At 43.2% G+C, this 135375-nt stretch overlaps 6 protein-coding genes, 1 long non-coding RNA gene and 1 pseudogene across 29 annotated transcripts; 5 read left to right on the top strand and 3 right to left on the bottom strand.

Moving 5' to 3' along the window:
- The first annotated feature begins 2021 nt into the window (after positions 1-2021).
- LOC103708737 (nuclear pore complex protein NUP1) lies at positions 2022-11270 on the top strand. 5 transcript variants are annotated; one of them, XM_088722905.2, is made up of 7 exons: positions 2022-2534; positions 4045-4088; positions 5402-5565; positions 6406-6604; positions 6757-7059; positions 9947-10426; positions 10574-11270. In XM_088722905.2, the coding sequence occupies exons 1-7, from the start codon at positions 2282-2284 to the stop codon at positions 11063-11065; spliced, it is 1935 nt and encodes a 644-aa protein (XP_088579031.2). In that variant the 5' UTR covers positions 2022-2281; the 3' UTR covers positions 11066-11270. The 5 variants fall into 5 exon arrangements, with proteins under 5 accessions (XP_088579031.2, XP_008792014.4, XP_088579032.2 ...); XM_008793792.6 differs by having other exon boundaries at positions 2032-2534; positions 4042-4088; XM_039128757.3 differs by having other exon boundaries at positions 2050-2534; positions 4042-4088; positions 10510-10648.
- Positions 11271-16719: 5449 nt separating this feature from the next.
- Positions 16720-29188, top strand: LOC103708738 (glucan endo-1,3-beta-glucosidase 14-like). 2 transcript variants are annotated; one of them, XM_008793797.6, is made up of 3 exons: positions 16720-17289; positions 18220-19259; positions 28860-29188. In XM_008793797.6, the coding sequence occupies exons 1-3, from the start codon at positions 17028-17030 to the stop codon at positions 28941-28943; spliced, it is 1386 nt and encodes a 461-aa protein (XP_008792019.1). In that variant the 5' UTR covers positions 16720-17027; the 3' UTR covers positions 28944-29188. The 2 variants fall into 2 exon arrangements, with proteins under 2 accessions (XP_008792019.1, XP_008792018.2); XM_008793796.6 differs by having other exon boundaries at positions 16822-17289; positions 18220-19230.
- Positions 29189-33198: 4010 nt separating this feature from the next.
- On the top strand, positions 33199-55549 carry APX6 (ascorbate peroxidase 6). Of its 13 annotated transcripts, none has more exons than XM_089931103.1 (14): positions 33447-33578; positions 33915-34128; positions 34254-34342; positions 34487-34580; positions 43217-43344; positions 43578-43648; positions 43860-43902; positions 43990-44086; positions 44406-44489; positions 46763-46884; positions 47475-47541; positions 47668-47762; positions 54460-54527; positions 55083-55549. In XM_089931103.1, exons 2-14 carry the CDS (start codon positions 33986-33988, stop codon positions 55203-55205), a joined length of 1224 nt encoding a protein of 407 aa, XP_089787229.1. In that variant the 5' UTR covers positions 33447-33578; positions 33915-33985; the 3' UTR covers positions 55206-55549. The 13 variants fall into 13 exon arrangements, with proteins under 13 accessions (XP_089787226.1, XP_089787225.1, XP_089787232.1 ...); XM_089931104.1 differs by having other exon boundaries at positions 33453-33582; XM_089931099.1 differs by lacking the exon at positions 33915-34128 and having other exon boundaries at positions 33214-33582.
- A 271-nt stretch (positions 55550-55820) lies between these two features.
- On the top strand, positions 55821-90786 carry LOC103708740 (CBL-interacting protein kinase 24-like; annotated as a pseudogene). The gene is made up of 14 exons (XR_015987706.2): positions 55821-56430; positions 63660-63722; positions 63906-63977; positions 65003-65110; positions 65192-65266; positions 65355-65408; positions 66913-67038; positions 69907-69996; positions 71009-71131; positions 71331-71450; positions 74441-74557; positions 89348-89404; positions 89501-89575; positions 90306-90786. The product of XR_015987706.2 is annotated as a CBL-interacting protein kinase 24-like (transcript).
- A 949-nt stretch (positions 90787-91735) lies between these two features.
- Positions 91736-95807, bottom strand: LOC103708741 (EIN3-binding F-box protein 1-like). Its single transcript, XM_039128755.3, has 2 exons — positions 95510-95807; positions 91736-94458 (listed from the first exon to the last, which is right to left on the bottom strand). The coding sequence occupies exons 1-2, from the start codon at positions 95532-95534 to the stop codon at positions 92498-92500; spliced, it is 1986 nt and encodes a 661-aa protein (XP_038984683.2). The 5' UTR covers positions 95535-95807; the 3' UTR covers positions 91736-92497.
- Positions 95808-99801: 3994 nt separating this feature from the next.
- On the bottom strand, positions 99802-124338 carry LOC103708743 (uncharacterized). Of its 5 annotated transcripts, none has more exons than XM_008793804.4 (6): positions 124184-124336; positions 123895-124038; positions 121770-122028; positions 120525-120615; positions 119303-119369; positions 118835-119186 (listed from the first exon to the last, which is right to left on the bottom strand). In XM_008793804.4, the coding sequence occupies exons 2-6, from the start codon at positions 123955-123957 to the stop codon at positions 119133-119135; spliced, it is 534 nt and encodes a 177-aa protein (XP_008792026.2). In that variant the 5' UTR covers positions 123958-124038; positions 124184-124336; the 3' UTR covers positions 118835-119132. The 5 variants fall into 5 exon arrangements, with proteins under 5 accessions (XP_088579028.1, XP_088579027.1, XP_008792026.2 ...); XM_008793805.4 differs by having other exon boundaries at positions 121770-122023; XM_089931112.1 differs by having other exon boundaries at positions 118969-119218; positions 124184-124337.
- Positions 115832-118687, bottom strand: LOC103708742 (HSP20-like chaperones superfamily protein). Its single transcript, XM_008793803.6, has 2 exons — positions 117171-118687; positions 115832-116400 (listed from the first exon to the last, which is right to left on the bottom strand). The coding sequence occupies exons 1-2, from the start codon at positions 117457-117459 to the stop codon at positions 116009-116011; spliced, it is 681 nt and encodes a 226-aa protein (XP_008792025.2). The 5' UTR covers positions 117460-118687; the 3' UTR covers positions 115832-116008.
- A 4574-nt stretch (positions 124339-128912) lies between the features above and the next one.
- Positions 128913-133351, top strand: LOC120111532 (uncharacterized). Its single transcript, XR_005512742.3, has 2 exons — positions 128913-129320; positions 129435-133351. It is a non-coding gene; the product is annotated as an uncharacterized LOC120111532 (long non-coding RNA).
- Positions 133352-135375: the final 2024 nt, after the last annotated feature.

The following is a 135375-nucleotide window of genomic DNA, read 5'->3' as shown; positions in this document are numbered from 1 at the left end:
TAAATCCTAAAACCAAAAACCTAAAACGAAAAACCTAAAAACCAAAAATCAAAAACCAAACCCTAAAAACCCAAACCCTAAACCCCAAACCCAAAACCCCAAATCTGAAATCCGAAATCCAAAATCCAAAACTCCAAACTCGAAAACCGAAACCCCAAACCCGAAAATCGAAATCCGAAACTCCAAACCCGAAATCCCAAATTCGAAATCCCAAACCCCAAACCCCAAACCTTAATCCCTAAGCCCTAAATCCTAAACCCTAAACTCTAAAATCCTAAAAACTAAAACCCTAAAACCCCGAACCTAAAACCTCGAACCGAAAACCTCGAATCAAAAACCCGAACCAAAAATCCCGAACCCCGAACCCTGAAACCTCGAAACCCTGAAACCCCAAAACTCTAAAATCCCAAAACCCTGAACCCTAAATCCTAACCCTAAACTCTAAAACCTAAATCCTAAAACCTAAACCCTAAAACCTAAACCCAAAACCTAAAACCAAAACCCTAAAACCCAAAACCCTAAAACCCTACAACCCTAAAACCCTAAAACCAAAATCCTAAACCCTAAACCCTAAACTCTAAACCCTAAAACATGAAATAGATCTGCATGATCTCCTCCCTCTCCATGTCGCTCTATCTCTAGAGGAGAGGAAAGAAGAAACATAAGAATTCGGAGATAAAATCCACCAGTACTCATATCGGAGTCTGGTTGAATCATATCCATCCATCCATCAATTATTTCTTCCATTTGTACTATTGATCGTGTAGATCTAAATTGAAAAAAGGTGGTAAGACTGGCATCCCCTTAGCACTATCACAAAAAATGGATGGATTATGGATTCTTGGGACATTATGTTGAGCATATCTTCTTCTTCTTCTTCTTTTTACCTTTAACGGGTTAGTCATTAATTGAGCGTATCTTAGATATTGATCTGCAAAGCCATCTGTATCCTCTTGTCGCAGCCCAATATACACAATATAAGGAGAAAAAAACAAGTGTATTGGTAGGATGACTACACTAAATCACTCAGAGATCGAACGCAATCACAAGCATCTTCATTCAAGCCAGAGATAGCATATTTTGTGGAACAAAAACTGTAGCTTGAGGGAGCAGTTACAAAACTTGGCACTCGATCACCGGCAAAGTTTCCTCCCCTATTGATCTCATCTGGCAGATGTCCAGGAGTGAGGGGTGGTTATCAAAAAAGGGCGTTGGGTTGGAAGGTCGGGTAATAATAGGAGAGTCGCCTTCGAGCCAGAAGCAGGTGCTCTCAGCATTTGAGCAGCAAAAATGCCTACAAGCCACATTTTAACCCGACATCGCAATTATGTCTAAGATTTCATTTGGAAAAGCTATTGGCAGTAAAGCTTTTAGAAATAGAGTTTTCTAAAGTAGAGCTTTTATAAAAAGTTATTTGCTATTTGGTAACTATATTTCTAAAGTGTTATAGTATTTTAACATATGTTTGATAAACAAACTAACAAAGTACTTATGGTATAACAAAATAACCATAAATGACATTGCATAATATTATACAATAAAGCATAATAAAGTATAATATGTATTAATACATAAATATATGATATAGTATAATATTACTGTAATATAATATTATATTATATTTATAGTCTAATACAACAATAAATTATAAAATATTAAAATTATTAGCATAAATTATTTTTATAATATAATAAATTTTTTAGCTATGTGATAAAATTGGTTAAATAATTATTAAAAGGATATTTTGTGTAATTGTTATATTTTATTACGGGTATTTTGGTTTAAAATAATAGCTTTTTGATTGGGCTTAAACGAAAAAAATTTAAAATAGAGCTTCTTCTATAAAAAAGAAATTTATTTTTAGCTTTTTTAAAAAATTATTTTTAGCACAAAAAAAAAATCTGAAATAGTTTTTAAAATTTTTATCAAACACTTTTATTTTATTTCAAAATATTTTTTAAAAAATAAAAAGTACATTTTGGTTTCCTAAAAATTTTCTCAAACGGAGCGCAATAATTTTTGCGACCAATTGTATCGCGTTGGACCGGTGGCATCCGAATTGTAACCCTGGACCTTGAATACCCAGTCCCCACGAAAAAGGATACGCAGAACCAGCGAACCGAGCCAGGGGGCAAATCACGCCGAGGGGGAAGGGCGTTCGCTCACGCTCCGCTCGCTCTAGCATGTCTTTCTGAAGAAGAGAGTGGAGAACGCGGCCGAGAGAGAGAAAAAGAGCGAGGGGGGGGGAATAAAAGAGAGAGAGAAAGAGGTGAAGAAAAGAATGGGGGGAAGAGAAGAAGCAAAGGAGGAGCGGAGCGGCGGCGGCGGCGCTGGTGGGAAGCTGGCAAGGAGATCCTTCCTGCGGAGGGTGCAACCCACGCCGTACGACCGCCCGCCGAGGATTGCTTCTGCTGCTTCCGGGGAGGAGGGGCGAGATGGATGGCTCTCCAGGCTTCTTATTCGCCCCGCTTCCAGACTGCTCCCTTCCCTCTTTTCCTCCTCTCCCTGGCCCCAAGACTCTCCGGCCTCCCCCGGTATATGTGGATTTTTTTTCGCTCCCTTTACCCTTATTTCTCTATTTCTTTCATTGTGCGTTTGCGTCTGGCGTCCTCTTCTACACTGTCATAGCCTCCCCTTCTCTACCAAGAAAGCTAGGTTTTTGGGTCTCGTTTCATCCCGATTGTTTGATTAGCCTTTATGAATGATTAGCTCTTCCTGAAGCAATTTTCACGGGTATCGGCTCTTTCTGGGAATCATGTCATGCTTGATGCTACAGGTATTCCTAGATCCCGATTAGGAGGAGGATGCGGCAAACCCTATCTTGGAAAAATAAGGTTTTGAAGTAATCGCTTCTTCTTTCCTGTTTCGGGCTTTTTAAGGTTCATCTGTCGAGCTTCTTTTACAAATTTTCATAACTTAATTTATGAAAAAAATTTGTGTTTATGGGAGCCGAGCAGTATGCATTTGTCATGCAGAAACGGTACGATTTTCAAGAAAACACATCTAATATAGTAATTTGATGATTTCAGTCGTTAGCATGCATCATCTTGATGAGAATATCCCAAGAATTTATTGGTCTTCCGACTTGCTGCCTTCAATTTTTTTTTTTTTTTTTTTGAAGGAATATGTTCATTTGATGCCCATCTCTCTGTGTGCGTGGGTTGTGTTGTTTCTTTATGTTGACGAGAATATCCCAAGAATTTATTGGTCTTTCTTCTTGCTGCCTTCAAATTTTTCTTTTTTTTGGTTTTTTTTTTGACGGAATATGTTCATTTGATGCCCATCTCTCTTTGTGCGTGAGTGTGTGTTGATTCTTTATGTTGATGAGAATATCCCAAGAATTTATCGATCTTCCTTCTTGCTGCCTTCAACTTCTTCTTTTTTTCTTTCCTTTTTTGAGGGAATAGGGCAACGGGGCGCTGCTCATATTAACTGAATGTCTAATAATGAAGTGGTGATGCATGTATTCCACTAAACTGTAATCAAATCTAATTATTTCATAACTTAACAGCAATAGTAATTGAAAGACCCAAACAATATGAAGGCACATAATCAACACTTAATGATAATTTTGGTGCTTGTCACTATCATTGTCTCAGAAGATCAAGTCATGACTGCTATTTACGTTTTTTAAAAATAATTCAGCTTAGAGACGTCCACTTAGGATATGCAATTGTTCCATAGACAGCTGTGTCGATTCTACAGTACATGATTAGATTTATAAAGCTTAAATCAATTATATCTAGTATACAGAAAATTGTTCTGACTGTTCTGTTTTCTTGCCTCTATTTATTTATTTATTTATCTATTTACTCATTTCTGGATATATAGAATTCATTTCATCAATTTCTTATAGTACTATTACCTCCTTTGTTTTATTATCTTATTTATCAGTTTAATACAAGTTTCTGTGTGGATTATTAAGTTTTAATTGTATGTTTTATTACCTCATTTATCAGTTACGAACTTTTTCTTTCATTTTGATTCCCTGGTTTAAATTTCTCACCTAACTGGTACACTGGAATTTCACATGGTCGGCAGAAGATGAGCAAGAAGGCTTTGATGGAGTGTCTACAATCATTTCTGATGTATGATTTTTTCTGCTTCTCTAGTTTGTTCTTCATACATCCTCATTGTTATTTACTGTAAGAATGCTTATTTATCATGTTAATTTTGGCTAGTTGACACTTTGAATTGGTAGTAATAGACAGTATCAGTCATCATTGATGAAAAGCTTTTGTATTTTTTTATTCCATCCTTTTCTGTCATTCCATAACACAATCTTGTGTATCTGTTGTGTGCATCATGCACAGTTCAAGCCAACCCTTTCACCATTCTTGCATTTCTTTCTCTTGTTTTGGTCATATGAGCCTGCTAGTTTGTGCATCTTTTTCTGGTTTATTTCAATCTAGTACTTTTAACTATTGTGATTTGAAGGACATATGGGGCTTTGCTTTTATGTGTTTTTCTTTGCTACATATGCATCATTTGCTTAATTATGCATCATGGGGACATATGCATCATATGCTTAATTATGCATCATGAGTAAAGGACAAGCTTTGTATAGTTATGATAAAGTAGGTATTTTATGAAACTTTCTTCACTATTTGTGCCTACAGAGGGGTAAACTTTTAAAGTTTACCAGTGTTATTATTTGCCTACATGAATAAATATTGATCCTCTATTGGTGAAAGTTCATTAAACTTATTTGTGGTCCTCTTTTTGTGTCTTAGATTTAGATCTATAATAATAATATTCTCATCTCTCTAACACATCTTATATGATAGTGAATGATCCATAATTTGCTTCTTCTCTTTTGCTTCTCATATTTACTTTGAGTTTAGTTAATCCATAAAAAAATTTAACGAGGACTTTATAGTCATGTCTCAACTTCATGCATCATACTCTAGTTCTATCAAAATTTATTTTATTATAGTCATTAAATCTGTTTTCATGTGCAGGGATAGAGCATCATAACATTACTGAAAAAACCATTGTATTGCTAATTATAGGTTCTTTGTAGGATTGCCTCATAAATTTTGTGTTTATGCTATTTTCATTTTCTTAAGATCGGATAAGTTGTATCTGACTGATAATATCACGCTAAACATTTAACAACTTATAATCTTGGAAATTTTTTCATTGTTTTTTTATTAATTATATTCATGCGCCAAATTTAGTTTATTTTTTTCTAAAACATACTTATGGTTGTATCTATTCATTTTTTTCCCTGACTTTGTTTTACTTCATCCGGTTGCTGAACAGCCACTAATACCCAAACTGTGTCCTGGACAAATTTTTGTAAATGCTTCTCACAGTTCGTTTGTATTTTTCTTTCTAAACAATAAGCTAAGTCTTGCAGTATGATTTTGTTTTTCTAACTTTAGCCATAAAGCTGCAGAATCAATTTGAAGAATCAAAAGTCCCAGATGCTTCTGTTGAATCAGAGTATCCTTTTCCTGGCCCTGAAGCTGGCAAAGTTTTAGAAAACAGAGTACCAAATGCCCGTGATCTGAATGGGCTTGCTGAAATTGAGCAGCGGTTGAAACAGAAAATGTTCTCTAGGCAAGTTAATATTGTTCAATACTATTTTCACTCTTCTCCTTTTGTACCAAGAATATTTTTTTTCATGCCATGAAAGTTATGATGTTAGTTTAAGGTCATGGGTACTGTTTCTGAAGTTGCAAATTCAAGTAACAACTGATGATAAAACTTTGTTGTTTTATATATGCTAATCTGACATCTAGTGAACTCACAAACATGCTCTACCACTGGTCTAATGAAGTGACCATCATGGAGATATTGGATATTGCCTCACAAGCTATACATGCCAATGCAGTTCTCTCTTTACTAAAGAGAGAGACCATCAGAGGAAGCACAATCTCATCAATTGCATGAGTTCAACCTAATCCCCACCCTAGTTGCCTGCAGAAGTTCCAGACTTAGAAAGTCAAGAATTTGAGAAGTCTGAAGTTGCAGGATTTCATTTTTAACCTGTATCTTAACCTTCTATATGAATCATTGAAGATTTTGTAGTAAGTTTAACATATTAAGTTTCTTTCCTGAATCTCGAATTATGTAAATGTGGAAGTCATCTGCAATCTCTCTCACACACACTATCACTCACTCGCGCACACACATTGTTGAAAAACAGAAAAAGGGCATGCCCATCTTCGACAGTGTCTCGCACCTTTGAAATCTTATTAATACTTAGACTGCTTGGTATGTTGCTAAATATATTACTTCACATGATTTTGATGCTTATAAAAATTTAGATCACTGTGCTTTCCTCTGGAGGCCACTCAAGCTTTTAGGTCATTAGCGATTCCTTTGGTTCATATTGTGTTTATTTGACATTTGTGGTTATATGATGACCTTATATTGAAGCTTCTTTTGGCTGTGCAGAGATGAAACGAACCGGTTAATAGAGTTGCTAAAATCCAGGACAACTGAATTTCCAAATGATGATGGGCATTCTGGAGGTTTCATTGCTAAAGCTACAGAAGGTGCATCGGGCCCACAAGATCTAATCACATCTGGAGAACATGCATTGCAGTCAGATTATCAGATGACTCCAAAGATTTTTTATTCTCACCACTCCAAAGTAAGAAGACAGTGTCTTTCAGCATATTCTGCCCAGAAACTCTTCTCTTGGAACCTACTATGACATCCTTTAGATGGCTTTCTTTTTTCTCTTTCATGGTGAATGATGATGCCCGATGTTTGCTCATGTTTGTGGTTTCATTGCTTAAATAGGCACATGATGTTGGTTCCTCACCGGTTGAAATTGCAAGAGCTTACATGGAATCTTTAACATCTGCTTCTGACCATGATTCTCGAAGTGGAAAATCAAAGATTGAGAAAAATTCAGTTGACAATGACATATCTTCACCCAAACTGCCCCCATCAGCTGCGAAGACACCCATATGTTGGCCAGGTGCAGTTGTACCCAGCCATTACTACTATCTTACTCCTCAAACTCAAAGAGGCAGGACCGGGCTTCACAGTTTCCCCAGGATGCCTTATTCTGGTTCTGTGTTTTCGAGATCTACTTCCAAGGTTTCTTTATTTCCTGGTTACGTCTACCTGGCAGAAGTTCAGATTTTTTAAAAAAATAAAAAAATGTTTTCATAGATACCTGCATACAGTAAGCTGATAAAATACTATTAAAGTTCTCATGATAATGCACATCACAATCAGCATAGGAAAACAAAGCCAGCCATGCTGTAGCTAACAATAGATGTAATCCTTCCCCAATTAGCAACCCTAAGAAAAAACGGATCTTCAAGATAAATATTTCAAAAGGGGGAAAGAGTTAGTTGGGATCTGGGAATTTGGGAGAAGGATTAGGGAATGAATCACACATTCATAATGGGCTGTCAATGATGATTGCTGAAGTAGGCAAGAGCCAACAAAGACCATTCCTTATATTAGTTGAAAGCCCATCTTCTCTAAGGTTGCTTCAGTGTTTCAGATTTGAGAAGTGGTTTTACTATCTCTAGCTCTTGTTCACCTTCTGGGGTTGAAGAAGTAATTGGGTGAAAGTGCTCAGACCCTACAATAAAGGGTCTTCATAGTGAAAGTGGAGGAAGTGTTGTGATTTGGAGGTTTGAGATCAAAAGATAAAGGGATGTGGTGATATGTGACAACCGAGAAATGCTCTCAGTTTTCTATCTTTTTTTTTCTCTCACTTTCTTGATTTCTTTTAAAGCCTTCCAGGCAAGTCCTAAGCATCCAGTCCTCTTGAGCATCCCAGATGTTAAGTGCATGGGGCCTTACAGTCCATGACCACAGCAGTGAATATTTGTCCAGTCATGATTTATTCGTGAATCTTGAGAATCTGAAAGTTGTTCATGAGCTGTTCGTAAACCGACAAACTACTTGCAGCACTCCTGGGGGAACTCCTGTCTCTCTCTCTCTATCTGTTTGTCTCTCTCTCTCTCTCTATCTCTATCTGTTTGTCTCTCTCTCTCTCTGTTTCTCTCTCTCTCTCTCTCTCTCTCTATCTGTTTGTCTCTCTCTCTCTCTCTCTCTGTTTGTCTCTCTCTCTCTCTCTCATTTTTGTACCTTATCCCACTGGGCACTTACTATCTGATTAGCATCCTTAAATAGTTGGAACTAGGCATGTTTGTTCTGGTAACATCTATTGTTTTTTATAAGGTTCAAATTTATTCTGGAATACTTAATGCACAACTTTTGCAATGCAAAAGATCAAAAATATGAATTTTTTATTAAATGGGAATATCAGTAAATAGACTAAGTTAGGGAAGTCAAATGTAGATGTACTATCACCCAAGTTAGAAGAATAGTCCTCTTCAATAATGTATGTGCTGCTGTTTACTTTGAGGCTTATCTTTTTTTTATCCCTTTGATGAAAAATCGAGATTTAAGTTATCAGAGTTCTCAAGAATTACATATGAAAATATGTTCTTTAAAATATGACCAAGGCTCCTAGAACACTAAGTGAGCCCTTCTACATCCTGCTTTTAATTTTTCTAAGACAGCTATTCTTTTCTGGCCATGCCTTCCAACAAAAGGCACGAGGTTAGCCTTTTTTTTTTTTGTAATCAAGAAGCAGATTCTGCGTCTTATATACAGTTGAAACCTGTCCATTTCTTTTCTTATCATCTCAAAATTCATGTTACTGTTTTGACTGGTCAATCAAAAGAAGGTTGAACCTTCAAAGGTCAGTCAGAAGCCTAGGTATCCCATTCCATGGACATTTTCTTTCCCTGTTTAAGAAAGCAAAAGAAGGCTTGATAGGTTAGTGGTCCATAATTTGCATTTTTTTTCCATCTTCAATTGCATGCTTGGGACCTGCACTAGAAAGAGTGTCCAAGAAACTGAAGATTTCTCAAAAACCCCTTGTTGTCAGATGGAAGGCACAGATGGCTCTTCTTAGTCAGCATTCAGTCGTAAATGAAGGCCCTATTGTTAACATCAAGTCTCGATGCTAGTTGGGAGAAAAGTGCAAGTGGAGTCTAAAAACAATGTCTATTAATCTTAAGAAAAACTTTTTGCCCTTGGGACATGAAAGCATTGTGCCCTTTATATTCTTTTAAATAGATCTGCTTTTACGAAAAATATCCCAATTTCTCTAATTATTTTTCTTCGATTGAATAATTTTTCCTACTAATATTGTTCCAGAAATTATTGTGGTTTTCAGCCACCTCTACATCTCCATGAGCTTATGGTCTAACCTACTTTCTTTTGATTTTGCAAACTTGAAGACAACTAACCTTTTCATCATTTATTTTATCCTCATGAATTTTTCTCCTAATTTATTGAATTGGTTCACTATGTTAGTCAGAATAGCAGACTTGAGTTATGTGATGAGGTAATTGTGGAGATTAGGAAAGGATTCCTCTGCATAAAGTGCTGCTACCACTGGGACAGGAGGTTTTCCTTGGCAATAACAAATTTTCTGTGTCTTTTTCATAGCATGCATGATCCTGCATATCAGCGCGTAACCTAGTGCAAGTCTTTCTGTGTTGTTGGAGTGGTAGTGATTCAAATTCTAGGGAGTTTGTTTCTCAACGAACTCTTGTCGCATCGATACCTTGACATCCATGGCCCATGGGGCTCTAGTTGCTGGTTAATCAGACCAAAAGGATGAAGAAAATGAACTTCTATCTGAAAGGGTGGCCCATATATAAGGATGCTTTTTTCTTTAATACTAAATTCCTCATTGGCTGCTTTGTGAGGCTGAGAATCTCACAAATATTGAGGGAGGGTGAGCGCTGCCATGTTGACTAAGATTTTTTATAATTGTTCTTTGCCACTAATTCCAGAATTCTTTAAGTGTAGCTAATAAGAAGTTCTTTTTTGTGTAGAGAGAATAGATTTCTGCATCCTACAATTCACTGAGCTTTTAGAATATTTATTGCATTTCATGTTATATATGGCATTTACTAACCCATTGTGCTGCCTTCTGGTTTCCTGAAAGGCAAAAAGAGTTTTAAATGATGGGTTCACATCAGTTGGCCCTCTCCATCAAATCCATCAGAAGAATGTGCCAACTGCTTGCAAAGGACCAGGTCCATCTGGTTTTGCTACTTCTTTCTCACTGCCATCAGGGCCTTCTGAAAAAGGTGCATCAAAGGGTACCGTGTTGGAATTTCACTGTGCCAAAGCAAATGATGAAAGTTGCAGGTATATGGCCGGTTCTTCAACTGTTCATCCACAATCCAGTGCAGCAGCTCGCAAAATATTAAGGCGCCTTGAAAGAACTGTTCCTCCCCCCCAAGAGAAATCACTGCACTTGAAGAAGCTGGATATAGCAGGGATGAAGGTTCCTTCAATGCCTTATACTCCTGTGATGGGCGGCCAGGGTGACAGGTTCAATGCAAGTGTCTCTGATGATCAAAAACTAGGCAGCTTATTTGGAAGGAATACTGGTGAACAAGATTATGTAGATGCACAAAAGGTATGAATATTTTCCTGAGAAAAGATCCTGCTTCTTTTCCTCAAAAAAAGATCCTGCTTCGAGGCACTTGTTTTTCTGTCTAGATCATATGGGGATATGAAAACCAGCACATATTTTGACAGTTTATTGTTGCCTTTCATGCTGAAGGTTTTGCCTGGGCTATATATGAGCAAAATTCATGAGGACAAGTTGTTGTCATGCCCATCGCAGAGCAGTGAACAAGGCAACACCACTGCTGGCTCTGAGGTGTTTCAGATACCCGGTCCTGTGCGTCATTCCTCTGGTTTCAAGCCAACCTTGTCCTCTCTCTTTACTACCAATCCGACCAGTAAAAGTTCTGATAATGGCTGCAGCTTTGCATTTCCTGTTTCTGTAACTTCAAATTCCTCTTCAGAACCACCACCAACACCCACCATCACTAAATCTCAAACAGTGAGCAGAATGTCCAGCAACAGCGAAGGAAGCATTCCATCATTTAGTTTTGGTTCATCTACTGTTGATGGTGGCCTTGTTTTCTCATTTGGTTCCATTGCCAGCTCCACTTTAACTGAGACTGCAAGCCCAGAGTTCAAGTTTGGATCTAATGAGAACAGCAGGTTATCTTTCAAGTCACTTAGCAGGGATGCCATTTGCTATTGATAGTACTGGAAAAATATATAATTTTCTTCTGTCCTTTCTAAGCTGGATTTGGTTTTCCCCTACCCATGCTGTTATTCCAGTAGTTCATTTAGGGTTTTGATGGGTGTTGCATTCTAGTTGTCAATATTCAGTTTTGTGGAATGTGTACAACTACAGTAATGATGACGATTCTTTTTCGAGGGAAGTATTCGTAGCAATTCTCTTTTGGATTTTGAGTTCATGGCTTGATTGGATCAGCGAGACCATTAATTACAATATCAATGCAATCAACGTGTGATGCAGCCAGAGCAATGCGCAGTGCACGTGAAGGATTGGTGTAGCTTTATTTAAATTAATTAACAGAATTGGTTTCTGTTGGATTTTCTGGGCGTTATTTATACTGTTGCATACAAGCCTGCGTAGGAATGAGAACCGAGAAATGCCTTGTAAATTTGTGAGCTTGAAATCGGCAAATGTTATTGGAATTTAGGAGTGAACACCAACAATGCTGGCATTGATGGACCATCTGTAAATTTCTGGTGATGCTTCGACACAGTCACACAGCTGGATAAAAATTTAAGTATTTGATTAATATTCGTATTTATATCTATATTCATTGAAAAAAATAGATATGAATATAGATAGACAACTAGTCGATTCATATCCAAATATTCGATTTTATTCATAATTTTATTTAATTTTATATGGTACTTATGAACTTTAAAAAAAATTAATAATCATATTAATATGCTATTAATTTGATTTATAACCTATTTAGTAATATCTTTGATTTTGTAATTATAAAGTTTAATTATTTAATTTATATTTTTATTTTTATTTTTAGTATTCGATTTGTATCCATATCTGTTTAAAATAAATATGGATATGAATTTTTACATCTGACTAATATCCCTATCTACATTTATAATCGTCAAACAAAGCAAATATAGATTATATGGATATAGGTACGCTAATATCCAATCTTTTCTTCTTCCTTCTTTTTTTCTTTTCTTTTTTTTTTTTTTTCCTTAGCTAAGCCGAAGAGAAGGGGTGGCGGGTGGTTGTGATCATGTGGTCCGGCGAAGTAGCGGCGGCGACCAGCAGAGGGCGAGGGACGGCGGCAGCCGGCCGTGGTCTGATTCTAGCCCTATGCCATGTCATCAAATTCAGTTGGTACGTAACCTGTGCAAGGAACAAGGGCAATGCATGGATGCATGTTAGCATGGCCTGTGAGAAAAAAAAAAAAGCTTGCGTGTATGGACTCGTCTCTTTCCTGTATTATTTCTCTCTGATAATGTGGCAAGTCTTTGAATCCGCAGGAACCCAGAGTGCGGAAGTGACAATGTCAGGAGTTGCAGGTAATGCTCCTGAAGCTCCTCAAGGTAAATTTGATCGGTGCCTTGAGGTGATGCTGAAGTTGCCGAAAAGCTTCTGGATTATGATAAAAGTTTAGATGCCTGAAGCGACAGCTTGTACAGTTGTACCTATGGGTGAGGTGGAAAACAGAATTGGGAGACTGGAAAAATGGTATAAAAAAAGGAGGCTGGTGATAAACCAGACGCTGAAAGAATGCGTTCTGGTAGCGAATGTGCGAATCGGATTAAAGGTGCTTCTCACCCTACAGCAAATCGATGAGTGGTATGTTACGTGCAAATATGTGGCGATTGTGAAACTCTTGGAGGCAGCCATTGGGTAGGAGAGCAGGCAGGGAGCAAAGCGTGAGGCGATCCAGAACGCAGTGGTATGGTTAAACAAGAGCAAGTGGGATCTGGTTTTGCTTGCTAGCCGCTACCTATGGTGATCACAGCCATGTGCGGAGCGTGATGTGGGGCCCTTGCGTGATGCCATGTACCTTGCATGCAACACTGAATGCGCATCATCCGCGCGGACTCCGCCATCACCGTCCATGTGTGGGTTGTGTTTGCACCGATGACGAGGTAAACCCATTCTCTCAGTTGTAAGATGATACCGTCATCTGCTTATAAATGAGGCTCACTCTAATACCGCCCCGCACCCCACTTTCGATTAACTAAAGATGCTAGGTTTGATTCTTAGTGGCGTATCTCGCCTGAAAAATCTGAATCTAGGTGCGCGCAAATGGGTTTCCCTCCCTCCCCATCTCCTCTCCCTAAAAAAATAAAAATAAAAATAAAAATAAAAATAAAACTCTCTTCTTCTTTTTTGATGCACTATATTTGTTACATACCTTTATAATTGATCTCAACCAGATCCACAGACTTTGGGTAACTAGTTGGTCTTGTGACTGGCCACACTTACTGCAACTTTACAAGATACGCGTTCGTTTGCAACATCTGATGTAACTTGAAACTGCTATATCCATGGTTCAGGAGTAATTCGCTTTCAGTCCCATCTCCTACCCGTAGTCAGCATTCTATTGGCATCCAATATAAAACCTGTAAAAAAATCCAACTTGTTGCGGGGACGGCATTCTGCCGGAGCCTCACACAACAGCCTAGCCCACATTAAGCTAGCAGAGAAAGAGGACCGTGTTCCTCTCGAGGTATTGTCCGCTTTGGGGGTCGAGCGTACCGGAGCCCTTCTCACGGTTTTGTCCCACAAAAGGGCCCTCGAGAGGAAAGGATTTCCACCCCCTATTTAAGGCACGGAATCTTTTCACTACTAGCCGATGTGGGACTAAATTATAGCGCCATCTGATGCGGGATTTGCACCCCGTCACCAGTAAAGTCCCTACCGATCCGAGCAGCGGAAGAGAAAGTGTCCCTCAGAAGGTATTGTCCGCTTTGGGTCCGATTCGAAGTCGAGCGTACCCGGAGCCCTCCTCACGGCGCCTCACGGTTTTGCCCCACAAAAGGCGCCTCCTGAGGGAAGGATTATTGAGCCCCCCATTATATGGCACAGACCTTTCCGCTACACGGTCGATGTAGGACTAAATTCGGGGAACCCCCCGTAACACAGCCCCCCTAGCGGGGAAGTCCTGTGCCCGGGTCGGCTCCTTACTGGATAGGCGGAGGTTCAGGCCCTCCTTATAGCGCCATCTGATGCGGGATTTGCACCCCGTCACCAGCATAGTCCCCACCGATCCGAGCAGCAGGAGAGAAAGTGTCCCTCAGAAGGTATTGTCCGCTTTGGGTCCGATTCGGGGGTCGAGCGTACCGGGAGCTCTCCTCACGGCGCCTCACGGTTTTGCCCCACAAAAGGCGCCTCCTGAGGGAAGGGTTATTGAGCCCCCCATTATATGGCACAGACCTTCCCGCTACACGGTCGATGTGGGACTAAATTCGGGGAACCCGGGGGAAAGGGGGGGCTGTGTTACGAGGGGTTCCCCGAATTTAGTCCCACATCAACCGTATAGCGGGAAGGTCAGTGCCATATAATGGGGGGCTCAATAACCCTTCCCTCAGGAGGCGCCTTTTGTGGGACAAAACCGTGAGGCACCGTGAGGAGGGCTCCGGGTACGCTCGACCCCCGAATCGGACCCAAAGCGGACAATACCTTCTGAGGGACACTTTCTCTCCCGCTGCTCGGATCGGTGGGGACTATGCTGGTGACGGGGTGCAAATCCCGCATCAGATGGCGCTAGAGGAAAGGCCTGAACCTCCGCCTATCCAGTAAGGAGCCGATCCGGGCACAGGACCTCTCCGCTGGGGGGGCTGTGTTATGGGGGGTTCCCCGAATTTAGTCCCACATCGACCGTGTAGCGGGAAGGTCTATACCATATAATGGGGGGCTCAATAACCCTTCCCTCAGGAGGCGCCTTTTGTGGGGCAAAACCGTGAGGCGCCGTGAGGAGGGCTCCGGGTACGCTCGACCCCCGAATCTGACCCAAAGCGGACAATACCTTCTGAGGGACACTTTCTCTTCCACTGCTCGAATCGGTGGGGACTATGCTGGTGACGGGGTGCAAATCCCGCATCACAACTGTTTTTGCTGTCTGATGTTAAATTGTCGACTGTAGAGTTGCAACTAGACCAGATCCAACCTACTAGACCTGATATTTGGCAGCTTTGGGATTGGGATCTTGGCTCGCCAGGTCAGATTGGCCCAAAATTTTCAGGTTCTAGAATTTGGACCACGTTGGAGTTAAAAGAATAGCCCGACCTGTCTTGACCTGAAAATTTGAATAATATAAAATATCAATATTCATGAATATCCTTAATTTCTTCCCTATAATTTTCCACTCCGTTTCCCTCAAAATCTCGACCACCCTTCCCTCCTTCCTCCTCCTCCTCCTCCTGGCTGATTTTAGCTTCTTAATGTAGATTCGATTTGGCTGGGAGTTTAGTTTATGGGAGTCCAAGTGATGGTGTTTGGTGGGAGTCTAAACAAAAAGGTGAGGAAAGCTATGCCAGGTAGATTTTGTTTGGTTATCAAAAATTTTGAAATAAGCTAAAAATTGGAAAATAACATTCATATTCTTATGAAATGAAAAAAAATAATCTATATGATAATATTTCATAAATATATTAATATCTTCCCTCAAAAAATAATAACAATATTGTTGAATAACATTGTACATTATATATCATAAATTATAACAACACAGTGTTATGACATTTTATGATTTATATTAATACCTTAATATTATATCAATATTAAGGAATAGTATTGTATATTATACTTATAGTATTATGGCACATTATATTATTTAATGAACACCATAAAGACAAAATATATCTATAGTGATATTTTTATATTATAATATTAATATGTTAAATACTATGTTAATATTAAATAATAATATTTTATTATATTTGATTCATTCAAAAAGAAGGAAGGAAGAAAAGTAAACTTTATAATCTTCGCTTTTACTTCCTTTATTCCCTTTCTTCGAAATCATAGCATATGCCATGTATTTATAGAATGAGGTCTTTCTTATTTCATTTGAATTTTTTAATTAGAAGAAAATGATTTTTTTATGCTAGTGAAGTTTAGTCCAAATTAAAAAAAATGACAAAATGACAAAAATTATCAAAATAGTAACAATTTTTTTAAAAATTTAAATCTAGATAAAAGTTTGATACCAACTTCTACTTCAACTTTGTTTAAAGTTCTATTTTCTTATATTAAAAATTATGACTTTCCAAAATTATAGCCACATTGATCCATGACAAGTCATATGATTCTCTTGGATCGTTACTATATTAATAGATATCTACATAATATATTATTAGAATTTTACATATGATCTTATATTAAAATAGCATATATAATGACATGATATTACAAGGTTAATATTAAAAAAAATTAACGTGAAACATTAAACATGAATATATTATTTTAGCAATATTATATAATACTAATATACATGAGAATAGTATAGAAATATTATAGTTTAATATTATATCATGTCAAGAATAATGGAATATTAATTTCATTGCCATATAATAAATAATAGTTATTTATCAATAACAAATAATATATCATTATATAGTTAAGTTGTTATATTATAATATTATCAATAATTATTATAGCATGCCGAGTTATATTTCGATATCATATATTAGTCCGGGAGGCCCTCGCACTCCAACGCGGGACGGTAGAGAAGGCGGTACACGGTTCGTTTTCTTATAGTCTTCGTCAAAGAATCCTTCTTTTTTCGGTTGCTCTCCCGCAGCCACAGCCGGCCGAGGCCGTCGCTTTTTTCCGCAGAGCCACGTAAAGGATTAAAAAAGAAGAAAAACAGAGAGTCTGGCATAGCACGACAACAAACCGAGAGGCCTCGAAAGAGAGAGGGCGAGAGAGAGGGAGGGGTGCGGAGGATGCTAAGAGGGGGAGGCAGGCAGCCACAAGTAACTGAGTGGAGCTTGGCCCCTGCGGGAGGACGAGGGAAGGGGGAGGGAGAAGGAATCTATTCGGTTCTTGTCTCTCTTCATTTCTCTCTCTCTGCGGGTGGTGAGTGGGTTCTTTACTTTCCTTCCACCGGGGGTTGCCGTGGTTGTGGTGGTGCGTTGGGAGGGGAAGAGGAGGTAGCCGTGGTTGGTTAAAGAATCTGGTCTATGGCATGCCTCGGGAACAAGCAACGCCCTTTCTCCTCCCGCTTTCCTTACCCCACATGGCATCTTCCTCCACTGCGCTCGCTCTTCTCATCACAATCCTCATCATCGTCATCCCCTGCCCCCTCCTCCTGTTCTTTTTCTTCTCCCGCCGCCAGCTTCGCCGCCCTCTCCCTCTTCCGCACAACGAGAAGAAGAAGGAAACGAAGATGATGTCTGGGCTGCTCCTCTTCGTTTGCCGCTGCCTCCTCCTCGTCCTTGCTTCTCACGGTATAACTCTCTCCTTGTCTCTGCGCCTTTTTGCCGCCAGCCATGCCTATCATCTTTTGCGGTATAACTCGTTCCTTATCTCCTTGTACTTACCCCTGCCTTTTTCTTTCCACCATCTTTCGCCCTTTTCTTTCTTTCTTTCTTTCTATTGAAATTTCAAAACTTTCTCCCTCCCTTCTTCTTGACATCGTCCCGAAAGTGCATTCCTGCTCTACACGGACCCCTGCAGGTGCACGTATCCCATAGGTTCAAGATTTTGAGAGGTTTCTTGATCTTGATGTCCTGATTCTGATCACCTGAGAACCTCTCTCCGTCTTTCATCCTCTTCCTTCTTCTCTTCTAGTACCCACCACCTTTCATGACAGGTTCCTCTCGCATCTCAGACGGCACTCTTCCATGTCGTTCTTTGAATCCCCATTTGCATATCATGACTGATTGTTCTTATTAAGTTTAAATTCAACGCGTGATGCTTTCAACGACTGAATTTTGGGATCTCTTTCATTTAATCTGCTGAAGGATTTTTTTTTTCTTCTTTCCAAATTGATTGAAGGCCTGTATATTTTATTTATTTATTTATTAGACCTCATCTCTCTGCTCACCACCTTGGCTAAAAGGCTGCCTGGGACGGTCACCGCCAATTTATAGATAGAGAATGTCTCATGAGAGGTTTTGTGTATGTATCAATAGTTGGGTGAAATGGTTAAAAAACAAAAAAAGGATTGATCTGTATTTTGTTGTGTTCTTTGACGCAATCACTTAATTGTACCTCTTCATGGTCCGATGGAAAATTTGTTAAATTTGAGATATCAGATAAGTGATCAAAATCCCTGCAGGTTATCTTTTTTCAGCCTAACATGCGGATTAGAATCTCTGGTCATGATGTTATATGAACTGTCTGCCGGTTACTGAGCTGTTTCTGTTTTTGTGCAGGCCCTGTGACGGTCCAGGCATTTACTGGAACTTATGGCATAAACTATGGTAGGATCGCTGACAACATTCCTCCACCTGAGAATGTTGTCATACTTTTGAAAGCAGCAAAGATAAAGAATGTTCGAATCTATGATGCTGATCACAGTGTCCTCAACGCGTTCAAAGGGTCTGGGCTTGAACTGGTCGTGTCAATTCCTAATGAATATGTTACAGACATGAGCGTGAATGAAGACCGGGCAATGGAGTGGCTCAAGGAAAATGTGCAACCCTTTCTGCCTGATACGCATATCCGAGGGATTGCTGTGGGGAATGAAGTGTTGGGAGGGACGGATCAAGCACTGGCAGAAGCATTATTAGGTGCTATCACAAATGTGTACAGTGCTCTTGAAAGGCTTCAATTGACAGATCTTATTGAGGTCTCAACACCTCATTCAGAGGGCGTGTTTGCTAATTCTTATCCACCATCATCATGCACTTTTAAGGAAAGCGTCATTGTATACATGAAGCCGCTCTTGGACTTCTTTTCACGGACTGGTGCTCCCTTCTATGTCAATGCCTATCCATTTTTGGCTTACAAAAGTGATCCTGAGCATATTGATATTAACTATGCCCTCTTTAAGTCAAACTCTGGAATTTATGATGCAAAGACCAGTCTGCACTATAACAACATGTTGGATGCTCAGATAGATGCAGCTTATGCTGCTCTGGAAGCTGCTGGCTATGAGAAGATGGAGGTCCTGGTTGCAGAGACAGGTTGGGCTTCAGCTGGGGATGAAAATGAAGCAGGAGCTACAGTTCAGAATGCAAGGACTTACAATTTCAATCTGCGTAAGCGGCTTTTCAAGAAGAAAGGGACTCCACTCAGGCCAAAGATTGCGGTTAAGGCATATTGCTTTGCCTTGTTTAATGAGAATTTGAAGCCTGGACCAGCATCTGAGAGACATTTTGGACTGTTCAAGGCTGATGGGAGCATTGCGTACAATATTGGTTTTCGGGGACTGAAGCCTTCAGGTGCATCTCGATCTCTTTTATCTTTGAAGGTATGCAACATATCTAAAACTTGTAAGCTCTCAAGTGACCTTTGCTGTTATTTGGAAACTAGGAGACCTAACTTCTCTTTTGGTATACAAAATGCTTGTAGTTGTAACCTAAACAGGAACTGCTTGAACGTTATCCTATCATAGTGTAATGATGAATGATGATAACATTAGGCATGCTTTAAGTTTTTGAGTTAATATTCTATATACAAAATGCTTCTAGTTGTAACCAAAATTGAAACTGCTTGAACATTATATTATTGTAGTGTAGTGGTGAGTAATAATGACCCTTGGGCATGTTACTTACATCCATCCATAAATACATGCAACCATACATAGCTACATACATACATAAGATCTTTCTCTTTAATTATGCCTTAAATAGCCAACTATTATCTTGTGCATTATGCTTGAAGGCAAGGTTCACCATTTGAATATTGGACCCCATACCGATACAACGCCGATAAAGTATTGGCATACGAAGGTCGGCTTAGCATGCTAAGGCTCAGTATGCCTTCCGTACCAAGTCTCAGTTCAATATCGGTACAGTATGATATCCTCGATATGGAACTGTACGCACCGGTACAGCGAACAATGCATGAAAATGTTCATTGTAATGCACTAGGTATGTTGAATTTGCTTGATTGAGTGTTCTTGTAAGCCTTAAGCTACTTTGTTGCAGTATGCTAGTAAAGAGTTGCTTTTAGGCATCGGAAAAATCTAAAGTATCGTGTTGTGTGAAAATTGCTTGCTCACTATAGTGATGTACTGTCCTATATGGTAAATGCTTTGTGTATCACTCCAAAGACAAAAGCATGTCAACATAAATAGATGCGAAGAACTTTCAATGAATACTTAAGCACTCAACAAATCTTCTTTTTCCTAATAAAGAGGCATACTTCAGAACACTACACTTTTGACTCATCCAAACAGGTCTTGCATTCTAAGTCAGCTAGATCATCATTTAATAGCATGCGAAAGTAATCATTGCCTGCAAATTAGAAACAACAATAAGCATATTATGACTAAAAGAGTTTTAGATAAAAGTATATTTGAAAGAATTGTGGGTTAAACATGAAGCATGCATGCAAACTAGGCCCATAACCCAAGGAGGTTTGCACTTCATGTACAAGGCTTGTGGCACAAGCAAGCTCATATGTAGAGCATGTGGGCACACCAAGGACAAGAGTGTCAGGCATGCCCAACTCATTCTGCATTCAAAGATTGGTAAACTGTTCAACTCCAGCTGCAACTGCCAAAGCAAGAGGTTAGGGGTACATTCAAAATTCTGCTTGGTAAATTGTTGTGTCTTGGTCGCATTTCAAGTACATCATGGTTGCCCTTGGGATTCTCTCTGTCTTTGTAGGATCTTATATGCGAACTGCACTTTAAGCTATTTGTTTTGTCATGTCACCATGAATAATGGAAGCAGCCTAGATGTCAGCAATCTCAAGCGTAACATACATTCAATCTCAAGCTTAACTTACATGGATTAGCAAATATACATTATGAGAGGTTAAAAAAATCTTGGCCTTACCTTTGGCAAACAAAGAAATGATATAGTCCTGAGGATAGCATTACAGGATATTTGGTTTGAGAAATGCAAACCAAAGGAAAAACACGGAGAAGAAAGAAAAGAAAGAAGAGAGAAATGTGGGTAACCAAAAAATTTTCTTTAAATTAAAAAATATCTTTCTTTTGATTATAGTTTTCTGATCATCACTTACTCTTATATACAAGTATCCTTGGCTGACACCGAAACATATATTGAACTATTGAAGCAATTATTTTATTACTGATTTTTCAATGAGCAATTTGTTTATCCTATATCTTTACCCAAATCATTTGCAACTGGTTGATCTTTATTTGGTGGATCTTCAGTCATTAATTTCACAACTTGCGTGATTGAAAGTAGCATCATCAGCTGGCAAATCTTCGAAAATTGTGTTTTCAGTTGTTCGACTTATCACAATTGGATTGTGCTCTCCATATCTGTAGAATATGGATCTTCAAATGCCATTTGGTCGTATTTTGTCATCATCTGACTGAATAGCAGCCTCAACAGTGGGTTTAACAGCTGCTATATATTTTACCATTTTTAAAAGCTCTAAACTAGTTAATCTTGTTTTACTTTTTCCTTCTCCTTTTCCAGTAGTTTTCTCCCAAGCATCCCTTAGGTTTTCACCTTCTATGTTCTGTATGACCACAGTTTTGGTAAGATGATTACCCTAACAATGATTGTCTAATATCAAACAAATGTTGCCTTGAGGTTAGGGTTGCATGATGCTTCTTGAGGGAAAGAGAAGGAAGAAGATATGAGTAGGAGAAGAAAAAGGAACAAGAGGTGATCATGGAATTGACATCAAGACTCTTCAAAAATCAGCATTTGAAATTTGAATCTCAATGTTTGGATCTGCCCTCAGTCTCATATAAGAGATATCTAAATGACCCCAATCATAATCCTTACAAATTAAGAATTTCTTAATGCCATATATCATCAAGTTGAATTTTCGACCCAAATCTAAAAAGAAATCCGACTCAATCAAAACATTGACCAATCCTTTCTAATTGTATTACTGATGAACTAAACACTGGTCAAATATTGAGGAGATCTTAACAAATCAAAATTTTCTAAAAAACTCAGATTTTCAGCTTGTGATTAGCCCAAAGATGCATAAATAGGTGCCTCCAACATGTACCATGTTCTACCAACCATTCCATGTGTCGTTCTTCCATGTTGAAGCAGAAAATTTTAAAAGATACCTAAAAGAATTTAATATCAAAAAGGAAAATGGATTCAATAGGTGGCATGCTGACTTGTAGTGGGTACTGACAAGGGTTTAAAATGCTAACCATAATGCCCTGTACCACAAGTTTTACCGCCCCATATTGCATGCCATACCTCCCCATAATGATTCATATGGGGAGCACCATCTGTTTTGATGAACTGTGATTAGATACGAGGGTGTGCTGTCAGTACATGATAGATATTGCGAAATTGCAAATCTTGGGTGCCAACATTGGTATGACATGCGTAGTTTTTACACTTTTTGAGATAATTTTGAAATACATAGGCATGACTAAATTTAATTTAATATTTTGATTACAAACACCAAAAGCATACTTTTGATATTCATGGTCCAAAATATCTCCAACTTCAAAAGGTTGTTCAAACTATTTAGTTGTCTCTATGAATCCTTGTTTTGCAATAATTCATGTTTAGAGCCATATCTGATGTTTGCCTAATTGCATATGAGATAGGCATTAGGAACATGTTATTGTAGTGGTGGATGGATCAGGAGTTCTTGGAATATGTGGTAAATTAAGTGCCCCCAATCAGTGTATCTTAGTTTATCAAGCCGGAATGACAAGCATTTTAGGCAATAGACATGCCATTACCTAGAGTGAAACAGCATCAACTTTTTCCCAAGAGTTACATGAGTTTTGGTTCCATAAATTCCTAGGTTGTTAGTTTTCTTATTATTATTATTATTATTATCATTCATAATTTATAGTTATAAACTTAGGGTAACATACCGTATGCATCCTAAATGGGGTTCTTTGTTTACACCTTAGAGTTGATTCTAATGCTATAAAAAATACTACTTAAGATATGCCATCTTGGTACCAGGCTGTGTACCGGTGCCATCCTATTACTGTATCGGTATGGCCAGTGCGGAGGCCAATTCGCTATACTGAATATCGGCATCCCTTTATACCACGTACCGGTACCGAACAAGTATGGTACGGTATGCCCCATATCGTCTGGTTCGGCACGGTATGGCATACCTACTATTGCTTTTTACCTCTAGTGAAATCTTGAGATCATGATCATAAATGTGGATATTGATTTTTTTAACTTTTCTCCTCGATCTCATGGATTTCCAATGTCTTGAGTGTTTTCACTGCCTTAATGATCCTCTAACTAGCATAGATTAGAAGTTATTTACCCAATGCTTTTTTTGGCTACAACTAAATTTACTAACAATATAAATTGACTGGTATTGTCTTTAAACTATTAAGTTATTGCTCTGATATTCTATTTAGAATAGTCATCATACACTATGAACAAAACCCGAACTTTTCTTTTCTCTTTTTCTTAATGAATATTGATGAACCTTGAGAGGAGACAAAGAACTAGAAGAATGTCAGAAATGAAGAACTAATCATGATATGCTATTAATTATTTGAATATGCAAATTAGTATGCCATTTCTATTCTTCTTGATATTAAGCTTCCTTCATCAACTATCATCCATCTTTCAATTGAAGATGCTGATCTGCTCCGAATCCAACTTGTTTCTAGTGTCTATGCAAACAAAGCCCTCCTTATGAATGGAGTTTCTGCCGTATCCTTGCAGGCATAAAGTTTTTGTTGTAGCAAATTTGTCATTAGGAAACATTTTTCATAAGTTTGACTCAGCCTTAGGATATAAGAGTGCTATATTTTGATGATACACCCGAGGGGGGGCATGTGAAAAGAGTTTTTCTTGGAAGTTTTATCCTTGTTTCCAAATCCAAATACTTTTTAATCTACATTCAAAAGCATTATATTGCCATATTATGCCACAATTTGGTGCATAAAAAGAGAGTTTCGGAGCTTTTTTGGGATCATCTTCATGCCGTCAATTGGTTAGCCCTGTCAACTACTTCAACCTCCATGTTGCTATACTCCTCATCTCATAATTAGGATCCCTTAAGATCTCCGAATTCAATTACCTTAGGAGACGTACAATAGATGTGCTCAGCAACCAGAAGTATTATTGACCCTAGTTTCAACCCCTATACTATGGTTCCAAACAATTCTTATTAGTCATAGGAGTAATGATTCAACTTCTTATGAGACTTCAATATAATAGAAAGCCTCATAATCTGATTAAAACAAACTCCTTAAGAAGAAATGATGTCACCAATATTGCAATAATTTTCACTGCCATAGAATGCTGTACTACCCGATTTAGGACGTACTGAGCCGTATTAGGGGTGGACTGGTACGGTTCCGCCCCTCAGTTCGAAGAACTTGTAAGGAAGGGGAAGAAGTAGAGAGTGGAAAAGAGAGAGAGGGAGGGAGGGAGAGGGAGGATGGGGAGGATGGGAGGGAGAGAGAGAGGGAGAACTATGCGAAAGCCCTCTTTCGGCCTCGTCTGGTCCTCTAGCCCTCTGCCTCCCTCTTCCTCCCTCCCTTGCCAGCTCTCTCTTTGTCGGTACATGCCAGAACAGAATGGCATGATGCCATATCATACCGTATCACTAGCCAATCAGAATGGGTGCCAGTACCGGTTCGCCACTAAATAAAACTCAAGGCCAGAAATGTAGAATTGCTACATAGAATTGTTGAACTTTTCACTGAAGTATGCCAGCGGATGTCTTTGTGTAAAACAACTTGATGCGAGCATCAAATTAATAGTAGCCTGATACCTTGAAAAACTTGTCAAATCTACTGGCTAAAAATTAGGTGCTTTAATTGTCTTATGAACGAATATCTTCAATACATCGCTTTTATCCTTTGTTTAAACAAATGGTTGTTCTTGCCAAACTTGATGAGTTCTATTAGGGAGTTGAAATCAAATTCGTTATAGAAAATAGCTACTCTGTGAAATATATACACCTCATCTATTGTCAGAACAACCACTCAATAGTGGCTTGAACTTTCTATGTGTCCACTTAGATGCCTCTAGATGACAAAAAAAAAAACCAGAAAAGAAATGTTTAGGCATATAATGGGAACTTTCTACAAATTGATATAAAAGCTTCTCCTGATGTAGAACTGTCATCATTTGTTAAATATTGTACTTAAGATGCTTATAAGATGTTCATACAAACAAATAATTCATCAAAGCACTTAGATAAAAGTTTTTCAACCAATAGATATAATGCTTGTGTCATCATTTTGATGAGAGTGTTGTTCGATCAAAAGGCAAGATAAGCCATTCGTAGGCATGCACCTTTGATACAAATGTCATTTTTCACTTATTATCTAGTCAAATTTGTATTTGAAGGTATCACTTATTCTATTCTTCAACTATTCAATATGATAGAAATTCCAAAAGTTTACCAAGTCATACGATGGAGTATAGTTATTTCATGGTCATCTTTCTAATTGCACAAGTGTTTGCACATTTGTTCCATGTCTTGTTGAAACTCCCTAATTATTAACTTATCTGGTTACTTATTTACCTCCTATTAACTCTAGATATTTGGTAAGGTATATACAATGTGTTGGCAGGTCTAACAAGTGACTACAAGTAAAACTTCCTAAACATCCTGCATATCTCTTAGAGTAGGCAATCCTTTGACAGCTCCTAAGCAACCGCCATCATCACCATTTAGTTTTTTCTTTTTGTGACAAAAATGGGGATGGCCGCAAATTGTTGTCAAATATATTAGTTGGAAAGATTGACTATAGTTTTACAGCTATTTTCCCACCTGATGTCACTCTAAGGATTGATGTCATATTCTTGGAGAAAATAACTTAGACGAAAGAGATCCATGTTATGCAGACCTACTATATTCAAAGTATGCCTTTGGCTACCTTCAACTTGGAAAGACATTTTCAGCTTATGCAGCCTAACTAGACTGGCCTGATTTTGGACAGGCTTGAGTAAAGGTTTTTGGCTTGTCAGCTGGGCCAAGTATATTGAGGCCTGACCAGATATCAAGTTGGTTGGGGTTCGCTTAATTTGACATTGGCCTGGCCTGACTATGCTTGACAGTAAATTAGTTACAAATATCACTTTTGTGTGTGTGTATATATATATAATTTATGTATTTATGAGTCCTAGCTCTCATCGCAACAGCAGAACTATCTGGTCCTGTACTCTCTTCTCAAGTGCTAAACCCCATCCGGTGGAAACCTAGTTCCCCTTCCCCCCTCGTCTTCCCTGCTGAGTCACATTCTCACCACTGCCAATTGGCAATTCTGAATCATATGCCCCTCCCAGCTCCTTTCCCCCACTATCTCCCTTTCCCCAATCGCAATCCAGAGTGACAGAACCCCCTCTCTCTCTGCTTAACCTTTTACCCTCGTAGAGCTGCATTTGCATAGCAACAACTACTGCTGATTTTAACAATTCAAAGCCAATATGCCTTTCCAATCATTCATGGATCTAATGCTTTGTTGGGTCAGATTGGCTGGCCTCGGGCTGTAGGAGTCAAGCCTGAGTCCGAGCTGAATGCGGCTCGAGCTAGCATGTTTAGTTGATGTCCAAATGTGGCACGGCTCAAACCTGGTTCAGGCTGGTATATGCATAAGTGCATATATAATAGAGGTCCTTTACTTTTTTCTCTTCATATCATCACATATTGAGATCACTAAATGATTTCTCTAGGATTTCCTTAGTTTAAAACTCCATGGGCTTCCAAGCTAATCTTTCTGTTGAGTTGGAAAAGTATTGGCATGCCCATCATTTGAGAACCTTTCTATAAACATCTGATTGTCTGCTTAACAACATTTAGCTCAACTTCAGGGATGTTCGTATCATCACATCTGTATGCATTCTTTCCCAAACTCCCTTGTTTTAGAAAGTGATCGAGTGGCGGAGAAAAATTGGCATGGCATTTGACGTCGTTGACCTATGATATGTGGTGCACAAGTTTCTGCCCAAGTTCCAACTGTGTTGTGTTTCATTGATCACTTGTCATCCTTTTTCTGGGTGGATGATTAATTATCATCCTTGGTGCATAAACTTTGTATTGAATTTCATTGAGCACCTGCCATCCTTTGTGCATGAGAGTCATTTTTTTTCATCAGTCACCTGTCATCTAGGTTCGTAAGAGTTAGTATTTCATTGATCACCCATCATCATGGTTTAAAAACCTCTAGAACATGACAGTACGAGTGGTACCATATTATTCCGGCAAAAAAGGGGCACTGGCACACAGGATGTCAGCGTGGGACTACATCCCATACTATGTGTTGATGCTCGGAAAAAGCGAATGCACCCTTTGATACCGGTTTTAAAACCTTGCATGTCATCCTTGATACCCAAGTTCGACAGTATTGTATTTCATGTGTCACCTTATCCTTCAAATCTTGAAAATCATTATCAACATGTTAGCCTTAGAAGCACAGCGAATAGTATTTGGAGCAATATCTTTATTGGCTTGAAATGCCTCACATGACTTGGTGTAATGTAGTCATCTTTTTGAAACCACCATCTCAGGATCAACTTATATGGTGCACAAGTTTCTGCACATGTTCTATCAGCAGTTTATTTCATTGATCATCTGTCATCCTTGGTGCATAAGATCAACCACTTCAAGTTGACATGATTGTTTTTATTTTTTTGGTTAATTTGTATATTTGGGGTGGGCTTGGGTGGGGAGTGAGTGGTTCTAGAAAAAGTATCTTAGCCTTATGTGTCAAGCAGTTGCTAAAGGTCATAGATCTCTCCTGGTCTACCCTAGGCACTAGGCTTTATAGTATCTAAGACTCGAGATGTGTTTTCATTTCTTGCGTGCTGCTTGGAGGCCAGATTTTTAAGCCTAAGCTGACAATCTAAACTTGGCCGAGCCTTTACGAGACAAATAGCTAATCAATATAATATTTAGATAGGTTTTCCTTTGTGAGGGAAGTTTGGAGACCTCTTGGTGCCCTCGAGATGAATGCCATTGCTATAGCTTAGGTTTGGCTAGAAGGCCAAATTTTCAAGCAAAAGCTTGGAGTTTTTTGGTTCAAGTATTTTTGGGGCAACCCTAACATATTGGTACCTCTAATTGCATTTAAGGTTGTAATGATAACACCTTCTTTCAGGGGTTTAAAAAAAACAGTCGTTGATGGACCCATTTTAATTGAAGTTTACTAGGGATTCTTTAGAGAGTAAGTTATTTGGAGCAAAGGTCTCATTAAAATATTGAAATAACCTTAGAAAGTGATGGAAAGGGAAGAGGTTATCTCATGGTCTGTCCACTAGAGATAGTATACAGAGCTGGGTTCAACTATACCTATTTTAGTTTTGGGATGCTGATAATATGAATGTTGTTTTGTTCCCAGAGCATTTCAATATGTTAAGATCTCAAGAAATTTGTTAATTGATACATGCTTTTGTTCAAATTGCCATTACATATGTGGACCGGTTAGTAGTAGTGTTTGAGGTCATGTTTACATGTGGCTTGTCAGCACTTGTTTGTGCCAGAATTCCATTCCCCAAGTCATTTCCCTCTTTTCTTTCATTCTTCATTTATTTATTTATTATTTATTTATTTATTTACCCGATCATGTTAGTTAAAAGAGTTGGGAAGCGATAATGCATGATTGGTGTGAAAGACGTCAGAAGCAGCAGAGAAAGTAATTTAGATATGACAAAAACCAGAAACTAATCCAATGATGAACTTAGATTATTGTATTTGCTATAGCTCCGTTTTGTGCTGAAGGGGTTGAGCATATGTTAGAGGTAGATTGAGAATTACTGATATGGATATATGAATATTATGGCTTGTGAAAGTTTGTGAGTGAATTAACCTGGGAACTAAATTGCTTGCTGCTGTTAATATACATGGCAGCATATATTGGCAGTTCTTTTTTCCACTTTGTTACTAATCATAACGCAATGCCCTTTGCTGCAGACTTAAAAACTCTCTAATGCTCTGGGGGTTATGGTTGCAGGATCTTGGAGCTCGAGGTTGGGTTGCATCTTACTCCATGGTTCTCACCACCTGTATGGCAGCCCTCCTGGCTTTGACAATGTGACGGGGCCATTTGTAGAAAATGTGCATTGGATGTGCTTGAGTTGGATCACGGAAATGTTCTTCCAGATCTGGTCCCCAGTGTGCGTCACCCATTCATAGATTGGTCATTTACAGGTTTTCTTGAGTTTGTGATTGGAAATAGTTGATCATTTTATGTACTTCAGCACTGTTCTCGATTGTATGTTCATAGGAATATGAACGCTAGAAGCAAAAATAAAATATAAATTGAGAAACTATTAATTGATCTCTTCTTTTTTCTTCATTTTTTTCTTTTAATGTTGACTGCATACACGAGGACAGGCGATAAAGATAGGACTTAACAGAGCAAGAAACGTACATGTGGTCTTCTTTTTCAACAACTAATTTTAATTAACCTCATTTTTTTTGGAGGGGCAATTATTAGGTGGACGAAGTCCACCGTGCACCTAAGATGAATAAAATCTCTTCTATTTTCTCTTCTTTTTTCTTTTTTCTTAATGTGATACGTGCTAGGATGATTTCATCCAAGGTCCATGGTGGATTTTTTTTTCCGTCTACTTTGGTAAGCATTTGGGTTGTTAATTGTTATTGCTGCTGCCGTGCTATCAAAATTGTATTCAGATTAGTTTGTTTTGGTGATATCTAGAAGCTTTTATAATTTGAACGGTAACATCGTATGACTAATTGGGGTTACTAGCAAAATATCTTTGTGAGACTACTCTGATGGGCCAACCTCACGACCAACAGTAAAGTACATGACAACTGTGATTTTGTTGGACGGATTTATAGTTGTCAGGAGAGGGGACACACATACATCTAACTGAGTAAGCGGGTATCCTCTCAAATCAGATTGGACCCTGACAGATTGGGTCGGGCTGACTTTCCTGATCGAGCTTAGCATGATGTGGTTTTCTTCAATCCGGCCGATCCGCTTACCCTGAACAGGTCGAGTCAGGCTTAGGGCATTATTGTCCATTAGGAAAAGATTATAAAAAAGTCACGGGTGGTTCTATATACACCCCCCCTATTGCTCAGGACACCCCCCAAAAATTAAAAAAAAATTAAATACTCTCTACACCCCCCCCCATTTGCTAAGGACACCCCTAAAAAATTAAAAATTCCTAAATTACCCCCCACCCTTCCCACCCCCTCACCTAAATTGCTCTCTACACCCCCCAAACCCCCCCCCCACCCCGCTCTTCCCCTCCAAAACACCCGCCAGCTTCTCCCTTCCGCCCAAAAAACCTCGCCTCAAGCACCTCCCCGGCCATCTCCCGAGCAACGAGCACCTCGCCGGCGGAGGAGGAGGGGGGAGGCGGAGGAGGAGGACGGGGAGGCGGGGGGAGGCGGAGGGGGAGGTGGGGGATGGGGAGGAGGAGGAAGGAGGACGGGGAGGTGGGGGAAGAGGAGTGAGAGGAGGTGGCGGAGGAGGAGGGGGGAGGCGGAGGAGGAGGACGGGGAGATGGAGGGGGAGGTGGAGGGGAGGACGGGGAGGTGGAGGGGAGGAGGGGGGAGGTGGGGGATGGGGAGGAGGAGGAAGGAGGACGGGGAGGTGGGGGATGGGGAGGAGGAGGAAGCGGGCGCAGGGGGGAGGGGGGAGGAAGACGAGGCGGAGGGGTGATGGGGGAGGCGGAGGAGGAGGAGGAGGAGGCGGAGGAGGAGGACGGGGAGGTGGGGGATGGGGAGGAGGAGGAGGAGGGGGAGGGGTGATGGGGGAGGCGGAGGAGGAGGAGGAGGAGGCGGCAGTGAGGAGGAGGGGGAGGGGAGGAGGCGGCAGTGAGGCGGAGGAGGAGGAGGAGGCGGCGGCAGTGAGGAGGAAGGGGGGGTGTACTGAGAAAATTTCAAGGGCAATATGGTAATTACACTAAAGGTTAGTTTGGGTATTTTTTTTTTTGTTTTTGGGGGGTGTCCTTAGAACCACCCAAAAGTCACCATGCGTGGGAATTATACTTGTCCTTGCAGGATGGGCATGACGTACCAGGACCAGGCCGGCCGTCCTCATCAGGCTGAACCCAAAAATAAAAGACTAGGAAAGATTAGTGAGAGATGGAGCCCCTTCCCAGCCTATACCTTGATTGACATAGAATTGGCAAGTCGATGTTGAGATGATGTGGATAGAACGGAGCCGAGAGATAAATACTTTCCATTTTTCATAAGATGAGAATGAAAAAGAAGAGGCAATATTTGCCAAAAGAAGGACCTGCCACGAAACAAAAGAAGAGGCCAGTTTGCAGTTGCAAGATGAGACCTACCAAATCAGTCATCCAATTTAAACTCATTCAGTCGGGAAGCAACCTTCCAAAAGTCCCCTTTAAAGGAATTAATATAAGATTCTTTATAGAAAACAGATTATTTCCAAGGAACAGAAGGAGGAGGAGAGTGCTAGCATGCTCTTCCGCCATGAGGTCGGGTTGTTGGTGGCATTAAGCCCCATCATTAGGGCCGAGGAGGGGTTGGATAGCCACCACAGACCATTACGTAGGATTTGATAACAACCACGGGTTATAACCTAGGATTTGATGGCCACCATGGGCTATAATATGGGTTGGAGAGCCACCACGCTATAACGTGGTACGGTATCAACTTTGGACTAAGTCATGATCTTGGTTGGTCCAAACTGGAAAAAAGAAATTGATAAGAAATTCGAAAATCAAGTTAATGAGAGATGAACTTCATGACATAAGCAATTTTTCTTGAACAATTGGTGATATATATATATGCATGTATGTATGTATGTATGTATGTATGTATATGCTTCTTGAAAAAGGTGAAAATGAGAACTTATGTGCATATTATTTATGAATTTTTTTTATATGATATTTGTCTGGTATTATTAATTAATTATTTTTTTATTGCTTATGGTGTAATAGTTTGGGATTCTTACTGAGCTGGAAAAGCTCATATTTTTCTTACCTTTTTTTTCAAAGTCATAGGAGGCACGGTTTCGAATGGGAGGGGTGTGGAGTTCGTGCAGCTAGTCATTAATTAGTTAGTCATTTTTTTATTTTGCTGATACCGATAGACATCGAAAAAATTGTACTTGAACCAATTAATGATATAATGTTAGTTATTATAATTGTTGGTATTGTATAAATTATAGTTGTTAGTGGGTAGACTTAGACCCTCCGATGTCTAAGTCATAATAACGAGACAATAATATAGAAGGAAGAGATTTCAGCAGAGGGTGGTCTCTGTGAGTTATAGTGAGTGCTTATTATGTGCATACTTTAAGTCCTCTAGGTTGCCCCTTTATATTGGAGAGTCAGTCTTGTTGTTACTCGAGCCGACGTGACGTAAATAATGCCAAGCAGCGGCCGGTGGTGCGGCCGCGGTGCAGGAGTCAGTCCGCGTGGCCAGAATATGGCACAGACGTGACGCAGGATGTGGGGATGCCACAACTGTGGATTGTCAGCGTATTGATGGTTCTTCTCGGCTGGCGACTCCTTGATTGGAGCTAAAGTCGTTCACTTCGGTTTATGTCCAAGATCAGAAGGGTCGATCTAGCCTAAGGTCGAGGTGTTCTGTATTTTTTCCATCACCAACAATCTCATATGAACATAATTTTTCCTAATATTGCAAAGCTTTAAGTATTTTTTGAAAAACAATATTGATTGAAGTTTTTTTTAATAAAAATTCTCACTTTCCTTTCTTAGCAGAATTGCCAACTGAGTGCCCTTATAAGTCGATCTCAATCTCTTCTCCGAGATACTACCATCTTCTTGTGCCTCTTGATTGTTCAGAAATTATGAATTTTGAAATGTCAAGCCTTTGACATTGAAAGATAAAGTTTCAATGTCGACTGAATACTTCTTATGAACAAGCATCTAATGAATAATTCTTACTAATTTCAACTTTGAACCGCACAGTAGACATCTTGAGTTTACTATCCAACACTTCCCTGCAAGATCTTCATTATATATATATATATATATATATATATAGTCTATTATCTAAAGTCAGCAAAAGAAATATTTTTTTTCCCCGATACAGAACCTTCCATGCCGCTTTACAAGTACAGAAAAGGCTATAGTTGAAGAACTTGTATCCGAGTCCGCGAGGAAAATATGTGGCGTGATTTGACTATTTTGATATCCTTTCGAAGGAAGAGATGATGCAGATGTTCCACATCTGTTATACTGTTTTTTTTTTTCGATTTGGCGGGATGTACTGAAAATTGAGGTAATGCAGGATGTACTGAAAATTGAGATACTTGGATAAATAATGCACGTGCCTTAGAAAAAATAATAGATTAAAAAAGAAGAAGAGGTAGAGATAATGCACGTGTTGTAGCACTTGGTTTTTGCGAGCGGTGCCGCCTCCTTCCGCAGCTTCTTTATCCACGCACTTCTTCGTTTTTCATCGCTCGTTGCCGTGCTCTCTCGTTTTAAGAAGATGGCGACGGCGACGGCATTGCTGCAGTCGCTCGGACTCAGCGCGGTCTGTTGTGATCCAACGTCTTTGTCCTGGAGGGACGGCACAAGAAGGATAAGAAGAAGAGCCATCAGTGGAGGAAGATGGAGGAGGTGGAACCCTGAGCCTGAGCCCCCCTCCCCACGTCCCTTCTCTTTGTCGTTGAGATGCCAATGCCCTGGGGTGGAGAGTTTGGAGACCGAGCCTCGCCAGAATTCAGGCGGCAGAAAGAGCACGATCGGTTCTTGTGAGTGAGCACCTCCGAACTCGATCCATTCTTTTCTTTTCTTTTTTTGTTGACCCTCGACCGTCAAGAACCCTAGTAATTCAAATCCAATAAAAGGACAATCCGTAATAAAGGTAAAACCATGAATCTAGAAATCCTCATTAGCTTCGGTTCATTACCTTCTTGCATCGCACGCACGCCCGCACGCGCCCTTCGTAGGCGATGCTGTCTGGATACTAAAGAAGAATAATGGGTTCAATTCGAATGCCTAGTAGTTTCCTCAGGAGTGCGCTAAGATTTGGATTTCCTTTATTCCCGGGCTTCAGTTATAGATTTGAAGGAAACATTCGATTTCAGGAAAGAAAGATACTAAGAAACACAGAGATCTTGGTCTTGGTTTCTTCTTTCCAAGAAGCCCTAAGAGAGAGATGAAGGGAGATGGAAGAGGAAAGGAAAGAGCTCTGAATCTCTTTCTTTTTTTCCCTTTTTCAAGAAAAAAGAAAGTAGAAAAGGAGAGATATGGAAGAAGAAAGCCTGCCTCTGGCTCCTACTCTTCCTCACAAGGAGGGAGGTGATGCTCTGCCACTTCGGCCGTATATCTCTGTTCAATCTTTACCGATAAGCATCCTACAATTGCACTAATATTGGCTTGTCTAACAACATTAGAAAGTTTAACTCAGAAAGCTTTTTATGCAGAAGTTTAATCACTGGACATGATCTACCAATGAAATTAGACGGTATCAAGGTAATGCTTTCTTCCACCACCAATCTTGAAGTGGTCTTGGGTAGGTGTTCTCATTTCAAGTATCAAGAATTGTGGAATTAAAAGAATAATCAGCAAGCCCTTTCCCCCCTTTAAAAAACATTTCCTTCAGTTCTTTCTGAACTCTTTTGGCTCTCTGATCAAAACATCCAATTTTTGGCTGCAGGCAAGGGCAACTTTTCTTCTGCTTATGGAAGAAGAAGTGTCACTTTGATGGCCATGGTTCCTTTTATACTTCCATTGCATCAGATGGCAGAAGCGTAAGCTCGAATATCTTACTTATACTGTCCTGCTTTTCATAATGTTAATATTTATTTTTCCAAGGCTGTATCATCTTCAAATACTATGAATAAAAACTTCATCATGATATTTCTAAATGATTGGATATATCTTTCTGAGGAAAAATGATAAATCATGATTAGCGCGATTTCGATAGTTTATATCTATCTTTCTGCTATTGTAATATTAATGCTAAGATGGAATCTGTGTGACCATCTCAAGCATGACATTTCACTGTCTTCACTCCTTTCACTAATAAGTTGATAGAAACCCCCTTTTTTGGTTCAACTCCTCTGGTCTTAGAAGCTATTGAGAGAGAGCGAGAGAGAGAGAGATGGATCAAATGAAATAACCGGATCTGTCTAAAAAGGTGTATATTTAATAAATAAAGGAGCCTATTACAAACCTTTCATCATATCACCATTAGATGGTGTGAGATGTTCATGTTAAATTAGACTATCGCGTGCATTTGCATGTGCCAAATTCTACTGCCTATAATGCTCACAGGAAAAAAAAAGAGAAAAACAAAAGTTTCCATCAGTGTTATTAAGGTAAGGAGCTTCCTTGGAATAGGTAAGGGCCGTAAGGCTACCTGTGCATTGATAGAAGTTAAAAGGTATAACCATGTAAGGTATGCCAACCAAGGTATACAAAAGCCAAATCGAAAAAAGAAAAAAAAAATCTAGTAGCCTCAGTTGCTGCTAATGTGATCGTTTTGCTGGCATTTCACTGAACTTTCATTTCAATAACAGTATTAGGTGTTTAGAAACAAGGTTTGGCTTTATCTTGCAAGCTTTAGTTGTTGACCTATCCCAGATGGAGGTATATTAAATTGTTAATTTTTTTGTAAGTTAGACTATTGTAACGGTCTTAAAAGCATGATGAGACCAACAACTTTTCTTCGACCAACCTAGCCATTTTCTCAGAATGCCTTCGTACCATATATGATAGATGATTCGCTAGCAAATGAAAGTACCTTCTGTAGCAGTCCATGCACCCCTTTGTCGTCCAAGGAATCAGGTAAGGTGAAGATCTCTCATAAACCACAAGTTTCACCAATTACTGTATAGTAGTGAACAAGATTACAACCAAGCAACTTAAGTTCCAAAGAAAATTTTCTTACATACTCCTAACTCCACTCTGAAACTAAATCTAACTTAAATCTTTTATTGCACCTGCCTATTACAGCATATAGGCAGTGGTGTTTCCATCCATTTGTTTGAAGAAAAAACGTATAAAACTGTTGTGGTTCAAATTTGGCCCGAGGGCGACCACGCCGGAAGAGTCGGGGGAGCTGCCGGTCAAGATGGAGAAAGGACGCCACCTCCCGTGCGCCGACATACCTGCACAAAGCCTCACTGGTGTTTCCAATGAGGGACCTCCGATGCTTAAGTTAGCGTGGAGTTTATATTGACCAAAAAAATCCTTAGGCATTACCTGATGGAACTATTTATAGTCTTCGCATAGGTGCCCAAATGGCGGAGACATGGCCCGTCCTCATCATGGAAGAAGATGGCGCTGGCGCGTGCCACAGGGTATGGCTCTTGTCAGCAGGCATAGCTGAGGCAGTAAGGCGTTCCTTTGTTGACGTGTCTTGGCGTGGCCATCAAGCGAAGCATGGTACAGTGAGGTTGTCGCAGGGCATGGCCACGACGCGTACTGGGTGAGATTAGCTCGGCCTTTGGCGGGGACTGAGGTCGGCCTTGCCCGCTTGGCAGAGCTGAGGTCGGGTTGACATGGGGGCCACGATAAATATTCGGTGAGGTCGGCTTGGCAGGTTCTGAGATCGGCCTAGCCTCGTTGACTTTGAAGTTTGCTCAGCAGGGCGCTCCAAGCTTGGGTCAGGGCGCGTTGTAGCATAGGGCGCCCCAAACTTGGAGCCCCGAGCTCGGCCAGGATGCGTCGCCGTATGGGGCACCCCGAGCTCGGCCGGGGCGTGTCGTCGTATAGGGCACCCCGAACTTGGCCGAGGCGAGTCGTCATTGTAGACTCCAGAGGAGATTACTGCAGATCGTAGCAGTGGAGAGATCTGGCCAAGGTCGGCTTGGCCTTCGGCGAGGTCCGCGGTAGGACTGGCTCTCAGCGGGACCGAGGTCTAGCCTGGTTGGCACTGAGGTCTGCTTGGCCGGAATGGGTGATCCCCTATCCTAAGCAGGACGATCCATTCTACCCCCATCATCTGTCCTCCGACTTCCGAGGTCGAGTCGCTCTTTGGCTCGAGCGAAGAAAGTAGCTGGACTATTGGTCATCCTGCGTCATAGCCAAGTGCTTACAAAGATATGCGCACCGAGCTGGGTACACTTCGCATTATTGGGGGCTAATTACTTCAGGCCGAGTTCTGCAAGCCGAGCTTGAGTAGCTCAGGCTGTCACGTCATTTCAAGCGGGAGCGGCCACGGGAGCTCCTTAATATGTTGCGTTCGCGCTTCTTTTCGAGGCGTCACTGGATGGAATGCGAGGGGCAAATCATTAATGCCCCATATTCGAAGCGCGTTGCCTTGCGGAACGCGAGGGGCCAATCATTAATGCCCCACCCTCCGAAGCAATTGCCACGATAATTTTGGCATTTAATGCCACGATTCGAGAGGATATGCTGAGGGAGCCGTTAGGGGAGTGTTTGAGTCTGCCACCTCGCAGGATCTGGCCGCTTCAGCCATTCGGGGAGGCCGATCAAAGCCGTTGGGCCAGGCTATAAGGCCTTGAGGAGGCCCTAGGGTCCCCATTTGAGCCCCGTCGTCCTCGCCTTTGTCTCCTGGCCGCCATTTTTGTTGTCCTTGAGCTTCTTCTCGAGTGTTCTCGGAGTTTTCCGACGATCCTCCTTTTCTCAGTTATTTTCTCCGGCAAAATCTCGGATAGGTGCTCTTTTCCTCCTCGGTCGCTCGGAGAGTTGTTCTCCTTTTCTCTCTTTTTTTTTTGAATATTCTGTAAGCGAGGCAATGGGGTCGCCCACAAGAGCCCGTGTGCTTGGCGCAGGTTCATCCCGAGTCTGAGCTTCTTCGGTTGTGGAGGAGGCCGAGCTCGAGATGAATCAAGGTCCGTAAGGGACCGACTCGAGCATGAGTGAAGAGAAGCTGGGCCGGGTTCGGGCTCGATTTTTATTTTTTATTTCATCCTTAAGTTCCCAAAGCCCGGGGCTCGAGTCACCGACCCTCCTAGAGGTCGGATTGGGGTGTACATAGAGACACTCCGAGCGGGGCTGAGATTCCCTCTTCATGGGTTCGTAAACGAGCTCATGGCAACTTATCGCCTAGTCCCTGCGCAGCTCGCTCCGAACTCGTGGAGAATGATTGTTGACTTCCTCGCCCTCTGTCTTGCTCACGATCTTTCCACTTCGGTGAATGTCTTTTGGGGTTGCTTTGTCTTGAAAGACAATCCCGCAAACAAAGGGTGGTAGTACTTCTCTCCTCGGAAAGGCCGCACTCTTTTCCGAGGTACTCCTTTCTCCATTCACGGGCGGAAGGAAAAAAATTTTTTTCTTTCCTCCGAGCAATCGTGGGGGTTTAACCCGACTTAGGATTCGCCGCGGGCCACAATAAATAACAAACTGCCCAAGTTATCGCGGTTCGAGCAGGAGATTTTAGATAAGTTGCTCGGACTCGGAGGGGCCCTAGAGCTTCCTAATTTGCTCGGCAAGGAAGCTTTACTGAATGTCGGCCTGAGCTCGGCTCATCCCGGGGGTAAGGGCGGTGCAATCATTTTCTTTTTCTTTTTCTTTCTTTTTCATGCTAGATCTTGACTAAGTCTTCTGTTGTCAAAAATTACAGAAATAATTTTCGATGTTGAGATCTTGATGGCCACGTACCATAAAAGAGCGGCCGCCTCGGATGGAGCTCGGCCTGAGGGGGGGCCGAAGAAGCCAAGGACTGCCTCATCCTCCGACGACACGCGGGACGAGCCCACTAAAGTTGTTGTCGCTGAGCCTGCTCGGGCCCACCGGCCGAAGCCGAACTGCCCCCACCAACTGCAGAATGGGGCTTGATTGAACATGCGACTGCAACGCCAGCCGGCGGAGCTCGGAAGGCCCGCAAGGTCGACCAGTAGCGCCAATCAGGTTCCGAGCCGGGGAGCGAGCTCGAGGTCCCGTCTTCATCTGAGGTTCTGACCCCTTCTGGGGTCGATCCTGCTCCCTCCGAGCCCGGGAGGAAGCCATTCCAACTCGGGTGCCGACTTTTTGAAGATGACAGAGCCCTCGAGTCTAGCGAGGTTGCTCGTGAGCTCGTTCGCTGCGCCATGCTTCCGGGCGACCGAGCTCAATTGGAGCAGCTGGGATTTCGAGGGGCCTTCGACGATCTTTTATTTCTTGTGCCAGTCCCTCCACTTAGTTGACATGTTGGCGAACGCCGCGTCCAACTTCCGGGAGCAATTAAGGGAGCTTCAGTCGAAGGTGAAGGTCGCAGAGCGACGACGGAAGAAAGCCAAGGTCCGAGCTGTGGCTGCCGAGCAGTAGCAGCGAAGGCCGAGCAGAAGGCGGCGGCTGCCAAGCAGAAGACAAGGGCGGCCGAAGCTCTAATCGAAGTCGGACTTGCCCAAATCCGGAAGATGGAGGTCGAGCTCGTCCGAACTCATTCGGTCGCCGAAAGCCGCATCTCCGAGCTTGAAGATGGGTGGCCAAAGGCACGAAGCCGAAGTTTTGAAACTAAAGGCCGAACAGCTTGAGAGATGGTCAGAGGAGCAGGCCCGGGAGGCGCTCCGGAACTTTTGCCAGTCCAAAGAATTAATGCACGAGCAGACGGAGGGGGCTATCGATGCCATAATTCAGGGCTTTAAAAACTATCATGATCAGGCTCAGAGGCTTTACCCCGAGGTCGACTTCAGGCGATCTTCGCCCATGTCTGTCTGGAGCTACAGAGGCGGCGGTTGCGACTGAAGTGAGCGAGCCCGTTGAGGCGCGCGAGCTCGTCACCGATGTGGCGGATGAGGATGTCGTGGGGGCTGCTGCTGAGGTCGGTACTGAAGCCGTTCCTGAAGTCGCTGTCGGGGCTGAAGCCGCTCCCGAAGTCGGGCCCGAGGCTGCCCAAGTCACCTGAGCTTTGCCCTTGTACTCATTTTCTTCTTTTTATTTTTGTAAGGTCAGCCAGTCAGGCCTTTTTTGTAATTGACTATTTCTGTATTCAGTCCGACCTCAGGGTCGGCTTTTTTTGTACTCGGCCTTTGGCCTTTTATTATTAATGAAATGTACCTTTTTGGCACTTTGTATCTTTGAAATTTGAACTTTTTGCTTTATGCCTTGCGTTGAGTCTCTATGTTCGGCTAATAGAGTCCGAACTGCACGTCACTGGTGCTGGCTTGGCTTTTATGCTGCCAGGTAACTTTTGGCCAAGTCATTGTGCTCGGCCTTTCACTCCCAACTTAGACAAGCTTGCTAAGTTGGTGAAGAGCTCACTGCTTCTGAGCTCATTTGCTGGCACTCTCTAAGCGCCTAGGTCGAGCAGCAGACCTGCTTCAGACCTTTGCACAAAGATTGAGCTCGGAGCCCCGCTTTAGCTTTCGGACTGTAGCTTGCTAGAGCGTCTTTTAAATAGAAGGCCGTTGTAAGATTTAATGTTTTTCGGCTTCATAAATTTCTGTAGACTTTATCTTGGGCACTCGAACCAAGGTCGGATCGCCCTCAAATATTTTTTCTAAGGTCGAGGGAGTCTTATTGACTCGCAGTCATTGCAGCAGGACGCCCGAGTTTGGGCTCGAAACGTCCTTTCCTGCGGTCGATGGGGCCTCCTAAGCTCTTAGTTGAGACTGCAGGGCGCCCCCACTTAGATCGAGGCACCTGCGGTCGATTGTGCTGTCGTATGTTGTCGCATACTCCTGCGGTCGCGGGAGCTCTTTGGCTCGCGATTGACACAATGCAAGGCGCCCCGAGCTCGGGTCAGGGCGCGTCATCATAGAAGGTGCCCCGAACTTGGCCGGAGCGCATCATCGTCAATGGGCCTCTTCGGCTCTTAGTTGAGACTGCAGGGCGCCCCCACTCAGATCGGGGCGCCTGCGGTCGATAGCGTCGTCGTATGTTGTCGCATACTTCTGCGGTCGCGGGAGCTCTTTGACTCGCGATCGATACACCGCAGGGCACCCCGAGCTTGGGTTGCGCACGTCGTCGAAGAATACTTGGTGCCTCGAGCTCGGTCGAGGCGCGTTGTCGTAGAGGGTGCTCCGAACTTGGCCAGGGCGTGTCGTCGTCAACGGGCCTCTTCGGCTCTTAGTCGAGACTGTGGGGTGCCCCCACTCAGATCAGGGCGCCTGCGGTCTATGGGTCTCTTCGACTCTTAATGCATGCGGTCGCGGAAGCTCTTTGGCTCGCGATCGACACAACGCAGGGCGCCCCGAACTCGGATCGGGGCGCGTCGTCGTAGAGAGCGCCCCAAACTTGGCCGGAGCGCATCGTCGTAGATGGGCCTCTTCAGCTCTCAATGCCTGCGGTCGCGGAAGCTCTTTTGCTCGCAATCGACACAACACAGGGCGCCCCAAACTTGGATCGGGCGCGTCGTCAAAAAATACTTGGCGTTGTAGAGGGCCTCTTCGGCTCTTAGTTGACTCTGCAGGGCACCCCCACTCAGATCAGGGCGCCTGCGGTTGATGGGCCTCTTCGGCTCTTAGTTGACTCTGCAGGGCGCCCCCACTCAGATCAGGGCGCCTACGGTTGATGGGCCTTTTCGGCTCTTAGTTGGGATCGTCAAATGATGTTGAATGCCGTCGAATGTCGTCGAAATGGCGTCGAATACTCCTGCGGTCGCGGAAGCTCTTTGGCTCGCGATCGACACAACGCAGGGCACCTCGAGCTCGGGTCGGGGCGCATCGTCGAAGATATTTGGCGCCCCGAGCGGGTCGGGGCGTGTCGTCGATAATATTTGGCACCCCGAGCTCGAGTCGGGTCGGGGTACGTCGACGAAGATATTTAGCGCCCCGAGCTCGGGTCAGGGTGTGTCGTCGGTAATATTTGGTGTCGTTATGTTGCAGTTGTGGGCTCGTGCTGTAGAAACAACCGAATCGTGTCGAATCCATTAAGGTATTTCGGAGACATTTTAAAAAAGTCCCAAAAGACAATTTTCATTGATAATATATTTTTGAGATCAGAGTTCCAACCTGGAGGAGCTAAAGTTCTGTCCAGGGGTGGCAGCTTGTGAGCCCCAGGCCGCTAGACCCAAGCTGGTGGGGATGAGGCCTTTGCCACTGCCCCCCGAGGTGAAAAAGCTGCCAACATGTGGGATACGTGGCTACGGCATTGATGGTGCCCGCGATGGGGCGGTTGTCATTCTACCCCTCGCGCGGCTCTGGGCTTTGTTCCTCGGGATCCCTCTGGTCGGCTTGAGCACGAACAAACCGACCCAACAGACCTTGATGAATAAGTGCCTCGATTTCATCACAGAGCTGGTAGCAGTCTTCCGTATCATGGCCGTGATCTTTGTGGAAGCGGCAGTATTTGCCTGAGCGCTTCCGTGACTCTGACGGTTGCATCCTCGGTGGTGATCGGAGGTAAGCCTGACCCTCAATCTCCATGAGGATCTTGGCTCTTCTGGAGGAGAGACCTCGGGCGAGCCAGGCTCCTGGGCCGAGGAAGATTTCTCTCAAGTCGGGGAGATCTACTCCTTGGTTGATCGTACTCCCTTTCGTCGGCCATCATATGCCGCGTGGCAAGGGAGTGATGTTGCGAGCGCCGTCTTGAGGGCTCGCGCCCGCAAAGAGGAGGTGTAGACTGGGCTACCGCCTGCTGCAGGCCTTGAATGACTGTAGTGAGTATTTGGACTTGCTGAATGAACAGATTAAACTGCTCTGGTTGGACCTGAGGAGTTTGGTCCGCCGGTGCTGCAGGGGGTGGACTTTGAAGCGAGTTGCCAGGAGTTGGTGCCCAGCTCCTCGATGTATTTGAAGCTCCGTGACTCCTTAGCCTCATGATCATGACTCAGGCCCTTTCTTTAGAGCCAGAAAAATAAAATGGCACTTTGTCCTAACACCCAGTATCTCTCCATGTCAGAGGCACACCCTAACTCTCCATGTGAGAGGCATAGCCATCTTAAAGGACAGCCGAGATGGACAATTTATACATCTAGAGAAGTTTGGCATTCAAGTAGGTTCTGTAGATTCATACCCAACATAAAGTTCTATCGGCTAGAGAATTGACCTATCAACTAGGCTTGGTATTTATCTAGCAAAACTAAAATGACAAGGACAAACCTATTCTGATCTGAAGGCAGAAAATAGTTAGAATGGTCCATTATGGCTGGAAAAATACGGACATTCTGAAAACAAGAAATTTGATCGCATCCATCCAGCATCAAAATACAAAACCTGAAATGGGCTGTAGTTCTACCAGAAACCGGCTGTAGTTCTGTATGTTTGTGCCAGATCCAACTAGACAGGCTTACCTGAGAAGTGAAACAAGTAGACACCACACCAAGATACTGCCCAAGTTGATTTACTCCTGATTTCTGAATGCCACTTAATACGGTAACATATGTCCACCTCCTTATTGAATCAATGTCTTCCATTTTTCATGGTGTTGTTTTTTGACGTGATCTTCCTCATCCTATTTTGACCTTTTTTAGAGGTCCAAAAGTGCAGCTAAATGCATCTAGGACTTCCAATAAAAATACTCAACTTTGATTATTTTGTTATTTCTAATTTTTCAGGGTTGATTCAGGTGAACTATCAGTTATCCAAACTGGGGTGAGGAATGTTTTGTCCAAGACCAAGGCTGCTGGTGTCCTTCGCATGGTTTTCCATGATGCGGGAACATTTGATATAAATGAGAACTCAGGTTCTTGTAGTAAATTACGATTGATGAAATTTTGGTATGATGCAACTGTTCATAACTTGAAGAAGTTGTGAAATTGATGTTCCTAAAAAGGAAGGATGCAATTTAAATTTTGTGACTGATGGTTTACTTACCATTTTTAGTTCTTTCTTGACTTTATGGCATTTGAAAACAAAAGGTTGCATTCTATTTTTCTATACTCTGTAAATTATTTATCTTAGCACAATTTGTTGCAGGTGGTATGAACGGGTCTATAATTTATGAGCTTGATAGACCTGAAAATGCTGGTCTTGGTAAATCCTTAAAGGTCTATCTTTCAGTCCCTCTGCAACACATATACGTTGCATGCAAACAGATGCACATGTGTGTACACGTGCAAACATGTACAAATATTTATGTCATCTGTGGTCATGTGTCCATCTGTGATACCATTCTTATACCAAATTTCTGCAAGAACATCATGTTTGTATGGGTGTTGTCCGATATCTAATTTGTTTCAACTTGCTGATTACCTGTAGATATTACAGAAAGTGAAAAAGGAAGTTGACCAAATTCAACAGGGTATATGATTTGCATAATGCAAGGTTTCTTCTATTAATGGAATTTTGCACCTCTTCTAAATCCTGCACTTTCTTTTTAATTTGTTAGTGTCTTGGGCGGACCTAATTGCTGTGGCTGGTGCTGTAGCCGTTTTGTTGTGTGGAGGACCTGAGATTCCTGTTCGATTAGGCCGACTAGATGCAAGGTTCAACTTCATATCTTAATCCCAAGTTAACTATTTAGGCCATTTTCGATACTAAAAGTCAAATATAACATAAGTATGCTCTTTAACACCAAAAGTAAATCCAACATGGGTATGTTTAAAAGTCAAGTGAACCAAGTTATTTTGGTCTTACAGAAGTATCTTTTAACTTTATAACAAGTTTTCGGCTTTTTCTTGGTGAAGTGTTTTATGAGATCTCCACCCAAGTTGACTTGGCAAGATTCTCAAGGTTTGATTTAAACTTTAGTAGGCTTGTCCACAACTCAATCTTCACATTGACAATGAAAGTATTACCTTGTAGGATGCCTGATCCTCAAGGGAAACTTCCTCAAGAATCGTTGGATGCTTCTGGTTTAAAGAGATGCTTTTTAGAGAAAGGCTTCTCGTGAGTTCTGCACTTTCATGTCAGGTCTACTTAAAATTTCTTTTATTTTTTATTGAGATCATTAGAACTTTGAATTGATTGATAATTTTGTGATCTGGCTTCACCCTTGAGCATGACTCCGCTTTTGCTTGTTTCCAAATTACCCTTCTCAAACAGCCATCTATACTCTCACATGCATCACATGTGCCCAACTCGGTAAGCATCAGGGTTTTCTGTACCAACCTATCCCACCTGGTACTTGTATGCTGTATTGACTTGATAGGGTATAAGTAAGGTACAAAGGCTTGATACAATATTGTACTGCCACATGGTTCATATGCTTTCTCCCATATTAGTTGGTTACGATACAGGGTCCGGTACTGAGATTTTAAAAGCCTGGTAAGCATGTTATGTCATCCCTTGTTGTGCAAGTTTATTGGTTCTAATTATAAATCTGTTAGTAAGATAACCTATTTTATGTGGCTAAATTTGATAACGGGCTTCCGGCACCGAACCAATACAGCAGTTTTTCTGTGATGAGCAAATGTTGTTGGAAATATTGCAAATACTAAGGTAAGAAAAGAAGAAAATGCAGATGTGAAATTCACAAATAATGATGATTAGTGTGTAATTCTCCACAATGCAACACTACAGTCTGTACTCGTGTGACAAAAGAAAATTCTAATAATTAACTGTTCTTTAATATAATATTTAGATCACAAACAGATTGGTTTTGGATGGACTAAGTTGGCATTTCATATATGATTACAGTAATGTAAACATTTAGCATGAAAACAACCTTTCTTAAAAAAAAAAAAAAGAGAGACTTACACAGTGAAAGGCTTTCTTCTCTTCATGCTTGGTGCTAGCTAGCACTTAGTTGCAGTGGGCGTTCATCCTAGGCATCACATCCTCTGCAGATCTGGGATCTTTTGCATACGACTGTAAAATTGCTTTCTTAAATACATTTAATCTAGATTTTTTTCTGGGTTTCATATATACATTTCAAAAATCTTGTCGCATAAAAGATAAGTTTCCTTTTTTGATTTTTTGAATTTTATAAGTATCTAATGCAGCTACTTTTTATGAGCACTTTTCTTTCTTTTCGAAGGACTGGTTCTTTTCTGTTCCAGCACTTGGAACTAGTCTTGTACAAGTATAGACTAGGTATAACTGCTTGCCTCCAATCACCTTTTTTATTTATAAATTCTCTATGATGTGTTTTTAGGTTAGATGTGTCGAATCAGCCATTGACCAACGACCTATAAGAAATCGATGTTTATTGTTCTGATTGGCGTATAGCCTGACTTATCTGCTGGCCTTCCCAAAGTTGGACCTCTTTTGCTGAAAGTCATTGCTGGGTTGCTGGGATTGATGCTTTCATTCTGTGGAGTCATCATTGTTCTTTTTTTGAACATCTGAACATGGCCTTCAGAAAGTATTTGCACAGTCTGAACTTCAGATTTCCATATTATTTTCTGGTTGTGTATAAAATCATAATTCATTGTTACTTGATTTTTCTGAGCTTCAATAATCATTTGTCTTCAGAGCTTAACTAGTTAACTTTCTATAGTTGGAATTTTTAAGACGACTTTAAATATAATTAGATAACAATGTTTTTCCCCATAAAGTGGATGAGTAGTGGCGGCCCAAGAGATAAAGGGAGAAGAGAAAGAAATAAAATGCAAAAACAGGAATTCCCCAAACAAAGTGAACAGGAATACCACCTCATCCATAGAACAAAGAAACATCCTTCACTTATGAACATATTAAAGACCATATGCTTCTGATTTCCTCTGCATCTTGGTGTCTTCTTGAAAGCCAATGTTTATAGCTAACACAACTGGTTCTCTAATAGTAGCTCAAAAGCAAGCTTGGCTAAGCTGACACTGATGATGAGCTTGGGTAGCAACATATCACTCCATGACAAATCCAAGTAATATTAGATATCATATCCATTAAATTTCTCTAAGTCAGGAGATGTTATGAAGCAAATAGTCTCATATGGCCCAAATGTTGCAGTATATGGACTCTCTGCATAGGGTATCACATCTCTTGCAAAATTTTTTTCTTATTATATTCATGCTTTCCCTTTTACAATAACTAAATGCATACCACCAAGCACTTGCTTAACTGATGTCACCCCATGCCACTTGGGCAAGGGGGTGGGGGTTTGATTTTGGTTGGACTCAGCTCTCGAGGAGTGGAGTGGGTATGGGGTAGGTGGTGGGGACTAGCCTCTCTTAAACTCCAAAACAATAACCAAATGCATGATGATTGATTTGTGTTTGCAGCACCCAAGAGCTTGTTGCATTATTAGGAGCACATACGATTGGAAGTAAGGGCTTTGGAGATCCTAATGTTTTTGACAATGGCTACTACAAAATACTGCTTGAGAAACCATGGACATCTTCAGGTGATGATTCAAATTCTTGTTTGTGATGTTCATATTACTTGCTTATATAAAGTATAGATGTGTATCAATTTGCACATGGTTTGGGTATGAAATGCTGAACACAACAGATGAATTCCCACCATGAGTTACTTGTTTCTTTTTGAAAATGGTCATGGTTGTTTATTAACCTCAGAGTTAGGTAAACTGTAGACAGCAACCTATTGACTGAAGTCATTTCCTAACTTGTTTCTGATCTTAAGAAGTAGATACATAAATTGGTTTTCAGTATGTACTATGCTAGTCAGTATGTACTAACACTACCCCAGCAGGTTACCATATGGGTGTTGAAACTGGTATTAAAACCTTGCATAAAACTACAAGACTTTCCTTTGTTAGCACCTTTTCCTATGTCATAATTTTCTTCATTAGAAGAAGGATTTTCGCTGTAATATACATTATCTTTCTCATTTTCTGTTTTATTGCATGCCATGATATAGTCTAATACCTGATCAGTGCCTAGCTCTAGCAGCTTTGCTATTTTTTCTTTATAATTTTATGTAATGTTTCTCTTCATCCATCAGTTTTTAATGTGTATTTCTTATTTCATACAGCTGGTATGTCAAGCATGATAGGGCTGCCATCAGATCGGGCACTTGTCGAGGATGATGAGTGTTTAAGGTCTTTCTGCACTAGACCAGCTTCTATACAACATAAAATTGTTGATTTTGTTTATGATTCTGATGTTGCATAGAAGTGGTTTTTATTCCTACAGTATGTTTGATGCACAAGCTACTCTTTGTGCAGGTGGATCAAGGTATATGCAGGTGATCAAGTGAATTTTTATGATGATTTCAGAAATGCCTACATCAAACTTGTGGATTCTGGTGCTTTATGGAAAGGTGCTTAGCTGCAAAACTTGATCTCGCTGGTTCTCTATTTGACTGGCCACCTGTGGTTTCATCAAATGTAACGGTTGTCTCTCTGTTTGCTCATTTTGCAGATATAAAAATAGAAATTACCTTCTTATACTTCTTTGCGTTACCCATCTCTGTTGCAGATTTTGCTTTAAGATTATAAGCAGGAAATTTAACAGCTTATGTTTTTAACAAAAGCAGATACATTTTGCAGCGACTAACTTGTCTCTGCCAAAATGTCATTGTGGAAAGTTGCAAGAATTACATAGCTAGGAAAGTTGCAGGAATTTCACTGCGACGACCAGACTTTTCAGACTTTTGGAATGTTGCTGGGAAAACTTTCCACAGTAGAGCCTTTGGCAGCGCCCCGCAGCGATATTTTTGTAGCTGCTGTTACCTTTTAGCAGAGACTTTTGGACTGTTTCAGTGTTTATTGCCGATCCATCTCCTAGGGCATGCGACCACAGAATCTGCACCCGTCGATTCCATCTAAGGGTGCAAATGGGTTGGATCGGATCAAGAGTGACTCCAACTCAATTTGGTTTTTTCTTCGGATTCTAATTTTGGATTCAGATCCAACCCAATAGAAGATCGGGTCGGATCTACTGCTACAGTTTTTGATCCAATAGGTCATTTAGATTGGGTCTAATATAATTTGGAGCCCATCCAAAAAAATTCAGATCTAGTTCAAATCTAGGTCGGATCGGATCTCAGCCAGTGCTTCTTTTTATATACTGAATAGTTAAATTTTCACATCATAATTCTTCAGCACGACTTTTTGCTATTTGGACCAGAGAGCACATAATTAAGCAAAGATATCGAAGAAGCTTGGAACTAAAGATTTGAATGGATCGATTATGCTACGAAAGAATATTGGAATGTGAGAGAATCTGATGCCATCTTGAGACCGAGAAGAGAGAACTTCTCTTCTTTATTTTATTGTGGAGCCGCTTCTCAGAATTATCTTTTTCCAGGTGGCACGAACCGGAGCAAGTGGGAAGGTGGGTTTTGTACCTTACACAGGGATCTAGTTCTATTGTAGGCTGAACATTTTTAGGACCTTTGCATTCCTCGAACATTGCCAATTAAAATGGAGCTTTTGGAATGGGACATGAAGTAGTCCGCCGGGAACTCCATTCTTCTTGGAGGAGTCGGTTAATATCAGATTGTTTGGGGGTGCACTGGAACTCAACCTATGATGCATGAATTGATGCGAGGATAATCGCAGGAGGTGAGTCTGTGGTCATGAATTGGGCCGTCTGGCCCATCTGGGCAAAACCAAGGGAGGGCGCGGCGAGTTGTGGTCTAGGCCACTTCCATGCTTTCAGCTGACTTGTCTGGTCTGTATCCCTATGAGCCGCCTGCGGACCCAAATAATTTTATAGATTCAGATAGAATCGAAGTGGATCGTAGGATTGAAAATTCAAAATTACTCAAATTTCAAATGGGTCGGATCTGAATTTAGTAAACCCAGGCCCGACCTAAAAAAAGGAATTGGTCCAATTTTACGATTCGATCCGACTCCATAGTCCTCCAAAATAGGTCGGGTCAGATCTAAGTGGGTCGGGTCGAATTACGGTTAACCCGACCTGTTGCTGGAAATTGGATCCGGGGGTGGCCACTTGGCTGAGGAGGAGCTCCGGCAAAAGTGGCGGGTGGCGGTATGTCGGTGGGCTGCGTCCTCCGGAGGACCCGCAAAAAGCTGGTGGCCGAGGCTTCCGGCGCCGGCCCTCCGATGTTTAAGTCAGAAGGGGGCTTAATTTGGAGAAGGAGATGGACTGTATATCGAAGTCTGAGTTTTCGGATCAAGAAGAAGAATCCCCTTTTAAAGAGGAAGAAGTTCTCCTTTTATAGGAAGGATACAGGGTTACCTGTGATGTGACCAGACGAATTAAATGAGTTACCGTCATGATTGAGTGTGGTCATCTGAATTAATGCATTGCCGTGGAGGACGGGACTGGAGCCAATGAGTTGTTGTGGGTGACCGGACGTAGTTGAGTAGTCGATGTGTTGCCGTGGATGGCCTGAGATTTTGAGTAATCCGGAGATCCGTGGAGACCATGCGCATTAATTGTTGACAGTCATAGCTGAGTATGGTCCCTGGTTGATGTGTCGTGGCGTGGCTGGCAAGCAAAACATGGTACGGTGAGACTGCTGCAGGGCGTGGCCACAGCATGTGGACGACGAGCTCGGTCTTCTGAGCTCAGTCTGCAAGAGCTCGGCTCGGCCTGCATGAGCTCAGCCTGCACTAGCTCGGTCTTCTGAGCTTGATCTGCATGAGCTCGGCTCGGCCTGCACTAGCTCGGTCTTCTGAGCTCGGTCTGCATGATCTCGGGTCGGCCTGCGTGAGCTCGGCCTGCATGAGCTCGGCTCGGCCTGCATGAGGTCAAGCTTGCTGTCAGATTTGGGTGCTTTAATTGTACTTGTGGGATAGTCCATTTTTTCCTCCAACACTATCCCCCGACTTTCGAGTTCGAGCTGCTTTTTGGCTCGGGCGAAGGAAGTAGTCCAGTCGTCGATCGTCCTGTAATATAGTCAAATGTCTATGGAGACGTATGTGCTAAGTAGGGTGTACCTCTCGTGCAGTCGGAGCTAACGGCCTTAAGCCGAGCTGTCCAAGCGGAGCTAAGCGACTTTGCTCTGAGATCGACTTCAGCAGCCTTCTTTGGCTTGCGGTCGACTTAGCAGGGTGCCCCCACTCAGATCGGGGCATGTAGTCGTAGGAGGCGTCAAATGACGTTGAAAGGCGTCGAATGACATTGAAATGGCATCGGATGTCGTCGAAGTGGCATCAAATGTCATCAAAGTGGCGTCGAATGTCGTCGAAGGATATCGAAATGGCGTCCCGAGCTTGGTCGGGGCATCATTGGAGACACATACAGGAGACGGACTTCGTCCGTTAGCGATCGTGCGCCCTTATTCGGAGCGGGGCGACGTTGGAGATAGAGAAACCTGTAGGTTGTTTTTTGAATTCTCCGACCTGGAAATAGATAAGATATTGAAATTATTTGAAGCCAAAGTGGCGTCTTGTACCTTTTGGAGATATTTTGATGGCTCTCGAGCTTCGAAGTTTCTCAGGACTTGGCTCAGCACCGGCCTTCTGAGGTTGGCCTTTGGAGCTCGTTCTTCTGAGCTCGGTCTGCATGAGCTCAGCCTGCGTGAGCTCGGCCTGCATGAGCTCAGCCTGCGTGAGCTCGGCCTGCATGAGCTCGGCCTTTTGAGCTCGGTCTGCATGAGCTCGGCCTGCGTGAGCTCGGCCTGCATGAGCTCGATTTTCTGAGCTCGGCTGCATGAGCTCGGTCTGCAGAGCTCGGCCTTCTGGACCATGAAAGGATTTAACTTCATAGTACTTTCTTGGGGTGGAATCTCTCGTGAATCTAGCCAGAGGAGCGCTCATCGTTTGGAAGGCATTGCAAAATAAGGCATCGGCCGAGCTTTCATTATGTACTAAAATCCTTTTTAAAGCCTTGCAATGATGAAGAAAATAGCTACAGCGTCGTCATAAAGAGGGCTCAACACCCTTTTGGTCTTCATCGAAAAAGGAGATGACTTTCGCAATGCACGGATGCTTTGAGGAAGCTCCTTCTTCCGAGCTCGATGCTTCAGGCGCTTCTACTCGCCCGCCCTCTGATGATATTGTTGATGCCCGCGAGAGGTCAGTTGTCGTCCCGCTCCTCACGCGGCACTGGGTTTTGTTCCTCAGGCTCTCTCCTGTAGGCATGATCACGGACAAAACAACTCAACCGACCTCGGCGGACAAGTGCCTCGATCTCATCACGGAGCTCGTAGCAATCCTCCGTATCATGGTCGCGATCTCGGTGGAAGTGGCAGTAGTTTTTCGAGTGCTTCCACGACTCTGTCGGTCGCATCCTCAATGGAGGTCGGAGGTAGCCCTGACCCTCAATCTCCATGAGGATCTCTGCTCGGGTGGATGTGAGGAGAGTGTATGTCTGAAAGTTTTGGAGGGGAGACCTCAAGTGAGCTAGGCTCTTGGGCCAAGGAGGCTCTTTCTCATGCCAGGGGGATCTGCTGCTTGGTTGGGAGCGCTCCTCGTGATGCATCTTCTGCATCTTGGCAGGTCGTTCGGCTGCCTCCCGCCGAGAGGCCATGGCTTCCTCAGCCTTGGCGTACTTGCGAGCTCGGGCTAACATTTCAACAAAGTCGACGGGAAAATTCTTCTCGATGGAGAAGAGAAATTTGTAGGACCGAGCTCCAGTCTTCAATGCTGACATAGCGATTGACTGGTCGAGATCGCGAACCTCCCATGTAGCCGAGGTAAAGCGACTGGTGTAGTCTTTTAAGGATTCTCTCTCCTTCTGCTTGATGGCGAAGAGGAAGTCTGAGGTCCGGCGCTAACGCCGGCTAGTGGCAAAATGGGTGGCGAGCTGCTTGTCCAGCTGTTCAAATGAGAGAATCAAGCTGGGCTTTAGTCCGGAGAACCAAAGACGAGCTGCCTTGCAGAGAGTCGCTGAGAAGACTTTGCAGAGTAGAGCGTCTGTGGCTTCTTGGAGTGTCATAAGAGCCTTGTAGCTCTCCAAATGATCCAGAGGATCGGATGAGCCATCATATGGCTCAATCTGTGGCATCTTGAACCTCTGGGGGATTGACTCATCCATGATCCATTGAAAGAATGGAGACTTTGTTGTAAAGTCAAGGTCGGCGTCTCGCTTTGGGCCTCGGTCTTGAAGCATCTGTATCTGCCGCTCCAAATTCTCGACTTTTCTGCCGAGCTCGGGTAGGGCTCCTGTTGCAGCTTGGCATAGGGCAGACCCCGCCTTAGATGGGTGCTCCCGTACTCGAGGCGTCAGGCTTCGGCGCGAGCTCTCAGGATAATGGATGCATGACAAGCCCTCCCGGCTTGGGGGTCGAGCTCGGTGGGAGCTTCGGTGGTGGCGACGCTCTAAAGAGAAATGACGTCGCGAGCGGTGTCCTGAGGACTCATGCTCGTGAGGAGGGAGTAGAGGTTGGTCTTCTACTTGATGTAGGCCTTGAACGGCCGCAGTGAGTGCTTGGACTTGTTGAACAAGCAGGTTGAACTGCTCTGGTTGAACTTGGAGGACTGGATCCGCCGGAGGCCTTGGTAGTGGGTTTTGGATTAAGTGTCCAGGAGTTGGTACGCAATGTCGGGAGGCGTTAGAGGCTCCCTTACTCCTTAGCTTCATAGCCACGACTCGAGTCCTTCGTCTAGCGCCAACTGTTGCTGGAAATTGGACCCGGGGGTGGCCGCTTGGCTGAGAAGGAGGAGCTCCGGCAAAAGTGGCGGGCGGTACGTCGGTAGGCTGCGTCCTCCGGGGGACCTGCAAAAAACCGGTGGCCGGGGCTTCCGGCGCCAGCCCTCCGATGCTTAAGTCAAAGGGGGGCTTAATTTGGAGAAGGAGATGGACTGTATATCGGAGTCTGAGTTTCCGGATCAAGAAGAAGAATCCCTCTTTAAAGAGGAAGAAGTTCCCCTTTTATAGGAAGGATACAGGGTTACCTGTGATGTGACCGGGCGAATTAAATGAGTTACCGTCATGATTGAGTGTGGTCATCTGAATTAATGCATTGCCGTAGAGGACGGGACTGGAGCCAATGAGTTGTTGTGGGTGACCGGACGTAGTTAAGTCGATGTGTTGCCGTGGATGGCCTGAGATATTGAATAATCTGGAGATCCGTGGAGACCATGCGTATTAATTGTTGACAGTCGTAGCTGGGTATGGTCCCTGGTTGATGTGTCGTGGCGTGGCCGGTAAGCAAAGCATGGTACGGTGAGACTGCTGCAGGGCGTGACCGCAGCATGTGGACGACGAGCTTGTTCTTCTAAGCTCGGCCTGCACTAGCTCGGTCTTCTGAGCTCGGTCTGCATGAGCTCGGCTCGGCCTGCATGAGCTCGGTCTGCATGAGGTCAGGCTTGCTGTCGGATTTGGGTGCTTTAATTATACTTGTGGGGTGGTCCATTTTTCCCCCCAAGACTGACCTATTTGCGGCCTTACCCATATGGTGCCGTTTGGTATGGAGGGGCTTGATCATTTTCTGACCATTAGTTTTTTTTTAAGGAGGTGCGTAGCGCTAGAGTTGTCCACATAATTTTCTCATAATTTAATAATTATTAGATTTGGTATGACTTGAAACCTTAATCATCCCTTTTTTTTTTTTTTGGTACATACCTTTATCATTCCTTTCAATCGCATGGCTGAACCATATTCTTGTAAATAAATAAACGCCTATTGTATGATGTGCTATTTATTTATTTATTTATGTATATATGGGTGGATGGACAGCTATGCATGATGGGAGTAATATATTGACAGCCTACTCAATAATGAGCAAAAGGAGATTACCTTTGGATTGACAGATCTATAGCGTACGCGACATGGCACGTATTTTTGTTGATTCAAACTAAACCGCATCCAATGGTGTTCACCTTTCGGAGCAAACTTTCGGATGGTTGTGTCTTTTGCTGTCTTAGCGCATATTTTATGCTATTTATATTTTTAGAAAATCAAAGTCCATTCAAAAAGTGTCCCTAGAAATGAAAAATTGTTGAATATATGTGTGTGTATTTAATTTATAGAAGTAGACTGACTAATGGTTATATTTTTCGTGTTGATACCTAACTTTTGACTTTTCATTGCTTAAAACGTTGCTCACTTTTCATCCGCATCAATGGGCATATTCATACTCAATCATGATATTTTTCTAGGAGCACCAGAGGACTTTTTTTTGTGCCACATATCCTCTTGCATTTATCTTGAAGAGGCAACTACAGAGGTAAGGCAGGAGAGGGCTCATTGTGCTAAAGAAATATGTCCATCTCATTATTTATAAAAAAGAATTATTAACATCTATTCCATTTCTTTACTCTATTGTATCAATCTTTTTTCTCTTTTGGATCCATCCTGGTTTCTTTCTTATTCTATCATTAGAACGTAGTTCATGGCTGACTAATATACATATGGCTAACTAATACACACTTAGAAAATTAGATCTATACCTAAAAAATTAGATACCCAACAATGATTAAATATACACCTCCGAGTAAATTAATAAATAGTTTCCAAAACACGGTATTTGCCAGTAAATAATCCATAACCAGCTCATGCACAGTTGGCAAATTAGTTATCCAACAATCTAATATACACTTAAAAGCAAATTAATACAAAGTTTTTAGAATATAGTATTCACCTATATACAGTCCAAGGCCATCAGATACATACATAATAAATTAGCTATCCAACGATCCTACATACATCTACAGCCAAATATATATATATATATATATAGATGATACTGACACCAATTTTTTTTTTTTTGGGGAAATGACAGGATAGATGGAAGATAAGTTCTCTCCCATCTTGCCTCTTTAGTTCTCTTCAAGATATGTGGAAAGGGTACTTGGCGCAAAAGGGTACGTCCCATGCAATCTTCTTCAGTGTATGTACCACATAATTTCTCATTCATTTTTCTAGGATCTATCTCCTTCCCAAAACATCTCATGCTTATGATATCATCATTGACGGGATCTTGTTTGATGCAGCAAATCACTAACCTAGTACATCCTTTTTGAGTTTGAGATCCTGCATCTCCACTATTTTATTTCAGTTATTTCTATGTTTGTGTATTTGCTTTTCATAAAATTAATGAGCTGATTTTGGGTGCATTTGCCTGATCCTAACATAATTTATAATCTTTTTTTCTCTTATATTCACTTTAAGAGATCAAAGAAAATGGAGAAGGAAAGGAATATAACTCAATCAAGAATAAGGTTACTAAATCACTCGATAATGTCATGGCTCATGCACATACGCACCAAAACTCTCGAGAAATTTATATTTCTAGAAATATCTTAATCGCGATTACTCATCACTAATCTCCTTCCGTATAAGCAAGAATTGTTATTAATTTTTTTGGTAAGAGAATTGTTATTAGTTCTCGCTATTATACCAATTATTACATTACGAAATGGCCTCCTTCCCCGGGTCAACAATATTAACAAATTAAAAAGTAATCCAACGGTCCCTCCCTTGTATTTATTTTCCTCCCGCGTCTCTCTCTCCTCGACGGCAGATCAACCTTTACTAATCTTTATCGAGCCGAACCAACGAGGAGGACCGGAGAAGGGAGCGAGTGTGGGATAAATAGATCGATACCCTCGGCCTTGGGTTTCTTCCGGTCAGAGGTGGCCATTTCTTTCTTTCTTTCTTTCTTTCGTCAGAAAGAGGAGAACATAGGAGAAAGTCCTCCCGCCACCGGTCTTCTCAGCCCCCGTCTCTTCGTTCCTCGTTCCTTTTCCCCCTTCCTTCTGTTCGTTTTTCTTTTTCTGGTGCTTTGTTTTGTTTTAGGGGGAAGGGCGGGATACGCTCATTCTCTTGTTCTGTTTCTTGGAGAAAATAAAGAAAGGGAAAAAAGGAAGAAGAAATTCTTGCGGGGACTTGGGTCCGCTCCGGACCAGCGAGAAGAGGGGGGCGGGGAGGCCTCCAACGAGCGTCGAGGGATAATAAGCGCAGGGCGACAAATGGGGCGCAGAAAGGTCGGCAAGTACGAGGTCGGCCGGACCATCGGGGAGGGCACCTTCGCCAAGGTCAAATTCGCCATCAACACCGAGACCGGAGAGAGCGTCGCCATGAAGGTCCTCGCCAAGACCACCATCCTCAAGCATAAGATGGTCCATCAGGTCTGCTTTCTCTCCTTCTCCTTCTCCTTCGTCTTCATTGTTTCTTGCTCGCTATTCTACTCCCACCCCCTTGATCTATTGCTTCCGCTTCCTTTTTGCCCTGCTCTCTGCCTTCTCTTGACAAATAGTTATAGAACGGGGAAGATCTTTACGTTGCATGGAGAAAACATCAGCATTTGTTGCCCGTTTCTTCAGTATAGGATGTTCCGTGATGTTGTTGGGAACAGGGTTTGATGAAAACGGTCAAAATGTTTTTTTTAATTCAGTTAATACAGTTCTCACGTTAAGCCCTAAACATCCTGATTTCATTACAGTTGCTTGTTCATTAAATTTCCAAATAGTCTTAAACTCTAAGAGAGAGAAAGAGTGAGATACAATAGGGGCGGGACCGAGTTGAAGATATGCAATCCGAGGCATGCCATGGTACTCAGAATCATCACGCCGCTGAGTTCTTTCAAGCGAACGTTTTGGAAATTTAGAGGCAGATGCTAATATTGGGAGCAGTTGCTTGTTCAAAATCAGCTGCTTTCCTTTTAATATCATTTTTCAGTGACTCAGTGCAGGATTCCATATTGGTGGATGAACGACATTAATTTGACAGTGAGTTAAAAGAGAAAAAGAAGAAGTCCCTTGAATGTTTTGGGGGAACGCTGACATTCTCTTCAGCTTGGTCCTGGCACTTCCTTCTGTATAGTTTCTTTTTTTCTTTTCTATTTTAGAAATACTTCCCATTATTTTTGTTTGCTGAATTTTGGCTCCCTTTTCTTATTCTAGAGTTTTTCCAATATTGATGTCTTCACATGCATCCAATGTATTAGACCAAAAGCCTCTGAGAGCACAACCTAAACTGCTAGCAGACAACACCGCACAGAACTTTCAGCTAAACCTGCATCAAGAAAAACACTTCTTCGAAGTGATGATGACCTAATGACTTTGTGTACCAGGAAGGGTATTCCAGCAGAGTCTAGAAATAATGGAGAGATCTTAAAAACTATGCAGCAATTAGGAACAAGTGTAGCAGGTAAATTTCATGTTAGACATGTTCATCTCTCAATTTTAGGCAGAATCTGTCCCTAGTTTCTCATTTTTGTGGCCCTTACTTTACTTCCCCCACATTTGGACAGAGCCTTTAAGCTTCCCATGGTAAGGTCTTATTTTGAGATATGTTTATAAACAAAGATGAGTTGTTGCAAAGTACAGTGAGAACGTTGTGCCATTGTAGGTGCTCTAGGAAACAAAACACCTCTACAATCACAAACAAAATGGCATGGATATTTCAAAGTTCAGCTTTTTATACATGTTGGACACCTTGAACACTTGAGCATTGCAGGACTTTGTGTGACACCTTTAATCATCAAACTGTGGTGGCATCATTACTTGATGCAAATGTGATGGACTTCTGTACAAAAGGTGTCAGGTAATGTTGCATCAAGCAACACCCTTACTGATTTTATGTAAATCTGGCCCTATGGATTATTTGTTACATTACATGCACAAATCTATAAAAATGTCACTGTGTTTGGTTCTTTTTTTAGAATCACCATGTCAGATTGTTCTGCAAACCTCATTTTTACAATATGTCATGTTTTCTAGTGTCGTTTATGGGAAAAATAAATGTCAAAGGAATACTAATCGAAGCCTCTGTAGGTAGGAGTAGGAGCTTTCTCATCCCCCCATACGGTCAACGAAGGACAAGTGCGGAAATAGAAACCCTGTCCTTGTGAGATGTCCAGATTGGCTGCTAGGGTGACAAGGCATGGGGAGCAGGTGGTGGTCACAATGCCAATTAGGCCCCTGTCTTCCATTAGAGAATGGTGCAATGGGGGCGGTGATTAGTAGGGCTATAGATCAGGCACGAGGGTGCCATTCATCTTGCTCTCCCTCTCTCCTCTGCAGATATGTGCGAGGAGGGTATATGACTGGTGGAAGACACATGGAAGCAATTGGAGGTGGGGATGAGTGATGGACAGAGGGGTAGGCCACATGGGTGCTGCTCACCAATCCTCCATTGTAGGTAATGGGTAGCTTTGGTGGGCTTAGTGGTAAGCATGGGCCTAAACAAGAGGTGAATGCGTGGCCCATACTGGTACAAGTGCAAATGTTGCTGGCTATGTACCCACTGGTTTGGATGGCTTAAGCGCATTCTCTAGATCTTGTCCCCAAAGCTGGGCTTGACTTTGAATGCGGGGTCATCATTAGTAGTGGACACCCAATAGGGGAGGAAGTCTGTAGGAGAGACAGAGGAGAACTGGTAAGGGGCTTAGAGGAGGCATCCCAGCCTATGGAGGATGCTGTTGGTACCTGATCGCAGGATGGACCTTAAAGAAGAATTCGAATTCTAGATCTATTGAATGCTAATGGGTTGTGATTTGAGGACAGATCTCTCAAATGTCCTGCAGCAAGTAATACGACAGTTCTTAACATAATGGATGATATTGCATTGGTCTTGAATTCTTTATCAAATGATCAAATTGGGACTCTAGCAGCTAAATGTGGAGTTTAATTTGAATGAGAATGGGTCTATGGGCCAAGCAATAGATGAACTCAGGAAGCTCGAAGAAGAGAGGGTGCAAGCGCTAGGGTTGTTGGGGAGGGCTTAAGTTGAGCAGACTGGGTGGAGCTGATGACAAGTAGATAAAGCTATTTACTCGGAACATGTTTGGATTGGGTCGAACCCATATCCGTGTATTGGGCTTTTAGAGTGCCATTGGAGATTTAGCCTATTTGTGGGTGAATATAGTGGATGGTTTTAATTAGGTGGTGACTAGGGTGTATGAACTAGTTGATCATCACTTGAAGACTAAGTTTGGGGAGTAGTTAATTCAGGCGAAGGGACAAGTTCGCTTACCTTGGGTGATAGTCGGAGACTTTAATGCCATGAGGATTTCAATGGAGTGCAGCGGAAGATAGGGAGCTCAATGGGAGATGGAGTTGTTTAGAGATGCTTTGGCTATCCTATAGATGGAGGATCTCTACATGTTGGATAGGTGATTCACTTAGTTGAATCTCTAATCATCCTTGATTTTGGCTTGGTTAGACTGGTTCTAGTTTCACTGGAGTGGGAAGGGCAATACCCCGACTTGCTGGTCTGCAATGAAAAGTGGCACTGATTTGATTACGTTCTTGTTCTCCTATCTATAGATGGTAGCTTCAAGCTGGATTGCATCTTTTGGTTTGTAAGGATGTGGATCAAGGCACTAGACTTCAACTTCTCACTCCGGGAATGGTGGGAGAGTTGAGCGAGTGGTATTGTGGTGGGGCCAAGTTAAAAGATTTAGAGGCTGCTTTGAGGGTGTTGTCATGAAAATTTTGGTAGCGTGCAGGCTCAGAAGCAGAACTTGAATTAATCACTTGGTTGCATGCAGAGGAGCGTAGGCCTTTATTTGAAGTAGAGAGATTCTTGAGTGCTGAGGCAAGCTACGAACTGCAAGAGATGCTAAAGCATGAGGAAATCATGTGGAGGCAACAATCATGGGCACTTTGGCTAAAGGAGGGTGATTCAAACACTGCCTTCTTCCATCACAGCCTTGGGATAGTGCCCGAGGAATTTCATCATCTCCCTTTCACTAGAGTCAAAGGGAATTGCTGATCAGCCAATAATCCTTGAGGCAATCCATGAGCTCTTTAGTCGTGTTCTATATGGTGAGTCAACAGAGATTGCGTGCTCATTGGTCGGCTCTATATAGTTTGGGGGATAGACTCTTGAATCTGGATCTGTTGGAGGATGATTTCATGCAGAGGTTCGAGCAGTTGCCTTGGACCTTGGTGTGGAGAAGGTTCCAGGACCGAATAGGTTTCTTCTTCTATTCTTCCAAAGTTATTGAAATACGGTAAAAGGGGCCAATTGCTTGGTGCAATAGTAAAAGACTTGGGTTGACAAGCATAATGGCACGAGTCTATCTCGGACCAACCACTTTGCATAAAAAAAACCAAAAATTAGGTATGTCCCTAGTTTGCCCCTCCAAGGACCTCGGATTGCTAGGACTATAACTAGGTAATGGAAATCGGAATACTATAAAAGGTGACTTGCTAGCAATGTGTTCGGAGTTCTACAACCAGACGGAGGAAAGAAATCGTCTAAATTATGCCCATTTTTTGATTCCCAAAGTGGAGAGGGTTTGTCAGTTGCAACAGTTTAGGGCAATCAGCCTGTTGAATGGGGCTTTCAAGATTGTGACCAAAGTGCTTGCTATGAGGCTTCAGGTTGTCGTTGGAGAGTTGGTTGCCAACTCACATAGTGCTTGCCAAGGGGATTCATTCTTAATAGCTTTGCTTGCATTGAGGTGGCCGTCACTTGCCATTGACACAAGAGGGAGCATTAGTGAAGTCAAATTTTGAGAAGGCATATGATATGTTAGATTGGAACTTTTTATATGAAACACTGTGAGCAAGGGTAATTGGTCATAAATGGATTACCTGGATGGAGGTTGTGGTATGCTTGGGCAAGATTTCACCACTTATGAATGGCAAGGTGGGCTGAACAGTCGTGTGCTGACAGGGGTGGTCCTCCCCTTGCTGCTCATCTTTGTCCTTGCGGTAGTGTCCTCCATCGGATGTCATCAAATGTTGTTCGACATAAGCTCTTGATTAAGTTGGGTGTTCAGTTGACACTAGGAGCATTTTAAAGTTGCAATATGGCGATGAGATGGTGATTTTTTGTGGCTCCAAGGAGAGACAAAATAGACATCTCAAGATATTTTATATCTATTGCAGGGTCTGTCGGGATAAAAGATTAATTATCATAATTGTATTGGTGCATTTTGGAAATGTGGATAGAGAAAGGGAGATTTTGGATAGAATGTTGAATTGTAAGGTGGGATCTCTGCTCATAAAATTCTTGAGCTTGCCGTTGTTTGACTGAAGGCTCCAAAGCAAAGATTGGGCTTTGGTCATCGAATAAGTGGAGAGTCGACTATCAGGTTGGTAGAGCAGCTTGCTGTCTTATGGGGGTTCCGGATATTAGTGAACTTCGTTCTCTCCATGCTTTCATCTTTTTGCATACTTTTTTCTTCTAGTTATCAGAGTAGGTGATTCAGAGAATTGATGGCGTTCACCAAGGGTTTTCTTTTTAAGGAAGTATGATGGCAAACAAAGCTTTGCCCTAGCTAAATGGGGATTGTGCAAAACCAAGGAATGGTGTGAATTATGGATACTTGATCCTAGGGGAACATGTTTTTGCTAGGTCGATGGCTATGGTGAATTTTGGACCACACCACTTCTGGTTGGCAACGGGTGGTGAGGAGTGCCTACCATGCTAAATCCGAGCCCAAGGTTCATCGTCTCGGTACTGGATTCCGTACCAGTGCCACGCTAGCACAGTGTTGGTACGGTATGGTACGGAGTTTTTTTTGGACGTACCGAGTGTCGGTATGCCATCTATACCAGATACCAGTATCGAATTGGTATGGTACGGTACGCTCCGTACTGTACGGTTTGAGCCGGTATATCATACCCTTTTTGAGCCCATTAAATTCAAGCTTCAATTATTGAAATGACTAACACCTTTTTTGGTAGGGGATTGTCAAAGTTGCACTAGCTTTTGTAATGTGAGCTGAATCTACTGCTATGAGCTCAATTTTGGACTCACCATTGGGGTGGATCAAGCACCTCTAATTGATTGGTCCCCACATTTGTTCGACCAAACTAGTAGAGAGATGGATCTAGGGAGATGGGATATTAAGTTCAATAGACTGCTGTCGGATAGTGAGATGGAAGATTTTCTGCAACTAGTTCAGAGTTTGCCCAATCCAAGTAATCTATAACCTTATCTGCGAGATTGGAGATGGGAAAATAGTAGGGTCTTCTTGGTGAAGGCTTTCTATCGTTTTCTTAATAATGGGGGGATATTATGTCGCATGGCCACCTATCTGTGGAGGGGCATGGCACCATTGAAAGTTAAGATCTTGCCTAATGCTCAAAAACAAAATTCTCATAATGGACAATTTGAGGAAGCGAAATTTGGTGGGGGGATACCTTTGCATGCTGTATGGTGTCCGGATGGAGTCAGTGGAGCACATTTTTCACGTGTCATTTTGTTGAACACCTTTGGAGCACAATCAAAAGCCTGCTCCACATCCGAGGGAAATTAGGGTCTGTGAAATCATGGTGGATGGAGTGGCAGCGAAGGAGGATGCCAAAGAGATCATAGACCGAATGGGACTGCATCAATGAGGCTTTTGTTTGGTGATATAGCATGAGAGAAATGTGAAGGTCTTCTCCAAGAAAGTGAAGTCGGCAGCAGAGGTGCTTGATGCTATGTGCTTCCATGCTGGGAAGGCAGCTGCACTGAAGTAGCAGAGGAGGCTGCCGATCTCCCTGGGGCTTGCAAGTAGAGGAAGAAGACCACCGTGAATGGGTTCCCGGGTTTGATGATTGGGTGAGGCAGGTAATCTCTGAATCATCTTCTATATCTGGAGTGTTTTGGGTGGGCTTTTCTTTTGTTGTGTTTTGGAGGTTCTACTTCGTGAGAGGCGTGGATGTCAAGTGCTCCTAGAGTTGTGATGGTGGGACCTTCAAGGAGCTAATAAACTTCATTGGGCTGGGGCCCGACCCCGGTGTCATCCCTCTTTTCTCTCTTTCTCTTACCCTCTTCTTTTCTTCTCTGTTGTTCATAATTTTTTTTTTTTTTTCATGAAAAGGTGGTGCAATTGCACTGTTTTCCTCAAAAAGATCTGCTTGCTTTGCTTCAAAAAACTAATAAGCATGTTTACAAATTAATGAACCTGTATGTAAATCCCAAGTCGAGTTGATTTAATTTGGTCGTTTCATAGTCACCCGTATTTAGGAGCTATAATTTTGCTCAGTCAAACATCTTTCTAATAGTCTATACCCTGTTATGATAATACAGTTTTTAGGGAAATCTATTTTATTTCTAGTATTATTCTTTTATGGTCAATACTGGTAATCCTGTGCATGGGTTAGGGCTGAAGGGCCTCAAATTATTAGTTGCTGTGGCTACATGTCAACAACTGTGTGTTATGTGAATAGTATCAAGATTGCTTATATTTAACGGGTTTGTATAAAACAATCGCACATGGAATTGCAAACAAAGCATGAGGTTAGCTTCCAGTAGATTCTAATAATATCTCCACATTCTACTGATTGTTTACCTGCAAACTGTTATTTTGTACCACAATCCTCAAAAGCAGTTTGGATCAAAATTGGTGTGTGCTTGTCCTTCTTCCTATTATTGTCATAGATCTGCTCACATCTCACATTTGGGTTCCTAGATCAAGAGAGAAATATCTATAATGAAGATTGTCAGGCACCCCGGCATAGTCAGGCTGCATGAGGTATGTAATTTTGTATTAATTATCATATGAATTACATACGGTCAATTTACAATGTCAAAAAAATATTGTATACCATGCACTATATATATATATATATACCTTTCTGGCTTAAAATGCTTTGTGATGTCAACCCTCCTCGCCCCACCTCCTTCCTTATAACAGTTTGTTGCTTGGATTTATCAGGTTTTGGCTAGCAGGACAAAGATATACATCATTCTAGAACTTATCAGAGGAGGCGAACTCTTTGATAGAATAGTAAGGCTTTGAATAAAATAGGGACATGTTTTGTATTCTTGTATTTGTATTTAATATATAGGTCTATAATGCTCAAGATCATGACATGGGAGTATGTTAATCATTCTTATATAATACCCTTCCTTTGCTATTGGGTGAGGCACCATAGACAATCATGAAATGGAAGATGTGATAATGTCGATACTTTTCCCTCCTTCCCTCTCTCCTAATGCAATTCCTAGATTTGTCATTGTCTTGTATAATGTGAATATCTGCATTTAATATGCATTTTTGTCACTCACCAAGTAACCACTTAGGTCTTCTAGCATGTGTTTTTATATATCTAGGCATTCATAGAATCTTACTCTTTCTTAGTTTTGCCCTCACTTGAATTTTTGACCTTCTTGGCATGAAGAAACCCTTTGTAAATTATTTTCTTAAATATTTTTCTTAGTGCAATTGACTTCTTTAGCTTCCTAATATGAATCCTTAACCAAATTTGATCCTGCGATAACCTCTGCAATTATGTTGGTCCCCCTTTTTTCTGCAGATTGACTATGTAATAAAAGTTACATACAAATATGAGCGCCTGTTTACTTTATGTATCTTCATGCGCAAAATTGTGTTTGTTCCTCAAATTGTTCTCTTGTGTCTTTGATATATATCAACACAATGCACATTCCTATCATCTTAAATACTTTTATTTGTACAACTGGCTTCTTCTATAGTTTCCTAATGTGAACTGTTATTTTAATTTGATCCTATGGTAACCTTTGCAGCTTTATTTGTCCTCCTATTCATAGATTAGCAACAGAGTAACTGTTAAGTATAAATGTGAATGCTTGTTTGATTATCTTCATTCACAAAAATGTGTTTTTTCCTCAAATTGTTCCATTGCCTTTAATATGTATGAACATAATGATTGAACTCACAATTGAATGACAAATACCCTTTCTTATCATCTCGTTGATCAATCAGCTAGCTCATATTAAATCTCAACATGTTTATTTGTTCTGTTATCTTCATATACATATAAACATGTGCAGGTTCATCAAGGAAAGCTTCATGAGAATGAATCCAGGCGGTACTTCCAACAACTTATTGATGCAGTTGATTACTGCCATAGTAAGGGTGTCTACCATAGAGATTTGAAGGTCTGTTGTATTAGATCCTTTTGGAAGTGCTTTCTTTAAAATTTGTCATTTTCGGCTCTTGATGTATGTTTACATGTGTAGCCCGAAAATCTTCTTCTTGATTCTCGAGGAAACTTAAAAGTTTCAGATTTTGGTCTTAGTGCACTTCCACAGCAAGTAAGCTTGAATGCTTTCCCTGTTTGCCTGAAACAGCTTCTTTGAGATAATCACGTTCTGTATTTAATGGTAATTCTGTTGGTTCCAGGGAGTTGGACTTCTTCACACAACATGTGGGACCCCGAATTATGTTGCTCCTGAGGTATTTTCTAGTTCTTGTTCTTTCAAACCGGTTAGTTAGATTGACTTCGTTGACTATATAGAGCTTTATTGTTCCTCGATAGTCTACATATAGCGGTGTCAGGATGTCTTATTTAACTTGAGCAACCATTCATTTGTCAGATATTAAGGGTAGCATAGTTTATTTCATGGCAATATGATTCTTAAAAAAAGTATGTTATTCTGGGAAAACTAAATGACTCATTTTTTTAAACAATACGTAACAGATTCTGTAATATTCTAAAATTAATTTTGACTTGTTCTCTTGTATTATTGAAACCAGTGTTTAGAGCATATGTGGTTAGTATCTTTTTAATATTAAAAATAAATAAAATATATTGAATATAATAAAACATAATACTGATAATAATGTCTTGTAGCAACATTAATAACAAACAAAAATCAGTGCTTCCTACTAATACCTAATAGCATAATTATTGCACAATTAACATGTTAACTTTTTTAATACCCATATCCAGCCCGCCTTAAACTCACAACCGACTTATCCATTAGTCTGAGCATGTAATGAAATACATGTACGTAATATGCATTTATTTATGCTCATATGTATGTGTTTAGTAGGTTACTACATGATGTGAAAATAAAAAACAAGCATTGTCCTAACAAGTTAGTGTCTTTTTTATAGATCTCAATCATTTGTCACTACTTCCATTAAAGGACTTGTGAGCTATTCAGGCAGCTTTTTGACCCATCAACTTGTATTTGAGTTCCTGTCTTTGACTTATCATGTACATGGAGAAACCATTCTAAATTCTACTGTCTCACTTAATCTCTGATACTGCCCCTCTGAACTTTATTTAATATCTTCACTTTTAACTTTTCCCCTCTTAATTCTACCAAGTCCCCTTGAAAACCTCATCGGCTATGCTGGTTTTATGATCATGGGTGCGTCTTACTATCCGATATCTTAAATCATACCATAAATCTGTTTTTCTGACTGTTATCTGAAATCATCCTTTTAGTCTCAGTGGCTTGAAATAACATCACAGGTATCCCTAGATATGCATGCTTGGTGAATTAGAATGTACAAAGCCAACCCCGCATGGTTGGAGAAAGGCTTGATTGTTATGTTTATTGTTCATTCATTTGGTCTCAGTGCCTATTGCATTATAACTCAGAGCCATATCTCCAGTTATTGTCTAGCTTAGATCTTACTGGAGGTATCCTCTAACCTGTGAATGATACATGATGAAATATGAGACTACATAAACAGATTCCAAAAATATAACCTGATTAGATTACAGTTGTAATTTTGCATATACTAAGCAATCAGTTGATAATATTCATTGCCATATACATTAGAACCTTCCATCAAATTCTTGTCAGGTTTCCTTTGATTTTCTGAGTCTTGGTATTTGTCTCTATTTTAACTATTAAATCAAGAAAAATTTACTATTACTTTTGAAGTAATTTTACCATGTTATTTGCCATAAACTGGTAATGAATATAAGCAGCTGGGCATCTAGGTACTCCGCCATGAAGGTTATGATGGTGCTGCAGCAGATATATGGTCATGTGGAGTTATCCTATATGTTTTAATGGCTGGATACCTTCCTTTTGATGAGACTGATCTTCCAACCTTGTCTAGAAAAGTAAGTTCCGCTTACCCCAAAATCACTTCATCAGGGGCCTGCATCATGTATCCTTAGTTTGTATCTTATGCTTGACAGAAGATCCCTGTAATTCTTGTCAACTTTCTTATAAGTATGATTTCAGGGAATACATATTTTCAAACAGCGAACATACTCTCATTAAATCTGCATATAACATGTTTTTTATCGTTTTTCCATACATGAGATTGCTACTTCCAATTCCTTATGGGCAGGGAAATCATCTTATTGTTTTATGGCCTTTAACTTGGCTAGTTGCATTATGGCGTTAGAAATTATTCTAATGCTACACATGCGTTGTTGAATTGCACATTTCTATGGTGTTTACTAAGTATATAAACTACATGTAATATTCTAGGATTAGGATATTCTGAAGTGGTTTCATAATTATACCAAGGATATTGGGCGTTACGGTCTTGGCTGCAGAATGTTATAGGGCATCTTATAGCAAAAGAGGAATGTAATGCAGGATGACAAAATTCTAATGTAACATCAAAAAATCAATGCTTTCTAAAATCTTCTTTATTTAAGATTAACTATTTTAGATGTTTTGATTGGGTGGACAATTTTGGCCGTAGAATCAAAACTAAATCTGGTGGAGATCAGTAAAACTAAAAGAGTAGTTCTTTATGCACTCTTGCGCTCTATACCTGTTTCTTAGGAGGATGCATGAACGTGAATGCCTCCAATGGCTGTTCATACAATCTTGTTGTGTTTTGTCTTATGGAACCTCAGCAGTGGACATTCTCTCCGTCAAGCCCCATTTTAGTTGCTTGTTTCCATCGCCACTTGCCCGACCAATTCCTTCAACCGGCAACACACCTCCTTGGCTGCTCCTTGCTCCACATCTCAATCTACACAAAGTTGAACACCATCTCGTGTCAGCCCAGCATCCATGCGATGAACAGGTGCCATAGTGCTAGGGAATGTGGGCAACCATGGCAGAGATGTGATGCCGATGTTGTGGAAGATGGAAGTTGTGAGGATCCATGTGGGCGTGTGTTTAGTCCCACATCGGTTATTCGCTGGGTAGATCTTGGGTACTTATACAGGATCAGGGAATCCAAACAATAACTTCCGGCTAGCCATTTTGGATGAGATTTTGGGTTGTTACAAATGGTATCAGAGCCGAGGACGGCTCTTGTCCGATGGTGGGAAGGGTGTGAGGCCCAATAGTCCCACATCGAAAAGATTCGTTCCAGAGCCTGGGCATATGAGGCGGGTGTCTCCAAATCTTGCAGACGCGTTTTGGGTGGAAAATAAAACCGGGAAGGGATGAAGGACGCTTGCGTGAAGCCTCGGAACCAGACAATATCTGGCAGGGGAGCCCCGCGGTCCCTCCTCATATGGCCCCCACATGGGCACTGGGACGCTTGCGTGAAGCCTCAGAACCGGACAATATCTGGCAGGGGAGCCCCGCGGTCCCTCCTCATATGGCCCCTACGTGGGCACTGGGTGCCTCATGTGCTCTGCGCAGGCGGGGGCGTGACATTTGGTATCAGAGCGGACTCGGCCCATAACTTATGTGGACTAGGGGACACTGCAGCACGGATCTATTGGGGTTGACCATGGACCGATCGTGGCGTTTGTGATTAGATTTAAATGGATTTGAACCCTTAGCCTGACGAGGACGTCAGGGCTTGAACGGGGGGAGTATGTGAGGATCCATGCGGGCGTGTGTTTAGTTCCACATCGGTTATTCGCTGGGTAGATCTTGGGTACTTATACAGGATCAAGGAACCCAAACAATAACTTCCGGCTAGCCATTTTGGGTGAGGTTTTGGGTTGTTACAGAAATGGCGGTAGAGAAGATGCAGTTGCCATGGTCATGGAGCATCTGGGACTATTAGGTGGAAGAACTCGTTGTGGAGCCTGGAAGAAGGCGATGTCCTTCAGCCAGTTGTTGTAGCTCTCGGTCTTGGATGGGCCACCTTGGCCCTCCTCCAGTTTCCACATTGTGTAGCCCATTACCAATTACAATGTGCATAAGGTAGCGGAGGGAAGGAGAATAGGTTGAGGCAATTGGGAGGGAGGAAGTGAGCTCGAAGAGGGTAAGCAGCTGGTCCATGCTCGTTATGTGAATGACGTTGGAATGCTGAGCTAGATTGTGCAGCAGCTCGTTGGTAATGGCGGAAAAGAGAGAGAGAAAAGGAAGTCAAAGAATCGTCTTAGAAAGGGGAAAGAGAGAAGGAAAAGATAAGATTTCTTTTTCAATTTGATAGGTTTTGAGCTGGAAAGCTGGGAACTGATTTCAACCAAAGTTTTGATATTGTGGCCAGGTAGTTAGACAAAGTATTTTGATGTTCAGAACAAGCCATAATAAGATTGGGAAAAAGAGGTCTTTTGATTATAAATTATATCGATTTGAGGACTTTCATTATTTTGGAGAATTATGTCACGACAGAGTTAGTCACATTAAGAAATTCAGTTCTCCAATCCTTATATACATCACATGCTTTGTCTCTCTGCTTAGGTAATTTAATAGAATTTGGAATCAAGGTGTGAGAATAGGAGTAGAAGTGGGAGCACTTGTGAATGTACAATCAAAATTTATATTATTTAATAATCTTGACAATGTGAATAGGAGGAAATGCTGATTGAGTTCAGTATCAATTTTCAAAGGTCATGTTTATCCCCTTTCATTCCATGGAATCATTAGAAGCATCCAATGTTTCCATTCTTCTATCTAATCCAAACAATGTTTTTGACTTGTATAAAATGATTTTATAAGTTGACATGATCTCTGTATCCCCTAACTGCTGTATGGTTGTTCCTATACCTTAGATCCTTTACCTTTAATATGTTATACTAGAATGTTGTTGGCACTAAGGATATCTGATGACTTTGCAGATCAACACAGCAGAATTTTCCTGCCCACCTTGGTTCTCTTCAGGAGCTATCTTGTTGATACATAAAATACTTGATCCTAATCCAAACACTGTGAGTATTGTAATGCCAGTCCTGCTAAAAATTATCTCTTGATTTGTCATTATCTAAATGAATGAGGATGGAGATTTGTTCTTGGGTGCTCTGGAGTCCTTTATCATCATGCTTGCTATAAGATTGTTGGCTTATGAAGAGAATTTTTGGATACCCTATTTCTACGATATTGACAGCATAATTTTATCTCGACATTGTTTGAGCTTGAATTGTAATGTGATCATTTTGATTTTCTCCAGCACAATAATATCTATATGCTAAACTAAGAAATCCTGAGGGTTAACTAAACTTAACCTCCATACCTATTTAAACACCTGCCAGCTGTATTCACTGTTGATCGGATAAAGTTATATGAGTTTGTCTTTATCTTCTCTTTCATAATTAACAATATCATTTTCTATTTAACACTGATAATATGGATGGTCTCTGCTGTATAGTTGATTCATGACATGAATAAAATCTAAAGCCATGTGTGGCATGAGTAATCTTTATCCTTTTCTGAAAGAAATCTTTTCTTAGGAGTTAGATTCAAATTGATAAAAGGGGCTCAAGGGTCTATCAGATTGACAAATCTGAAGACGTGTGCTTGCAAGCTGATGGACAGCACATTGACAACCTCAATCAGATCCATTAATATCAAAGCATATTGTTCATAGTACTGTTCATGCTTACAGTAACTGTGAACAATAACCGTGCCTTTTTGGGGGTTGGGGGTGTTGTCTTAACATTTCAAAATAAAGTTGACTCAGGGCTTTGGTTAGGGACAGGATTTTATTAAGTCTTGTGGTTATTTGGGGACAAGCAGTGATGAAAGATCGAAATTTTTGGAGCCTCCACATTATCTCTTGATTAATTTTCTCCTTTGCTCTCTTGGTTCTATATTTCTGTTTCTGACATTCATTTTCTCTCTCTATATATATATATTGTTAAATTGTCTACAGTGAAGTGTTCCTCTTCAATTTGCTAAATTTTTGTCCTATTTTCTCGGATGACCCATTTTCTGTTAATGCAGCGCATTCATGTTGAAGGAATAAAAAATGATCCATGGTTCAGGATAAATTATGTTCCTGTTAGACATGGTGAAGAGGAAGAAGTTAATTTGGATGATGTTCAGGCTGTTTTCAATGACATTGAGGTTGGTAAGCATTTGAGAAGTGCTCATTTTAGCTTTAGAATCAAATTTCGATGATGCTTTCTGTTTTACTTAATGGCTTCATTTATGTACTACCAAAGGACATTGCCTCATGTTTTTGCTTTCATATAATATTCTTATAACACTGATAAGCCTTAGTCTTTGTACCTCAACATCTTTTTTTTTTCTTTTTTTTTTTCAGGATCATTATGTTACTGAGCAGTTAGAAACTAAAGATGGAGGTCCTCTTATAATGAATGCTTTTGAGATGATTACTCTGTCTCAGGGGCTGGATCTTTCAGCATTATTCGACAGAAGGCAGGTACTTTCCAAATGTTTCAACTTGTTGGTTGAGGATTAACCTCACCTGTAAATTTAAAATGTGCTTGTTCGATTTATCAAATATGCTGTCTTCTCTGCAAACAACTAAGTTGTAGAGCCTTTTTTTTGTGTTGCTGAAGAGAAGTTACTCCGTTTTTTTTCCCCTTTATATTCTATTTAACTTCATTAGTAGGTTGCTACTTGATCTGCCATGTTGTTGATTTTTTCTTGTATACTGTCTTTTTGCTATGCTTTATTATTCTTTTCATTTGATCAATTCATCATACATATATTAGATAGTTTAAGCTTATTCATCATTGTTGAAATACACAAAATAAATTTCTTTGATTCCTCAATCTCCAAACACTATAGCTCATGTAAATCTTGTGAGATCTATTGAAAATATGCTTGAAGTTATTTAAAATATAAGTGAGCAAGAAGCACGGAAACATGGAAAAATCCCTTCGATTAAGATTAGGGTAATTACGCCACCTATATTGTTTCTAGTTTCTTTGTTTGACTGGATTAGAAAAGTCAATTCAAAGTGAAGCTTCACCTATCTATTACACTTTGTACTGTTGACCTGAGTTTGTGCTGCCACTGTGAATGCCTGTTCAACAGGTGTTCACTGCCATGAATTACTTCAAATGAGTATGGTCCTGTGTAATTACAACCAATTGGAAATAGAAAAAGGCTTTAATCTTGGGAAATAATTGGAAGTAGAAAAGGCTTTAACCTTGGAAATACTTGGAGTGGTTTTCTGGTTATTAATTATCAAAAATAGCAAGAAGATGGAAATTAAGCATGTGCAATTCCACTTTGCACTAAAATGGTCTTTCAAATATGAATATATTTTGGTTGAGTTCACTCATTATTTTACTCTTATTCTTGTGACAGAAGTCTCCAGCCTCTCCAGGACCTGTAGCCATGCTATAGAACTAAAGTTCTGAAGCACATTTAAGACAAGCCTTGGGTTGAAACGTTTCAATGTGTCCCTTTGTTTGTGAACAGCAAAACATGATGGATCAGAGAGTATACAAGAAATTCAAAAGAAAAGGAAATTTTTAAGGCATTTCCTAATGCAAATTGTATTAGTCATGCATGTTATTTACTATCTGATCTAATATACTTGCATTAGTGATTCATGTTTTCTTAACATAAAAAAATGTTGAGATGCTATGCTTAATTATTGACATAGAAGATACTGTTGTTACGAACCACGTCTTCTCCACTGACCTAAGCTATCTTACTTGAAACTAAGCCAAAACAGGTACATACCTGTTTCGTCGTCTTGTTTTTGTTTTTCAGGCATAAAAGTTAATATGTTTTAATCTTGTTCAGAATGTCATGAAATAAATACATCCTTATCAAAACCAAAATCATATTGGCTTTGTGAATCATCATTCATTTACAATTCCTCCTGCTAAAGGCACTCTAATGTCAACTTCTTTCAATACAAGCATTTAATAAATAAGTTATTATTAAATCATGGTTTCACCCATTCATGTTTGTAAATTTGCAAGTTTCTACAAGCTTGATCAACTCCTTCCCAACAGAGTACATTCAGTAATATCATGACTAAATTATGACCACTCAATCAACTTTGCAAACTGGTTTATGGAGCCAGATCTGCTAATTTATTCAACATCTGTCACCTACCTTACACTCCTTGTTAATGGTAAATTTATTCTTGTGCACATTAATTTGAACATGGACTGTGTAAATTTACTGGCTATTATGGCTCCCTATGATAGTTTCTGCTTTGCGTAGCATTATGACATGGTTTCATCAGTAAGTTGTTTTTCAATTAGAGAACTTTAGCCTTAAATGTTTTTGGACATCAGTTTTGCAATACCAAGACGCAGGAGGCACACCACAAATTGATAATGGTTATTGGACCAGGGGTGATCCACATATGGCTTTTGATCATGGCCCAACAGAACATGACTCAACCACTGGACTCCCAATGCTATGCTCAATGCATCACAAATTTGACACATGTTCCACTTGCACACACCCTTCTATGTTAGTAGTAGGAACTATGAAGCATCATGCGCTTCTTCATAAGTATATGGATTGAGATTGGCTTGCATAAACAGTCACGGAATATTCCTAATTTTTAGCCAATGCAATCTAGACTTGACACTTGCCACTTGAGATTATGGAGGGATCTTGACATTTTTGTTATGGAACAAACCAAAAACAAGGTGCAAGTATCTGGAAAGGGGCTTGTTAGTTGTTCTTGTAGATAAACATGGGGAATTTGTTCCTTTTTTCTAATTCATTCTTTCTATTGCTTTGAATGCTCTGCAATTGCTCCATTTCTCTTTTCACTTTCCTTTGTTTTGGCTTGTTCAATGGAATTTAGAACCATCCAGTTGTTTTATCATTAGCCAGGAAATTTCATTTCAAGCAGCTCAACAAGCTCTACTGCATTTTTTTTCTTTTTTAGAAATCTATTTATAGCTGTTCATTACCTTGTAAATTTGATGAACAATAAAAGCATGCCTTACAATTCAAAATCTGTATTCAGCATGCTGGAGCAGTTCAATAAGATTGTGGACATTGATATAGTTTACCAGCTCAAAATAATTTCTTCTTTTACCTAATCAGAATCTGTCTGGTAGTTGCCACTTACCTTGTTTTAGTTGTTTAATCTCTTATTATCTTGATAATCATGGATTTTGGCGTCAACTTAATTATATAATATTTGAATGGGATGGCCATTGCTTTTTACAATTACTAGATGCCTTCCAAATATGAAGTGAATTATGTCTTGTAAGACCTCTTCATGTATAACATGTTTTCTGATATTCTATACGTACATGATAACTAAGGATTTTGGCCTACATTATTTTCATAGGTCGAGCTACAATTGGTGGTTACTGGATCTTGACTTCACTTATTATTAGTTTAATATAAGTTGTCTGTTATTAGCCTTTCATGACTGCAAATAATGCAACATAATATTGAACGTATTTTGCCTTGCAGGATTTTGTGAAACGCCAAACTCGTTTTGTGTCACGCCACTCAGCAAGGACTATCATAGCAACCATTGAAGCTGTTGCTCAGTCAATTGGTCTCAAGGTTCATTCCCAAAACTACAAGGTAAAATTCTTAATGGCGTCTTTCAAGATATGTTTTTGATTAATAATAAGTGGTGCAAACACCAGTGCCAGATCACTCGTCACTTAGGTCTACAGTCGCCGTAGGAGGATGGTTCAACCAGTTTCATTGTGGTTAGAGTGATTTTATTTTATTTGATAGCCTTTGGGCTTATTTAGGTATTTTGTTATCTTTGAGGGTCTGTGTGAGATTAGTTTCCTTGTAGGAGTCTTTTTGCATTATGGATCTTATATATATATTGGACCATACGTTTGTATGGGGTATGCTATGAATAAAAGTTTGATTCCTTTCATTTGGCTCTGGTGTGAAACCCTGAGCAAGGGCTAGGCGTGAAGCCTAGTTCTCTTCTTCTCTTCTCCTCCTCTCTTCCTATTCTCTCTTTCTCCTTCCTCTTCCCTGTTGTCCAACGTCAGCATTGATATCAAAGCTCGACAACCAAAAAAAAGAGATTTTCTTGGGATGCTGTGGGCCTTGGCTTTCCCGTGGGCTCAGACTTCATGCGAGGAAAGCATTGGGTGTCTTCTTCCCCAGCCGAGAAAGGGTCCCGGTTCTTCCGAGCCAAAGTCCCCAAAACCCGTGTGTGTCCTCTCCTTCCGGCGGTGCACGAGAAGGAAAGAGGAACCGCTGAGATGGTTGGTGACTGGATGTGATGCCTCCTGTGCTCCCGGTTCTTGCGGTGGCTCTTGAGGAAAGGAAGGGGAAAACCCTTCCCCCAGCGGCGTCCGTCATTCGGATTCGGGAAGAGGAGCACCGTCGTCCCTCTCCGAGCGCCTCATCGTCCTCAACCGCTGCTGCACCCCACGCGCCGGTCACCACGGAAGCTGGCGTAACCACCTACAACAACCTACAAAGAAGATAAACAATAACGGGTTGTCGGGTCGGGTTGTGCCCGTTAGCCTGAATTCTTTTGGGTTTGATTTTTAAAAAAAATCTGTATCGGGCGTGCAACGGGATACCGGAGTGGGCCGTGCCCGTTAACCTGAATCCTAACGGATATGAGTTTAAAAAAAGGGCTACTGCTCGCCTTCTTCCCTGAGATCTCCACCGCAGTGCCGCTTTCGCCTTTGCCACCTTCACCGATGCCGTGATCCGTGTGGCCGATGTCGATTCTCCCCATCTCTGGTGTTGGACGGCAAGACACAGTCGCCCGAGCTCCACTGCCCCAAAACCTAAGGGGTCTTCACACCAAGGTTCGGCTTGCACCTTGGTCTTTGTCACCCCTCCCTCTCGCCGCTCTCTGCCCCTCTTCGCTCGCCGCCCCAAACCTTATGGCTCCTTATAACCCTCTCCCTCTCCTGTCGTCCCTCAGGGGTTCGGCAACGAACCCATCGCATACCACCATCTCCCCCTTCCACCCCTCCTAGTTCGCGGCCCATAAGGCCCACACTGCTAGCTTCCCCTCCCACCCCCCTTCTAATCCGCGGGCCCATCAGGCCTGCATTGCATACCACCCACACCCACCCCCCGCTTCTAATCAAACGGGCCGTTGTCATCAGGCCCACCAAACTGCTTTGATCAGGCCCAACGAGTTGTTGAGATCAGGTCCACCGAGTTGCTGTGATCAGGCCCACCAAGCTGCTGTGATTAGGCTCTAATTGAGCCATTTGAAGAGTCCGCTTGCTGCGACCGCGTTTCTGGTTATTGTTCCCAGCTCAGGTCAAAACCCTTCTCTTTCTGAAAAATCTATTTGTTTATCTAAAATTTAGCATCTATGAACTTTTGTGTGCTCTGTTGACTTATCTTACTGTGAATTCAATACATACACCCAAACAATTTGAGAAACCCTTGTAGTGGTCCATCTTTGCCATTAATTGTAGGGCTGCATAATCTTTGAAAGTTTTTCAAGGTTCCGCGATACCCTGCAACACAGAATACTGACACTATTTGACTGCAATTACTTGCTTGCACTTATTACGTGATCCTCTGCTTGACTTCATTTACTAAGGATTAGCTTTCCATTTATGTTGAGCATATATAGTGAGCTCTAGGCATCTTTTTCATGCATTAGATCTGCCTAGGAACCACCACTGTCTTAGCATTGCAGGGCCACACACAACTTTGCACACTCATTACATGCACCTTCGTAGTAGTCATGTTGGCTTTCAGTTAGAATCTCAACTTGCCATGGATCCCAACATCGAAGCTTTGCTAAGGGCTATCCAAGACTTGACCACAATGTCCACCCAGGTCAACACCCAATTAGACTCAGTTGAGGCTTCCCTTCAGAGGATTATGGGATCCAAAGAAGGTAGTGCCTTCCATTTGGAAGGCTCAGAGGTCGAGGATGAAACCTTAGACTATCTAAGATCTATTCGATAGGGCCACCTTGATGCTAATCCTTTCCCAGGCTGCCTTTCAGCCTACCCTCGTCACAGAGGATCGGGTCCATTTTCTAATGCTGATAGGGGTTATCGGCACAATGTAGAATCCAGAGAGCCTCATGACCATGATGAAGATGTGATGAAAGGCATTTGGGTTGAAGCTCCCACTTTTGATGGTCGTCTTGACCCAAAGGTCTTTTCAGACTGGTTGCACAAAATGGACTACTTCTTTGAGTGGTATAATTTGTCTAAAGAAAAAAAAGGTTCGATTTGCCAGAATGAAACTCATTGATCGAGCTAAGCTTTTCTGGCAAAGCACCGAACAGCTTCTGACTAGGAGACATCAACCTGCCATAACTGACTGGATAGAAATGAAAGAAAAAAACTAAAACTAAAATACTTTTTCCTTAGCTACCAAGATGATCTCCTCGACCGATGGAACAACTTGAGACAAGGCATCCGATCAGCTATTGATTACATTACCTAATTTGTTGAATACATGATGCAATGTAATGTGATTGAGGACGAAAAGATGGTCCTGAGTTGATTCCAAAGAAGTCTCAATGATGAACTCAGAAAGAAACTTGTCCTCTGAGAGGTGTCCACTTTAGACCAGGCTTATACATTCGTGTAGAATTATGAGTATAGGTCTCAAAGTCCATATTTGTGAGGCGCTCTGACACTCGGGGCACTTCCACGAGTCTTAATTCTTCGAAGCGCAGACCTTCTGTGGGGTCTTCTGCCCCTAAACCCCCTTCTACCGCCCCTACCCCAAGTCAAGACACCAAAGGTAAGGGAGTCCTTGGTGAGCCTCCCAAACCAAATTTCAGAATTCAGTGCTACAAATGCCAGGGTTTCGGTCACGTTGCCTCCCAATGTGCTAATAAATTTCTCTTTATTGATCAGCAAGAGCAGGGAGGTGATGCAGATGACTTGGAGGAGCAAGTCTATGAACCAAACCTCGATGACATTTAGGACATTTAGGAAGAGTTTGATGGACCTGATACCCTAGGATGCATCCACACTGTACCTATATCATTTGCACCTTCAGATAGAGAGTCTGACTAGTCCACCATGAGTGTAGTCAGATGTGCTCTCGCACAACCCAAAGAAATTGATGACCGGAGAAAAACTTCGATTTTCATACTTATATGAAGTGCGGAGAGAAAGATTGTAAGGTCATCATCAATAGCGAGAGTTGTATTAACGCAATATCCTCCAGCATCGTCTTTCGCTTAGGTTTGACTTCTGTTCCTTAACCACAATCTTATAAGATCTCTTGGATTGACACATCTTCTATTCACATCAAAAAAAAGATGTCTTGTGCTTGTTCACATCCTTTCTTACAAAGACACCATATGGTGTGACATAATTTCGATGGATGTAGGACACCTAATTTTGGGGAAATCTTGGTTGTTTGACCTTGATGTCACCATCTATGGTCAATCCAACTCTTGTTCTTTCGTGTTCGAGGGCAAAAAGATTAAACTCAATTCTTGCGGCCCAAGGCACCTAACAAGAACAAGAAAAGAGAAGTGTCAAAGGACAAGTATCTCTACATCTTGCGTCTCTGCTGAATTTGAGCGGAAAGTGTTCCACAAATCTCTGGAGTTCGCTTTACTTGTCAAAAAAGTTCACCTCCACAATCAGAGCGAACCACCAGCCGATGTCCTCTCTTTTCTTGAGGAGTTTCAAGAAGTATTCCCAGAAGATCTCCCAAATCATTTGTCACCCCTGCGTGACATTCAACACGCCATCAATTTGGTTTCGGGAGCTCTTCCTTACTTGCCCCATGATGGAATGAATCCTTCTGCGCATGCTGAACTACAATGGCAAGTCAATGAGCTCGCACGCAAAGGGTTTATTTGTGAGAGCTTAGGTCCTTGTGCTGTACCCGCACTCCTCACCCCAAAAAAAGATGGCTCGTGGAGAATGTGCGTTGATAGTCGGGCCATCAACGGAATCACGGTCAAGTATCGTTTTTTCATTCTTCGACTCGATATGTTGGACATGATGGTAGATGCCACGATCTTGTCCATGATTGATTTGAAAAGTGGCTACCATCAAATCCGCATTCGCCCAGGGGATGAATAAGAAATTGCTTTCAAGACGAAAGATGACCTGTATGAATGGTTGGTCATGCATTTTGGCCTCTCAAATGCTTCTAGTATTTTTATGCGGGTGATGACTCAAGTACGACGACCTTTCATTGGCAAATTTTTGGTCGTGAACTTTGATGGTATCCTCATTTATAGCCAATCAAAGGAGCAACACTTGGCTCATGTGAGACAAGTATGTACAACCCTGAGGAATGAGAATCTGTATGCCAACCTCAAGAAGTGTTCATTCTTCACTTCTCATGTCAACTTCTTGGTTACATTGTTTCCTTAGAGAACTTTTTTGCTGATCCTAATAAAGTCACAGCGATAGTAAAGTGGCCAGAGCCCAAAACCATCAGTGGCGTTCGCAGTTTTCATGGGCTTACTACTTTCTACCATCGTTTCATTAGAGGGTTTAGCACGATTATGTCCCCAATCACTGATTGCCTCAAGAAAGACAACTTCTATTGGACTAGCGCTGTTGCTAAAGTATTTTGCGACATCAAGAAGAGGATGACTGAGGCGCCCATCATGCGACTCCCTAACTTCAGCAAGGCATTTGAAGTGGAGTGTGATGCATCTAGCCTCGGTATCGATGGAGTGCTCAGCCAAGAATGCCACCCCGTAGCATATTTTAGTAAAAAACTAAATGAGGCTAAGCAGAAGTATTCTACCTATGATAAGGAATTCTATGTCGTAGTCCAAGTCCTACGATATTGGCGTCATTACCTACTACCCAATGAATTCGTCCTCTACTCTGATCATGAAGCTCTTCACTACCTCAATTCTTAAAAAAGTTGAATTTCCAACATGCCAAGTGGGTTGAGTTTCTACAGGAATACACTTTTGTCTTGAAGCACACTTCAGGTGCCACGAACAAGGCTGTTGATGCGTTGAGTCGTCGGGTAGCCTTACTTTCGGCCATGTCAGTCAATATCACGGGTTTTGACAAACTCAAAGAGGATTACTTGTCTTGCCCTGATTTTGGAGAACTTTACAAGGCCCTCGCTGACGGACAAGAACCCTTGATTGATAGTTTTCATCTTCAAAATGGTTATTTGTTTAAGCAAACCAAGCTCTGTATGCCACGAACTTCCGTACGAGATTTTTTAGTGTGGGAAGTGCATGCGGGTGGTCTTTCAGGGTATTTTGGCCGAGACAAGTCCGATAAAGAGGTAGAACATCAATTCTTCTAGTCTAGCCTAAAAAGGGACGTTGCTAAAATCATTGGCCAATATCGAATTTGCCAATTAGCCAAACACAGAAAACAGAACAGTGGCCTATATACCTCTTTGCCTGTACCAGATCGTCCTTGGCACGACATCAGTTTAGACTTCGTGCTTGATCTTCTCCGTACCTTCAGAAAACACGATTCCATTCTTGTTGTTGTGGACCGTTTTTCTAAAATGGCCCACTTTATCTCTTGTTCAAAAACTTTTGATGCTTCCAAAGTGGCCAAACTCTTCTTCGATGAGATTGTCAAACTATATGATCTTCCAAAAACCATCGTGTCCGATAGAGATGTCTGATTCATGAGTTACTTCTGGAAAACCTTGTGGCACATGGTTGGTACAAAGCTCAAATTTTTTACTGCTTATCATCCACAAACTGATGGCCAAACCGAAGTAGTGAACCGAAGTCTTGGTAATCTCTTGAGGTGTCTTGTGGGCGAACACAACCGCAATTGGGATTCAATCCTTCCTATAGCACAATTTGCATACAATAATTCAGTCAACAGGTCCATAGGCATGAGTCCATTTGAGGTAGTGCATGGTTACAAAGCTAGAAAACCTCTAGATCTCTTACTCATGTCACCTCATGTTAGGATTTCTGAGTCTGCACATGTATTTGCACAACACATTCATGAGTTGCATCAAGAAATCCATAAGCGTATTCATGTAAGTAATGCTCACTATAAACTACAAGCTGATTTCCATAGGCGTGCTAAGAAATTTCAAACTGGGGATTATGTAATGATCCGTATTCGGCCTGAGCGGTTTTTTCTTGGAACCGTTAAGAAATTGCAGGCTCGTAGTGCTGGGCCATTCAGGGTGTTACACAGGGTTGGCACTAATGCCTATGTCATTAACCTTCTATCTGATTTTGGTATTAGCCCAACTTTTAATGTTGAAGATTCGGTTGCTTACAAGGGCTCACCAACAATCTCCGATGACCCTTTTGCTGAGCCCTCTCCTGAGCCCAATGATTTTCCTATTTTTGATCCCATACCAGCTTCGATTCTTTTACCCCTCCAATAAGCGCAAAAAGAGCACATTGATGCTATTTTAGACGATTAGACAGTTTTTACCAGTGATGGAAGCATCCAGTGCTTCTTGGTTCGTTGGCGAGGACAACCAGAGTCCGACTCCACTTGGATCATGCGGTATGAACTTTAGCAGATTGATCTGGATTTGTTGGAGTATTACCAGAGCTACACCGAGCCGTGCTCGTCGAGGTTGACTTCTTCCCACCCAGGAGGAGCTGGTGTGGACACCAGTGCCAGATCACCTGTCATTCATTTCTACAGTCGCCGCAGGAGGATGGGTTAGCCAATTTCATTGTGGTTAGAGTGATTTTATTTTATTTGATAGCCTTTAGGCTTATTTAGGTATTTTGTTATCTTTGAGGGTCTGTGTAAGATTAGTTTTCTTGTAGGGGTCTTTTTGCATTCTGGGTCTGATATATTTATTGGACCATACGTTTGTATGGGGTATGCTATGAATAAAAGTTTGATTCCTTTCGTTTAGCTCTGGTGTGAAACCCTGAGCAAGAGCTAGGCGTGAAGCCTAGTTCTCTTCTTCTCTTCTCCTCCTCTCTCCCTCTTCTCTCTTTCTCCTTCCTCTTCCCTGCTGTCCGGCATCAATAAGTTACAAGAGAATAAAGATAGAATAAAAGGAGAAATTCCAATACGCACGCAAAGAGAACTCCCCAAGCCCATCCTTAGTTGGGTCTGCTACATCATGAGCACTTAACCATGCCTGACTGGGTTATAGACAGTCAGCTTGAGTTGAGGATATCACTTAGTATAGTATATATGATAATTCTAGTGGTACATTCATCATTGAACATCTGTTATATTAAATGTTTTTTTGAAGAACCATGCTTCATCAGTGCGAGATATGACCAAATTAAGTCCTAATTTCAATACACAAGCCTCTGATTTATTCAGTGTGCTGTTTCTGACCAAAGGCAATTCTCTTTGTTTGCATCTTTAAAATAATGAAATGTGAAGCAACCATCATAGTTAAACTTAACCCTAGGATAATCTCTGTTGGTATAGTGTATTCTTTGTTGAGGAAATGTTAGCCACAATTTTCATTTTTTTGGGGGGTGGGTGGGGAGGTGGGGGGGTGGGTGTAACAACAGGGGTAGAGCACCATTACAAACATGGGAAAATAGTTCCTCTGGCATCAGCATTAACAAGATAAACCAGGCCAAGGGAAGTCATTATTTCTTTGACAAACTTTAAGAAGCTTGACCTTAGAAGAAGTTAAAAGGCCAAAATCTAAAATATGATATTACTCTAGACCTACAGGAAGACTCTTCCACAAAAGAATATCTGATTGCATGGAAATATGGATCCTTGTTCCAAAGTTTAAGTAATTTGTATATGGATAAAAGCCTCCATTTTTTCCAGGTAGTGGTAACAATTTGATACCATCCACAAGAAAATCTTACATAGTTCACGGAAGATCCTATGCACTTTTAGGAATGATTCAAAATGAATCGTTCTAAATTGTTAGTTCATAATTCAATCAATTGATCTCTCTTCTCTCCTCTTCAAAACCCTAGTCACCCTATTCATCTCATTCGGCTCTCTGATGCTTCCTCCTGCTCCCAAGCCCTTGATCCTTGCAACTTTCATCCCGATCCCAATCCCTAGCCCTCACCCTCTCTCTTGCCCCCTCTCCTCCCTGATCCCTCCGCCTCACCCTCCTCCTATGTCCCTTGTCTTCTAGCGACAATGACACCCTCCTCTTTTCCTTCCAGCAACGACGATGCCCTTCTCTCTCCCTTTTGGTGTGACGACCAACGACAATGCCATCCTCTCTCTCTCCCCTGTCTAATCTTTCTACTTGTTCACATCTTTCGACAGTGATGGCTTAGTGGCCCTGGGCCTCTCCCTCATCGCAGGTTAGTTACCAAGTCCCATGGCTCGGTCATTGTAGCATGTCTCCTTCCCCCCTTCTCGTTCTTAGTCTTCTAGATTTAGTGGACTAGTACCAGATCAACACTAGACTATATATCATGTGTAGGTATAGTACCATATTCTATCGACCTAGTTCTTTGACTACTACAGCACTCGATGCCAATTTTGTGCAAACCTTGCATTTTAAGCCTAGTCCTTTTTATTTTGAGTTAGACTTTTTGGGTACATATTTGCCAGTTATTCATATCGAGGATCAAGGTATGCCAAATTGTGCTGAACCAGTTGGTTCGGGGAATACTAAACCGGACCGGCATAGTTGTGGCTATTCAGACAGTTTGAAAAGCCGATGAGGAGGGGGAGATGTGGAATTCATCATGAGGGGGGAAGGGGCGAGTCGAGAGTGAGTTCCGAACTGTTTGAATAGCCAGCGAGAATGCCTACTTCAATTTAAAATTTGAAAATAAAAAGGGGCCCAAAATGGACTGAAATGACATGATACTGGTACGTACATTACCATACCACAGAGCAACCGATATAGGCTCCGGTACCAATACAGCCAACCTTGTCGAGGATAGCTTTCTTACTTTTGATACTCATCCACAAACTACTGGGATGAAGCTATTCATTTGGATTTACTACTTTGATATTGAAATGGAAAGTGCTTTCAACTTCTTTATTAGTTTTGTCTAAATTTTCTTGTGTCTACCACTCTTTTCTTGCGGGGCAAAGTGGCAGAAATTTTTTTTTATGAGCATATTTAAAACAGTATCATGCCTAGATGTTAGAGGATGAATCATTTTATTTTGTCTGATTAGTATTTGTTCAGTGTTGGTAATAGAAATTTGGAGAAGACTGTATAATACAACCATATTATTGCTAAATAAGTGTTCTGTTGAATCAGAAGTTTTAACTTTTTTATTTGTTAATGCAAACATTAGTTTGAAAAGCATACATAGTTAGTTGGTTCCATGATTGACTATGTGCTTTTGGCATTTAGAGTGCACATTGGCTCATATGGATTTTTCTTTTTTGAATTTTATCATGCGATACACTTCTAGGGTTCACTATTATTATTACTAAGATTAATGTGAATTATGAAATTTACATCTCAATGTGTAGGTTGATCAACTGTTTCTGAATTTAGTTCAGCTAGTTACTGATGCAGGAGATTACCAATTTAAAAGATCCAAGCAGTCCATGTTTTATCAAATAGTTTTGTTAATGTTTAAAAGTCTTTAATGTCAAGTTGATGTAGCATTACTTTACCAGGTACTGTTCATGAGTACTATTCACAGTACTGTGGCAGCAACTTGTTAGGGGCTTTTGTCTCTTTTTCTTCTTTCCTTATGCTTTGATTGATGGCTAGGATCTGTTTTGAGTTCAAGGGTCAAGATTTAATGTTGTTGAAGTTTTGAGTCTATATAAAGATTATAATCCATTTCTTGAGAGATGATTTGATTGAAAGAAAGAAAAGAAGCCAGAATTTGGCTACCTTCCCTTCCCTCCTCTTACTCCCTCTTATATTTTATCCTCTTCTTTCCTCCAATTCTTATATCTTTTATCTATTGCTCTTCTATTTTCGCTATTATTTCATATTCTTGCTATTTATTTTATACAGTTGATAATTGATCTTAGATCTGATTATACTTGGATCTATGTTGGATCTATAATCAGTTTATTTTGCTCTACTTTGATCCCTTAAGAGCATTAACTAGAATCCTGCCGTTTGTTATTAATGCTTGAAAATATTAAAATACTTCAAAACTTTTATCCCTATCATAAAATCCTAAATCCTTTTGCCAAAACCCAAATCCATTGCTTCTAGGTCCATCATCACACATGAACACCCTAGCCCCTATTGTCCTATGTCAAATTTGGTATCAGAGATAAGGGATTCTATCTTGTTCTCAGGGGCGGCCCAATACATTTGGGGGCCTAAGGCGAATCCAATGAATGAGGCCTTTTTTTTTAATAATAATTTTTTTAATAAATATAAAATATTAAAAAAATGATATGAAAATGGATAGCTATCAAGTACACTATTTCAACAAAGGTACATGAATCTAACAAAGATAGGCCAGAAATCTTTTTAATTTAATATTATTTTTGAATGGAAATGCAGAAAAGTAATTATCCTAAAAGAAGGGCCATAAAACTGATTAAATAACTGAGATAATGCTTGGCAATTTTGTTTATCATGTCAAGCAAGAGCGGAATAGGAAAAGGTCATCCCATGGCACTTCATGGTCATGGTAAAGAAAAGAATTTCTCCAGGAGCTTCTCTATAAGAGAAAGTAGGGGCATTATGGGAAATTGACTCCATCTAATTAATAAAAGTCCCATCCCTCCATCTCCCCTTCAAGTGAGTACCCAAGCAGCAACCGCAACATCACAGCACAGCAGCCATTCAACCCCCTCCCTCCTTCTCTCTCTACCACCCAAGAGGGGAGAAGAAACCGAGAGGAGAAAATTAAAAGAATCTCCACCCTCCAAGAAGTCCATTTCCAATCCCCCTTTCTTCCTGATGGCCCAGCTGGATCAGGAGTAATGTGAGGGAAGGAAAACCAAGACCAAAACCAAACAAGAGAAGGGATGAAAGGTAAGAGTGGCTTCAGGCGTGTATCAAGCCAACCAAATCCCTCCTCTCTCTCTCTCTCTCTCTCTCCATCCAAAACAAAACTACCGTCCCCAACTTCCTAAATTTCCCCTCTGCATGCCAAGAAACTCTCCACCTCCCTTCCATCAAGGGGGAAGACTCGTAGCCAGCTCATCCCGTTTTATATGGGGCCTTTGCTTCCTTTTGGTCACGGTCCCTCCCTCCCTCCCTCTCTCTCTCTCTCTCTCTCTCTCTCTCTCTCTCTCTCTCTCTCTCTCTTCACCTTCCGGGGGCCTTCCGTTGGCCCGGGGCCTTAGGCGACCGCCTCAGTCGCCTAAGGCTCGGGCCGGCCCTGCTTGTTCTTTCTTCCTTTTCATTGATCTTTTTCTCAATCTTTATTCCTTTCCTCTTATCATCATGTTATCAAACAAGGAGCTAGGTTTCAAGATTGATGCCTTCCATCAACATCTCAAGTATGAGAATAACGTTTTTGTGCAGATATATGATGATATGACATCGACCAAGAACAACTTAGCATCAACCAAAGTTTCATTGCAAAATATATGCTAAATTCAAGGTGGTCAATGAATAACTATTGTAGGTAAAGACCCATCTGATAGGAATCTTGTGGTTGAAGATTTGTACCATGGAATCTTAGAAGCATTGTTATTAGACCGGGGTTGGACCGGCTTATTGGATTGGTGGACTAGCCCCTTCTCTGATTCGACTTTCTAATTGGATTGGAGTTGAATCTGGCCTGGTGAAACTTGAATGAAATGTGACGGTTTGAGAAAAGCTGTGACTTGGGCGATTCAAAACCAGGTAAATCAGGTTCTCTTGTTTTCGAAATTTTTTTTGTACAAATAGTGGTCAAGTGGAGATTTGAACTTTTGACCACCTGTTTGATATAGAACCTCGACCACCTTTTTGATATAGAACCTCGACCACTAATTTTAATGTCTTAGTAATTTAATTAGTTTTTAACAAAAAAAGAAAATTGTCAATTCTTTTCCTTTTGGAAGAAAATTAAAGAAAAACAAATATACTTCATTTTTTCATTTGGATATTTCAAAACGTCATTAGTAGAAAATGAAAGAAAAACAGATATACTTCATTTTATTCATTTGGATATTTTCAAAATTATATTATTTAAAAAATTAAAAATATCAATAAATTCTATATATTTTTTAATCATATATAATTTTTCTTACTCTTTTTATCCGTGTGGTGTGAAAGAGCAGTATGTAAAATAAAAAAATTATTTATCAATTGTTATACACTTTCGTATATTATGCTTTTTATTTTTAATATTTTAGAGTAAATTACAAAAATCCCTCTGGGATTAGGGGAAAATTCCACTTATACCCAATAATTGAAAACTTACGCTTACCCTCTTGAGGTTTATTTTTATCCAACACTTTAACTCATAGCTTAAAAGAACGTTAGGCAAACCTTTAGCCTTAAATAGGACCCAAATACATTGTCAGAAAAAGTTCAAAAATAATCAAAATAACCTTAAGTGACATAATAGCCACCTAACGGCATGAGAAAATATGTACGTTCTCCTTTCCACCCAAGGGCAATTTTGACGTTTTACGTGAAGTAAATAGTTTCATTAACGCCGTTAATTTAACCGGGTGTAAGTATAGGTTTTACAAACTATTGGGTGTAGATGTAATAAATGTAAACCTCAATGGGATTTTGTGATTTACTTTATTTTAAATCAAAGCCCGGTTCGACTAATTGACCTGGTGGTTGGACTAGAGACTTGGCTGGGTCAATCTCTAGTCTAGGTTTAATAACTGTGCTTAACTTGCAATCCTTATCAAGAACTTGTAATCAATGATTTGTCAATGAGAATCCTGCAGTTAATGATTCGTTTAATGTCTTGGCAATAGAAAATCAAAATACAAAGAACTTGTGGCAAAATCATGTCATCACTCCAAGGGTCTATGTCCGAGCTCCAGCAATATGATAATCCATTCCTTGATGATTTGCTGTATATGTCAAACATCACAAACAAATGAAGGATTTATAGCTTCTTAGTTGTCAATTGATGGGCGTTAGAACAATCAATTGGTTCTGAGAAAATTTTGTATGGTTCTTCACAATCAAATTTTGGGGATCCAATGGTGGATCAAACTTTGAAAAGACATATATATCATCTTGAGGACGAGACACATGCAGTGGAAGTGAATGATTCAGTAGTAGTTTAAAATATCCAATCGGTCGTTATTTTGTAAAATGTCTAAAGAGTCTTAATGCCAAGTTGTTGCAGCATAACTGTACCATGTACTATTCATGGTACTGTAGTAGGAACTATTCATGGTATTGTAGAAGCAACTTCTTAGGGGCTTTTGTTTCTTTTAGATTTTTGTCTCCTTATATTTTAATTGATGGCTAGATTTTATTTTGAGTTCAAGGGTCAAGATTTAATGTTGTTAGAGGTGAGTCTGTATAAAGGTTGTAATCCTCTCTTATGAGAGATGGATTTGATTGGAAGAAAGAAAAGAAACCAAGATTAGGCTGTATTCCCTCCCCTTCTGTTATTCTCACTTTATTTCATCATTTTCATCTTTCCTTTGATTCTTCTATCTTTATTCTATTGCTATCCTATTTTTCCTATTATTCCATATTCTAACTACTTATGTTATACAGTTGATAACCAATCTTTGATCTGATTAATTTATAAGCAGTTTATTTTGCTCTTATTCGTTCCCTTAAGACCACTAGAATACTTGCCATCCATTATTATCCTTTGAAAAAGAAAATAACAGACACTTCAAAGTTCAACTCGTCTATCTTTCAGGTTGACTCGGGTTTGCTTAGGGTCGACTCATGATCTACCATCTTTCAGGTCGCATATAAGCAACCCTAGCTGCTATCGTCCTACATCAATTCCTTGGATTGTTTGGTCTAGAGATTTGTTTTATTGTCCTAAAATGCCTAAGAATCCTGCCCATGCCCAATTCCCAAAAGTTTTATAAGATTGCTGAAATGCCTTTTTACTACTTTCATGCAAACCTTCCCATTGTCTTCTCTCTCCTTTTTGCACCTACAAGGCTACAACTTGCATCCAGGACCTGCTCCTTAATGGGGCCATCTCAAACCAATAATGCTGCATGTTGTCAAAAGGTCCCATATTTTGATCTGTGATGTTTGCATTCATGCAAAACACAAGCATTACTGTATATGTTGATTTTTAAACTAAAGATTCTACTTTCTTTCTGCAAGATCTTAAGTGAAAGGTGTATACGGCATGGAAACACATTATATTATGTTAGTCTTTCAAGATCTAAGAATAATGCTTTACATCTGCTGAGATATTCCCAAGACCATTTGTGTTTATATCTTGGAAAAACCTTTAGAATCTTGATCAACCAATAAACCATCCTTGTACAATAAGAAGCACTTTATCAGCAAATCAATCATATTCTTTAACAAAAGCTTAATTGTTTTACAAATTTATAATCAAGTTTAATCAACTTGTATATATCATCTAGCTTCAGTGCTAGATGAGTGTTTCAAGTAATATATTCTTATTTAACCATATGGTAGCTAGATTCTCTGTTGCTCATCAAGGCCTTTTTTTTTTGGTGGTTGCAGATGAGGCTTGAAGGAGTGTCCTCGAATAAGATGGGCCAGTTTATTGTTGTCCTGGAGGTAATTTTGTTTCTTTTATTGTTCAACTTGTCCAGCCATGTGAATCTACTACAACCATGCAAGCATTTTCCTTTGCTCAGAATTGGTTATTGCCAGGTTTTTGAAGTTGCCTCTTCCCTTTTCATGGTGGATGTTCGGAAGGTTGCTGGTGATACACTAGAATATCACAAGGTTAGTATATGTTTCTTGGGCTTACAAATTCTGTTTCTTTTTGGAGCCCTGCTGTAGTAGCAATTTGCTGGTCTTATCTCATCTACGTTAATGATCTTCTACATAGACTGTAGAGAAGATATCTAAACTAAGAAAAATTGTCAGAGTATTACACAACTTTCAAGAATGGAAGTCTTTAGGTAATGTATGCGATGGTTCTACCTTAAATAACAACTATTTATTTTCCAGTTAAGAGATACTTAACCCAGGGGGCTGCTGGGGAAATGTTGATTGTTATTTGTATTGGGTTGCAAATACAATAAATGGGAGATGTTGTATGCAATAAAAGAAAAAGGAGCAGAAAAACCTTTTTTGGTGTACCTACAAACTATCTTAAGCTAGGAATATTGTAACTATTTGTGGGTGGTGGCCAGAAAATTAGAATTTAAACTGGCTGTCAACTTGTTTTCCCTAGTTGTCACAGAGAACCTTCCAACTAACAAGCTGAGGTTCCCGGTTTGAACGTGGATAAGCTAAAATAATGGGTGGGGGTCTCCCTCCCTTGAAGTAAAAAGGGTTAGTAATTGTTGGCAAGACCCTGTTACATCCTTTTATGGAACTTTTTGACCAGATCTGTGCTTCATATCTAACTCATTCTTGATTGGTTAACTTCTATTTACTAATAGCAGCTTGCTAAAATAGAAGATAATGCAACCATCACATACTAAAAGTAAGGCTATTGTTCATGCAGTTCTACAACATTTTATGTGGTAAGCTGGAGCATATCATCTGGAGACCGACAGATGCAGCTGGCTAGATCTTTCACTTCTTAGGACAGCAAATTGCTGATTTACTTTTGAGAGACAGCATGCCGATCAACTCTGAGGTTTGTTGCAAATGTAATCATTGTTGGTAAAGCTCAACCCATGTGCATTCGAGGAGGATTAACATGAAAGGGGCCAGCTATGGTTGCCACCGTTACCGGTATATCAAACCGGTTTGAGGTATTTCAGTGTATTTATCTGTGGAGCACCGCTCAAAGTCAAAGGCCTTCCTCGAAATGACGTGCAACTGTTGTTGGCCATTATTAAATAGATTCTGTATGGAGTCGCAAGATGTGTAGGTATATGATAATCCATGAAATCACTGGTAGCGAAGTTTGTTGGTCCCTTTTATTATCTTTTGACGAACACGTTAATGTTGAGCAGCACATGATTTGAGATTCTTGCCAAGGCTTGCCGTCTGCCTGAGCATCTTGTTTGTCATGTATTTTGTTCTGACGAACAATTGCCGTTTTGATGCTTGCTGTGGATATATGAGTTTGATGGGTGCATAATCAGAATGGGCTGATGCAATTGAGCTGAGGGTGTGCTTTTCGAGGTCTGAACTCTTGACCCTGTAAAGATCTGGCATCCAACAAACAAGCAGGGCAAGGAGGCCTTGTACCCATTGTTCAAAAGATGCGCGACTTTGGCGTAAAAGCAAACCTTCGAGTCAGAGCGATCACCTTCGCAAGGACCAGATGGAATACCTAGCATAATGCGGATACAGCAAGATTTAAGCGTTAGCCAAATACAACGTCAGTTTCCGCTGGCGAACACATTTACAACTGAAAATTGAAAATGAGAGGAAACATGGCTCGGTGTCCATAACAGTCGCACCATCAACAAAAGAAACTAATTCCCTTCTTTGCATAACCTCTAATGAAGAGTAGCTAAAAAGCCTAACAAGTTGGGTTCTAGTATCTACTCAATACTCGTTCCGTCCAAAACATAAGAGAATCCTTGCTGTCATTAAAAACATGAGATAACCAGCGAGTCACAACATACCGTAGACTGCCCTCCGGACGTTGGAAAGAAGAGAGAACCCAAAATCATAACAACCTCTCACACCGGACTGCAACTTAAGTTGCTTTAGTTCATAAAAAATACCATACTTATGTCACATAAAAGAACCAGAATTTTATCACAGTTTCCTGCCACCGCGAGCAGCAAGTATCACTGAACAACATTCCGATCATTCTTTGAATGTCTCCCAATGTAAACCAGAATAACGGTGCAAAAATCCCCAAGTCGCACTGTAAGGTATTCCAAACCGGATGCAAGAGCAGAACTTCACATTCATAAAAAGCAGGACCAGAAAACATAAACTTCCGAACCAGTCTCTGAAAACACTAAACACTGGACATACAACATAAGAATTACTCATTTTAAGAAAGATTGCAAAGATTACAGTCCTCAACCATCAGCCTGCAAAAGTAGAGCTCCGGGAAAAAAACAACCAAACAAGGCTGTCATGGCACGCTCCAAGTATGTGCTGCCAAATAACCGAAGCCCCATAAACCTCAGGCAACCAAAAAGAACTGTGCAAAAGCAACCAGACAAGTCCAACACTAACAGAACCAAACAGATCCTACCCAGAGGACATGAGCCCAACCTGGAACAACACCTAGAAGACCTGATTGAAACTTCAGACACGAGCGTGTACTACCAATGAGGACCGGCTAAAACACCAGACAGAGCAGCCACAGATGCCACTGCCCCAGCGATACATAACCAGGACCCTCTAAAAAGGGCACCTAGAAATGGCAAAAACAAGCAGAGATTCCAAGCACTATGAACCAGGGCTAGGCAAAGTTGTAGTCTCAAGAACCGAGACCAGGCTAGAGGAAAGCTGTAGCCAATCAGTGGCAGCCAAACACCTCTGAAACAGGCTTCCCCTGTAAAAGAGGAGACCCTGCAAAAAATCAACACTGGCCAAAGGTCCCTGGAAAACAACCTAGTCCTGTGACAGAAGAAAGCCCACTGCCTATGACACGAGCCAAGAACCAACCGGAATTTTAAAACTGCTGATACTACCGCTGCTTTTATCTGTCATCTGGTGCTGGAGACCCCCATCAACCGACTGACCAAAGAATCTCCTGCAACCCATCTCTCCTTTGTACTAGTAAAGGATATCGCACCACCAGAGTTTCTCCTCCAGCGCCCCAATCCCTTGAGTACTGATCAGCTTACAGTTTTGGAGGTTCAGCCCGACCAAGGATCTGCCCATGTTTCCCAAGAGCGGCAGACTCTTTTGGGTCAGCTTAGAACAGCCAGCCAGAGAGAGGACTCGCAGCTTAAGCTGACTTGCAGATGCCAAGATTGCAACACCATAATCCCCAATCATGCACCTTGACATATCAAGATCATCGAGCAAAGAACAACTGTCAGCAATCACCAAGAGGCTCTTATCAGTAACCTTCTTACAGCCTTCAAGATTAAGCATCTGGAGAGTAGTTCCATGTGCCTTCACTAGTGCAGTAACAACAGCATCCGTCAGATCAACACAGCCACTCAAATTGACTGTAACTAATCCCGCCTCTGAACTCTCAATCAGAGGCAGAAGGCCTGCATCAGTGGCACCAACTAGGCCGCTCAAATCTACATGCTGCAACTGGGGGCAGATCTTCCCAACCACTGCTAAGCTAGCACCAGTGAAACCGGGGCAGTCACGGATGGTCAAGGATCGAAGAGACATGCATAAGGGGAGTGGAGCTGTGCAAAAACTTATATCCTTAACCCCCAAGCATTTCACCAAGGATAGTGCCCTTAACTTTTCATTGCAGTTCAGAAGACAGCCAAGAACACCAATTAGACTGATCCGGTTACACTCCTCCACATGCAGATTCTCCAGTGCCCTAGCTGTCATGGCAAAAGCTTTCAGGCCAGCATCTGACAGATAGCAGCACCTGCGGAGACACAGCTGCTTCAGATTCGGGCAACTCTTTGCAATGGCCTCAAGGCCCAGATCAGTAACCCCACGGCAAGAGTTGATCAAGATGGACTTCATGTTCTCCAAGCCAAAAGCATTGCCCATGACCCAGAAACCCCTCTCGCTCACGCACTGGAGACCCGTAAGTGCTAGATCAGCAACAGCCTTCCCATAGTGCCCAATGACAGCAAGAGACACATCAGTGATATTCACATTCTCAAGCCTTATCCTGGCCAGGAAAGATGAAGCTGCAGAGACCAGGCTTGCAACTCCTTGGTCACCAACAAGTGGGCAGTCCTTGATAACAATGGACTTCAGCTTTGGGCAGCAGCGGCCCATAGCCTGCAGGCACTCATTCCCTATGCTCAAGCAAGATTCTATCATTAGAGATGTCAAGTTGGGACACTTCTGAGCAACAGCTATCAAACCCTTATCTGAGATTAAAGGACACCGGCAGAGGTCAAGCTTTTCCAGCATAGGACATCCACTCCCAATCTCAGATAGGCCGATGTCGCTGATGAAGGGAACATTCCACATCGACAGAACCCGTAGGGAAGGGCAACCACGGGCTACAGCAGATAGTCCAATATCGGTGACCGGACGAGTTGCATTGCTTCCTTCAATGTAAAGCTTACCCAGCCCACCATGGCCACAGGTGCCAACAGCCATAGCCGCAAGTCTAACATCTGTGGCATCCTTTGCTTTTAACTTCCGGGCAAGATAGCCAGTGCTCTCGAATTCCTTTTCCTCGTCCGTACTCGCAGAAGTGTTCAGATCAGGCAAAGGTTTCTTCAGAGTTTCACCACTGCTGGCGCCATTTTTCTTGTGAGCAGCCATCTCAGAAGCCCGGATGCTGCTCAGGAGCATAAGCCAACGCTTGGATACACAAGCAGAGTTGCTCCTCTCCTTATTTCCTGGCAACCGCCGGAGGATCTCGAAGAGGCACTCGTCAGGAAGAACATCGATGGAGCAGGGCTGCTGCTTTTGCTTCTCAGCGCCCTTCTCTCCTCCTTTAAAGATGAAAGGAGCCGTGATCCGTGACCTCTTGCGAGGCGGGAAGAAGACATCAACGTTAGAAGCGATAGACAAGAGGCAGCTCGAATCCATGAGGTTCGAGATGAGAGGTCCCACAGAGCAGAGATCATCGGTTCCTGAGAATAAGAAAAAGGAAAAAGAACGGTGAGTTCCATGAATATCCGTGTACCTCTAACGTTTGCTACCGGGCTTTAAATAACAGAACAACAGGAAGGAGGAAGATGATGATGAAAACCGTAACTCCCTCCCAATCCCCCCGCCCCTCCCCTTCCTCCCAACAAAGAAAAAAAAAACACACACACACACAAAAACTATAGATCCATCACAGAGGAAGAAGGACCTTGACCTACAATTTTAGGTGATTCTCTACTTGATAAAACAACTCCTGGAGAAGAAGAGATCGGCATGTTTGAAAGCTAATAATCAAAAGCCACGAATACTAGACCTACAAATTCCAGATCTGCAAAACCGCATAAAGAAAACAAGTATCGATCTACGGTCCAGAATCGTCAAAGAATCTCGAAAATGCCAAGCCGATCTGCACCAAAAGCAAGCGCAGGCAACAAAACAACTAAATCATCAGAAGAACAAACTTCAATCAAAACCAGAAACGTCAAAAATTACGAGAATCCCAAGCCGGTCCGCACCAAAGGCGTAGAGAAACAATTAAATCATCAGAAGGGGAAGAACAATCTTAAATCAGAACCCTAATATCAATCCAGAGGTATCCAGCCTAAACCAAGTGCAAAGAGAAAAACAACGAAGTCGTAGAGGAGAACAAATCGACAGATCGGCCCATCCATCTTGAATTTCAAAACAAAAACAAAAAAAAAACAAAAGAAACATGTGGAGAGAGAGAGAGAGAGAGAGAGAGAGAGAGAGAGAGAGAGAGAGAGAGAGAGAGAGAGAGAGGGCGAAAAAACGAAAAATCTAAAATAAAATAAGATAAATGAAACTGAGAGCGCGGAAAAAGGGAAAGAAAAGAGGGATAGATATTGTCAGAACAAATATTGGAGCAAGAACTTGAAAATCGGATGTAAGCTCGTCCGATAAGCAGGCAGAAACTCCTTTGAAGGCCTCAGGTCAAGCAAAGAAACAGATCTAGTTCTGGATCCAAAGCCCCATCAACAAGGAAGCGAGAGGAGGAAGGGAACATCCGGGGAATACCTCCATAGTTGACGAGCGCCGGCATCGCTGCACCCCCGAGGAGGAGCCGGAACCAACCACCGACGAAAACAAGAAAAGATCAAGAAGAAAGAGGAAGATCAGGAGGAAGGACACCGCCACCACAGGATCCGCCAATCCTTCGGCCGCTGAATGCATCACACGGCAAGAATCCCCGCTCTCATCGAAGAAACCCTAGTCCGATAGGATAGACAGGGCAAAAATCGGAAAAAAAAAAATCACGATCCGAGGAGGAGGAAGAGGTTTGATGGTCTACCGGCTCTCCCCTTGCTACTTTATTTTTCTTTTTATCAAAAGCGGGGAGGGTTGAGGGGGGATGGATTGATAGGATGAGATGAGATTGAGATGGCGACAGGAAGGGACGAGGAACGGACGGATTCGATTTCTAGGGCGTAGAAGAGTACAGTAGAGAGTACAGGAGAGAGAAAGAGAGAGTGATGTTGTGTACAAGTGGCCGCCCGCCCGACGAGAGAGAGAGAGATGGGCACAAATGATAGTCACCACGTAATCGCCCAGGTGCATCGCATCCGTTCCGAAACCACCGTTTCCTCCTCCTTCTCTCTCTCTCTCTCTCTCTCTCTCTCTCTCTCTCTCTCTCACGCACCACCTAACCAGCGCTCTTTCTATTCCCCCTCATCCGGTTGGTTCGTCCCCCCCATGCTGAGCCATTCGATATTCCGTTTTTCCCTTTTCTTTTTTTTTTTAATTCCATTCCGTTCCTTTCTGGCCCCCGCTCTCCTCGTTGTTTCTCTCCCAGCTGCCTCGTCCCCCGTTTTGGTCCTCGGTGTCCCAAAATGATTGACGTGGCCTCTTTCCCCTCGTGGAGCAGGTGGATCCCAGGACTCCTACTGGTCTGTCGCAGAACTCGCGCAGCGGCGAAAGTCTCTGCGGAGTCATCCGATGAAAAAAAGAGAGTGAAACAGGGGCGAGATTTCTTTTTCCCCTCTCTCTATCCATTTTATTTTTCTATGGCCAGAGCGCCCGCGGGGGGAGGAATCTAGGCTCCCAACTGGCTTCCAGGTTCAAAGAATTCAAAGTTGGCAGGGAGGATGGAAGGTGATAGCCTTCAAATCACCATTTCGTTTGCCATATAAGACTGCGAGACGACGACTCCGTCCACATGGTGGAAAACTGGAGCAATTGGAGAGCGAGCACCCGGGTCTTCCTCTACACGCGGTTTGTTGCGCTGCGTTGCGTTGCTGGACCAAGCTTTTAGTTTAGTTTAATGTATCATCTGGGGGGTATTTGAATGGCGATGGACCTCGTGTTTTTTTTTTTCTTTCTTCTCGTCTATGATACTGGCACGTCCATGCGTCTACGTAAGCACAGATGACTCCTTTTCATATGTTTATATATATACAGTCCACTAGTAACGATAGCATAATTTGCACCTTATGATGAGAGAGAGATGCTACCGGCAACAGTTTTGGTAGCTGTGCTCGTATTCCTCTCACAGGGAATCAGCCTGCAAAATGGCTTGCTAGGCAATACAATTCGTGCTGACTTTCTGCTCAAACAAGGAGATCGACTATCTGTGGCCATCTCTGGCCTCATTGCTGATGTATATGGAGGGGGTTAAGGGACTAGTGTACTCTGATGCGATGTAGTAGCTTTTTTCGCTTTCTTTTAGTTTCAACTGGTCGCTGCTTATGTACCAAACAAAAAGTAAATGGAGGGGAAAGCCGCCAACTCCAGCATGCCTACTAATTTATACCAAGAATATTTTGTATAGAACAATAAAAACACCGGACGATAAATTTGAAGTCCTCATGACATGGTGGAAAAATGTAACCTAAATGATATGGTCTAAATCCAACATGCCGATCACAAGTTAGCACTTAAAAACTCGCCAAGAGACAGTTCTCCACTTAACTTGAGATTCTAATTTCTAAAGAGCCCAACTCGAGCAGATCAGAACTCCTCAGCTATAAAAAAGGCTCAAAACTATAGGTACGAACAGCAAGCTCTCCACTTTCTCTCCTCCTTTGTCTTTTCCATATCTTGTATTTTCTATCTGACTTAAGTATCGGTGGATCCCTGGCCGGATTATCTCTGATGACCTCCTTATTCTCCTCTTTGTGTGCAAATTGGTGCTTTGTCTTCCATCACAACAAATCGATCGACACCCTCAACATCGTCATATCATCAAGCCTCCTTCACTTTGTGTGCAGATCAGCTCTTCGTTTTTCATTGTAGCAGATTGATCAATACCCTCCACATCTCCAAATAGGCAGACTAGGTTTTGGTAGTAACATAAAAATCATACAATCCTCTAATACTATTGGCCATGCAGAAAAGAGTTCTGGCTTCACTTTGAAGGATCCGAATTTTTCTCTTTTTTTTTCATGTTCTGAACACAAATTGCAATATCTTTTTTCTTTTGAGGCAACTACAAACTGCTGGTATACTAGAATTACTACTCCAGTAAAATGTATCAAGACTTCTGGTTTTCATTCATCAAAAGGTAGAATGAAAACATATGGTAATCCTTCCATTGGGGGTGTTAGGTTTACGCCTTAAATTATATAAAACACTTAAGTTGCCTTTTAATTATGTATCAAAATAGTAGAAGTTCATATCACATTACTCTTGGCATTAGAAATGTATTGACATTAAATATGTACATGCTCATATCGCATAATTCAGCTCTTGCCTCTTGGCTTCTACCGTTCTGCTGGAAGAGTTTGAACTGCAGTCAGATTTACACGCCTGTCAAATAATTTCATATAAAAATAGTACTCAGTGCTTCGTAGCTTCTTGAGATAGTATTAAATGCTCGTTATGTTTCCTTATTATGGCATATATTTGTGTGCATACTCGTCAGGCTTGTCGAACGAGCATAAATGATTAAAAACAGATCTGACCTTCAAACTTAATGACATGAAATCTTTTGTTGTACGCATCAAGATTTTGTTCTTCTACTTATCCGAATATGGTAAGAGGTACCATTCTTATTTCATCCGCTTGGCCAATTTTGATAGCAAACCTATTCGACTGAATTTCGGATCGCAGTTGGAGCGCAGCTTGGATGACCCTAAGATCAGCAGAAACCGAATTGAACTAGCTAGCTGAGGTGAGAGAAAGTTAGTCTCCTTCGAGAACGGCCTGCAAGAAGTTTGTTTGCCAGATAGTTTCCAGCGGAAATTCTCTGATGCCTAAATTGGGATAGAGAAGCAATAGTATGGAAAGGAGAGTGTTTCATCAAAATAGAGTTTTCTATAAGTAAACAAACAACCTATCTCATATTGCTTACATGAGATCCCCCGGACTTTCCTTCTATATAGGGTAGTATATTATGTCGTTACTTGAGTTGATGTAACGTGCGCCAGTAGCCAGACAACGACCAATCATACATTTACGATATAGGTATTATTTCGTCTGAGCGGCGTACGGTACTAATTGCGCATCAAATACAGAGCTGCCAAAACTACTGGTTGCTGGAATTGTTAGTCCTTGTCGGCACTTGTTAATTGGCTCCTTGGCTAATCAGCACCTCGGCTGGCTGCTCCTCAGCTGGGGCCGAAGTTGTTTACCTCAGTTTATACAAAGGTCAACGAGGTTGGTCCGATCCGAGGTTGAGGTGTCCAATATTATCTCTATCAAAACTTCAATGGTATTTATTGTTAGCAACGAAAAATAAATTTAGGAGTTAGTATTTTGATCAACTACCTTGGAATTGCTCGAGCCCTTTGGGAATCACAATGGTTTCAAGTGAAAAAGCTATCATAATCTCCACTGGATTTTTTCTTCTTTTTTTTTTTGGTGTAAGAATTGCATGCCATGTACCGTCTTGGATTCATTTATGATAAAGGAATCTCTATCTGATGCTATATTCTGCTTATAGACAAGGTTATATGTAAGTTATTAATTTATAGAAAGTAGTAAAATAGTACGTAAACTTACCTAAGATCTGCATCGTCTTGTAATTTGTTCAAAATGAACTTTATTCTCGCTCCCTCTGCTTGAACTGAAGTGCTTCAGTCATTTTATTGATCAAGATTTTCATCTGAAATTTTTGGTAGAACTTCTTTAGTTTCGAACAAAACTGTTCAATATTGACAAGCATATATAGTTGAGAGTATAGATATGTTACTCAAAGAAATTAATAAATTTTGATGAAATTAATAAATTTGAAACAAGGTGGAAGATATCAAAAATTACCTAAGGTCATATTATTATGATTGTATGCTGTTGGCTTGCTAGCTCTACAAAATTTTGATTGTATGCTGTGGGCTATTGCATAATGCTCGTGTTTGTCTGATATTTCTCCAATCTTTTTCTTTTTTCCAAATTGATGTCATTGGATATTTATTTTCAACTATCTGAAATGTTGGTGGAATAAGAGTAACGGCTGCATTTGACATATAGTAAAAAAGGAACCCTGCGCAACGATCGACTATATATATATATATCTTTGCCTAAAATTGTTTCCTGAATTTGCTTTCCCTATGCCGTATCAGGTGAAACACTGCTATTTTTTGCTAATTAAACCATAAAGAAAATTTGTAATTTCAACGCCTGCATTTTCATCACCAAAAATCAGTCTTGTAATTTGCATAGACCATCTTCAGATAAATTTGGCGAGCTTCATATAACAATCTTAGTTTTAAGGTATAACTTCCTCCTGGTTTGATCTCAGAAAGTTCTTGATGCCTTTTCATTTCCATCTGCCTGCAAGATAATCATAGAAAATAAAAGAAATTAGTATCGGATGACAAAATTCAAGAAAAAGATTTTTTTTCTTCATTTCATATAATATATATATATATACATACATATATATATATATATATATGTTATGGGGGAATTAAGCCGCCATGCCCCACGTGATCGGCACGCGTATCCAGGAAAGCTACAGTTACCCTTTGACCCAGCGAGTCGGAGATCTTTTGATAACGACAGGCTATTCTCCAGAGGCACGCCGCGGCCTCCTGCTCCACTACTCCCTGCAACGGCTGTACCCGATGCTGCCCACGATCTCCTGTATCAACCGTACAAAGCGGAGCTCCACTACGCCCTGTCATGGCCGTACCCAGCGCTGCTCCACGACGCCCCGTAACGGCCATGTCAGTGGCCATTCTATCGTGCCCCACGACGACAAACCCCCCTGAGAGACCTCCCAGCCAGGTATATACGCGGCTGGGGGGAGAAGGGGGGGTAAGCAATACCTCCCAGAGCACTCTCTCCCACTTGTGATTATCATCTCTCCTCCTCCAATCTCCTCTGACTTGACCGTCGGAGGGCCATCACCACCCTGGTGGTGGTGCAAGGCTTATTTGCAGGTTCCTTGGCGGAAGGTGGAGCGCAACCAGCACCAACCAAGACAACTCAGGCGGAACCCCGTTCACACCGTCGTGTCAATCGTTCTCGGTTTGGACCACCAGCAACAGTTGGCGCTAGAGGGAGGGCCCGAACCTCCGAACGATCGTAATGGCACGGCGAGGTGGTCGCGGAGCTTCCAATGCTTCCGGTCGCGGAGCCTCTCGCGCCTCTGGCCGGGAGGCTGCTGCGTCCCCAACACACTCTCAGCAGCATTCCACCGCTTCTCCTCCCATTCAGACGGTCGAACCTGCTCAGTTCGACCAGCTAGCCCAGCAGGTTCGCACCCTCGCGGAGGCAGTGCAGAATCTACAGGGTGTGATCTCTCGGGTGCCGCAGCGGGCTCAGGAGCCGCTGCTCCCCGAGCACTCGCCTCTTCCTCACAACCCGCGCTCCTTCCTCTCCCATGGAGAGGAGCGCCGGCGCGAGGAGGATTCTCGAGTGCGGTCCATTCTGCCAGGACCTTCTCATCGGAGCTGCGCGGGGTACGAGAGGCGGACCCGGGCGCGTTCTCAGACACCCCAGTCCTCGAGGGGCCCGCACTCCAGTCGGTCCCCCTCGCGCCGCTCCTTGTCTCCCACCCACCGGTCGCGCTCCCTGGACCGGCGGGTGGACGATCTCCACAGACAGCTCCAGGTCCTGAAGGGCCACTCCAAAGATCCCTTCGCCGACTTGGAGATCTCCTCCCAGTCGGCGCTTGCCTCAAGGATCCTGCGGACCCTAAACCCGCCGGGGTTCAAAATGCCGGCGATCGAACCCTACGACGGGGCGGCGGACCCACGGGACCACGTGGAGAGTTTCAGGACTCTTATGCTCCTCCATGGAGCATCGGATCCTCTCCTCTGCAAGGCCTTCCCGGCGACCCTCCGCGGCCCGGCAAGGGCGTGGTTCGCCGGCCTGGAGGCTAATTCCATCCAGTCCTTCCACCAGTTCACCCGTCTCTTCATCAGCCATTTCGCCGTCAGTAGCCGGCGAAGACTGGTCTCCGACTCCCTCTTCGATGTCCGGCAGAACGAGGGAGAGAGCCTGCGGGATTATCTCACCCGCTTCAACAAGGCAACACTGGAGGTCCGGAATTTGAGCCAGGAGGTGGCTCTCTCAGCCCTGAAGCGAGGCTTCCGGAAGGGCAGACTCACCTTCTCCCTAGACAAACGCCTGCCGCGGAGCTTCCCGGAGCTGTTGTCTCGGGCAAACCAGTATGCAGACGCCGAGGAGGCAGCCTCCCACCGGAACAAGGAGGCCGCCGAGGCCCCTCTAAAGCCCGGGAAGAAAAGGCGAAAAGAGGCACCCCAGAGGAGGAGCCCGACGCCTCAACGCCGGCGCAGAAGCCCGTCACCAGCAAGGAACCACGGCGCCACACGCCCTCGTTCTCCGCACCGACGCTTCAATCGGTACACCCCACTCCTGGCCCCCCGGGCCCAGATCCTCATGGAGGTCAAGGGGCGGGAGGACCTCCCGGTCCCGAGGCAGATGAAGAAGATCCCTGGGAGGAAGCCTTCTCGGGCGTACTGTGAATACCACCGAGACCACGGCCACGATACCGAAGACTGCTTCCAGCTTCGGGACGAGATCGAGGCTCTCATTCGCCGAGGGCGTCTCGGTCGATATGTAAACGACCGACGTCCCCCCGCAGATCCGCGTCCAGCCGACCCGGCCCCTCAGGAGCCTCGGGAGCAGAATCGACCCGTTGCGGGAGTGATCCACACCATCACTGGGGGCTGCTCTCGGCCCGTGAGGAACGCAGGGGGCTCGGCGGAAGTATCAGGAGTGGCCGTCGCGAAGAGGCAGCGGGTCGGAAATGTAATCACTTTTTGTGATGAAGATGTAAAGGGGGTTCAGACTCCCCACGATGACGCCATGGTGATCTCTCTCACTATGGCGGACTATGATGTAAGGCGTGTTCTTGTGGATAGTGGAAGCTCAGCTGATATTTTGTATTACGAGGCCTTCCAAAAGATGGGCTTGTCCCGACAATTGTTGCACAAAACATCCACCCCCCTCATAGGATTCACTGGAGACGCTATCTCGGCCGAAGGTGTCATCGAGCTGCCTGTGACTGCGGGCATTGCACCCGCAGAAGCCACGGTGCGGCTCGGGTTCTTGGTCGTCCGTGTCCCCTCGGCCTACAACGCTATCCTCGGACGACCCGGACTGAACGCCCTTCGCGCGGTGGTTTCTACCTACCATTTGCTCATGCGGTTCCCCACGGCGGCCGGGATTGGAGAGGTCCGAGGTGACCAGCCGACCGCACGGCAGTGTTTCCTAGCAACTCTCAAAGGGAAGAAGCCCATGGAGGCCCTAAGCGTCGAGTCACTTGACGCCAGAGACGAAGTGGCCTTGCGGCACGGGGAGCCGGCTGAGGGCGTAATCGAAGTTCCCCTCGAAGAAGGCCGCCCGGACCGCACGGTCCGGGTCGGTGCCAACCTCGACTTGGAAGCTCGGCTCCGGTTAGTGGAATTCCTCCGAGCCAATGCAGATGCGTTTGCCTGGTCGGCGGCCGATGTACCTGGGATCGACCCGGAGGTCGTTTCTCACGCCCTCAGCGTCGACCCGACCCACCGACCAGTAAAGCAAAAGAAGAGACACTGTGCCCCGGATCGGATCCGGGTGGTCGACCAGGAGGTAGACAAACTCTTGGAGGCAGGTTTCATAAGGGAGGTGAGCTACCCCGAGTGGCTGGCAAACGTCGTACTTGTCCGGAAGGCGAGCGGGAAGTGGAGGATGTGCGTCGACTACACCGACCTGAACAAGGCGTGCCCCAAGGATAGCTTTCCGCTTCCACGGATAGACCAACTGGTCGACGCGACTTCCGGATATCAGCTACTGTCTTTTATGGACGCCTTCTCCGGCTACAACCAAATAATGATGGCTCCACAGGACGAGGAGAAAACTGCCTTCATAACAGACCGGGGGCTGTACTGTTACAAGGTAATGCCCTTCGGTCTGAAGAACGCTGGCGCCACTTACCAGCGCCTCGTCAATAAAATCTTCAAGGAGCAGATCGGCCGGAATATGGAGGTGTACGTGGACGATATGCTGGTAAAAAGCCGCCATGCAGACCAGCACATTGCAGATCTGGAGGAGACTTTCACCACCTTGCGAAAGTTTCGCATGAAGCTAAACCCAGCGAAGTGCGCTTTTGGTGCTTCGGCTGGGAGGTTCCTCGGTTTCATTGTCAACCAACGGGGGATCGAGGCCAACCCGGACAAGATCAAAGCCATCCAAGATATGTCCCCTCCGACCAAAGTGAAGGAGGTTCAGGAGCTCGCTGGAAGGGTCGCCGCGCTCGGACGATTTGTGGCAAAGTCGGCCGAACGCTGCCAACCATTCTTCAAGGTGTTGAAGCGCCCAAAAGACTTCCTCTGGACGGCCGAATGTCAAGCGGCGTTCGACCAGCTCAAGGAGTACATGGCGTCTCCTCCCCTGCTGTCCAAGCCGCAAGAGGGGGAGATGCTCTACCTTTACCTGGCGGTCTCCCCAACCGCAGTCAGCGCAGTACTGGTTCGGGAAGAGGCAAGACTTCAGAAGCCTGTGTACTACATCAGCCGAGTCCTCCGGGATGCCGAGACGCGGTACACGAAGGCTGAGAAGATCGCCTTCGCGCTGCTGACTGCGACCAGGAGGCTTCGCCCCTATTTCCAGGCTCATTCTGTCACCCTTTTGACCGATCAACCACTGCGGCAGATTCTCAGCAATCCAGAGAATGCGGGACGGCTGGTGAAGTGGGCAGTAGAACTTGGTGAGTTCGACATCCTCTACCAGCCCCGACCAGCCATCAAGGCCCAGGTGCTCGCGGACTTTCTCGCTGAGTGCACTGTGCAGGAGGCGGAACCTAAGCCGCCGGAGACACCCAGCCTCGATCTCCCGATCTGGACGCTCCACATTGACGGGTCGTCGAACCCTGAAGGTGGAGGGGCTGGGCTGGTCCTCACCAATCCCGATGGAGTGATAGCCGAGTATGCCTTGAGGTTCGGATTTACAGTGACCAACAATGAGGCGGAGTACGAGGCCCTAGTCACGGGACTCAAACTCGCCAAGGAGCTCGGCGTCCGGCGTCTGAAAGTCTTCACCGACTCCCAGCTGGTGGTCGGGCAGGTTCGAGGGGAGTTCGAGGCGCGGAGCCCGACCATGCAGAGCTACGTCCGGAAGGTGCAAACACTCATTCCCGACCTCGGCAGTGTTGACATTCAGCAGGTCCCAAGGAGCGAAAATGCCAGGGCCGACAGGTTGTCCCGCCTAGTGGACGCAGACGCGCACAACTTGTCGAGGGCAATCTACCTGGAGACCCTGGATGCCCCGAGCATTGACGGGGCTGGAGCGGTGATGGCAATTGACCCGGAGCCGTCTTGGGTGGACCCGCTCGTCGCCTACCTCGCCGAAGGAATCCTTCCTGAAGACGAAGATCAGGCCCGGCGGCTTGTAAAGAAGTCCGCCCACTACGTACTTTATGAAGGGAGGCTGTATCGGACCTCGTTTACCGCCCCCCTCTTAAGGTGCCTCCGCCCCGCGGAAGCGGCCTATGCCCTCGGCGAAGTCCACGAAGGCATCTGCGGATCGCACTTGGGGGCTAGGTCCTTGGCGCATAAGATCATGAGGCAAGGCTACTATTGGCCGACCTTGTTGGAGGACTCGAAGGACCACGTGCGGAAATGCGACGCCTGCCAGCGCCACGCCAACGTCCAGAGAGTCCCCTCTGTTCCCTTGGCGCCAATCACCGCGCCCTGGCCCTTCGCACAGTGGGGAATGGATATCCTCGGACCATTCCCCGTCGCTTCGGCCCAGCGGAAATTTTTGATTGTCGCCATCGACTACTTCACGAAGTGGGTGGAGGCAGAGCCACTGGCCACCATCACGGAGGCACAAGTCCGGAAGTTCGTAAAGAAGAACATCATTGTCCGATTTGGAGTACCTCGGGTCCTCATCTCGGATAACGGTCGACAGTTTGATAACAAGCACTTCCGGAACTTCTGCGAGGAATTCGGGATCGAGCATCGGTTCACATCCGTGTCGCATCCCCAAACCAACGGCGAGGCCGAGGTCACAAATCAGACAATCCTCCAAGGTATCAAAGCGCGGGTCGGCCGGACGGGGCAAGCTTGGGTCGAGGAACTCGAGAATGTCCTTTGGGCGTATCGGACCACGCAACGGACTCCTACTGGAGAGACGCCTTTCAGCCTAACCTATGGCACGGAAGCCGTTGCCCCCGTGGAGCTCGGACTCCCCTCGCCTCGGGTGGCCGCGCACCGACCCAAGGCCAATTCAGAGCAACTCCGAGGGAACTTGGATCTCTTGGAAGAGGCAAGGGAAATGGCTCAGGTTCGGATGGCAATGTATCAGCAGAGGGTGGCCCGATATTACAACTCCAAAGTCCGACCGAAGCTTTTCAGAATTGGAGATCTGGTGCTGAGGCGAGCTAAGGCATCTCAACCTACGGAAGGTGGGAAGCTAGCGCCAAATTGGGAAGGCCCGTATAAAGTTCGTTGGGTAAACCGACCTGGCTCCTACCAGTTGGAAGCCCTAGATGGCCGAGAAATTCCAAGGGGCTGGAATTCCGCTAACCTGCGGATGTATTACCAGTAGAACAACAAGGCCAGAAAGACAATTTAAAAAGGTGCAACACTTTTCATTTCAATAATTTCTGGTTACAATGGCGTGCTCGTGTGATTACAAGGAATTCCCAGAGGGGAATTAGGGAGTAAAGAAAGTAAAGAAGAGGTGGGGACCCAAACCCTCAACCCAGGGCGGCTGCAGTCCCGCCAGAAGTGGGTGCTTCTAACCGGAGGCGCCATCCAGCACCTCACCAAAAAGACGAGGAGCCGCCGCAGAAGAAGCTCCCGCTGCCCCCAGGGGAACGCCGCCTCCAAAGGATATTCCCATCTTCCCCAGTGGTAGGGAAGAGAAGGGATTCAAGGGGGAGGAGCATATGGTGGCGCGATCCCGGATTGAGCGTCCGGCGCAGAGCTCAACCGGGAGGCTGAACTTCAAGGAGGGGAGATGTGATCCCGGATGAAACGCCTAGGGCGGAGTTCCGCCGGGGAGACCCTCCTTGTTGATCCCAGATGAAACGGCTAGTTGGCTGAAGTTGTAAGGGGAGCGCCTCCCCTTTCCTTCGACAGGAGTCTCTCAGTCATATGCCAAGGAGGAGGTCCGCGATCCATGGCAACCTGCAGCTCCGGCTTGGCAAATTCCATCGTACCTGCACCTGTATTTATAGCCAAGCTGCGGCCCTCTGGTAGTTCCGATACGGGTGGCTCCAATAAATGCAGGCGCACTGAATCCGGAGCCGTTCCGGCTCCCGAGGCGTATCTCCCCGCGATTTCCTAAGCGTCATTCTCCTTAAATCGCATTCTTTGTGCAGGACAATCCGGGTGTCGTATACCCCTAGGTCCACGTGTCTCCGCTCGCGCCCAGGCCGCATCCTCCTCGAAGAACCCGCGTATCGCGGCCGCTCAACTAACACTCCTCACCAGCAGCAACTGGCGATCTGATTTCCCAGGTAACGCATTAATTAGCGTTTAATACCCTTCTCGTGTTCCCCCCAGGCAACGCTTGGAGGAGAGGAGAAACACGGTCGCGGCTGGGCACGGAGAAACCCCGATGGGCGGCGAGCGACAAGTGGCCGACCAACGAGTGGAATGTCCCGGGGCTCGGCCCCCGGATGCCTGGCTAACCCGATGATCATCCCGGGAGCAGACTAGCCGGAAGCCCCGACCGGTCGCCTCGGCTTGCGCCAGCCTAGGCCGACCAACGAGTGGAATCTCCCGAGGCTCGGCCCTCGGATGCCTGGCTAACCCGATGAACATCCCGGGAGCAGACTAGCCGGAAGCCCCGACCGGTCGCCTCGGCTTGCGCCAGCCTTGGCCGACCAACGAGCGGAATTTTCCTGAGGCTTGACAACCCTCAGATGCCTGGCTAGCCCGATGAACATCCCGGGAGCAGACTAGCCGGAAGCTCCGACCGGTCGCCTCGGCTTGCGCCAGCCTTGGCCGACCAACGAGCGAAATTTCCCTGAGGCTTGACAACCCTCAGATGCCTGGCTAGCCCGATGAACATCCCGGGAGCAGACTAGCCGGAAGCCCCGACCGGTCGCCTCGGCTTGCGCCAGCCTAGGCCGACCAACGAGTGGAATCTCCCGAGGCTCGGCCCTCGGATGCCTGGCTAACCCGATGATCATCCCGGGAGCAGACTAGCCGGAAGCCCCGACCGGTCGCCTCGGCTTGCGCCAGCCTTGGCCGACCAACGAGCGGAATTTTCCTGAGGCTTGACAACCCTCAGATGCCTGGCTAACCCGATGATCATCCCGGGAGCAGACTAGCCGGAAGCCCCGACCGGTCGCCTCGGCTTGCGCCAGCCTTGGCCGACCAACGAGCGGAATTTTCCTGAGGCTTGACAACCCTCAGATGCCTGGCTAACCCGATGATCATCCCGGGAGCAGACTAGCCGGAAGCCCCGACCGGTCGCCTCGGCTTGCGCCAGCCTAGGCCGACCAACGAGTGGAATCTCCCGAGGCTCGGCCCTCGGATGCCTGGCTAACCCGATGATCATCCCGGGAGCAGACTAGCCGGAAGCCCCGACCGGTCGCCTCGGCTTGCGCCAGCCTTGGCCGACCAACGAGCGGAATTTCCCTGAGGCCTAACCCTCGGATGCCTGGCTCAGCGCCGGAAGAGTTTCCTGAGGTTTAACCCTCGGATGCCTGGCTTAGCGCCGGAAGAGTTTCCTGAGGCCTAACCCTCGGATGCCTGGCTTAGCGCCGGAAGAGTTTCCTGAGGCCTAACCCTCGGATGCCTGGCTTAGCGCCGGAAGAATTTCCTGAGGCCTAACCCTCGGATGCCTGGCTTAGCGCCGGAAGAGTTTCCTGAGGCCTAACCCTCGGATGCCTGGCTTAGCGCCGGAAGAGTTTCCTGAGGCCTAACCCTCGGATGCCTGGCTTAGCGCCGGAAGAATTTCCTGAGGCCTAACCCTCGGATGCCTGGCTTAGCGCCGGAAGAGTTTCCTGAGGCCTAACCCTCGGATGCCTGGCTTAGCGCCGGAAGAATTTCCTGAGGCCTAACCCTCGGATGCCTGGCCTAGCGCCGGAAGAGTTTCCTGAGGCCTAACCCTCGGATGCCTGGCTTAGCGCCGGAAGAATTTCCCTGAGGCTTGACAACCCTCAGATGCCTGGCTAACCCGATGATCATCCCGGGAGCAGACTAGCCGGAAGCCCCGACCGGTCGCTTCGGCTTGCGCCAGCCTTGGCCGACCAGCGAGCGGAAGAATTTCCTGAGGCCTAACCCTCGGATGCCTGGCTTAGCGCCGGAAGAATTTCCTGAGGCCTAACCCTCGGATGCCTGGCTCAGCGCCGGAAGAGTTTCCTGAGGCCTAACCCTCGGATGCCTGGCTTAGCGCCGGAAGAGTTTCCTGAGGCCTAACCCTCGGATGCCTGGCTTAGCGCCGGAAGAGTTTCCTGAGGCCTAACCCTCGGATGCCTGGCTTAGCGCCGGAAGAGTTTCCTGAGGCCTAACCCTCGGATGCCTGGCTTAGCGCCGGAAGAATTTCCTGAGGCCTAACCCTCGGATGCCTGGCTTAGCGCCGGAAGAATTTCCTGAGGCCTAACCCTCGGATGCCTGGCTTAGCGCCGAAAGAGTTTCCTGAGGCCTAACCCTCGGATGCCTGGCTTAGCGCCGGAAGAATTTCCTGAGGCCTAACCCTCGGATGCCTGGCCTAGCGCCGGAAGAGTTTCCTGAGGCCTAACCCTCGGATGCCTGGCTCAGCGCCGGAAGAGTTTCCTGAGTCCTAACCCTCGGATGCCTGGCTTAGCGCCGGAAGAATTTCCTGAGGCCTAACCCTCGGATGCCTGGCTTAGCGCCGGAAGAATTTCCTGAGGCCTAACCCTCGGATGCCTGGCTTAGCGCCGGAAGAGTTTCCTGAGGTTTAACCCTCGGATGCCTGGCCTAGCGCCGGAAGAACTTCGGGAATCAAAAGTCAGCAAGACGCAACCAAGAGCTAAAAAAAAAAAAAAAAAAAAAAAAAAAAAAAAGAGGACGAAGGCGAGATGAAGAAATATTCAACGTGCATTAATTTTCAGGGCCGAGGCCCATACAATTGGGCAAAACGCCGACATACAAAAATAAAAAAGAAGACAATGAAAGGTACAAGAGGTCAGCTTGGAGGAACTCCCGGGTCGGGAACGCCGGGCTCGTCCGCGGGAGGTAGGGAAGCAGCAGGAGAACCAGCAGGCGATGGCGCCGGAGAGGAGTCGAGGAGGGAGATCTCGCTCAGGTCAACTTCGGGATACTTAGCCGACACCCTTGCCAGGCCCTCCTCGAAGCCCAAGGTGAAGGCTTCGGCCCCCGCGTCCGACGCGTCATGGACAAACTCGTCAGACTGGCGATAGGTCCGCACTGCCTCCGACATATCATGGGCGAACTCGGCGGACTGGCGATAAGCCTCTACCGCCTGACGCCCGATTTCCGCCCTCTTCTCGGCCAGCTCCGCCTCAGCTCGCTCCATAATCTGAGCCTTGGCCTCCAAGACCTTCGCCACAATCCGGCCTTCGGCCTCAGAGGAGACCCTCAGCAGATCAGCCTGAGCCTCTTTATGCTTCGCCTCGGTAGCAACCCGAGCGGCCTCGGCTTCCTTCAGGCGCGAACGGAGCTCTTGGACGTCCGTGCATGACTTCTCCAGGGCCGACTCCAGTTCGCCTAGTTTGGCTTCAAAAGAGCGGATTCGGTCGCAGGCGTTGTCGGCAGACCGCTGGGCCTTCTCCCACCGCTCTCGATAGTCCGCGATCTTCCGGAACTGCTTTTCAGCCCGTTCCTCCGCCTTCTTGACCCTGCTTTCGAGGCCCGAGGCGGCTTTGAGTTGCTCCCGAGCCTCTGACAGTTGCTCCTCCAGGGCGGCGAAGCCGAGTGCCCGCTCTTCGGCCTCCCGGAGCCTCGCCTCGAGGTCCCCGGTCGTCCTGCCTGCCGCAGCCCGGCCTCCCTCTTCCATTGCTTTCAGCCGGTCCTCGGCCTTCGCCAAAAGCCCCGCCTGTTCCTTGTAGCACTCCTCCAGACGGATCATGTACTGGGCGAGCTAAGAAATAGGAAAAATAAGGGAGTCAGGCGGAGAACAACAGAGCCAATAAATGGTGAAAGACGGCCAGAAGAACACTCACCGACATGAGACAGACGCAGCTGGCCGCCCCAACGTCAGAGACATCCAACTCCCGGACCCGCCGACGGTCCTTCTCCAGCAACACTGTTTCGATGAGATTTCGGGCGCCATCGGTAGTGAAGGCAGACCCCGATTTCTCCCCGGAGCCGGATGGTGGTTCTGCAGCCTTACCCTTATCCATCGCCTGGGGAAGAGTCCGGCTGATCGCGCTCGGGGCGGGGGTCGCCCCAGGAATTGATAGGGTCCCGCTCGGCCGGGGCCTCGGCGGGTCCCTCCTCGAGTCATCAGGAGCCGACCGAGTCGAAGGCCGGGTCGGGGACCGATCACGTCCGACCCGTCCGTCTTGAGCAGGCTCAGGTGGCACCTCCGGAGTAGCGGCAACCTTACCACCGGAGGGCTGATACAGCGTCAGCTGCCGGTCGGTGCCCACGACATCTCCCTGACCGGTGGGCCCGGACTCGTCGGTCGGCATCGGAGGTATCTCCTTACGGGACTTCTTCGCCGGTGGGGCCCCGCTCGGAAGAGCTCGTTTCCTCCTCCGGACTGCTTCCAGCAGGGACGCCCTACCAACAGCCCTCGTCTTCACCGACCGCATGACGTCGTCGACCTCTGCAAGAAGGACGGGATAGTCAGGGACTGAGAAACCGAAAGGAAGAAGGAACGAAAGAGAAGAAAAGAGCTAAAGAAACGATGGCGGACTCACGGTCGGTGGGGACCGAGCTCAAACCGACGTTCACCAAGGTATCCTCAGAAATAAGGCGGCCCACCGGGGGAAGCTGGCCCTCGGCGACCAACCCCTTCAAGGCGGCGACGCCCTCGGATTCCTCCCTCGACAACTTCGACAGGCCAATTGGGGACTTCACCGGCGTCCCCCAGATTGCCCTGATTTCCCAGGAGGGGTCTGCATCAACGAAAAAGAAGCGCTCCTTCCAGTGGTGAATGGAGGTAGGACCCTCCTTGACAAGGCCGCACCCTCGCCGCGCTGCGAAGCACCACCACCCTTTGTCCTGGGGGTGGCCACTCAGGCCGTAGAGCTCCCAGAAAACGTTCAAGGTGGCGGGAATCGCATGCAAGCGACAGAGAACCTGGAAGACCGTCAGAGCACGCCACGAGTTCGGCACCAGTTGCGTCGGTGCCATTCCTAAACCCCGGAGCACCTGTAAGACTAGGTCTGAAGGGGGAAAGCGGAACCCGGCCTGGAGGATGCCCTCATTGATGGCGATCTTCCCTCGAGGAGGATGAGACATCCTCTCCTCAGGCCCTGGGAGCGTGACATGGCAGGCCTCGGGAAGGTGGTACCGAGCCACAAATCCGTCTAAGTCCTCGGCGACCAGTTTTGACTTGATGCTATCTGCTCCCACTTCGCCCATCCCTAATGGCCAATAAATCTACGGTCAGGACGGGGTCAAGAAGGAGGGAAAGGCCGGAACGACTGGGGTGCACTAGTACAAAAAGAAAAAGTATGAAGAGCTCAAAGTAGAAGAGTGGGAAACTCACTTGAAGAGGAGGAAGAACGGCTCCGAGAGCGTCAAAGGAAAAGCAAGCGAACGTTTCGGCGGCAACAATGGCAGCGCAAAGGAGAAACTCGAAAATGTCCGTAAAGAAGAAGACGGACGGGGGAGGGCCCCCGATTAAATAGGCGAAAGGGCAAGTGACGCCAGAAGACGCCTGGCCGCCGAAGGGTCGCTCGCACCCCAAAGGCGAATCGACACCATTAAGGAAGGATGTCCGCCGAAATCCTCAGGTTGCCAGGTCAGCAGCAACCGCCATACGCCATAAAGAAGGCGGGAAGCTTGAAGCGCGCGCGCCTCTCCGAAGGATGGCGGCAATCTCGAAACATCACTCCCTTCACCTGTTCCCCTTCTGGTTCCAGGCTCGGAAGTGGGGGGCTACTGTTATGGGGGAATTAAGCCGCCATGCCCCACGTGATCGGCACGCGTATCCAGGAAAGCTACAGTTATCCTTTGACCCAGCACTCCGACCCCGAGTCGGACCTCCTCGGCTTCGCAGCCCGACCCCGGGTCGGCTGCCCTATGATCCAGCACTCCGACCCCGAGTCGGACCTCCTCGGCTTCGCAGCCCGACCCCGGGTCGGCTGCCCTATGATCCAGCACTCCGACCCCGAGTCGGACCTCCTCGGCTTCGCAGCCCGACCCCGGGTCGGCTGCCCTATGATCCAGCACTCCGACCCCGAGTCGGAGATCTTTTGATAACGACAGGCTATTCTCCAGAGGCACGCCGCGGCCTCCTGCTCCACTACTCCCTGCAACGGCTGTACCCGATGCTGCCCACGATCTCCTGTATCAACCGTACAAAGCGGAGCTCCACTACGCCCTGTCATGGCCGTACCCAGCGCTGCTCCACGACGCCCCGTAACGGCCATGTCAGTGGCCATTCTATCGTGCCCCACGACGACAAACCCCCCTGAGAGACCTCCCAGCCAGGTATATACGCGGCTGGGGGGAGAAGGGGGGGTAAGCAATACCTCCCAGAGCACTCTCTCCCACTTGTGATTATCATCTCTCCTCCTCCAATCTCCTCTGACTTGACCGTCGGAGGGCCATCACCACCCTGGTGGTGGTGCAAGGCTTATTTGCAGGTTCCTTGGCGGAAGGTGGAGCGCAACCAGCACCAACCAAGACAACTCAGGCGGAACCCCGTTCACACCGTCGTGTCAATCGTTCTCGGTTTGGACCACCAGCAACAATATATATATATATATATATATATATATGAAAAGCACCTATCTTGGAAATTATTAGTAATAAGCAGATTTCTATGGTAACTGTTTATAGATAACATTTCGTGTAATAGATTTGTAAATAGTTTCTCTGCCAATATATAGGTTTTATTAGAACTCTTGTTGATGCTCTGCTAGTTCCTCTTGACAGCGCAACAATATAATTGCCCATGAGAAAATACTGGTTTATGTGAGTAAAGGGTCTGCCCTTGTGCATGGTTAGGTGTCAGTGTGTCACTGGACAGGGACTTGTTTTCTTTTTAAAAGTGGATTGGAAATTTTTATTCTCCGCAGGCAGCAATAGTATACATGGAAGAAATACCCTTTTTTCCTTTATGCAGTCCAGCTGCTACTTCAGCATCAAATATGCTGTTTTGGAGATCCCTACGAAGTAGACGTATTCGATAGATAATCCAGAGGAAGGATCTAAATTGCATAGGCTCCATTGCTTGGAAGAAAGAAGCAGCACTTTTTTTTGGTGCAAAAGAAGCAATACTTAGCAAGACAATTATGAACGCCTCTTTGTTGTCTTTACATTCTGCTTGCTGGAAATCTTCAGCCATAGCATCATAATATTGCTCCTGCAATAGCCTGCAGTTGTTGGTTCACAATACACCAGTAGTGTATTCGATATAATGATGCCTCTTCTAGACATTCTAAAATGCTATCATCGAGTTCCAAGAGATCACACATTGTCGAGCAGAATGGCGAAAACTTGGATATCTAGTGCCAGTAATCGAGCAATGCCGGCAAATAATATCTTTCACCATGACAGAGATTTTGCAACAATAATTCATCCAATTGCATCCTTCGACTTTCTCCAAATCCAAAATCCATCCTTGTCATGCCGCACACGGTGCTCAGGAAGTTCTCTTATAGATGCTGCCTTGCCTCATCGTCAATCTGACTACTCGAGGCATTGTCATTTGTGAGAACGCCTCGTAAATCTTGATCTTCGAGGAATCCCACCATCTGCGTGCTAGGCAAATGGAAACCCTAATGTTATCATGGATGGATAGATTTCACTACTCGAGCAAAACCTATGTATTCTCTGCATTGCATTGCTTCTGGTGCCGATATCCATCTTCCAGCTCGAAATTGTTCAATTTCATCAATCTCACCTCTCTCACTGAACAAGAAGCGACTCGATTAACTAACATAGCCTTGCATACGTTCCGCCTGATCAAATCCTGCATTGTGACGCTTGTAAATGGGATAAGAATTTTCTCCTTTTTTGTGTATTCAGAATAAGGACGTGGGTAATGATTTTTGTAGCAACCTTTATTTGTCACACATGAATTTGTCTTATGGAGGTAAGTAAACTAAGCTCGTTTAGTTATGGGATCGACCATATACCCATGCGCGCTGTAAACCAAAACTGGCCGCGCATCCAAGGTTGCAAAATATCTTTGCAGAATTCTCCTTCTGAATGAGAATTATCTAGGTCCTCCAATCAATGGAGCCAACATTTGAGGACCAAGCAGAGCGGTCCATTATTGTAATCACAACCGTCCGCACAACCATTGCGGCCATGATCATGAAAACCCCATACATACGTGCAATACATTTATCTTTGGACGGTTATGATTGCAAGATTGGAATCTCCCAGATTTAGAGAGAGCCCTAACTCAAAACATTATTTCCATTCATGCACGCCTGCCTGCCTGCCTGCCTTCTTTCTGAGGCAAAGAGAGGGAAACCCGCATGCGCTATAATTATTTGGATCCCAGTATCTAGGGATGAACAGCCAAGATTCAAATCCGAAATCATTGATGATCCCTCTCTCTCCTGGAATCCAATGGACTATTTAAAATTTGCCCGAATGTAGACGGAGGTTCGGGCCGGGTCAAAATCAACCCTCAAGAGGCGAGGTGGTACAGAATAAAAGGTAGAATTAGCTCTCCGGATCTATAGAGAAAAAAAAATAGGAATGAAAAAATAAACTTTTAAAAAATGAAAAATAAAAAACCTACACCTTCCTCGCGTCGCCAGACAATTTATTGGCCACAAATCCCTACTAGAAGACAATTTATTCCGTGGAGCAAAACAGGGCATTATTTCCAGGGAAACGCTATAAAAGGAAAATTATGAGAAACGAAATAAGGACACAGTTGAACCTCCAGCACGAACACTTCATTTATCAAGAACATCAGCCAGAAACAGCTTAAAAGACAAAAACACCCAAAACGTTGGTACTTTCTCACATAAGCGTTGCTACGTAGCCTGGAATGAGGAACATGTACTGTAACATGTCGCAACCGCAGAACTGCTGCGACAAATACAAGATGCTACTGGATTTTGACCTCTCTAACATTTCGTTTCTTCTCTTCGTTCCTAGGTATAGTAATGCAGAGAATCCCATCTTTAACCTCCGCCTTGATCTCTTCCACTTTGGCATCATCCGGCAACAGTAAGCTAGTATTGTAGTATCCGTATCTTTTGGAGTACCAACCACCCTCCTCGTCAGAGTCATCCTCTTCCTCCTTGCGCTCTCCTGTGATCACCAGAAATCTATCTTCCACTGTGATCCTCATGTCTTCCTTCCTTAGCCCCGGCACCTCATAACGTAGTTTGTAGCAGTCTTTGACTTCCTTCATACGACCAAGGAAACGAGAGGGTGCCCAGTTCTCCAATAATCTATTCAAATTCTCGGACACTTGCCATAGTGCGTTCCCCAACCCTACCGGACAGAGAATAGATTTCACAAAAAAACAAAAAACTTAAAAGAAATTTCGTATGCGCGCATTCAATTGTATAACAATTACAGCATAGCGATTGGTTTTCAACCTTCTATAGTGGCATGTGCCTTAATACTTTACGATGTCCATGTCATGGGTTCAAGACTGATTTCCTTTTTCAGCCATCAACTAAAAAAAATTGGAAAAAGGGTCGCAAGGGTTTTTCTTTTTCTAGTTCCTTTTCAAATATTTCGTTGAGGATTCAGGATTTTTTTGTGTGTGAGATTTTGCCTTAAAATGTATAAGAGAGGAGGATAGATTAGAAAAACAAACAAACAAATACATATCTTCGCATCCCTCAGCTGCAACACACAAACCAATCTACACCTAGTAATAAAGTGTTTTAATTCATTCGTTTGATAGAAGCACAGTCGACAAAGCATCGTACGAGACATAATTTTAACAATTACGGAGTTTTATGGTGGTCTTCGTTCTCCGTTCTTCTGATTTTTATATTCTCAGTCCAAATTTGTCCGATACGACGCAGAAACACTAGAGCAACAGCGCAACACCAACCAAGGCCGGACAAAATGATGCTGCCAAGACCTAATCCTCACAGTAACGATGGATCTGAGACCGTTGGGTTAGTTCTGAAACTCTCGTAACACGCTCCCAGGATGTCAATGCAGTAGTGATGCTATATGGATATGCCGCTAAAATTACCTAAGCACAAAAAGCGAGGTGTAAGCAGACATGCATACAGAAGATATACCAATGTTGTGGAAACGGAAGGGAATGAGGTCCCAGGGCTGGCTCGAGAGCAGCCCACTTCTGCGACGAGCAGGAGCCGATGATGACTCCGCCGGCGCGACCTCCCCGCCTTTCTTCTCGTCTTCCCGTTTTGGAGAAGAGGGATGATCGGGGACAGCAGAATACGAGGAAGGCGCTCCGAAATCAATATCCATGCTGCCTCCCCGAGCGGTACTAACCGCAGACAATGGGAAGGAGCGCCGGCCGCGGAGGAGAGGGGTGCTACTCAGACACATACGAGCCAGAGCCATTCGTGCAACACAACAGCACCAAGAAGTTTCAAGCCGAAGAAGCTGTAGCTCGCTCGGACTCCCTCGGCGGCAGAACAAGATGAGAAGGGAGGAGGGGACGGACACAAGCGATTCCTGATGCTTTGCTGCTGCTTGTTGCGAGGTGAGGCTGAGAGCCGCCCAAATATATAACGCAGCAGGAAAAGGGTTGGGGGAAGCATGGAGTAGAGAGTAAGAGAGGGATCCAGAAGGGAAGAGAAGAGAAGAGAAGGGCCCGGAACTTTCTCAGCATTGAAGATGATGGAGGACCCCTCAATCATCGTCATCATCAATTATTGAGAACTTAAGAGAGCAAAAAGGTCCAGCACAACGGGAGCTACATGCAGAGCGTTCTGGAACGAACCAGAATAGGCATCATGCCCGCAGCAAGCGTCTCGTATCGCATCGTCTTGATAAGCTCATCCGTTTCGACGGTTTTTAGATTAGCGCTGCCGGTTCGCCTTGACCCGACTGATTCAATAAATAAATACTTCTTTAATTTTCTCTCTCTCGTGGTTGTAGACAAATCAGACCAACCTTTCATACATCGCACCAATTAACGCCAACACACTCTATCCCGACAGTTAGGACAAGGGATAGGAGAAAAAGAAAAGGAATGCGAAGATAAGAGAAAGGAAGAATCCCTTCCATCCAAGAATAACGGTTGTAGACAAATCAGACCAAACTTTGATACATCGCACCAATTAACACCAACACACTCTATCCCGGCAGGTAGGATAAGGGATAGGAGAAAAAGAAAAGAAATGCGAAGATAAGAGAAAGGAAGAATCCCTTCCATCCAAGAATGCCGAAGAGGAAGAAAAAAAAAATCTCGAAAAGAATAAAAAAGAAAAATTTCCCTATCTTTAGAGAGATGGGTAGAAAAAAAAAAGTTTGGAGAGAAATCCCTTCATCTCCCGTACCTTTTTCTCTCTCTTGACTTGCCAACGATATTAGCCCCTTTTTTTTTTATCTTCTATTCAATTTCTGACCAAACAAGAGAGAATGAACTTTTCTCTTGCCCATTCCAGCTTCCCTCTCCCTATTGCATTCCATCCAAACAGGCCTGCCAATGGCAGCAGGCATTCTCCAGTATATCGCATTCTCCAATTGAACCAACATTAACCCGACCCGACCTGGCAAAAAGCTGGGTATGCCATCACAGGATTCTGAGTCCAACATCGTCGACCATAGTGGAAAACTATGGACACCCGCATCAGAATTTCTAGCAGAAGCCAAATCTCCTTCAGACACTCTGGCACGACAATACTGGGGCACACATCACTGGTTGGACGGCAACGTGGATCATAGATTCAGCATCAGCAAAGTGATTTCTACGTGCATGCCATGAAATAGCTTTGTGCCGAGCAGAAGGTGATGACACCAGTCTAGCAACTTGTCAATCGGTGAAACATACAATAAGGCTAAGCAGGGCGAAGCCCTGCTCTAAGGCTCACGACAATGCTGAAGAGATAACTTGCTACAAGAGGATGGAGGACATTAAGAAGAGAATAACTATAAAGATATCAGCGGTAGCATACATATAACAATTGATGTGGAAGGGATACCCTTCGTCCGTAGCACTATCGAAGTCCATCTCCAGGAGTCCCCATCTGCTCGACGGTCCACACAACATCTAAAGAAACTTGTTTTGCCTAATCATACATACCCTCCTGCTCCCAGACGTCCACAAGGAAATCTACCATCTCCTGCCACCACAAGAAGCAAGCCCCCCCCACCCCCAAAAAAAAAAAAAAAAAAAAATCAGACTCTGGAAATGCTATCCAGTTCTACAACCTAATGCATCGCAAATTGAACGTCTTACAGATAGAGGGATGGGCTGTGGAAATGGCTTGTTGGTCCCCAGCAAATTGTCATATGTCGCATCCCAACTGCAGTCACAGATGTTGAAGAATTTGGTACAAGTATAAGAAATCTAAAATGGAGCTGAGAAATTGGCAGTATACTCTCTCTCTTTTTTTCCGGTTCCAGGAAATCTTCCTGATCTTTAGCAGCTCGTGATCATAATTCAAGACAACAGCTAATGATCAAATGATCTGTATGATATAGGATCAGTAAAATGCAGCCAATTTTACAGATGTAGTCTTGCTTAGACAGGAATCAAGGAGCTCTTCCAGATTGTCTAAAGTTGGCAGGGCACTATAAACCAAGGAAGTTGGCGACCACCAATAATATTACCAAATCAAACTACAGGGTACTAATGGCGTCACCTAGCTGATACACAACAACAAAAGAGCTTTCTTAGATCTCTCAGAGCAGGCCTTATTGCCCAGATCGTAGGTCAACTATAAACGCATAAAAGACATTGCATTTTGGTTTTCATGTTAAGCTAGCATGAGAACAACAATTTTTACAATTATTTTTTGTTAACATGTAACTGAAGACAGCATTCGCTGAACAGGTCAATATGTGATGCTGATGGGAGGAATAAACATATGGTGGAATGATTGAAAAAAATGACGTGTGAATTGAGTGTACTTTGCTGGCTTCAACTCTCTTATATAACATGCAAGGGATTGATAAGCGTTTATTACAGGCATAGGTGCTCTGGGGTAATCACTGCAGTAAAGAGCAGCATGCAACTAATTTGGCAAAGCCTCCTTAACCTTCATTAGTGATCATCAACAAAAGGACCAAATAAAATCCTTGAACAAATTAGCATGCTTATGTCTCCTCAGGGAGAGCGCATTAAAAACCCAAAAAGAGCAAAAAATAAACACACGTCAAGTGATATCAGCAAGTTCACTAGCAATAAATTTTGTTTTTACCGGAAAAACCTCCGATAATTGTTTCTGGCTTAAGTAATATAAGTTAAAAAATTATAGCGAACATCGCCAAAGCAGTCTCAAATCAGTATTGGCTCTAGGGTACTACAAGTAAAGATATGCAGGGATATGAATAAATTTCAGAAAACTATTGTGGCTGCCAGCTTATTTACTCTAGATCTGCTGAGCAAGAAATAATATGATGCAGATAATCGTACAAAAGTACTTAATCTAGCATGAATATAGAGTATTGACACATACCTTAATCTGGGTTCCCGGACCTGTTGCGGCCGGGTCTCAGGCCTTCTATTTCCAGTCCATTGCTGTCTGGTTTGATTCCAGAGAAGAAGACCTGCAATATACATGTTCCAAATGCTAAACATACAAAGCATAGATACATCTATTTCCATAGTGTCAGCAAGCACATAATATCTTCCCTGCTTCTTGAGTAGCATTTATAACAAAAAATCATGCCATTTGCTTGCGCGATTTTTAACCCAAACTAACATTATTTCGGCAACAAATTTAGCCTAAAATTTGCCAGAGAAGTTCATGTAACACATCTCATTTGGTTACCTTACACTTTGATGCTTCCCTCTCCATCTGCAAACATTTAATTCAATAATGCTGAGGGAAAGATATACAATGACAGTTCATAGACTATAAAATGAGGAGGCGAAGCATGTAAACACAAAAACTACAAGAAACTTTAAAGAACATGACCATGTTTTTCAGTGATAACAGATTGTAATCTTTTCTAGTCAGATAAAAAGGACTCTAGCTTTCCGCTGATATTTATTTTATATTGGTCATCAAGATACCAACAACACAGAATTTAGAATGAATGACAAGCACCAATTCCTCTTAGAGGAATTTCTATTGGTATTCTTTATTTATTTACCATGATTAACCTTTCCCTTGATTACTCTTCACATTAATTCCATTCAACATGCCAATAACTTCAAAATTCTAGGACAGAAAAAGGATGCGAAGAGCAAAGCGAACAGGTAATGACTAAGTACCCTTGCTACAAATGTTGCATAGATACGGATACGAGAATCAGATTCGGGCACATATCCAAGTATCTGACTTGGCAAGAAGGGAAAAAAAAAAGGAGATAGGGATATATAGGATAAATTATAATGTTAACTAAATTATATTTTTAATCTTCTTTACTCAAACATCAAAAGTAAATATTAAGAAGATATTATTTGTTAAGGTCTTTCAATATACATGTTTCTCATTCGGACTTTCCAATTAACCTAAGAATATAAGAAAAATGATCCTTGACCAATGACCCAAAAAAAAATACTCACTTATAGCATGAAAATGGAGGGTCAAATTTATCGTTGGAAGAGTTCAAGTCTCTTTAAAAGTGGCAATCATAGAACTTTATAAGCATCCGAGCATGGGTTTTTAGAGCTGAACACGAGTGCCTAGGTAGCACAGCCTGCTACACCAAGTAAAATTAGCAATACAAGATCTAAAGATTAAATTTTCATTTACCATGATTCACAAATTCAGAAGCGTTGCTGGCGCTTCCTGCTCCATGGTGATCAAGGTTTTGCACTGATGTGCTAATTGAAGATATGCTCCTCTGAGACTGCACTCCACTGTTTTCCATCTCATGTGTGCTCGTACTCCAAAAATCCTCAGACACGCTGGTTTTTTTAATAGTCCGGCCTTGGATTTTCAAACCCTTTGAGGGCTCATCCACTGCAATAATTGGAGTGGGCTTAGCACAGCATCCAAGACAACCTCTGCTCTGTTACAAATCAGGTTTAACCATGTAAACAATTAGAATCAGTTTCAAGAAACAAAATTCATAGAGATAAAATATATAACAGAAAGGAAAGAAACATCATAGAGGCATTTTCTTCCTGAGTTTCTAAAATAAGCATTTTTTACATAGTCCTTAACTATCTTTATATGACTCATATCATAGAAGAAGTGTCAAGATTAAAGAAATAAGAAAATCCTGGTCTGAGTTTTCCTGTGCCAAGCGGCCTGCCTCTACACCTCAAACTCTTACTCAAATCAGTGGGAAAAAAAACTTAGTTGCCCTTAATTTCAAAAAAATGAGAATATAAAGAATGTAATTCGCTCATGGAGTATCACACTATCTTTATCCTAGAAGGCAAACAAGAAGTGGCACCTTATGAAATCCCATGATATGGAAATTTGAAATCAAGCAAGCACCACCCATCACTTGTTCACCTTAAAAGACCGGAGTCCAAAATATATCAAACTGTTCCAACATCCCTAACACAATATTCTGGAGACCGAACTGATTTTTGCAAAATGCAAATAATAAAGGAATAATATGAGCCATTCTGAAAGGTTGTAAGGTATTAAGCAAGCCTAAGAAAGCTTGTCAAATTTATGTGAGATTTTCATCATGACACATTCCAATGTTTCGCATGGGCCACCACAAAGACTTTAATTGCTCAGAAAATTGCATATTGCCAGCATGTCGAAGCATATGGCATAGAATACCTGACCCTCCAATCAATTTTTATGTGATTGCATATGACTATGATGATAGATGATAGAAAATCATTGAACGAGAGTTTTCTATTCTCCCCATATCCCCCCAAAGGATGTTGTGAGTACAATTTTTTGTTGATAATAGAAAGTATGTTGCCATGGGTACAAGTATAAAGAATCATTAATGACATTATATAAGGTATTATGAACTCCTGAGATACTATTCAAAGCAATGGTATGAACAATAACACAAACAAAATGATCTGTAAAAAAATGTTGAAAGAAAATCATTGGTACACTGGGAGAAGTTGCATAGAGATTACCAATAGCATGCATTAACTATAAAACCTCTACTTGGAGTCCTCAGTATCGATTTAAAACCAAACACCTCCCATGAACATGAAATTAGAACATATATTTTACTAACATCTAAACAAGCGCCAGGAACAGAAAAAACCTAATTTCCTGAACCCAGAACGGGATTTGATTAAATCCGTCCAGAATATTGTGATGATGCTCTTTTTCATCTGGCGTGCATGATCATAGTCAAGTGGATGAAACGTGGCATATGCTATGAAAAAAATACTATCTCGGAGTATGCTTCTACGTCTAAATGAATACTGAAATCATCAAAGATGATCTGATCTGGTACAAGATATATATTATAGGATGCACGACGCAACCTTTGATAGCAATCTGTAACTGCTTCTCGTTACATGTTTAATATAGGATTTCACTAATTTCATGACCGAGCTTAAAAGAGTTGCAACGAAGAACCTATCGATCCATCTTAAACTGAGAACAGAGACCCATCTTGCCCCGAGACTCTCCATGAAAACCCGCACCCCAAAAAACGAGGAAATCGACTTCATTCCAGACCAAGTCCTCCTCCCCGTCAGCATATATGCCACAATCGTCCAGGAAGATAAACCAAGTTCTACTGAAGAAGGTTTCAACAAAAGCACAGAATTTATTTTTTGGTTTATCTTTTCGTGAAAAAGGAAGGCACGGAAACTACGAAGATTCTTGGCGTTTCGCTTCGAAGCCAAGAAAGCCGAGATCCAGAGGCAAAGGAAAGAAGAAGAAGAAGAAGAAGAAAACGGAAGAGATCGGGTGAGAGAGAAGAGGAGACGATCCTACTTACCCCATGCAGGCGAGAAGCTGGGCGACCCAAGGACAGACGGATCTGCTGAGAAGCATCTAGCATCCGGCCCGAGACCCACCGTCCACGACCACCGCCGGATCTCCGCCCATCATTCCAGGTCCGGCAGGGGAAGATTGGTTGGTCCTGCGATCGGATCCAGGAAAGGATTTAGATCTACATTTAGGGCAAGGGGGAATATGTCGGCGGTAACTGAACCCCGGTATCCAGAGCTTTAATTAAAAAAAAAAAACTCAGATAATTCCAAAGTAACGAAGGAAGGGAAACGAACAAAGAGGATAATTGCTCCCGCCTTCCTTCCCTTTGCCCGCGCTAGTTCTTCGATTTGGGCTTGGCCCTGCCCTATTTATTTGTCTGTTTTCTTTTTTTCCAAATCGTTGTCGCCACAAATATTTTCCTTTTTTTAGAGCAAATATTTTTGAAATAGAAAAAATATTTTTAGCGGCTCAGTTGACGTGTGAACCAACTATTGGTTGTTAGGTTGGCCCGCGGAGCGCAGGACCCTTTCCAGACCCGCCGTTGCTCCAGTACAGGGAATTTTTTCGGGGGGACGACATAAAATTTTTGAAATAATATATATATATATATATATTTGTAAAAATATAATAATTATTAATTTTAGAAACATTGATTTCTGTCGCAAAATGAGTTGATAAAACCTGTCGTTAAATAATGTCAGCTTGGGTTACCAAATATCTCAACCCCATCTTTAACGGCTTTAGCTTTTGTAGCTTAATATTATAACTTTTTTTTATATCTAAAGAAAAAACCTTTATTCATTCAATCGCTCATCTATAAATTTGTTCCGGTGTAAAATCCATGGCCGGCTTTGGTGTGCTGAATAGGGAATGAAGTGGCACCATAAAAAAATATTTACAGGCAAGTAGGTGATAACTCGGTGTTTAGAAGATGAAATTAGCCACCGCCGCTGCAATTACCGTAGCCACCACAGCCGCCGCCGCGGCCACAACTAACGATACCAACACCACCGCCTTATACAAGTTGTTGCATGGCTTGGGCTTTTGGCCACCGTTGAAGATGAGTATAGCCAGGACTAGATCACCAGGCAGGCAAATGGACGTCATTGCCAACCGACACGCTTGACATCCTAGCTGTCTTCTCTTTCTTTAAAATGGGGAGGGGACCCCGGCGGGAGATGGGGAGTGGGCTGCGATTGCGGTTGGGGTGAGAAGGGGACGGCGTCGCGGCGAGGGGGAGGTAGGCGAGGATGTTTACCAGAGAAATAAATGAGGGCGGTAATGTCAAGAGACTGTAGTTGTCATATTTTATTTAGTGACAAATTTACGCTAAATTTAAATCGAATATATTTTATCATAATGGTTGTTTGGTTATTTTTTATATAATTTATATTGTCAAAAAATGATAAAATTTTAAAAAATAAATTTATAGAAAAATTATATTTATAGATCTAGTGATGGAGGTGGTGCGGGATAGCATTGGTGCAGCTAATGAGATGATGAATTAATTGGATGGTGGAAGCCTTTTCCTCTTTCTTCGAGTGTCGGTGCCGGCAGCGATAGCAACAATCATCTAGTATAGTTGAGGAGGGAGGAGAAAGCATGTGGGATCCAGTTAGGAAGGATAAAGGCCAGAGAGTCAAGTCGGAGGGTTTGTAATGGATAGCCTTGGAGGCTACAATGTGGATGATGAGGGCCCTGCTAGTGGCCGACTCTAATTGCTCCATACTTGATGAGGGCCTCAAGTAGTGCAGATCCAATAATCAACTATGGTAGCAACTAGCAAGTGCCCACAAAAAGGTTGTTGATTGTAGAGCACTACTAGTTGGGAGTTAGCGGCGGCTCACTTGCTCGTAGCTATGTTTGGTCGAAAAATATGTGCAATATGTAGTTTTGGTAGTATGATAATCTAAAATATATGAAGGTAACTACAATTTTCAGAAAAATATTTTTTTCAGCTTTTTTTTTTTATTACCTTATGCTCGTACGTAATCTCTACACTCCTGTCATAATTTCAGGACTTGTCTCTTAAGCGCTTTTGTGCCGTAGGGTTCATTCATTGATGGAGCTAGCGGATGGAGTCTTCACCTGTCGGTTTTTTTTTAAAAAAAAAAAGGGCATCCAATAATTTAAGGCTTTTGACGCACTGCATATCGCGTAGGTTATCAAATCCGCACCCGCGAGAGTTGACTACGAATTGTGGATAAGTTTATTTGTGGATCCGACAAACTTTTCGCATGCATGCAATGGTTGTTTAATTGAAGTTTTTCTTTTTTAAATATTAATGGTTGTATCTTCCTCTCTATGAAATTTACAAAACTTCGATAGGCACAGCACCCTATCTCAACCCAGGTCCCAGGTCAGTCCAGCTGAGGCGCGTTTCTGTCCGGCTGTACCCGACTCAAACCTAGCCAGACTTCAATGGGCGGCTTTATTTTATTTCTTTATATTCTATTATTTCTCTGTGCCGGCGGCCGTCGCCTTTTTTTTTTCCGCTAAAAAAGGAAAAAAAAGGGAGGAAGGGACAAGCCCACCCCCGCATAGCAGCTCCGACCACTGGGCCCTCACCCCGCCAGGAGAATGTTCGATGCGGGTAGACCGAGTCGTGTGTTGGGCACTCCGACCTATTTTACTCATACCCTCCCCACCCGTGGGCTGGCTCGATTACCCGACCCTCCGTATGAGTACGTCACACCTGGCACCACCCAGGCTACTAGCCGACCAATAGCGCTTCCAGACCCCGTGTCCAGGCGTGGGGCATCCGGTCCCCAAATTTAATCGACGCCCGCGCGTTTCGAACCTGAAACCACTTGGTTGGAAGTAAACGCCCCGTTCCAACTGGGCTACCACCTTGGTGGCCGGCCGTCGCCTCTGTCTCTCATGTCTTCAGGTTGCGGCCGGCATCCGATATATCCTATCCGAGCGAGGGATTTTTTTTCTTATCACGCCCCAAATTCAGAGCATAATTCGTCACACCTCAGATCTAAAGCATGATATGGAGGGATACAACCCATAATAATACATAAAGCCAACGTTATATTTGGCTTTCAAATCGATCATGAATATAATAAATAAATAGGAATCCAATGTCATCATCCATTAAATAAAATCAATATTATTTCAGAGTGTCTATATTCGAAAATAAAAACTAAACCCATAATCTTTATTATTCAGAAACTCACTAACTACAACGTTATAATCAACTGAAGAATTAAAGTTGTACTCTGCTATATAAATCGCCAAACTTACTAGCACAAACTCCAAGTTTGGACCATCCTTCGTTCCTATGAATTTTATTTGTCTGGAAAGAGAAAAAAATAAAAATAGAATTGATGGAAGGCAAAATGGATTGTCCTACTCCAGCGTGGAGCAACCCAATTTCGACCGAGCAAACCTCAGAGCTGAGCAGGCCAGACCTCGATCATGCTAAGAACCAGGCTGACCTTGGACCCTGCCGAAGGCCGAGCCGACCTCGGTCCTGTCAACCTTGATCCCGTTGAAGATCCCGCGGATCTTCAGAATCCATATTCAAACAAATCTGGAAAAATATCTCTTGAATCCTCTGCCTGCGAGATTGATCTCCGTGATTCGCGTCGCCTCCAGCTAATGGCCAGCTGATCACAGCTTGGCCCGAGATTTTAGGTAACGGCTAATAGCCAGCTGATCATAGCTCGGCCCAAGATTTCAGGTAATGACCGAGACCCTCGCCCTATAAAAAGGGATAGGGAAAGGCCCTCAATAAGCCATAAAAAGCCATAAGAAAACACTCAGAAATCTTTCCCAAAACTCTGAATCAACTTTAACCTAGCCATCGGAGGGCCTTCGCCGGAATCCCTGGCCAAAGCTTTGTGCAGGTACACCTGTGCACTGGAAGTTGCTCCCTCTTCGTCCCGGCCGGCGGCTTCTCGCTCGACACAGCTCAGTAACTAAACTTTTTAACACTTTATCGGATCAAGAATAAATTTTTTATTTTAATGCATCATTTAAAAAAATAATATATATATATATATTTCAAAATAAACATTTCATACTATAGTATATAAAACAAGTCATATAGCTAATCATGGGTGCATAAATCATTCATATTTGATAAACATAGCTCTAAATTTATTTTGCAAATAAATGCATAAATAATTTTTTTGCCATCTAGCCATATTATAGTTCAAAATATTGCTCATAAATATTCGTGCTATGGTCACTTTATACCCGTAACAGGGCTAGTGTTCATAATCGATATGATATTATAGTTCGTATTCGTTTCCAACTTTTACCCATTGGCAGAGAGCCATTTTCGTTGAATACTAGCTCCGAGTACCGATTTTCCTAATTCAATGGTTCATATATACCTATATGTGAGCCTTTAGAAAGCTTATATCTTTTTTCATAAAATATACATATAAATAGATGAAAAATACTAAATGACACGATCAAATTTATATTTCATAAGAAAGTTATTTTTATTAAAAAATTTGGAGAACTATTTTTCATAATAAAGCATGATTTTTATACTGCATATGTTGATCTATAGTTTTAAGAAAAAGCATGACATTCCCCCACAAGCAAATTTTATGCACGAAAAATATGATCATAAAGAGTGCATGATCTACTTACAAGTTCGAAAACTAGTAAAGAGTATAAGATTTACTTATCTCTTTTATTTTAGACTATCAGACTTCGCTAGACCTATTTTAAGACATTAAAAGCGAGATTAATTTTTATTCGAATTTAAATAATAAGGAAGGAGACGGTTGGTCGAGTGACAGTGTTTGGCGGTTCCGGATGGGTCAGGCCTAAGCTATTCAATCAATAAATTATAGGGCAAGGACTCAATCAGAGCTGAGGTTAATCAACATAGTTTAACAATGGAAGTTTCAGTAGGCGTGCAAATAGATTGGGTTGGACCGGGTCATGAGTGGCCCAACCAAATCCGGTTTCATGTTCGGGTTCTACTTTTGGACCTAGGTTCAACCTAATAAAAAATCGGATTGGATCACGTCCACAATGGTCCTGGGCCTAGTTTTTTCGGATCGGCCCACAGGCCCAAAGCAAGTGCGGGCCGATCAATAGACTGGGCCTTCGTACTCCTCTTCGCCCTCTCAGGGCAGCTCGAAAGGAACTTCCCTCGTGCTCCAGGTAAAGGGTTTCTGCCGTTCCGTTCGCTCGCTTCTTCTTCGATTTCATTTTTTGCACTCACTTATCACCGTATATTAATATCGATATATTTGATTGGCCGCGGGTTAGGCCTCATCTCCCTCGTCTTCTCTAACGTCTTTTCTTTTCCTCTTTCGATCGGTGCACATTCCGGAGTGCTGCATGCCACGATTACTTGTTGCTTCAAATATCGGCACCCTGAAGGGCTTGCAATGCCCATGCCCAGTTCATTCTTTCTGCAGCCTCAGCAACCGCACGCCTCTGCGCGCCCTGAGACTGGTGCGATTCACTTTCTTTATTACACGGCAGGAATCCATTTAAACTACTTTATCTCTGTTAATTTCATAGTCGAATTGATCTTCTACATGCTTTGATTTATCCATTTTATTCCAGGCTTCCAGCTATCATGTGATGCTCGCTCTTCATCCCTAATCAAAACGCCTTATAAGGCTCCCTCTACTTAAAAGGCTCGTTTTTGTTTTTCTTAAACTTCCCGACGTCGAATAGATAAGACTGTCATATGCCACTTACATACGGAAGAGAGCTTAAAGGTATCGCAAAGTTTGTCCGAGCGTCATAGGGATGAGAGGGATCCCTGATTACGGAAATTGCATTCCTTTTGTTCGAATATCTATATGGATTGTGGATGTGTATTGCATCCGCAACTGCCGTATGCATTGTAGACATCGAACATTATAACACATTTAACGGAAAAATCTTCCATATGATTATCTTGGGATTGAGCTGTACAGTGTTCTGATCCATTGGTAACCAGCTAGAATATGAAATTTGCCAATCATATTCTGAAGTTATAGGAGAGCTCCTTCATTCATATGTTTTTCCTTACCTTGTTGGAAAAAACAAGAAGAATGAATCTTATAAATTTCTCATACCTAATGGCCATCATGATGCTACAATTAAATAGTAAACAAAGTCAAGTCACCACTTTCATCAAGGATTTTCAAAGTACATTTACCCGTGTCAAACTTTTCAGCATAAATCCAAGTAGGAAATGTTTCTTTCCTATTTTGTTTGGTGTTGCTCATGATTGATTCCGTCTCATTTGATTTAGTTCCATGTTTTTATCTTCGCTACTTCTCCATTTCCTCGGAGAGTACTTCTTACTATCTCTAACCTAATCAGTTATTAACAAAGCTTTCTTGGCATATTCCTCTTGCTACACTCATTTTAGTTCAGTTTTCTTGTTTAGTATTCATATCATGGGTTAGGTGGGACATGTTCCATGAACAGAAAGTTGCATTGTTCTCGTGTGCTAGATGAGCTGTAGGATCATTTAAACTTCTTGTATTCCTATTTGAGATTATGTCTCCTGGCAGTTTGAGCTTCACATCTTGCTTTCTCTCATTTGATGCATTCTTTTTAGCATACCATATTCTATTATTGCTTCGTTCTGTTGCAGTCTTCAAAAAAAATTGCATTGTCAAGAGGTTCCTTCTAAGTTAACCATTTCGTGTGAGCGAGAGAATCTTATTCCTGAGTTTCTTGTTCCATTCTGACTTGCTCTATTAGTTTTATGAATTACAATTGAATATCTTTCACATGTATAACATATGAGTTCATTATTATTGTTCAAAGTTCTTCACAGGATTGCTATGTATATACATGGACCAAGCTGAATGATAAGTTGCCTTTTCTTTGAATCTCTCAACTGAGATTGAGACCAAAAAATAACATGACATAGTGACAACCTTATACCTGATCAGTATAGGGAATTGTGGTTTATTTGACAGTTCCTAAATAATCCTTGAAAAGGAAGAACTAAAGCCGTTGCAACTTAATATGGACACTATTAAGACAGAGGTGTATCAAGGAATCGTTGAACATGGATTGAAAGCAGATATCTCCAGGTCTTGTCTTAGTTTTCTATCAATAAAACCTTCATTTTTCTATGGTTAACAACATTTGTTGCTGGTGTCTGTTCTGTGTCACATTGATGCATTCCATTGCCTTTTTCTGACCGACACATACACACATATTAGATTATTGATAGGTGTATTCTGCACGCTATACTCATGGCATATGCCTAGTAGCATAGAACTTCTAGCTGAGGCAATCTACCAGCTTTGAAACTCTCCTGAAACTCAGACCTGTACCTGCTCCTAAGTGCTTCCTTCAAGCATTTTTATAATATCCGCTTCACTGCACCTGTACCTGCTTCCGCACCTACTCTTGATTCTGGCAACTAAGTGGCATACTTGATGCAGATGTATCAGCGATAGGTCATGCTGCAAAGCTCAGATTATCCATCTTGAAATTTTTGCCAGAATGTTTAATTAATGGTGTAAAATGGATTATTGTACCACTAAATTATACATATGTTGTGTGCTATATTTTAATTTTGCTGGAGTTATCTTTGTGAGATCTTGATTGATGCTTAGTTGGACTGAAAATGCTAAAACATGCCAATTGAATTACTACTTTGTCTCTATACTTATAGTAGCAAACACATCAAGATCCTTTTAGTTGAGTTGCTGGAGCAAAAGATGAGTAGCTGGAGTGAGTGGTGTAATGGTCATATCCTGGATTCCAATCTCTAGGTGGTTCTGATAGAAACAAGGATTAGCTCCATGTCAACGCTGCTATTTGCATCAGACTCCTAGCTTTAATCTGAAGCAAGAATGAACTAAGGACTGCTTTGGCTGCTCAAAGCATGCTCTGCCTTGCTAATGTTCTGATTCTTCTGATAATGTGCATGTATAAATTAGCATTGTGGTTAATACTTGATTTATATTGATTGTATACATATTGTTTTTTGTTCACAAAACTTTCTGAGTTTGGAGCGAACCTGGTTTGTTCTATTAGGATTAGGAAATCTATTCTCCATTTTTTCTAATGTATTAAAGTTTCAGTCTCCGTCATTGATTATCTTATTGGACATGGTCTAGCTTTAATAATTCATAAACTTGATGGTTTTAGTTTGGAGACTTTGGAAGAAACAGATGGTTTACATAAAATATATGGATGTTCTAATTGTGATTTCAGTGGATGTTTGTGTACTAGAACTGTTTAAGATGGAGGGCTGCTTTATCAGAAAAGGGATCGGTATGGGAATCTCTTGGACTTTGTTCGCCTTGTTGCTTGGTGAGCGGTTCATATTTTTAATAACTTTTTTGGATTGCTATCAATCATGACATAGCGAAAGCTTTTTTTTTTCTTTCCTTTGTTCACACTTTCTAACAAATATTGTTGTACTTGAAGCAGCATGCCATCTTAATAAAGATTGTCTTCTTCTTCTTTTCATTATAAAATTTTTCAAATGCAACACCGAGGAGCTGAACCCTGGAAGGTGCCGCTCAAATGAGCTAATAGTTGTTAGCAAGTTAATGATACATCGTATATAACCACAGGGATGCAGCTCGAGAAACACCACTAAATAAGTGATACGTCTTGTTTAGCAATGTTTCTTGAGCTGCATTTGTAGTTAGTTGAGCCATCTGCCATAGAAGTTGGGACAAAACAGCTATTTCAGGACTAAACTCGATACCGAAGTCAGTGCAGCAATCCATATTTCATGCTATTTGCTGCACCTCTTTGTCCTGGAAGCAGAATCTTCTTTTCAGTTTTGTCCTTCCTTCCTTCAGAAATTTCAAGAAGTTTGTTCAGCCTATAGAAATCATTTACCATCTTTAAACAGAGTTCAAGTATTTGCGCATCACTTGCTAGTCATACTTCAAGCATCCTTGTCAACCTTTTCATGCGGCTTCACTAATTGCACTGCATGTCAATCCATACAGTTTGGCTGTCCCTGCTCTTAAACTCGTCAGATATAGCACCCTAAGCCATGTCATCTTCTTCATCCACAGAAAAGTCATATATAGCAACTGCATGGAAGATCATTGTACCGGAGCCTCATCTCCAATTATAGCCACTAAAATTGAATTCCAAGGATTAGTTTGGTTGAGATTAATTTGAACATTCCTCGGGACTGGACGCCCCTTAGTTGCAAAGAAATCAGCTGTTCATGAACTAGTCTGGTCATCGCTGCATGATCTGCGACCGAGGAGCACAAAGGAATTTCTTTTTCAAATCGAGCAGCAAATCTTGCCAGTTCCAGGGGACGGAAGCTCAAAACTGACCCCTGATTTGCTTCCCTAGTCACTCGATCATCCTCTCGCCAAATTCTATTTGCGTCTGTTTATTCATCAACCCTGCTGGCTGCTGATGTAATTAGGATGTAAGTCTGTGGAAATAGCATTCCCATTTACTTTCCCGACACTGTAGGTTATTTGATATTAGAACCTCATTTTCTGCAAGTCTTGAATCAGGATTGTTCATTTTTGGGTATGACATTTATCAAATCTATCGACCTCAGGATATGCAACCTACATACTCTGATGATGTAGGTCGCTGACTTTCCTCTCTGCATGCGTCGTTTTTCTTTTCTTCGCGCTTTTTTTTTTTTTCTTCTTTTTTTTGCTCTGTGCAGCAATATAAAATGGTGTACGCTGGGAACTTTATTCGTCGTACGGCACCATTGCCTTCACATTGGGGAAATGGGCAAATGCGAATAGAAAGAAAAGTGGTTGCGTCTCACGCGGGCATCTGCCTCTTTGCACTCTTCCCTGGCGCTCCTCGAATTGGCTTCCGTGGTCTATGAGAGAGACCTGTAGGTCCCCCGGACCAGGTCAGAGCCGTGGCACAGACCGCATCATCGTCATCTCAGGATTTTGCTGTCTTCCTGATCGAGAGGAATCTTTGATGCATGGAAGGAGCTGATGATTGGGGCAGTCCTGCTGGTCGGCACTACGGGCCAGGGAAAGCAGACGTCTTCCGATTCTCTGTCAGCTCATGGCTTCAGCGAATGAAGTACGGCGGTATGTGAGATTGAAATGCATGCATCTATCCATCCATGAAAAATGCTCATCCTGCTGGATTTTGGTATGGGTCATGCTCAGCGGCATCGAGATGGTTGCCTGACCAGCGCGCTTACGATTACCATGCTGCAGAAAAATTCGGACGGACGATGAGAACCACTTTGACGTGTTCGCGTATTTGATTAATGGTTCCGTGTACAACTTCCTCATTGACCGGGAGACAGATTTGATCATTCCGCCTCCTCATCAAGGGTTGAAAGAGGTGGAGAGGACAGCCAGCTTGAGTTTTGGTATGCCGGCACCAAAGGATGATCCGGCGGGTGTGTGTCCCACGTAAATGAATTCCGACGGAATTCATTGTTGGCTCGTGCGTTGACTCATGATTTGATTCAACCCAGTCCATTTTAGAGGTCTTGTAGAGCCGGATCGGATTCTAAAATTGAACCTGTTCTATTTTCGGATTGGATCTAGATTTACTAAATTTATATCCGATCCGATCTGAATCTGTAAAATTATTTAGACATGTGGGCTGCAGCCCGCGGAGGTGCAAACACAAATTCTAAAGTCATGGATGGATCGATCTGCATCGGATCCAACTCGGACCCAAATCAAACTGAAATCGGATTCGAATTTTTTGGATTGGATCTGAGTTATATATGGAGCCGACCCGACTCGATCTTTTATCGGATCAGGTCTGAGTCCAAAATTAGAATCCGAACAAAAAATCAAGTTAGATTGGATCATGAGTGACCCCGATCTAACATGACCCATTTGAACCTTTATTTGCGCCCGTCCATCGTTGAATCACCCAAGTCACATATCTCGAAGCGATCCGAACTCCCTCATTCATCCCGACATGCATATATCTCGAGGCAAGCAGTGGATTATTGCAACGTGGATGGGCGCGAAGGTAGGCGAATCCTTCTTTCCACGATCCTGGTCCGAGAATTTTTTTCATTTTTTAATTTTTTTTTTTCTCTTTTTTGTTGGCTACACAAAAAAATTGGAGGGTGAGGTTCCAAAAGTTTTGAGGGATGATATTACATCCAGACTCGGACCAGAGACTTCTCGTTTTTTTTCTTAATTAACATGATAAAAATTCTGCTTTTCTTTTTTGCCACCCTAGCACTAATGTTGGGGAACTAAAGGAGCGACTTCTGATAAGGCAGGGCTCCTGTGATGCTTTGGTTTGCATTTTTATTCCATGAAGCGGTTTTATGTACACAAAGTCATCTAAACAAGTGTAGTGAAATGTCTTGTGCTACGCTATCATCCAAATTTTGTCCACGATGCATTCTAGAATTGTCGAGAGGAGCGCATATCGGACGTAATAGAAGAGCAGGAAATTAATTAACCAATGCAATCACGGACGGTCTTTGGCCTTTTGTTGAAAGTCCCTTGACGCTCTACCTGCTCCGGATCCATCGGTAGAGATGCGCTAGCTCCGCCATCCAATAAGTTCGATCCCTCTTCTGTCGGAAAAACCAGCAAGATCCGGT

The sequence above is a fragment of the Phoenix dactylifera genome, chromosome 5, assembly GCF_051530095.1.
Source record: "Phoenix dactylifera cultivar Ajwa chromosome 5, Ajwa_hap1_PhDact_Kaust_v1.1, whole genome shotgun sequence".
NCBI lineage: Eukaryota > Viridiplantae > Streptophyta > Magnoliopsida > Arecales > Arecaceae > Phoenix > Phoenix dactylifera.
The sequence above is the reverse complement of the archived record's forward strand: the minus strand, read 5'-3'. Positions and strand labels throughout refer to the sequence as shown.

Coding starts and splice junctions, on each gene's coding strand:
- LOC103708737 (XM_008793792.6), top strand. CDS start 2,282: ATGGGGGGAAGAGAAGAAGCAAAGGAGGAGCGGAGCGGCGGCGGCGGC. Junction 2,535..4,041: donor AGACTCTCCGGCCTCCCCCG/GTATATGTGGAT, acceptor CATGGTCGGCAG/AAGATGAGCAAGAAGGCTTT. Junction 10,427..10,573: donor ATTATGTAGATGCACAAAAG/GTATGAATATTT, acceptor TTCATGCTGAAG/GTTTTGCCTGGGCTATATAT.
- LOC103708738 (XM_008793796.6), top strand. CDS start 17,028: ATGCCTCGGGAACAAGCAACGCCCTTTCTCCTCCCGCTTTCCTTACCC. Junction 17,290..18,219: donor CCTCGTCCTTGCTTCTCACG/GTATAACTCTCT, acceptor GTTTTTGTGCAG/GCCCTGTGACGGTCCAGGCA. Junction 19,231..28,859: donor TCGGGGACTGAAGCCTTCAG/GTGCATCTCGAT, acceptor TTATGGTTGCAG/GATCTTGGAGCTCGAGGTTG.
- APX6 (XM_089931099.1), top strand. CDS start 33,314: ATGGCGACGGCGACGGCATTGCTGCAGTCGCTCGGACTCAGCGCGGTC. Junction 43,903..43,989: donor AGTTGACCAAATTCAACAGG/GTATATGATTTG, acceptor TTAATTTGTTAG/TGTCTTGGGCGGACCTAATT. Junction 47,542..47,667: donor GAGGATGATGAGTGTTTAAG/GTCTTTCTGCAC, acceptor CTCTTTGTGCAG/GTGGATCAAGGTATATGCAG.
- LOC103708741 (XM_039128755.3), bottom strand. CDS start 95,534: ATGCCGGCGCTCGTCAACTATGGAG. Junction 94,459..95,509: donor GGCGCTCGTCAACTATGGAG/GTATTCCCCGGA, acceptor TCTTATTCTCAG/GAACCGATGATCTCTGCTCT.
- LOC103708742 (XM_008793803.6), bottom strand. CDS start 117,459: ATGGCTCTGGCTCGTATGTGTCTGAGTAGCACCCCTCTCCTCCGCGGC. Junction 116,401..117,170: donor CTTCCGTTTCCACAACATTG/GTATATCTTCTG, acceptor TCTGTCCGGTAG/GGTTGGGGAACGCACTATGG.
- LOC103708743 (XM_088722901.2), bottom strand. CDS start 123,957: ATGCTAGATGCTTCTCAGCAGATCCGTCTGTCCTTGGGTCGCCCAGCT. Junction 122,029..123,894: donor CAGCTTCTCGCCTGCATGGG/GTAAGTAGGATC, acceptor GATTTGTAACAG/AGCAGAGGTTGTCTTGGATG. Junction 100,199..120,524: donor GTCCGGGAACCCAGATTAAG/GTATGTGTCAAT, acceptor ATTATCTTGCAG/GCAGATGGAAATGAAAAGGC.